General features: G+C 42.5%; 1 protein-coding gene across 3 annotated transcripts; it reads left to right on the top strand.

Moving 5' to 3' along the window:
• The first annotated feature begins 33,402 nt into the window (after positions 1–33,402).
• LOC107378938 (zinc finger protein 236) lies at positions 33,403–142,833 on the top strand. Of its 3 annotated transcripts, none has more exons than XM_070550928.1 (32): positions 33,403–33,641; positions 34,914–35,020; positions 40,351–40,515; positions 40,609–40,790; positions 41,312–41,442; positions 45,336–45,508; positions 58,500–58,604; positions 59,551–59,724; positions 60,252–60,429; positions 60,515–60,787; positions 63,497–63,700; positions 64,157–64,289; positions 64,673–64,933; positions 65,033–65,265; positions 76,593–76,694; positions 81,359–81,501; positions 81,741–81,844; positions 84,372–84,523; positions 85,971–86,147; positions 88,596–88,896; positions 93,515–93,618; positions 94,103–94,540; positions 96,465–96,610; positions 102,506–102,737; positions 102,820–103,011; positions 105,086–105,244; positions 114,267–114,424; positions 114,515–114,643; positions 114,729–114,923; positions 122,273–122,402; positions 128,275–128,448; positions 142,007–142,833. In XM_070550928.1, exons 1-32 carry the CDS (start codon positions 33,590–33,592, stop codon positions 142,126–142,128), a joined length of 5,529 nt encoding a protein of 1,842 aa, XP_070407029.1. In that variant the 5' UTR covers positions 33,403–33,589; the 3' UTR covers positions 142,129–142,833. The 3 variants fall into 3 exon arrangements, with proteins under 3 accessions (XP_070407029.1, XP_054596607.2, XP_054596608.2); XM_054740632.2 differs by having other exon boundaries at positions 58,500–58,622; XM_054740633.2 differs by lacking the exon at positions 142,007–142,833 and adding an exon at positions 129,041–129,313 and having other exon boundaries at positions 58,500–58,622.
• Positions 142,834–144,179: the final 1,346 nt, after the last annotated feature.

The following is a 144,179-nucleotide window of genomic DNA, read 5'->3' as shown; positions in this document are numbered from 1 at the left end:
TTGCGAAACCCAAAAATCTCTGTAGCTGTTTGCTTGTGGAAGGAGTGGGCCAGTCCTTTACTGCCTGCACCTTTTCGGGGTCAGGTTCCAGCCTTCCACTCTCCAGTACGAAACCCAGAAACTTAACAGATGGGGCATGAAATTCGCATTTCTCCGCCTTAACGTAGAGCCGATTCTCGAGCAGGCGTTGGAGAACGGCTCGGACATGACCAGTGTGTTCCTCGGGGGTCCTCGAAAAGATCAAAATGTCGTCCAGATATACTGTGACAAATTTGTTCAGATAGTCACTCAAAACAGTGTTAACCAGGTTCTGAAAAACGGCGGGTGCGTTCGTGAGGCCAAAAGGCATGACTAAATACTCAAAATGTCCTATTGGTGTTTTGAAAGCCGTCTTCCACTCATCTCCCTCTCTGATGCGAACCAGATGGTAAGCATATCTAAGATCCAGCTTAGTGAATATGGTCGCATCTTGTATGGGTTCAAATGTGGATGACAGTAAGGGTAATGGAAACTTGTTTCTTACGGTGATTTGGTTTAAGCCACGGTAGTCGATGCAAGGCCTCAGGGTGCCGTCCTTCTTGGAGACAAAGAAGAAGCCAGCACCCAGAGGAGAGGTGGAAGGCCGAATTATGCCGGATGCCAGGGACTCGGAGATGTACTTTTCCTTACATTCACGTTCAGGCTTGGAGATGCTGTAGAGACGGCTAGAGGGAAGAGGTGCTGCAGGGAGAAGATCTATAGCACAACCATAAGGGCGGTGAGGTGGTAATGAGGACGCTTTATGTTTAGAAAATACCTGCTGGAGGTCGTGATATTCAGGCGGAACCCCGGTGAGGTCGGGTGGTGTGGTCTTCAGGGCTCGAGGCTCGTAACTAGAACGGGCTGGTCCCAAACAGGTTAAATGACAGTTATTGCTCCACATCTCCACTTGGTTTGTGACCCAGTTAATATGGGGGTTATGGTTCTTAAGCCAGGGATGACCCAGGACCACAGGAGACTGAGGGGAAGGAAATACAAAAAAGGTGAGTTCTTCACTGTGGTTACCTGACGTCATAAGGCGAATGGGTGCCGTCTTGTGAGTGATAGAAGTGAGGGAGCCCCCGTCCAGAGAGGATACACGGTAGGGTGTTTGAAGAGGGAAAGTGGTAACCAGGAGTTGCTCCACTAGCTGTTGGTCAAGAAGATTTAATTCACAGCCAGAGTCAATTAATGCGAGAGAGGGAAGAGTAATGTGATTATGTGACAGAGAACATTCCAGCAAACACCGAGAGTTTGAATCTGACCGATAACCTCCCACCAGTACTCTCGGGGCTACTGATGGGACCTGGAGTTTAACTGCTTGGGGCAGTTAGCCACAAAATGCCCAGACATGCCGCAATACAAACACGCTCCTGAACACATGCGCTTGTTTCTCTCCTCTTGGGTTAATTTAGCTCGACGAATCTGCATGGGTTCACTGGGGGGCGGAGCTGGAGCTGCTGGATTCACATTTTGCGGGCAGTTAAGACGAGAAGGTAATGGGAAGTTGTTACCTCTTTGGCGTGCCTTATGTCTCTTTTCCATCCGACTGCACAGTGCGATGAGACTCTCGAGATCAGGTGGTTCTTGGCAGAAAGCGAGTTGATCCTGAAGCTGCTCGTTAAGAGCCTGGGTGAACGCCCCCTTAAGTGAGGCTTCATCGAGGGTGGAAGTGGCGGCTAGGGTCCGAAACTCTATGGCAAAATCTGCGATTGAGAGCTTCCCTTGACGTAAGCTCCAAATCTGTCTGGCCACTTCAGCCGCTGACTCAGGTTTGTCAAAAGTCATTTTAAAATCTGCCAGAAACTCATCTAACGGACTCTTAAGGAAGTGCGGGTTCCGGCTCTTTGCCTCCGCCCACCGGAGTGCCTTACCTCGTAGAAGGCCGATGATGTAGGAGATCTTAATTTCATCGGTGTAAAAAGACTCCGGAGATCGCTGGAAAGCCAGCTGGCATTGGAGGAGAAAACCTCGACAAACCTCCCGGTTGCCATCAAACGTCTCCAGTGGAGGAGAGGTAGCGACCCGGAAGCTGGGCAGACTGGATGGTGCAGGAAGAACGGGTCCGGGCAGACTCTGAGCGGGGGATGAGGCTTGCTCCGGGGAGGTGAGTCTGTGGCTTAATTCCTTTACCATCGTTCCTACTTCAAACAAGGTGTGGTTAGTGTGGGAGAGTTGATCGGACAGAGCTTGGAGTGAATTACTGTGCTGAGCCAGGGTGGCGGAAACGACAGAGGGAACTGATTCTGTACTGAGGTTAGAGGAATGGCTGGATGATTCTGTCATGTTGTGGTGAAGAAATCTAACCCACGACATACAGAATCAGATCTGAGACGGTGTAAAATGTTTAAATAAGGATTTATTAAAAGGGAAACCAAGGAAGCAGCGTAAACGTAGCTGAGTTCTTGCACAAGGAAGCTGGTGCGGGAAATCTGTGGACAGATCGGAGTTAGATCCAATTTGCGGAGGGAACAAGGAATCAGACTTGTGCGGAGGACTTACGGTCTGGAGAGGAGGGAACTGGTTTGAGGGAGGAGTGGTCCGGTCTGGGTTGAGAGGCTTTGCAGGGGCTGAGATCCAAGAAGTGAGACGTGGAGGGAGCTGAGCTTGTGGAGGTCCAGGAAGTTTAGGTGGGGAGCTGGAGGGGGTTCTGGCCAGGGGAGAGGCTGAGAGACGTGCGGGGTTGGAGTTCCAGATGGTGTGGGCTCCAGAGTTCTGCCAGTCTGAGATGAGTGTGTAGGTTTGTCTGGGAACAAGAGCAGGAGGTCAAAAGGCAAAAATCCAAAACTCATTAAATTCTTAAACTCCAAATTCCAAAAACACAATCTAACTCTCAAAAGCTCGAATAAGATAAACTAGTGGCTGTTAGAAGGTACCCAGGTAGAGTAATCATCCAGCGAGGTGTAGAAGTCTCCCAGCTGCTTAAACACCCCTGGCCAGCTGATGAGCAGATCTGCTGCAGCTTGGTCAACCTCCAGACACACCCACCTGCAGAGGGAAAAACTCAAAAGACAGGGAGTGACAGCAGGAATCCACCTCAGACCGTGACAGTGCATGTGCGCTGGATCCCTCCAATACAAAGAATATGAGAGCCTTTGGTCGCAGAGGGTTGTGACCGAAACCGGGTGGATCAGATCAGGATGTTCACCTGGAACCAGACGCTCTCAACAGTTCACCGCCCATTTTTTTAGCTCGCCTTCCTTTGTCTGTTTTTGAGCAGCTGAGGACACCTTGTGGAGTTTTTTTTTTATTATGAACCGTAAAATGATGGAATGTGGTGTCTAGACTGTAAACAATCTACATAATAATGGTAATTTGGCGCCCTCTAGTGGTGAGATGTGGTTAGTACATCTAACATTTACAGACAGCATAAATGTGCTAGCCTGGCCTGCCAGACTCCTCCTCTATTAATTCTGCATGGAGAAAGGGTCTGAGAACTCTCCTATTCAAATAACCCCACCCCCTGAGAATCCTAACCGAGCCAATCAGCGCTGAGTAGCGTACGTAACACACCATAACGCCGAGTTTGTCATAAACATGGCGACTGAAGCGGAGTTCGCTGCGGCTCTTTCCTCTGGTCTAAATGACTTGAATGTCTTTAAAACAACAAGTAGAAGAGCTAAAAGCCTTTCCTTTAAAGAAAGATGTTTGCGCTGTCGCCAGACGCCATTTTTGACTACAGCTGAAAAGCTACAGCATCGCGGACGTCACACACAGTGAAGCTCAGTTTCTCATAAACAACTTAGACATCAACGGAGTTCGCTGCGGCTCTTTTCTCTGTTCTAAATAAGTTGAATGTCTTTAAAACCACAACAAGTAGAAGTGCTAAAAGCATTTTTTCTAAAAAAAACTAATAGATGTATATATATATATATATATATATATATATATATATATATATATATATATATATATATATATATATACATATATATAAGACAGATGAGATAGCATTTACTATCCAGTTGTTCCCAAGCTGAGGTCCGTGACCCCCAAAGGGGTCCCCACATTTTTATCTGTGCTGAGGTTGGATAGTATTTCTAAAAATTACATTTATAAAACCCCAATGTTAGAATCAAAACTCGGTGTAAGTTATAATTGTGTATGTCTGTTTAATAATAATTCACTTTTTACTGGGTGTATTGGGTAGGAGTTGGAGGGGGGGGGGGGGGGGGGGGGGGGCTAGTCTTGGACTGGAATGGGGGTCCTTGTGAAAAAAGACCGGGAACCACAGTTCTATTCTTTGTCATTTCGCGCTTGAAAATCTGTAAATCTGAAATAATTTATTCAGAAAATATAATCAAGTTAAATTAGTTTGAAACATCTTCCTTACAGTTTCTGGTTTAATGAAACTCCTGGTCTCAGGTTCCCAGAATGCCGTGCACTGAGCAGCATCACAGTGATTTGTGGTTTCATCTCCTGATCTGCAGAACTAAGTCTAGCCCGCCCCTCATTTGCCTCTCTGCCTGTGAGTTACCAGACTCTTTCTCTGTGCAGAATTAGAGGACGAGTCTGGCAGGCCAGGCTATAAATGTGCCTCACCAAAAAGAAAAATCACCAGCCACTAGTGATGCACCGATGTGAAATTTTTGGGCCGATACCGATATCCAATAATAAGGTCACTGTTATGGCAGATTACCAATATTTGCCGATACTGATAAACTAACATTAATGCTTTTAAAATCATCAGATTTTGTATAGAAATAAATGATTAAAGCTGAATTTACGTTATTGGTCAGATTTCATAAAACACACACATTTAAGGTTCTGAGATGATTTCATTCACTGTTCACATGACTTACACATCACCCCCCTCACCCTCTGAAACAGGCAAACAAATGGAGACAAGATGGACAAAATATTGGTTGTTAATGTTGGCCCGGTTTTATTTATTAAACCAATACCGATATGTTAAAAAATGACTAACGTCGGCCAATACCGATATTGATTTCAATATATTGTCCATCCCTACCAGCCACCACTGGTTGCTTATGGACTCATTTCTGTGTTTGAAGGAACTTGGATGATGAGCATGACCAATATCTGAACGAAGAACATAATTTAGACAGTTGGCATTTTTGTTTAGAATAATAACAAAATGAAGAAAAATAACTTTCCAAACAAATGTGAAACACTCTGAAAACATTCTGTATTGAGACATAAAAGCAGCATTAAGAAGCAGACATGTCAGCATTTACTTAAGTTGTTGTGATTTTCTTTACCCAGAAAAATATTCACAATCCGAAAAGCTGCACATTACAAAGGATTCAGAGAAGGATGGATGTCAGGGTGTCAAAACTTTAGCTTTAATATTGTTTACCTTGACTTTTATTTGTACTGTATTTAAATCTGCATTTTGGCCACTATATTACTAAATGTTGAGTATTTAACATCTAATGCATGTCTGCATATTTCAGGGACTCCAGATGGACATTTGCTCAGAGTCATAATTCATTTTTGATCTATGCCACTGTCCATGCTCTGTTTTAATAAATGAAACGTTTGTCCTTGTGTGTTTTGGTCAGATTTCATAAAACACAAAAATATCTTAAGTTAGCTTGGAAAGTTAGTGTACTTATGCACATGCAAAACCCTTTTGACTGCAATACATCTGCAGAAAATATTTAGTTATTTTTGCCTCCTTATGCGTGCCTATTGTGTGATTATATCCAAAGCAGTTGCACCTGGTGGACAATAAAGTTTTTTTAATAACATTTTTTTAATCTAAGCTTAAACAGATGCAAGTTCATGATCTGGAGCTGATGATTGTAATTGACTGTTTGTTGCACATCTCACATAGGTGATGAGCTCCACCCCTATGTGACCCTAAAGAGGATGATACAGGTACACCAAGGTGCTATTGGGCCTCTGATGTAATAATATTTTTATTGCTAAAATATTTAATAGCCTAGATGCATCTTGCAAGGAGTGTTAACAACTAACAAGGTTACCATTTTAAAATGAGAAGAGTGCTTCTGCGAAGACTGGTTTCAACTTCAGCGACTGTGACGGTACGGACACACACAACGCCACGTTGCGTCGACGCAAAGACTGCAGCAAACCCGCACAGGTTAACTGAGACATGCTGAATTTAGTAACTATCTGCCAAAAGCAACAAAAACCAAAGCCTGTGAATGGTCAGGATGACTTCCTTTAAGATCATCAACAGTACCCCCCCCCCCCCCCCCCAAAAAAAAGTGCCAAAGATATCTTGTGACAGAAATTAAGCAGATTGAATATTTTTCATGGCCAAAGTCAGATGATAAAAATTTATACATCCACGACTAAAGAAGTACAAAAATATTCAGCAAACATTTTACTCGTGGCAGGAAGTTACAGGAAATGTGGGTTTGCAGGTGGTGACTGCATGACGAGGTAGAGGAGAATGAGGGACACGTTTGTCCGTGTTAAAAAGTCTCCGAAATACACAAACACAATGTAAACACACTATCATGGACCAGAGACCATCATAAAGGTGCTGCACCATCTGTTGTCCCTGCAAGAAATTGCTTTATAAAACTCCCCTGGCAAGTCTGAAAGGAAAACATCTGCAAGCATGAGCATGACTCTACAACTAAGCTGACGGAGATGTAGGAATCAGGCTTTAGACCTGATGCTTTGGTCCTAAGTTTGAGTTGTGTGATTGAATGTGATTGCATTATTTGACTTTGACCTTCATGAATTGCAGATGGGTGACAACATTTCAGATTGAGAAAATGGAAATAAATCAAGGTAAGGCAGCACTGTTACTATAGCAGATTTCATACACAGAAGCAATTCAATGCGCTTTCCAGGTATTAAAATTTGATGTAAGCATAAGGAGGTAGCTCAGGTATTTTGGTGTCTTGCTCAAGAGTGGTGGTAGGATGGAGCAAGCAGCCAGCTTCATCTACAGCAACGAGGGAGTTTCTCTGCTCTATCTTTGTCAAGTAGAAGTTGATCTGAATGGCTAAGGCCCTTCATTTTATCTGTCTGGCTTCCATCCAACCCTTGCCTAACAGGAACCTCCTCCATATGTTGTCGGCTTTTCCTCTGAACAGAGCTGCTGCTCCTCCTCACTGAAAGGAGTCAGTCGAGGTGATCTGGGAACCTGGTGAGGATGGTCTTCTTCTGGAGGTTTTGAGTGGATGGATGGAAGGGTCTGCTGCTGACATCTATCAGATAACCCTGAGTAATGATAAACATGTTTTTCTGGAGCTCCTGTGCTCCGGCATTTTTGTAAACAGATGGAGAACGCGAGCAGCTTGTTTGGTTTACTGGTCCAACAGAACTGTGACTGACATCTGGAAGACACCATAAGATCAGAGACAGCAGAGCATTCCTTTGAGATAAATCTTGTGGTCAAAACCGATCCTGTACTACATGTCAAAGAATTCCAGGTTTAGGCCCTGTCCACACGTAGCCGGGGATCTGCCAAAACATAGATATTTTTCTACGTTTTGGCCTGTCATCCACACGAAAATTGAGTTTTTTCACACGAAAACGGATCTTTTTAAAAACTCCGGCCAAAGTGAAGATCTGCGTTTTCTCCGTTTTGGGTGTCTGCGTGTGGACAGACAAAACCGGAGTTTTAAGGTTCGCAACATCACTTTCCACGACAAAAAATGCTGACATCACGTGTGCGACCTGTGTTTACACTAGCCGACAGCATGGATGCCCTCAGAGCTGCGCTCGCTTTATCGATTGTCCAAGCACTTTTTGCTTGTTTGTTTTTGCAAGCGGAATTACTGCTCCTTGCTGTCATGATGGGTGGTAATTTCTTAACCCACATGAAGAATCACTCAGGGATAAGGTAAGAGATGATAATAAAATCTTTATTTTATAAAGAAAACAAAGTAAAAACTGAGGGCGCTGATCCAAACGGGACAGGAAACAAGGCAACTCCGACTCGAAGAACGGTGAGAGTGATTAGAAACTGAGAACCAGGAGATGAATAATCATGAGAGGAACGGGCTTACTGAGTTGAGCAGGACGAGGGGCAGGAGGGAGAGGCAAGTCAGGTTGATGCAGGGAGGAGATGGTCGCTGGAGGTGATGCTGGATCCAGGAAGGCAGGTGAGCGGTGGAGAGCAGGAGGCCAGGGAAGCTGAACGACACTTGTGATAAATCACACCTCAGGCAGGTGGAGGGAATCCAGGGCTGGTACAGACAAGAATGCAGAGCTGGGTTAGTTCAGGTAAACGAGTCTTAAAGTCAAGGCACAGATAAGGACGTGGCTAGATGTACCCAACAGTAGAGTATCAACCGGCGTTGAGGTGTGGCAGCACCGCTCCTTAAATCCTCTGGCCAGGCTGATGGCAATTAGCTGCAGCTGCTGCTGCTGCTCCCCAACACACTCACCTGTAAACAATGAAGGGAAAATAGCAGCAGAAGCAGAGAGAAGGCAGAACCATGACAATCCCCCCCCCCCCCCCCCTTCAAGGGACGCCACCCGGCGGCCCAGCCGAGGAGGAGGAGGAGGAGGACTCAAAATCCCTGATGAGAGAGATGTCATCAATCCATAAAGCAGGAACCCACTGACGATGCTCCGGACCGTATCCCTCCCAATCCACAAGGTATTGACGACCGCGACCCCGGGGGCGAACATCCAGGATGCGCCGGACCCGGTAGCCGAGACTGCCGTCAGAGAGCCATACAGGAGGAGGAGGCTCAGCAGGAGGGCACAGAAGACTGGACACGAAGGGCTTGACCAAGGAGACATGGAAGACCGGGTGGACCCTCATGGACGAGGGCAGGGACAGGCGCACAGAAACAGGACTGAGAACTTCAGTGATGGTGTAGGGACCGATGAACCGGGGGTAGAGCTTCCTATTGGCACCCTTAAGTTTAATGTCACAGGTTGACAAACATACCTGCTGGCCAGGAGCGTAGGCGGGGGCTGGACGGCGGCGCCGGTCAGCCAGCCGGCGGTTGCGGTCGGCAGTCCATTGGAGAGCGGCTCTGGCCTGGTTCCAGGTGCGCCGAGCGCGACGGATGAACTGGGGAACTGAAGCTGGGGAATCGGAGTCGGAGGGGAACAGAGGTGGCTGATAACCCAGAGAGATCTCGAATGGGGACTGACCTGTGGTGGAGGAGACGTGAGAGTTGTGTGCATACTCAATCCATGCCAATTGGTCGCTCCATCCAGACGGGTTATTGGAGCAGACACATCTCAGCATGGCCTCCAGCTCCTAGTTCATCCGCTCGCACTGGCCGTTGGTTTGTGGCTGGAAGCCAGAACTCAGAGCAGGTCGAGCCCCCAGATGGGCGGCAAACTCCTTCCATACTCGAGACAGGAATTGAGGACCCCGGTCCGAGAGAATCTCCAAGGGGATCCCATGTAGATGGAAAACCTGAGAGATGAGGAGGTTGGCGGTCTCTGCAGAGGTTGAAAGTTGTTTAAGAGGGACAAGATGACAGGATTTGGAGAACCAGTCAACAATGGTGAGTATGGTATTAAAACCCCTGGAGACGGGTAACCCGGTAACAAAGGCCAATGCTATGTGGGACCAGGGGCGTGATGGAATAGGCAGGGGGCAGAGGAGACCATGAGGTGACTGGTTGCTCGACTTGTTTCGGGCACAAACCTGGCATGCACCTATGAATTCCTTAGTGTCCCTGTAGAGAGACGGCCACCAAAACGTCCGACGGATTAGGGCAAGAGTTCTACCCACGCCAGGGTGGATAGAACACCTGGAGGTGTGGGCCCACTTAATTACTGCACTGCGAACAGAGGAGGGAACATAGGTTCGGTTAGGGGGGCCCGTACCTGGCTCAGGGTCCGTCTGCTGGGCCTCTAGAACCTTGGTGGAGATGTCCCAAGTAATAGACCCAAGGATACAGGATGGAGGAAGGATAGTGGTGGACTCAACCTCCCTGTCCGGGGCGTATAGGCGGGATAGGGCGTCAGGTTTGGTGTTCTTGGTTCCGGGTCTGTAAGAAATGAGGTAGTTAAAACGGGAAAAGAACAGAGACCAGCGTGACTGGCGGGGATTAAGCCTCTTGGCCTCCCTCAGGTACGCTAGATTCTTATGATCAGTCAAAATCAGGATGGGATGTTCCGCCCCCTCAAGCCAGTGCCGCCACTCCTCCAGCGCCAGTTTTATGGCCAGCAGTTCCCGGTCTCCCACGTCGTAGTTCTTCTCGGCTGGGGACAGACGACGAGAGAAGAAAGCACATGGATGCAGGGTCTTATCGACTGGGGAGACCTGGGACAATACAGCACCTGCTCCGGTGTCGGACGCATCCACCTCCAGGGTGAATTGCAGGAGAGGATCTGGTCGGGTGAGGATGGGTGCCTGGGTGAAACGCTTCTTCAGTGTCAGGAAGGCCTCTTCCGCCTCAGGAGTCCAAGAAAAAGACTTGTTAATGGAGGTGAGTTGTGTGAGAGGGGTGGCTATGGTACTGTAGTCCTTAAAGAATCTGCGGTAGAAATTGGAAAAGCCCAAGAACCATTGCAGCTGTTTTCTGGTCGTGGGTGAGGGCCATTCCTCCACAGCTCTGATCTTTTCCGGATCTGCCTTCAACTTTCCGCTCTCCAGAAAAAAGCCGAGAAACTTGACGGACGAGGAGTGAAATTCACACTTCTCTGCCTTGACAAAAAGACGATTCTCTAAGAGGCGTTGGAGGACTGCTCGGACATGATGGCGGTGTTCCGTGGGAGATCTGGAAAAGATGAGAATGTCATCCAGATAAACAGTGACAAATTTGTTGAGGTAATCGCTGAGAACTGAGTTAATCAGGGACTGAAAGACCGCGGGAGCATTGGTTAGTCCAAAAGGCATGACCAGATATTCAAAATGCCCGAGAGTGGTCTTAAAGGCGGTCTTCCATTCGTCTCCCTCTCGGATTCGGACTAGATGATAAGCATTTCGGAGGTCGAGTTTAGTAAATATGGAGGCATCATTGACTGGGTCGAATGTGGATGAGAGCAAGGGAAGTGGGTACTTGTTTTTGATGGTTATGTGGTTTAATTCCCGGTAGTCAATGCAAGGACGTAGAGATCCATCCTTCTTGGACACAAAAAAAAATCCCGCTCCCAGGGGTGAAGTGGAAGGTCTTATTATGCCCGCAGCAAGGGATTCCGAAATGTATTGAGTCATGGCTTCATGTTCTGGTCTAGACAAGTTATACAACCTGCTGGTGGGTAGTTTGGAATCTGGGATGAGATCGATGCGCATGTCGAAGGGTCTGTGGGGTGGTAACGTCGAGGCGTGGTCCTTGCTGAAGACCTGCCGGAGGTCGTGGTATTCAGGAGGTACTCCGGACAGGTCAGGAGACTCAGGGGTCTTGGCCTTGGGGTTGAGTATAGGGATAGAGGCAGATGATAAACAGTGGGACAAACAAAAACTGCTCCAGTTACAGATACTCCCTGTTCTCCAATCAATTTGTGGATTATGCGTGGTTAACCACTCGTGGCCCAGGACAACAGGTGACTGAGGGGACGGAAACACAAAGAAGGAGATTACCTCATGGTGGTTACCGGATACCAGTAGGTTTATGGGAACCGTCTGGTGGGTGATGGTAGTCAGGGAACAACCGTCCAGGGAGGACGCACGGAGGGGCGTAGAAAGAAGAACTGTGGGAATCTCCAGTTGTTGCACCACCACCTGGTCCAGTATATTGCGTTCGCACCCAGAATCCACCAAGGCAACTGCAGAGAAGGTTTTGTGATTAAAGGAGACCACACAGTTCATGGAGCACAGGGGTCTTGGGTTAGCAATACCACCCACCAGTAACCCTGGACCTACTGGTGGGTGCGATCTTTTGGCCGAACAGGGCAGTGTGAGATCATATGACCTGCTTGACCACAATAGAGACAGAGACCAGCAGTCCTCCGCCTCAGTTTCTCCTCAGGAGTTAGCTGAGCCCTGCCCAGCTGCATAGGTTCTGTCTGCGACAGTGGTGGTGTCAGGGTCGCGGTGTGCATCTCAGGGGCAGTGATGGGAGGCAGCTGTCGGGAAGTCCTACGCCGGTTCTTGAGGCGTTTTTCAATGCGAGAGGCAAGGGAGATTAGACTCTCCAGGTTCTCAGAATCTGGGCAGAAGGCTAACTGATCCTGAAGATCTTCTGATAGGGCCTGAGAAAAGGCGGCTCGGAGCGACGCGTCATCAAGTGTGGAAATGGATGCTAAAGTTCTAAATTCAATGGCAAAGTCTAGTACAGATAATCTCCCCTGACGTAAGTTCCAGATCTGCTTAGCTATTTCCGCAGGGTTGTTGGGAGTGTCGAAAATTTGTGTGAATTCAGACAGAAACTCAGGGAGAGGATCGAGTAAAAAACCAGGCTGGCGACTCCTAGCCTCGGCCCATAGCAATGCCTTACCACGTAATAATCCTACAATAAACGAAGTTCTTACCGGATCACTTGAAAAAGTGTCAGGAGATCGTTCGAACGCTAATTTACATAACAACAAAAAACTCCGACATTTGCCGGGCTCACCTGAGAAGGTGTCTGGTGTGGGAGAATCTGCGACCCGGAAATGACCTGGTGATGGTGGAACCGGAAGTGACGGAGTGGGTGGAGCGGAGGGATTGGATGAGGCTGTAGCACTGAGTTGAGCCCGCAGCTGGTGGTTTTCGGTGTCGAGTTGTAGTAACCGTTGATTGGTGATAGTTAACTGTTCGAGCACGGACTGAATAGATCTTTCGTGCTGGGTTAATGTGGAAACTAACGCCGGAGGAAGTGATTCTGTCATGGGATCGGTAGTTTGGCCGGTTGATTCTGTCATGATGGGTGGTAATTTCTTAACCCACATGAAGAATCACTCAGGGATAAGGTAAGAGATGATAATAAAATCTTTATTTTATAAAGAAAACAAAGCAAAAACTGAGGGCGCTGATCCAAACGGGACAGGAAACAAGGCAACTCCGACTCTAAGAAGAACGGTGAGAGTGATTAGAAACTGAGAACCAGGAGATGAATAATCATGAGAGGAACGGGCTTACTGAGTTGAGCAGGACGAGGGGCAGGAGGGAGAGGCAAGTCAATTTGATGCAGGGAGGAGATGGTCGCTGGAGGTGATGCTGGATCCAGGAAGGCAGGTGAGCGGTGGAGAGCAGGAGGCCAGGGAAGCTGAACGACACTTGTGATAAATCACACCTCAGGCAGGTGGAGGGAATCCAGGGCTGGTACAGACAAGAATGCAGAGCTGGGTTAGTTCAGGTAAACGAGTCTTAAAGTCAAGGCACAGATAAGGACGTGGCTAGATGTACCCAACAGTAGAGTATCAACCGGCGTTGAGGTGTGGCAGCACCGCTCCTTAAATCCTCTGGCCAGGCTGATGGCAATTAGCTGCAGCAGCTGCTGCTGCTCCCCAACACACTCACCTGCAAACAATGAAGGGAAAATAGCAGCAGAAGCAGAGAGAAGGCAGAACCATGACACTTGCGGAAGACCACAGACGAAGGACGAGGTTAAGAACGGCTATTGCCCGGCACCTGGCTTCTCCATGTCCAAGGCAGGTTTTTCGGCAAAGACACCGACGCAGGTTCTGGGTCAGACCGGGAAGGACTGCCAGTTGGTGGGAAAACTTCGAGCAGGAAGACGAAAAGTTACGCTGACTGGATACAATTCGGGGGAAGTACTGCCGCCTACAGGTCTGGCATGTCCTTAACAACGTATTTATCCGGGTACGTGTAGACAGAGTTTTTTTTTAAACGAGGTGGTGTGGATGCAAGTTTTTGGAGGGGCGGATATTTGTTTTAAAAAAAAAACCTGGCTACGTGTGGACTAGACCTTAGATCAGAAAAATAAAACCAGAGTCATATTTTTCCAGAAACAAGACCATGAGTGATCTTGTGTTCCAGACTCCATTATCTGCTCTGGAGTTACATCCAAAAACTGAAATAGTGGAGTTCAAGTTCCAATCTAAAACCTGCTTACACACCCACTCAGCTAACCCTCCCCTCATCCTCTCTAACACGTACACCATTATTACCACCTCCACACACTCTCCCACCATCATCAGCAGGAAAAAGTTCAAACCTTCCTTCTCTTGCATTGGATTTTTTTATTAACACCAAATATATGACTGATTTTGTTACACATGAAAAGCTGAGGCTCTGTCTGTGGAAACATAATGTTGACAACTTGTTTCCCAAACACAGAACTTGTCACCATCAAGTTCAAAGATTAAGAGATGATATTTTTTTTTATTTAGTAGTTATTTTCTTTCCAGAAACACAGAATAACAAAACTACAAGTGCTGCATTACACCTCTGTAGCTGCACCTGTTGGTTGTTAATGAATAGGTTAGAACTTCCTCTAAATGGAATGCAGCCCATGTTTAAACACCTGTGCCTTATCTAATATTTCTAGTGACCATTTCCGCTGTGAAATAGGTCAATTGCTGTTTGAATCTATCGCAGGCTTGTGTCTCCTCCTGTGGAAAAATCCCATAAAAGAATAAAAATCTGTGTACTTTAACATCTAGTACTGTGCAGAAGATCAAATACACACTTAGGAGATTTTGACAAAAAAAAAACACCTCTTTTTGGAATGCTGCCAGACTTCACTGTGATAAGACCATTGTTTAAACAAATCACAGCATTTTTATTTCAAGTCTTTAAACATATTTTGATGTTTTTTGTGGTTTTTGCACAAAACGTTTATGTTTCATCATTTTATAACATTTTATGACATTTTCACATTACCTTTTGCACTTACCCTTCTGATACGGCTACACTTTTTTCTCTCACCAGTGTTTTTCTACAGCAGGGGTGTCAAACTCAAATTCACACTGGGCCAAAATGAAAATCTGGGACGAAGTCGGGGGCAAAACTTAATATTTTTTAAAAAGTGACGGCAAATTTGCACATTTTCTTTATCAACATATATGCAATTTTGAACCTTTTATTTTGGAAACAAACTTATTTTTGCATTAACACTGAATGTGTAATAACCAAATTACACACGAGCAAGTCAGTTTTAAATAAAACACATCAGTGGTATTCATTACTTGTCGTATATTCAGCATTTAAAAAATCTATTCAGGATTTATGTTTTCTTGTTGTTTATTCATTTTTCTTATTTTTTTATTCTCCTTTTTTTCTCCTGTAATACGTGTCATCGCTGCTGTGACGTCTAGCTTTCCCCACTGAGGAACAATAAAGGGATTTTCTATTCTATTCATCTATCTGCAGCCTTTCCACTTCCTGTTTACTGTAGGTTAAATCTTTTCTCACGGGCCAACAACATAATAAAGATATAATTTTATCTTAAATGAAAATGCAATATCTCACCTGTTAACTTTCATGTTTTGGAGCAGAAAAAGCATAAAACCAACATATTTAAAGCTCAGTTTGCTCCACTGATTTACTGTGATGCTCACCTGTTCCAGCCAGATACCTGCATCATGGGGTTGAGGAGCTCCGAGCTGAGGAGGAGACTCCTGTAGTTTTGTTCATCTTCATCATAATAATGACAACATTAGATGACAACAGGTGCTCACATAGGTTTATGCTGGTGAGCATGGAGAGCGTCTGAGCAGCTTGACCACGTTGTTGTGTATCGGGGAGGAAAAGCTGAGTAAACTCGGCGCTGAGTGAGAGGAGTGTTTAGTTTGTCCGAGATAGCGGAGCTGCAGACACCGGCAGCAGACGCTGGAAAAAACACAAAGGAGGGGGCGCTTCGGCTTCGCGCTAACGCTGCAAAGCATCATGGAAGTTGTAGTCTTTTCGGTAAAATTGGCCTGTGGGTCAGTTTTAACATATTCTTGATATTTATGCCACGGACCACATAAAAATGTTCCGCGGGCTTGTGTCTGACACATGTGTTCTACAGTACCCAATTATACTTAAACATGGTGGTATTTTTGTTTCCTTTCATCCACAGTGTCTTCCATTGATGTAGGACTTATGGTTTTCTCTCAGAGTGTGCACCCAGAAACCCACCCATTAATTTAAACTCTTTTTTCCAAAGCTGGAAGGAAGGGGTCTTTTTTTACCCCATTATAGCGCCGTAAAGCACAGTAGACACAGAACAATCCCCCGCTCACATAAAATATTTATATGTTTTAAACAGAAAATGTTTGTTTGGGGCTAAACTTTTATTGTTCTCCTGTATTTGGGTATTTTTGTTTGCAGCTGAGGGGTTGCCAAGGTGATCGTAATAAGCCATCAGCAGCAACTCTAACATTTCTGTTGAATTTGATGATTTTTAACTTCTTGTGCAGTTAATACATCAAAACTTAATTATAACTCAAAATATTTAGGTTTTTAAGGATTTGTTTGGATATTGAACAGTTTTACATGGAAATTTTAAAATGACAGAACATTTGAGAAAAACAAAATGAAGCTCGGACGTTTAGCGTTTTGAGAGAACTTGCATCGCTCTTTCTTCAAAAGTCAAGTTTGGCCGAGAAAACAAACGTGCTGAAAAGTATATTCGTTTGTCAAAGTTAACTTTATTTACCTGTTTTCTAAAGACGAACACACTCACGGACATTGAACATAAAGCTGCTGTGCATTTGTGTGCAACTGCGAAACTTAAATGGTTGCTTTGACGCAAACAGAGCACACAACAGACACTTTGTATCGCCCTCTACTTGTCTTGATCTTGCTAATTATATCCAAGGCTTGTGTGTGTGTGTGTGTGTGTGCATGTGTGTGTGTGTGTGTGTGTGTGTGTGTGTGTGTGTGTGTGTGTGTGTGTGTGTGTGTGTGTGTGTGTGACTTTCCTCCTTACGCCACAGACAGCTGTTGTTTGTATTGCCCCCGAGTGCTGTAACTGACTTTGTAATTAGCCCTTTCTAGTTTTACTTTGTCAAAGTGATGGTTGGAGACGGAGCTGGGAACCCCTACACAACAACACAACTAGCAGCAACAGCATCCCACTCCACATCACCCACTCCCACCCACCCCCCCACTCTCTCTCTCTCTCTCTCTCTCTCTCTCTCTCTCTCTCTCTCTCTCTCTCTCTCTCTCTCTCTCTCTCTCTCTCTCTCTCTCTCTCTCTCTCTCTCTCTCTCTCTCTCTCTCTCTCTCTCTCTCTCTCTCTCTCTCTCTCTCTCTCTCTCTCTCTCTCTCTCTCTCTCTCTCTCTCTCTCTCTCTCTCTCTCTCTGTGTGTGTCCGGATCACACAACCATGACTGATGACAGTAGCTATAGTAGAAACCACGATCCACACATCTGACTCTTCTACGTATTCATTTATTCCTGTTTCCAACAGAAATTTTGCAGCTAGAGTGTGTTTGTGAGTCACTAGCATGAGAAACCTGTTGACACGAGTGACAAACCTGTCAACAACTTTACCTCCACACCATTTTTGACTCTAATACTTGTTTCACACTTGTATTGTTTTGACTCCTCGCAAATAGCAACTAAAACTTGAATAACAACACAAGGCATGATGGAAAGTGAGGCAGGAAATAATGGCAAAGCTTTTTTTTCTTACCAAGAGGGGGATGGGTAGTTTTTAGATTGTCCCTCCTCCCTCTTCCTCTGTCCTTTTTTTCTCTTCCCTCTCATCTTTGTTCTAGAGCTGCCTGGCTCGAACAAGCCGCCCCTAAACCATCAGAAATGAGTCAGAGTGGTGAAAAACTGATAAAAAAACAAAAAGTCAGCGCACCTAAGTTGTTGAATTATTATATGGTGGTTAGTATGACTCTAAGTGATAGAATGTGTGTGTGCATGCTTGTGTGTGTGTGAGTTATGTGCAGCCACTGGAAAGAGCGGGTGTGGTGTCAGGGGAGTTTAATAGATGAAAAAACACTTTTTATACTAAGCTTTTCTTCATCATTCCACTTTTTTTCTATTTCATTTACATTATAGGAACTCTTGAGAAAACATGTGTCATCTTCATCATCTCCTTTCCTCTCAGTAGCTCTGGTGTGTGTCTCCGTTTAATCAGCACCGCTGACACACAAACACAGTTTCCAGCTCCATCTATATGCCGTTGGTAGGCAGCGACGCACAAAGCTGCTCTCTCCCTCACAAAGCCCTCCATGCCTCTCATTTGTAAATCACTAAAAAGCATGACAAATGTGTGTTGGAAGTTTCAGAGCGTCCCTCTTGAAAGCATTGGTAAGTCTCTCATTCACACCCACATCTCTTACACACAACGGCATTGTGCTGCCAGGACGTATAGCTTGGTGCTGCACACAAGCTCGTTGTGGCCTAATTGTAATAAGCTTGTAAATGTGGAAGAATTATTTACTGTATTTTTTTAAAAGGTGATTTGCAGCCTGCATGAGTCTTATCTTTGTTTGTAGAGAGTAATGAGATATGCGGGTCAGTGCCATTTGGATGATTGCATTTACTCACAGGGGCTGAACAGAAAGCAGTCCTGTAGTTGCAAAATCATTTGTGTTCCGAGAGAATGTAACACTGAAATCCAAAACAAAGGAGTCTTGTCCCACAACACTAATCCCACAGGAGCATTTCAACCATAGACTGAGAATTACTGTGTGCTTCAATCATGTGATAGGCCATTGTGCACAAGGTTTACACCCTTTTTCTGTGAGTCCGCGTCTGATTTTGATCTAAGCTGATGTACCGTCGGTTATTAGGATTACCAAAAACAGCTTTATTTAAACCTAAGCCCACAATAAAATGCATAGCAGGTTATTAACACCATTAAATAAACTGTGAAGAAGAAAAGGACAAAACCATTAGTGAGAAGATTTTAATGGGTCAATATGAGGTCAACTACAATTTAAAAAGCTGATTAAAAGTAAACAAATGTTTTGCACATCAAATATACGTAAGGGGTGAGTACTGGTGATGACATTTATGGCTCTTTTATGGGAGCCGTTCATTAGTCGGTCGTTTACCTCAAAGAGCCGTTCAAAAGACTGACTCCTTCGAATGAAGTGAAGCTGGGGGGGGGGGGGGGGTTATTAAGTGCAACGTGTTCCTCAGGTGTCCGTGAGGGCGCACAGTGTTGGGTAGCGTTCCTCTTACGACCGTCACAGTGGTGGGTGGGGTTTGAGCAGGTACGCTTTACCGACTTCCTGGAAGGTTTGTCACCGGAAGATGAGACGAACGGCTCTCTACAGGGACTTGGCTCTCATCGTTCACTTTGAAAACCCGTTCAAAAGATTTGATTCGTTCGTGAACCATCGTCACTACCCCCATAACGGTTCTGTCTCACATAGGAGCTAATTTGCGTGCATCTGTGTGAAACACGCATAGGAAAATAAAGAACGACAGAAAGAACGGCTCCGCCCCAGCCGCGACTCGGCTCCCATCGTTCATGTTTATGAGCCGTTCAAAAGAATCGGTTTGTTCATGAACGTCACAACTCTAGTGAGTTCCTACTAAAAGAAATGGATTTTGGTGTGCTGTAATGAAGACTGCTGTGTTCAAGCTGCTTTAGCAAATTTACAGAAGCTAGGTTTTAAACGCAAACACAGTAGCCAACCACTCACCCCTCCCCTCGGTTATCTTCTCAGAGATGCTTCTCCCGTAACCAGAAACCCACATTTCAAGCACAAATGAGACAGCGCTAAACACCAATCGTTTTCTAGGTCCAAATGTCTTTTGTTGTCCGTGACTTCAAATGATGCTTTTCTCTTTGGTTTGAAGTTGAAGTGGTAGCAGCTGGCTGTTTCTACTTCTCTGATTTTATTGAGCAGAGAACTTCTTGCACCAGCGGTGTTGTGTTGGTAAATACGTGGGTGCATAATGAATGGAGGACACAGGGAAGCGCGGAAGTGCTGCGGTTTGGTGGTCCAATAGTTGCTTTCCATCATTAGCATAACATTTTAGAAAAAGGCGAGAACACCACTTTATTATTTTGTTTTTATCTCCACAACTTATTTATAGCTATGGTAGAATGTTGTTAAGAGGCATGAAAAAATGTTTGAGCTACCGATAATTTGTTTTTGGAATTAGTTTTTGCAGCTTTAATAATGCCAGTAGCACAGTCCCTCTGTTCTCCTCACTCATCGGCTCACATCTAGTGAAGTGGAGATGTTATCACCAACAGACGTCTTACCTGTTGTAGATAAGTGTTTGAACAGCCTCGGTTTGGAGAGACAGAGATTAGTTCTGATGGAGGTCAGAGCTAGTCAGAAAGAAACTGGCTGGAATTTCCCTAAAACCGTGTTTCAAAAACCATTCCACTGCAGGTAAACACAGAAGTTTGTCTAAAGTGTCTTTTAGTGGGAGAAAAAAGTTGATAAAGCAAGATTTGTATTCAGACTAGACAGTCCTGTCGGAATCAAGGTCATTCTTAGGTAAATTCAAAAGACCTCTTACACACACACACACACACACACACACACACACACACACACAAGTGTTGAGAATGTAAGAATATATCTGTTATTTACATTTCAGATGCACGACTGAACCGGTACTCTACACAGAGAACACACTTTTACAGTGAAGTAAGTGATTTGACTGAAAGCTAGTGGGAAAGTCTGACGTCTCTAATCATACTCTGACATATGATTAAACATAATGCCCTTCCACAACAATGCCAACTGTCAACAGCCACTGGATGTATGGCTGTCCGCCCACAGACCAGACAGTCATTACAGACACCAGATTAGGCTTTAGTGGCAGTTCCTGTGTCACATTCAACATGGTGGCCAAGCTGACTCCTACACTGCTTTCAGGGTTTGGGCCCATGTAGAAGTCCGTCTTTGCTGCATGGTTCACTGTTGCTGGAAAGAAAACCCACTCCATAGCTCCATTATCACAAGTTGTATTTTATTCTCAGAACTCCTCCAAAACAACATGGCCTCTGTGTTTTTGTACGAGCAAAATGTCCACATACGAAACCTTTCAGCTATTCTTTACCATTCACCTACACCTGTTTGTTTCTGTTATAAACGGTGCAGAGTATCATCCCTAAACTGATCTAAAACCAACTGAAAAATAAGAAGCAGAGGTTATCCAACTAAAGTGCTGCTAAGCAATAGTTGCCATCCTAATATAGAACCCTTGACAAAAGTAAAACATGTTGTCCACAGAGGAATCATGCAGTGCTGCTCACAACTGTGTGCAACTCCCCCAGCACATCTATTGCTCATGAGGTGTGCACTTTATTCTCATGAGCCGCTGGAGTGTGAAGCTGCGTTCACATCATCGTTTTAGTGCAACCTGTCTGAGCGCTGTGGTAAAACACGATGTTTGAAAACTGACATAAAATGAGACGCTTTAATTGAACGCTGTTTGAGCAGGAGGGGGTTTCTCTTACACATCTGACAATTTAAATGGATACAGCCATCACATCTTCATGATTCACTCGTAAATATGCCGTAATGAAACATTAATGAGGTATACTTTGTCAAGGAATAAATTATTTATTCAGGCACAGGGTTTCAACACCTCCATTAAGCGTCTGGTCATTCCCCACAGTGCCGCGGAAGACCGCCAGCAATTCCAGAGGCACAAAGCATTTCACGAGACATCAAAGTTTTTCTGCTCTCCTCCTCGGTTCCTTCTCTTTCTGCACTTTGCCGTTTTTTCCCCTCGGATGCATACATAAGCACGCCTCTGCTCCAGTGCCTTTGTGCGTGAGACCTCTGCCTCTTCCCTATTGTTACGTTAATTACCTGTTTGCTCTGTTTTGCAGGGGCTCACCATCCATCAAAGCATCTCCCTGCTTTTCATCTCACACGGTGCATCTCTACCTGTAATTAGGTTTGGGTGAGGGAGAAGTCGGGTTTTGTTAGCACCATGCAGAGTGAAGAGGAGACATTAGGCAGTCTCCGTGGCTGTTCTGGGACCAGCCTTTAATGGTGTCTAATTGATCAGAGCTGTCACGAGGCTGTGGCTCCGTACAGCGGAGGGTTTATCCACATGTTCTATTCTCAGTACAGGAGCATTAACTCCGTATTCTGACTGTGGTAAGGTGCCTGTGTTCTTTCAGGTGTGAGTTTGTTTAGGCAAATGTGACTGGAACAGGTTTTGACTGACAGGAAGTGGGGGGAGGGGATTCTGCTTTTGCTCATGTCCATATCAACGTTGAAGACAGAAAATCACAGCATTGCTAGGTGCACAAGAGGTTCGTTATGTTTGGAAAGCATGTTTTTACTTGTAGCAGTGAGAGGAGTGAGAGGACCACTCAGAATAATTTAACATCCAGACGTGTGTGAAGAAACTGACACAGACAATGGCATCAAAACAGCTGGTGAGCACGTTGTTTTAGTGTGGAGACGTGTTCACATATAGGTAATCAAGAAGGTTTTGTTTTTATAAAAGTATCCATCCATCCATCCATTGGCTGAACCCACTTTATACACGTAGGGGTGTGTGTGTGTGTGGCGGGCGGGGGGGGGGGGGGGGGGGTGCCTCTCTCCAGCGGTCACTGGGCAAACAGGAGGGGTACACCCTGGACAGAGAGCCAGTCCATTGCAGTTTATAAAAGTACTGAGACATAAATAGAAGAGCTACACGAGCTATCAATCATCACCAGGAAAAGCAGAGAATAACATCGTAAAAACTCAAAAACAAAATCCAGAAAACAGATTAATTATAAAATTATCAAATGATCCAACAATAACAATTAGAATTGTGATAGAAATATCATGATCCTGCCATGTCCTGACCTCCATGCACCATCATTCACCTCATCAGCCTTCATGCATCACACCTGATCCCCTCATCAAGCTCCAGCCAAGCCCTGTTTCCCCAGCAACCACAGCCAACTCACCATCAAGCTCATGCCTCACCAGCTATATATTCCACAGTCAACCACCAGCAATCAGCCAGATTATTGAATGCTCCTGCTAGTAGATCTTCCAGCCTTTTGTTTTCCTGCCTGATGATTCTCGTGACCTTGTTTCCACGCCTGACCATCGCCAAGAACTCTGCCTGCCACCACGACCCTCCCCTGTCTATGACCACGTCTCTAGCCTGCTCCTTGTACCTGCTTCGTCCCGATCTGGCTTTGACCCAAGCCTGCCTTCGACTCTGCCCTTACCTGAGTATTCCTCATGTAACACCTCCTCGTAGATCAGGCTAATAAAGACTGTTAAAACGTCTTACCGTGTTTGGTGTCATCACGGGTCCTCTAGTTCAGTTCATTACAAGAAAAGTATACTACCAGCTTTTGAAGTGAGCAGACCAAAGAATAGAACTGTACACACACACACACACACACACACACACACACACACACACACACACACACACACACACACACACACACACACACACACACACACACACTACACACACACACACACACACACACACACACACACACACACACACACACACACACACTACACACACACACACAAATTTAAAGTCAAATAGGCTGTAAACATTTTTACTACAGTTTCTTAAGCACAACTCTTCTCTAGATATCCTGATATGCTTCATATTTTAATACAGTCACTAATAGAAATACCTGCCAGTGGTCAAAGTTGTCTGTTAGAACTAAGATTAAAGCAGCAATCTGGAGTTTTCTACCTTTCAGGAACTATGATTTTGTACAAATTTGTGACAGTGCATTTACATGTGTGTCTAAGTTGATAAAGGTTGATCTACGGCAATAAACTGGGAGCCTTTATCCTGGTTTACATTTGTAAGAAAACAGAACTCTCAAATGAAGTGCATTCCACTCCGCTACTGTAGTTGTCTGTGGCTGTCAGGAATGTTTTTTTTTACAAGTAAAAAAAAAAAAAGGCTGACATGTTTCCAAAATCCTGCATCACTCCAAGCAAGGCAATTTCTTTCTGTTTTCATTCCATTTTAGCAGCCATTAATAGAGCACCGTGTGGTGTGCGTCAGTAATATTCGGTCTATGAGAATGTCATGCAATGACAAAGGTTCCGCCTTGCTTGAAATGCAAGCTGTAATTAAATGCGTGACATTTTTTCAACGCGTCTTTTTTTCTGATTAATTCATCATAATTAACGTGTTAAAGTCCCATCTCTTAATATATATATATATATATATATATATATATATATATATATATATATATATATATATATATATATATATATATATATGTGTGTGTGTGTGTGTGTGTGTGTGTGTGTGTGTGTGTGTGTGTGTGTGTGAATTTGTCAGAACCCTAGCCCCCGGACCGGCCTCTCCCAGCTAACCGGCCTTCATTTTGGACCTCATTTCCCAGCATGCTCCTCGCGGGAACTACCGGCATTCTCCCAGTCACACCCAAGCCTATATATGGAAGACACCGCACCGGCTCTTCACTCAGTCATCGTTTCATTGAAACCCATGATCAGAGTTCTCTACCAAATAATCCAGACATCACACATCCTTACCAAGCTCAACTTCCGTACCCAGTCGACCATCGTGACAGAATTGTTGTAAAATGATGTAATTTAGCTTTGTTGGCTGATTGGGGGTTTACATTCATGTGGTGTTGCCTTTCATACATGAACGTTTTTAAACGTAAAAAAACAAGTACACACACACAGAGTGCTGCCAGAAGCAGCAAAGCAGAATGCAATCACAGAGAGTCTCCAAAAGCAAGACTGCTCAGGCTTTTGTTTATTAATGGAGACACTGCAGACTTCTCCACGTTCTTTTGTCCCACCAGCGTGCTCGGAGATGCGTTCTTGGTATCACTGATATCTGTTTTTCTTGTCAATTTTGGAGACCGCCCATGTGCTCAATCATGTCTGCTTTCCGAAGGCAGTGTGGAACGAACGCCGGCAGGCTGGGGTGGGCGGCGCGGAGTGGAGCGGATGTAAGTGGCATTAGTTTACTCTGACATTGATTGTTTATCTCCACAAATAACACAAGCCTGAAGGAGTTCTTCTATGTTGTGGAGTTGCTAATGCTAATGGTTAGCTTCTACTAGCTCGGACATGCTCTGCTCTCTCCTAGCCTACCCCAGCGTGAGCCAAGTCCATGAATGCTAATTTTCAGTGTGATGTAGATATGACCAGCTTTTCAAATCCAAGTGATTTTTCTTCAATTTTCTATGGGTGGCTAATGCAGGAACTAGGGGCAGACGACTTTTCTTGTTCCGCCTGCATAAGAAAGTCGAGTGATCGATCATATTTCAAAAATAAAAAATAAAAACAGTTTCTCATTGAACTTGCTCTTTAAGAAAGTTCTCAGATTTGAACAATTCTCAAATCTTAGTTTAGTTTTTACAAAATTGCAACAGCTTCTTAGGCTAAATGTGACATCACCAACAAGGAAGTTGGGAACACTCCTTGATGATTCCAGCATCACTTCTAACTTATGTATGTGGATAAGTGCTGGGGTAGTGAGAAGCCTTTGCATTCGTAAAATCCATTTTTCTCCTGTCACACACAATGCCATGCAACTGATGTGCTGTGTTCCAGATAAAACACTGTTAAGCAACAGTCACAAATAAAACAGATTCTCAGTTCAGTTGTTCAAATGTGCTGCAACATTTCAAAGACAAACTGTAACATTTCTGTGGCAGAATTGGAAAACCCTGAAGACATTTTACTTAGTTCACCAGGAGCAAATCAGTCATGTTGCATTCATGCAAAGTGCACTTGTGCCACAAGTACAAATCAATCAATCAACCAATTCTTCAAAAGAAAATTGGTATCTTTTTTGCAACACTTCTGCAAATTTGAGTCTCCAACCAGTTGCCAAAAAATGAACTTTTGGTAGGAAAACCTCTGTTCAAAGCACAAATTGTTCCAATAAGTAACATCCTCCTCTGCTTTCCCTGCTCAAATAAATGCAAACCAACATGTAAAACATGCCTCATGCGAGAATGACAATAAAGTAATTCTTCTATCCTTCTAAAAATGGTCCAAGCCAACAATAATCCATGGCAGTTTATTCAACTCATATTTGATTTAATTCATTTTTGAAGATTTGCTAAAATAAAGCAAATAAAAAGCTGATGAATCATTCAGCTTAACTAAAGGACTGTGTGTTTAGGATGTTCCCCCATCTTCTCTAGTGCAGAAGTAAAATCACAGCTAACAAAATAAAATGTCATCTTTTATGTCCTTCAGTTGATTGAGTCGGATTTTAGTGTGATAAGATAAATATTCCTTTTGCTGCATAACAAGTTTTCTAATTAACTGATTATTTATATATGAATACAGAAAAAAATCCTAAAAAGCAGAAGTAGTGAGGTCTAACATGTGAGTCTGAGTGCCACATGTGTGCATGTCAGACTCATTTTCCTGTTGAGATAAGATAAATATATACAATATGCTTGGTAATTAAAAATGACTAACTGGCGAAACCTACCACCCCCCACCCCATTGCAATTGCAGATATTAGTTCTTTGTTTGCTGTACTTCCTATCCCTGTCAGCTTCCAGACTGTTTTAATGGGACGTATTACATATATGACTGTACTAGTGTAACTTTCAGGCTGTAGTGTAACTCAACTCATCTTTTTATGTTTTCGGTCACGTGACATGACCAGCCTCATTGCATGGTAAAGTCTTCATCAGAGCTGCTCATAAATAAAGATATTTCCAATGGGCACAGATTCATGTAGAAGAGGAACACTTAAAATAAATCTTCATACGCTTGCTTTCTCTTGTTCAGCGCTGTGGGGATGTCCAGGCTGCACCGGTGACCTTCTGCATGAAATGAAAAGTGTCTGATGCCTCCGGTGTGTTTGGAGGGGCTTTCTCTTTTCCGAAGATGGACAGCCATGCATTATTGATTACAAAACACTCCTGCACAGCTATTTCATCTTTCAGGCACGGCTGACTGTGAACCGAGCAAGTAGTTAAGATCTGCGTCTGTGTCCGTGTGTGATAATCCTTTTTGTCTTTTTCTGCTCGGATTTGTTTTTATAACCCGGCCCCACCCCCCCACCTACCCACACACACACACACACACACACACACACACACACACACACACACACACACACACACACACACACACCTCCACTTTAACACAAAATGGGAAGCTAAACAGCAGATAAGCAGAATAAGCTGCCTTTTCTCTTCCTCTTCCTTGTTGATGACTCTGTGAAGACTGTAAGACAAAAGGCAAAGGTTGGCAGAAACAAGTGGTGCGATTATGGTAAATGCCCGTTATTTATATGTATATAGTTATGATTGTTGCACTACGTTTGACACATCTAAGTCTAATCTGACATTATTTTCAGCCCTGCATATCACAACATGACAATCAGCTTCGTACAGTCATGGTAAGTGTTAAAAGAGTACAACCACTTCTGATTTTTGGGCTTCACAAAGCAGGACAATGCATTCTAAAATTATTCACATCAAGGCTCAACTGCAGAAAAGCACCCAACACATTCTCATTAATTATTGAACAAAAACAAATCCAGAAACGAAAATCTGTGTGTGAAAAATTAGCTGCTCCATGCCACAATTCAACAACTTGTAAAACCACCATTAGCAGCGTCGGCAAAGTCTGAACTTTGACCGACCCATTGCATTATTTTCTTTTTCAGCTGTTTGGTTGATGCTGCTGTGTTTGTGGTCTTTCTCCAGTTTTATGATACAGTTTTTTTTTTGTTTTTGTTTTTGGACAGACTCAGTGACTCTAAAACACTTTTACCTACCAGTGAGGTCATGATCATGGCCAATCATCAAATACAGGCCATTTGCCATGACAACAGGCAGCCCAAATCATCAGCCCACCACCACCATGCTGGCAGCTGTTATACAGGGGTTGTTCTGATGTTCTGTGTTTGGTTTAAACCAAATGTGGTCTTGTGTGTAAAAGGCAAATGGCCTATATATTATATAGCACTTTCTAAAGTCCTAGAACCCCCAAGCCACAACACAATCAGTCATTCACCCACAAAAACTCATTCACACCCTGGTGGTGATGAGCTACAATGTAGCCACAGCTACCCTGGGGTGCACTGACAGCAACATGGGTTAAATGTCTTGCCTAAGAACACAACAACAGTGACAGACTGAGTGGGGCTTGAACCTGCAACCTTCTGATTACGGGGCAGACACTTAAAGCTACAATGGCAAATTTGGAAAACAAATTAAAACATTGTTTCATGACTCTTAACAAAGTTCTATCATATAGCTATAAATATGTTCTGGATATTAAAAAAACTTAATAAAGTGGTTCCCTCACATTTGTCTAAAAACCTCTGCCAATAACACATTTCAGACTGAAAGTAACCACCGGACCATCCAGTTGTCAGTCTTGCAAAACTGCTAAGCTTCCGTACTTCCCTGGGTCCTCCATTCATTACGTACTCCTGTATTTAGCAGCAGTACACCACTAGTCCCATTCTGTCCCGCTCTGAACTTGAGACAGTTCTCCACACCTTCATCTTCTCACGCTTAGACTACTGTAACTCTCTTTTCACGTGTCTGAGCAGAACCTCCCTGAACCGTCTACAGGTGGTTCAGAATGCCTGTGCTCGGCTTCTGACCAAGTCCTCCAAACACACCCACATCACCCCGCTTCTCCTCCAGCTTCACTGGCTGCCAGTCAACTTCAGGGTTCATTTCAAGATCCTGGTTCTGGTCTATAGGGCCTTACATGGACAAGCACCATCTTACATTGGTGATCTTCTTAGTCCCTACACCCCCAGCAGGTCCCTGAGGTCCAGTGATCAAAGCCTACTGGTTGTGCAGCGCACCAGGCTAAAGACCAAAGGTGACAGATCATTTGCTGTTGTGGCCCCCAGACTCTGGAACTCTCTCCCCCTGAGCCTGAGATCAGTGGACTCAGTGGTCTCCTTTAAAAAACAGCTGAAGACTCACTTGTTCAAGCTGGTTTTTGTATGACCTTCTTCACCACTCTCTCTTTATTCTGCTCTCCCCACCTATTCCACCTTCCTCAGGATCCACTGATTTCCCTCTTTCCTCTTTCACTCTCTCTTTCTTAACATTTTTTAATCACAATTGCCTATTTTTGTTCATTTTAAATATATTTTTAAACATTTTCTAAATGCTTTTTTATATTTTTACATTTTTTTGTTTTTGTGAAGCGCCTCGTGATTTTTATCTTGAGAGGCGCTATAGAAATGATATATTCTTCTTCTTCTTCTTCTTCTTCTTCTTCTCCTTCTTCTTCTTCTAATGTGATAAGTTCTCCATTCAATAATATCAGAGGAGAAACAGTCGACTGCTACCACTTCAACTTAAGGACAAATTACCAGAGTCCCTAAACGAAAAACACCATGTAAAGTCACAAACAGCAAAAGGCGTTTGGATCTGGAAAACGGTGTCTGGTGTTTGGCACCATCTTGTTTCGTCCAGCATTGCAGGTCTCTGGTTAGAAGCATCTCAGGAAAGATACCCAAAGGGAGGGGTGAGTGTTTTGTGACTGTGTTTGTAATTAAAACCTAGCTTATTTGCAGATTTGTCATAACAGCTTTAACACATCTGCCATCGTCGTCCCATGGGGAAAACACCTCCACTTTGGTCTCATCTGTCCAAACGGCATTGTATAAGAGGTCCTTGATTAATTCAGAAACCCTAATCATGCCGCCATATTTTTTTTCCAGAAAAACGGTTTTGCCTTCAACCATTCAAAACTAGCCAGACAAGTTTAAAGTAGGGATGCACCGATACTGTTTTTTTTTTTTTTCAAACGATACGATACCGATACCTGGATCAGAGTACTCGCTGATACCGATTACTCATACTTCTACCACACAAAAAATGCAAAAAATACAGGTTTTATTTTCTTCTCTGCTTTCAACAGGAAAAGATGGTGAGGTAGATAAAAATACAATACATTAATAGAAACTATCACAAAACTAACATATTAGGTGAACAGAAAGGACAAGATACAGTGAAGCCACTTTCACTTTGCATTGGTGCTGGTTCACTTTTACCGATACCGAACCAACACTGGTGTCAGTGCATCCTTATTTTAAAGTAAAGCTTTTAACCTGATATCTGAGGCCTGGAGACTGTAACATGGAGCTCTTGTATTTTTATCACTTTTTCTCGGAGGTCTGACTTTTAGGTGAGTTTAGACCAGGGAACAATGGCAGCTGCGTTAAATGTATCCCACTTGTGAATAATCTTTCTTTGATGGACCCAAAATTGTTATGAAAAGAACTTTAATCCTTCTGAGATTAATGGACATCACCATGCGTTTGAGCCTGACTTTGTTTTTGTTTTTACAATCGTGGGTTAATTATAGTTTCTTTTGGTTGCGCCACTTTGAGAATGGACCGTGCGCTGGACGCAGCTTCCTGGAGCGCACCAACGATGTGACCTGAGAGTGAGAATAATCTTCTCACAAGGCACTGTGGTTGCAGGGGTTGACAGGTGCTTGCATGCAACAGGTGCCAGTCTGGAATGTGCCTCTTCTCTCTTCAACCACCACTGTAATGGACAGTGTCCAATGTCCATTTTGGGCTTTGCTTTGTACCGATCTAGACAGCGCTCCATGTACAGCATTGTCCGTGCTAGTAAGATAGCATGCTAGAAAGCTTTTCCTCTCCTTTTCTTTTTCTGTTGCTTCTAATCACTTCCAGCAGGTCAGACAACAGCATAGCGCAACGTTGCCCTCTCCTTCAGAGCCGCTCACGAGTTTGAGGTGTCGGATTACATAAAATTTTAAAAACTGCATTAATTACGTTAATTTTTGATGCATTAAACATTTCACATTGATGAACTAAATTAACGCGCTATTTTTCACAGCACTAGTACTAACACACACACACCAGTATGCTCCAGACCAACAAACTGCCAAAACTCAAGCTTTTGAGGTCAGGTTAATGCTGATCATTTGATCGAAAGCAACCTTCTAGATTGCTATGCTATGTTCAAGGAAGACATAATGATTTGTTTTTGTGTAATTAATAATGACACATTGGGATCTGTTAGGTGTGTTTTTGCTATTGTTGAATTTTAATAAGTTTAGCATCTGTTAAAGACTAGATCACTTTGGTATGTCCTTATACAACTAAAAGAGGGTGTACTTCCTTTTCTCTGTGCTGATGTAACACTCGTGCCTTGATAGTGCACATATCACAAAACTGATTAAAATGTTTACAATAAAAGTAAAGTAAAGCAGGGGAAATTCTTGAATTTAGACTAAGTATGAGCAGCATTCATCCAGAGAGCGTTGCTGAGTGATGGCCTCACCTTACTAGTCCCCTGCTGAAGATGGTCACAGGGGAGAATGCCCATAGCGACCATAGCTGTCAGATGCTGTTTACCTGATGTCGAAGAATGATTGGTTTCATGGATCAAGACAGCGCTCTCTAACACAGGGAAAGGAGGGAGACAGACGCTGCCACACCTAGCAGAAAAAACACCGGCAGGACATGAAATGTGAAGAAAAAAGGTTGTTTCTGAAGTCACCTGTCCCCTTTCCCCATAAAGCAATATCCACCCAAGTTTTGTTCTACAAAAAGCTAACATTAGATCAGAATGTGTTCTTTGTTTGAGTCTGACTTGGTTTTTGTCTTTACTTCCTGTGATGGGAGGTGGACTCACTTCCGACTGTGTCCTAGTTAGGAAAAGGAACCAGTATGGACACCACAGAACAGTCTGGTGTCACTGAGGTGCACTGATGCTACCGGCTGCCTAAGAAATCAGGGGATGAATCTTTAATTGTGTAGGAGTTTCTCACAGGATACCTCATCTGCAAAGTGCTGCAAACAAGCACCCTATTTCCAAGTCTGACTCATGTCTAGAGTCGTTTGTGGAAAAGTACGACCGGTATCACTGATGTCAGTGCAGCTGGTGAGGCTTGTTAGCATGAATGACAAGGCAAGAGGTGGGACGCAACAACAGCAGCTCACTCACTCTCTGGCTTAGTCTCCCTCAGTGTGTTTTTCCCAACATGAGTTCAGCATGTCTCCTGAAGAGGCGGGCTTCCTGGCAATCCCACTCCCAGAGCTCATGACAGTTTTAATGATTGATCTCTCTCCTCTTGACTGCAACGAGAGGGAAGAGGGAACACCGCAGAGCAAAGAAAAGGGAAAGGGAGGAAAGAGGGGTGTGAACGATCTCACAAGGTCAGAGGGATGTCCAGGCTTTTGTTTTCTGCGGTGAGATCTGTGGCCTGTTCACCCGCAAAGAAACCCACTAAATAGCTGCCATGCCTCCTGCGGAACAAACACTCTTACAAAATGAGCGTGCACTAAGCCGATCGCTTGCTAACTAAATGTGACGATTCTCATTTTACCTGTTAGAAAGCCAAGAAAAGTACAGACGAGCCACTGCTTTCCACCTGTAGGCCCATCTGTGAGAACATTGTTGCTGAGGCCAGCAGACTCTCACACACATTTATGTCCAGCAACACACATGCATTATGCAGATCTATTTATGGACAAGAAAATGTGTCACATTAGTGTGTCTGGGTTATTTTCAACGACTGTTGAAACACAGAAATCACATGTTTCCTGACTGTTGCTAAGCCAGAATAAAACACGATTAGGACTTTGGCCCTCAGGGTTTATTTGATCGTGTTGCCTTCATACAAATAAATCACCATCAACATCCTTTGATCTTCAATCATCTCGTTACAAAGCTCTAGTGCTAACGCTCGCTTCGCTTTGTGCAGTAAAAATAAATTCTCCTGACTTCCTGTCATTGTGAGCGAATGATGAAAGTGCCAAACTTACCAGGAAGCAAATCAAATGTCTCGTTACCTTCGCAAGGATTTCACAGCCGTTCATGCATGAACTTTTGTATGAATCTTTACAATGCTGTCAATTTATTACACCTACTTTTGCAGAAGTATTAAGAACTTCTTACAAGACCAGACCTCTGATACTGGGAGACCTGCATTATGCTGCTGGTGGTCATATTTACACCTGTAAGTCACCATATAATAATTAACCACTGCATGAGGAATTGATGAAAATTTAGACTTTCTGGAATGGAATTGGTACAGTTGAAAAACACCGGAATGGATTAACAGCATGGCCTTGTGCAGTGGTACCTAGTGAAAGGCTCTAGCTTGGAGAATAGGAAGACATATGGAGGTAGAACATTTATCTCACAGATACAGAGTTAATTACACCTCATTCTTTGAAGAGTCATTAGCAATACCTATAAACGGACTGACATCCAGGATCACTGAAACACCAATGGAGCATTTACAACTCACTACCTCCCTCTACTGGTGGTCAATTAAAGTACATATATTTTACAATAATTCTTCAAAAGACATGTATTAAACATGTTTGGGAACTGAAGCAAACATATAACACTTGATTATATTGCACCATCTCATAGGTTACTGCTTCAGCGTTGTGCCATCGGGGATCTTTTCATATTGTGATGTTGGAAAACACTTAGTAGTGATTTTAAACACTTGTTGTGTCAGTGGCCCCAGCTGCAATAAACACATATCTGGCTCTTGTGTGACTTAAACTGTCCATTATATTATGACTAGCCTACATTTGAACATATAAAATCATTGCTCTCAAGAGTTTAAATTAATCAGTTTTTATTTGATTATTTTTGGTAAACACAATCATGATGATTAATGTTTTTTTTTTTTTTTTTACATTTTATTCTTTGTGTTCCATTAAAATTGACTTTCAACGTCTGAATGCGCCTTTTCTATAATTTGTATTTCTTTTTTTGGCCATTAGGTAGTACTTGTAGTGTGGCTCGTCTGACTTGGGCACACCTGAGCTGCTGGTGCGGTGACTCGGACGGCAGATGTCTCTCTAGTCCGTGATTCCGAGCGCCTCTCGTGGATTCGCTGCGCTCTGCATAGATGACCGAATCGCCATTTTGAAAAGCAAATCGTTCACAGCACACCCGTCTTGAGTACAGGAACTATGCCGCGGGGTCGGCCTCGCAAACTGAACCTAGACAGGGAGGACAAACCAGGTAACAAGTTCCAAATTGCAATAAATAAAAAATAGCGGTTACGAGCTATCCAAAAAGTCTGGTATTATTTCGTGAAGCACCGCTGCAGTCTATATAATAACACTTGAAGGTAGTGTATATAGTCCCCGGATATAGTATTGCGGGTGGGCTTTGCTTTGTACGACGAAGGAGTGATTGAGGCGGAATGATATTAATAACGTTTCGGTGGCTCTTCTTATTGGCTTCCAGTCTAAATTGGTGTCCGCGAGGAGAGGACCCGTAGACCCACTCCGCGTAGCGGCACTTAACCATTGTTTCTTTAAACCAATCCATTGTTTTTTTTAGAAAGTCGTTGTTAGCTTGTGGTTGCTAACTAGCTAGCTTTAGCTTCGCGGTTAGCACGCTAAATGTGTGCCTTTGTTGTTTTGGTTCTGTGGAGCTCTGGCTGCGTCTGTGGCGCAGCTGTCCAGCTGCAGAGGGGACAGAAGTGTTTAGTCAAAGCTAGCTGTGTCAGGCTCTAATGTTGTGACAGGCGTAAGTTGGAGAAAGTGCTCGTAAGATTTAGCTTTTTAAATTGTACATTTTCACTAGCTGATGTTGTGAAAAAGTCAAAAACCCTAATCAGAATGATTGGATTCTGATCGCAATAAAGTCAATAAATCTAGGGATTACAATTAAAAATAAAATGTGTAGAGTCGCAAACCCCGTTTGAAGCTTCATTATTACAGAATGTAATATAATAGGTTACATTATGAAATAAAAATGAAGAAAGAAAAAGACCTTAAATTGCCCTTTGATCAAGTTTAAAGGCACAAGTGCTTTTTATATTTGTTGAACAACAATAACCACTTAAAAGTAATGCGTATATTTGCATTCCAATAAATTAGCAGATTAAACATAAAATGTGTTTGTTAGATTTTTAATGTTTTTTTTCTTAAAAGATTTCTACAAACCTTTGTAAGGTTTCTATTGAACACATGCTTTTTTTTATTTTGTTCTGTATGAGACTGACTTTGAATTAATTAAATTGCAAACTGATTGATATCTGTAATAGTATCATTCTGTAACAGAGATGTATTTAATTAAGCCAAAGCTACAGAGAGTTGCATGTGGCCCTAGAGCTGCAGATTGCAGACCTCACGGTCTGATAAGAAAGAAGATGCACGTTTAGAAAACAGATAAAAAGATTGTTAAACTAACATCCAAACAGTTGTTTAATCATTTCTTCTAAAATGCTAATCCAGAGAAAACTCCCAGGTCACATTAAGATGCAGATTTCTCCTGCATCTTTAGATTTCAGTGATGGAGCAAAGGAAAAGAAGTGCAGGATATGCTCCCAGATCTTCACCAAAGAGAGCAGGTTGCAGAAGCATCTCCGTGAGCATGAGCTCAACGATAAGGTGGGTAAATCACAGAAATGTCAGCTCTGGTTGCTGTTAAGTAAAAGATCAGCTGAAGAGGTGGTTTTGTTCTGTACTTTAAATTTATTTAGTAAGTGATGGTTTTAACACGCCTTTCTCAGCTTATGCATTCGCTTTCCTGCAAGATTCATGAAATTACTCCTCTAGCAAAGTTTTAAATTAATGAACAGCGGCCTCAACAATAATCCGAGCTGTTAAAGTTGAGAGCTCATCTAGACGTACTTGAGAGTTGCAGCTCCTCCGTAGCAGCCATGTTTAGTCTTGTTTCCCGTATTCAGTGGAGATCCTTTATTTAACCTTTACATGGTGTTAAATTAATCACCTTCTCAAGAAGGATTCCTCTTCCTTTATCATAGGTATGAATAAAATAAAGGAGGTCAAAGTTTAAGAGATGTAGGTGAAACTGATCAACATACTCATGGAGGTGTTGGAGGTGCTGCGTAACCATAACAACCATATTGACAGAGGTAAAACACACCAGTCAGGGATTAACAGATATAAACCACAGTGATTTCCAGCTGACATGTTGGACGAAGTGATCCTTAAAGGGATATTCCACCCAAAATTAAAATTTTGTCTGTTGACTTATTCGCCAGCGTTAATAGAGCATTAGATAAGTGTGGAAAAAACAATTTGTAACCAGTCCAGTCATTCTCCTGACCTGGCCATGCTCCTTTCGCTTTAGCTTAGCATAAAACACAGTAAGTGAATGGATCCAACTAGCGTTGTGTGCCATTTTAAACTTGGCACTACTTTATGACAAAGCACAGCTGTAAGCCTCCGCTGGCAGCCCAAAGACGCAGCTTCTGTAAGCGCAGATGCACACGTTGTTAAAGAACTAGCATTAAATCCTGCGCGCACGCATGTGCAAATAATGCAGCTTCAAGTTTTCTCTTTTATTTGAAGATTTCTTATAAATGTCTTAAACAGCAATACTTCAGTTTTATTTTTAAAACACGATTAGCAGTGGCGGTTCGTCCATAGGGGGTGTGCCTTATGCCCAATTTATTGACCCTTTGCACGTGACGTCACGCCACTCATGTGACCGCCCCCTTCGCCATGATGGATGGCAACAAGACCGTTTACACCCGTAGAAACTCCAGTGAAGCTAGTCAAAACAAGCCAGTTTGTAGCCTTTTAACACTTTTATTTAGTTGATTTGACAGTAAAATGGTTTTAGTTTGCTGCGTGGTTGGCTGCACTAACAGACAAGGTTATAAACTCAACTCGTTTAGTTTTTTAATAACTGATGAAGACTGAGGACGGAGATGAACTACCGCGTCAAGTGAACTAGCAGCCCTCAGATTTGCAGTGAACATGTTTTTACCGGGTAAGGTTGACGTTCATTTATTTCACGAGGAAGACAGGGACAGGGATAAATGTGATGTGTTTATACTAGTTATTGATAATCCTGATGGATGGATATTTCACCACGGAGGATGCGCGCCGTCCACTGTAGTGTAAAGCGAGATAATTATTAACAATATTAAAGCTCCGATGTATGATTACGTGTGTTAAAATTACGTTTTTTATTTATTTGAGCGTCGCCGTTTAGAGATCTTCTCATTCCGGTGTGAGAGCAGCAGCTGAACCCGGTAACACCACCAGCAACAAGGGATCCGGACTTTTTAACAATCAGCTTTGGTGTAAAGTGAAACGCTGTTTATAACATAATGTTATAAATCCAGCTGGGTGAATTTAGGCAAAGTCAGCAACATGTTTACATTAGTGAACAGCTGCAGAGAGAACGTAAGCTAACCTTGGTAAGCTAGTTAACATATCGCTCTCTATGAGCCCCTGCTAGATGCGCTTCTTCTTCTGTTAACTGAACTGGGCATGAACTAGTTGAAGGAATGCTGGAGGAGTTTTGTTTTGGTTTTGATCGCAAAAACAATTTCAGGCTCTACTTTTCTCTTTGTTTAGTAATCGTGTCGCTCACTGTTTACGTCCAGCATGGTGGACCCACGTGATTAGGTGACGTCAATGCAAAGGGTCAATACTTCTCCTTCAGCTCCATCAGGGAGAGACGTCTCCTGGGGAGTGTTGTAAAGCAATACCCCGCCAGGACAACAGCGGGCGTAGCGCCGTTCTGTGGTGTCCTGTCATGTATCCGGTCCAAGATAGTGTGTTTGTATTGTGTTTTTTTTTGTATTTGAGACTTTTTAACACGGACAAATTTGTCACTCATTCTCCTCCACCTCTTCATGCACTCGCCACCTCTAAACCCATGTTTCCCATCATTTCTGTTCACAAAAAAAAACGCTTTCTGAAAACCATTTCCTCCCCCTGTCATGGGGGAGTAAGTAGTTTATATTTTTAGACTTTTTCCACGAGGGACTCTTCAAGCTTCCCCATGTCTGCCGCTAGATGTCCTCAGCTCTCTTTAAGTTTTTGAGGGTGCAATGGCGGCGCTGTAGACGACAGCGGTGTCCTGACCAATCATTAGCTTGTGTTCTCCATCTTGACAGATGGATGTTTAGAAACGAGAGCTCGACTCTGTCCATCCTTGTGAGCCTGCTGGAGAGCCCTTGAAAGGACGCATAATGGCGTTGCTTGCATCCATCCTGACGCAGATGGAGGAGTTTAAATCTGGCTTTACAGGAAGAGGAAGAAGATAGGAATCACAAAATATAAAAAAAACATGAAAATTAAACTAAACGATCTATAATCATACAGATGATAAATGCTGTGTATAATCTGCATTGAAGTGTAGATTAAAAATGTTCTCTCACACTTTTACCGTGACCAAATTGTCTTGCAACATATTTCCTGTTCGTTTTTGGCGAAGCAGTCTCTACCACCGACCTATGCTAACTCGTGCATGTGCACTGGATCCCCGTCTCAAATACAACGAATAGGAGGGGGCTTTAATTTAAACGGCTGCTTCAAGAGATCATGTTGCATTGCTGTGTTTTTCCTTTATTTAGCTTTTTTTCTGCCCTTTTATTTACTGTCAGTGTTGACTAGAAAACATTAATTCTTTCATAATAATGGTGATTTGGCACCCCCTAGTGGTGATATGTGGTTAGTGCATCTACCATCCACAGATGGCATGACTGCGCCCCACCCAAAAATAAATTCACCAACCGCCACTGCTGATTAATTAAACTTCTGCATGTCTGGGAGGAAGTCATTTCTCCGTTTTGTGAGTACGCGCACAAACACGCACATACTGAGCAGTGCCTTCTCCTTGAATCTGCTTTCCTTGTTTATTAATCATGCAGGAGTAACATTGTAGGCTATCTGCAGAGCTGTCTGAAGAGTTTTCCAAGTTCCTTATGGTCTGCAGGGGGAACAGGGGTCATTCAAATCAAGTTATTTTGGATCACCAGACAGGTGGAGCAGGTCCAGGTATTTGGTAAAGCTCTGCTTTGTGTTGATCAGAATCAGCCAGTCAGGTCTCCGTTCCTGCACAAGGCTGCATGGGTTGAGCTCGGCGCAGCGACTTTGTGCAGAAATTAATTCCACATCTCACTCACGTACACACTCACACACAATGGCAACAATGCGTGTGTATTTTATGTCGGTTTGCTAACAACGTGTGCATCTGTGTTTACAAAAGCTGGTGTCTTTGGGGCTGCCTTGTACCTTTCAGCGGAGGCTTAGCTGTGCTTTGTCATAAAGTAGTCCCGAGTCTAGCATGGCCCCTGTGATTCTTTTATGTTACTAATTATTTTCACTTGCAGTCATTCTGATTATTTAGGTTACTGAGCAGAATTGGGATCACTACTGAGTGATTTTAAGAACTCTTTTACACACAACGCTAGTTGGATCCATTCACCTACTGTGTTTTATTGCCAAAGTGAAAGGAGGACAGCAGGGTCAGGGGAATTATTGGGCTGGTTAAATAGTTTCCCCCCATTTTTCTAACTCTGGGAAATATGTCAACAGACACATTGTCACTTTTGGGTCGCATATTCTTTCATAGGTTTTAGATGCTCTAAACTGAGGACGTGTAAACTGTGCAATCAGTCAATGAGTCAATCTTTTTTTTATAAAGTGCCTTCCAGCCACCAGCCAAGAAGGCCCTAGGTGCTGTACGTGGTGAAGAGGCAGATAAAACAAACGACGCAATAACGTTACAATAAAAAGATTCAAATCATTAAAAAACAGAAAGATAATAACCATAAAACAACAAAAAAAGATAAAGACTGCTTAATCTAGAGGTGAAGTTTGTTCCAAAAGCTAGGGCAGCGATCCCCAACTCCCTGCCCTGAGGGCCGGCATCCAGCATGTTTTACTGTTTTCTCTGCTCCAACACACCTGATTTCAATCAGCAGGTGATTAACAGTCTTCTGCAGAGCCTGGTGAGCTGCTGAACAGGTGACTCAATTGTGGAGAGGAAGTCTGACTCTTTTCTGCAAGTTCAGTTTCCCTGGTCTCAGGGAGGAACACTGCTCTCTTCTTAAAATCCTGGTTGGAAGTTAGGAATGTGGTGCCTTCCTCACCGTAGCTGCTGAGCTTCCAAGTTTAGATTCTATTAGTTTAGCTTAGTTCATTGTAAACTAAACCTTATAGCCATAAATGTATTTATTTATTATTGTCTTTCTTGCCAAAGTACGCCTGTTCCATTATTATTTCTATGAAATAACAAAACCTAAATAAAAAGTTGAAGTTCTGTGTGCCTCTGTGGTGATGAGCAGACAGTAATGGCTTCTCTGAAGACTCTAGTGCAGATATTTACTCTTATGAAGCAATGAGCTGATGCGGATCTATCGCAGGTTTCTGTGTTTAATTGGCTAATCGGTTTATTGGTCTGTTCTAAGTATTTATGCTTTTTATCACCTATTAGCAGCCTCAGCAGGGCCATATTTTTCTTTTCTGCTTGAATTATTTTTTTTTCTTTTTCCCTCTCATTCTCAAACATCACACCTGTTTCATCACAGAAGTTAAGAGATAAGTGTTATAATTAGAATGATTGAGGAGAAAAGCTCTCTTTACTATCAGGGTTTCTATTTTTTCATGCAGAAATGCAGTGATTGGTCCCACCTCCCTTCACTGAACCTGTACTTTTGGACCATTTCAATTTCAAGGGCTTTTATGTGAATTGCCTCCAAGCTGTAGAGAGCTAGCCTCGGGGTCCGCCAGTCACCAGAGTCCACTTTGCTCTCAGCCTTCTCCAGATTCACAAAGCTTTCTGAAATTGACTCAACTCGGCTCCTCTCACAGAAGTGGAAATGAATTCTGGAAGCATTTCTGCCTCATGAGAATTACTGATAATATTTGATTCAGTGTGAGTTTTAGAGGCTTCTCACCACGTGTGTGTGTGTGTCGTTCACGCTACAATTTACCTTTTCTCCTCATTGTAGCCTTATCGCTGTGACCAGTGCTCGCAGACTTTTAATGTGGAGTTCAACCTCACCCTGCACAAATCAACACACACCATGTGCGACTTCACCTGTCCTGTTTGCAATAAAAGGTTTTCCCGCATCGCAGGCCTCAAATCCCACATCATGCTTCACAAAAAGGAGGAGGTAAGCCTCGCAGGAAGCTGTCACACTCGTTCATCGCTTATAACCTTTTTTTTGTCTCCGAGTTTTATTTTTCCTTGGTTTCGTTTCCTACAGAACCTTATCTGCTCAGTGTGTGGAGATGAGTTTGTTCTTCAAAGCCAGCTCTCGCTGCACTTGGACGAGCACCAGAAGGAGCTGTCGGGCGTCAGGGTGGCGTACACCTGCAAAAGCTGCAGCAAGGAGTTCAAGATGTTCACCGAATACAAGGAGCACACCAAGAGTCACATCAGGATGAGGTCAGCTGCAACTTCTGACACACACACACACACACACACACACACACACACACACACACACACACACACACACACACACACACACACACACACACACACACACACACACACACACACACACACACACACACACACACACACACACACACACACACACACACACACACACACACACACACACACACACACACAGAGTAACCTGATAAGTGCATGTGAAGTCAAAACCGAAGGAGCGTTTTTGATGTGCTGCAACAATTGTGAGCTGTTCTGTTATCATTGGTGCTGAAGATTTAACTTTAATCAGTTGTTGTGGCTCTAACTTGTCCTGTCACTAATGTTTATAACATTTTTGTCAAAAATGTTAGTTGTGTAAAATAAAAAAGAAGTCTCGTTGACATATTACTGAAGAACCTTCTCTTTAGTAATCTAGAGGCCTGTTTTCTTGTTTTGTTTTGCTTTTTTCCTGCAAATGCGTTTTTAAAGAAACCAGTGAGCATCGTCTGTGCTTGTTCCCTTCTTAGGACGCTGTCGGCCAGTTCCAGAAACTACAAGAAAAACATTGACCGCAGCGGGTTCACCAACGGCTGCCATCATTGTGGGAAAGCTTTCAAAAAGCCCAGCCAACTCATCAGACACATACGGATACACACAGGTGAGCAGGAAACCTCCAGTGTGCTTCTAGTAAAATTCAATTCAATTCAAAAATACTTTATTAATCCCAGAGGGAAATTGATTGCTGTAGTAGCTCAGAATAATAATAATAAAGAGTTATTGTATATTACAATGGCTGTTGGCAGGAAGGATCTCCAGTAGCGGTCAGTGTTGCAGCAAAACTGAAGAAGCCTCTGACTGAAGACACTCTTCCGTTGTCGGACAGTCTTGTGAAGAGAATGCTCAGGGTTGTCCATAATTTTCTTGATTCTCTGGAGAATCCTTCCTTGCATTATCTTCTCCGGTGGTTCCACAGTCGTCCCCAGAACAGAACCAGCCTTTTTTATTAGGCTGTTGAGCCTTTTCAGGTCCCTGCTTCTGATGCTACTACCCCAACAGACGATGGCTGAAGAGATTACACTCTCAACAACAGACTTGTAGAAGATCTGCAGCATCTTGCTACAGACATTGAAGGACCTAAGCATCCTCAAGAAGTGCAGTCTGCTGTGTCCCTTCTTGTAAACGGCTTAGCTGTTCTTTCTCCAGTCCAGTCTGTTGTCCAGGTGAACTCCAAGGTGTTTGTATTCCTCAACCACCTCCACTTCTTCTCCCATGATGGAAACAGTGTTTGACTCCACCCTGTTTCTTCTGAAGTCCAAAATCATCTCCTTTGTTTTGTTCACATTCAAGGTCAGATGATTGTTTCCACACCGTGCCACAAAGCGCTCCACCAGCTCTCTGTACTCAGCTTCCTGTCCATCTCTGATACACCCGACAACTGCAGAGTCATCTGAGTATTTCTGTAGATGACAGGTCTCTGATTTGTACTGGAAGTCTGAGGTGTACAGGGTGAAAAGAAATGGTGAGAGTACAGTCCCCTGTGGTGCTCCAATGTTACTGATCGCCTGGTTTGATGTGCAGTTCTCCAGCCTCACAAACTGTGGTCTGTTTGTCAGGTAGTCTTTAATCCAGGCGATAGTTGAGGCCCCCACCTGTGTCTTCTGGAGTTTCTGGCAAAGTACATCAGGCTGGATTGTGTTAAATGTACTGGAGAAATCAAAGAACATGACCCTGATAGTGCTGCCTGCTTTGTCCAGATGACAGTGGATTGGTTGAAGCAGCTGGATGATGGCATCTTCAACTCCAACTCCATGGCGATAAGCAAACTGCAGCGGGTCCTGATATGTTCTAGTTTGCTTATTCAGGTGGACCAACAGGAGTCTCTCCAGGACCTTCATGATGTGGGATGTCAAGGCAACTGGTCTGTAGCCGTCATTGACTGATGGGCGAGTTTTCTTTGGAACTGGAACAAGGCAGGATGTCTTCCACAGGACTGGAACCTTCTCCTGGGCCAGGCTGAGGTTGAAGGGGTGCTGCAGAATCCCACAGAGCTGCTCTGCACAGGCCTTCAGTACTCTGGGACTGACACCATCTGGACCTGCAGCCTTGTTCCTGTTCAGTCTCTCCAGCTGCCTCTTCACCTGACTTCTAGAGACAGATAGGTGGGAGGGGGAGGTAAATGGGGCAGCAGCATCTCCTGACTTGGTTAAAGACAGATTTATAGAACCAGAAGAGTCCATGACTGCTTTAGAGGAAAAAAGAGCTGGCGTGTGACAGGAAAATGTTGGATCAGAGGAGGATGGGATGTCTGATTGGCTGGGGACAGGCAAGGAGGATGCTGGGATTGTTCCTGAACTGAACCTATTGAAGAACTTGATCAGTTCATTGGCTGTGTCCAGGCTGCCATCTGTGCAATCCTTTCTCTGCTTGAAGCCTGTGATCTTCTTCATCCCTGACCAGACATCTCTGATATTGTTCCTCTGTAGTTTGTTCTCCAGCTTCTTCCTTTATGCCTCCTTGCTGTCTCGGATCTTGATCTTCAGTTGCTTCAGTATACTCCTCAATAATTCCCTGTCTCCCTCCATGAAGGCTCTTTTTTTCTCATTTAGCAGATTCTTCAGTTCACTGGTGATCCAGGGTTTGTTATTAGCGAAGCATCTCACTGTTCTGGTGGGTATGCTGTTGTCCACACAGAAGTTTATATAGTCAGTGACACATCCAGTCATGGCATTGATGTCCTCTTCATATCCTTGGCAGAGAGTCATCCAATCTGTGGTCTCAAAACAACCCTGCAGGGCTTCTTCAGCGTCCTGTGACCATTTTCTCACAGTTCTTCTTGTCACAGGTTGCCTCTGAACAAGTGGTTTGTATTCTGAGCAGAGAAGAACAAGATTGTGATCTGATTGTCCCAGAGGACGTCTTGTTTTGGACATGTATGCATTCTTTACATTTGCATAACGCAAATCCAATGTCTTGTTTTCTCTGGTGGAGCAGCTGACAAACAGTTGAAATGTTGGAAGTGTAGCAGAGAGCGAGGCATGATTAAAATCACCAGATATAGCCACAAATGCATTGGGGTGCTGGGTTTGTAGCTTAGCGACAACGGAACTGATGGCTAAAGCTAAAGAGAAAACAAGTGAATTGGTGCAGGAAATGTTGGTAATTTGTCTACCCCGCCCCCGTCACGGTGCCTTAATGCATTTATTAAACTGCTCTTGTTTAGTTATCCTCCATGTAACAGTGATAAACACTGTGTTTAACTGTTACCGTCCTGACCGATCATTAATAACTGAAGAGACAAGAATGTCATTGTTGCCATGGACACAGTGGGTTATGTAATTGGTTTTGCCTTGAACTCTGGGTTTTAATGTGTAAAAATTAGTCAGCCGCACTTAAGTGTCTAATTGACTTCAGCAAACATGGTGACGGCTACAGATCGACTGTAGACAGAAAATCTATTTGTGACTTTTTTTAGACATTTATAATAAAAATACACACTTTTTAACTACAACAGTACATATTATTGTAATTTCCAGCATTTTATGATGTCACAGAAAGATTTGGCCTGTGATTGTGACACAGAAAGGTCTGATAGGAAAGCTTCTTTGCCTAGCATGCACTGGGTTTGTGGTGAGCTGACAGCAGCAGCCTTTTTCTCCCTGATGGACAGATCCGACCGACCAAGCCTGTTGGAGTGAGACGTACCTGTGCTCTGGGTTAGTTGTGTTGTTTAGATGCTGACACCTGGCTGTAGGAGCCGAGCAGGTGTCCTCTGAGTGATGTTGACTCAAACAGCAGTTCCAACAGTTTGAACACATTTTCTGTCTCATTAATAGAAATCTAGGCAATATTAGGCGTCAACAGCTCGAGTCTCCCATCTGTCTGATATGGGCTCACTCCTAATCCTCCCCGATTAAAAAACACCTTCTCCATAACCGCACGGTGTACCACGACACATGGCTCCTCTGTCATGTGTGGAGTGATGATGGGCCTTTTGAAACTCTTGATGCTGTGTTGCTCTGAGATTGTTCAGCTGTTTGGGTTGAGGGCGGCGTTGCCAGTAGCTTTCATCCACATGTTGATTGCACATCATCCACGTGTTAATTGGTTCTGTTGGCTTGCTGGCTGCATGACTAATGGTGGAGGATGCTGTGCTTTGAATCTTAATCAGCCTATAAGCTCCGGAGGTCAGGAGTTGCTTCCAGTGACGATAAACACCCACACACATAAAACAAACAAACAAACAAACACAAGCCGTCTGTTTCTGGTGTTCACAGAGCTGAAGCCCATCTGTTCTAGCTTTAGGAAAGTCTTTATGGTGACAGAAGGCTGCATCACACCAATGAGCTGGTCTGGCTGTAACACATGTATAGCAAAGCCTTTTTAAAATCTCACTGAAGAATTTTCTTGTAGTTGAATTTTCTATCAAAAATGGCAACATTTACTACATTTTTGCAAATGTATTTATTTAAGTACAACTTTGAGCTCATTACACCATATACACGAATTAAATTCTCGGCTGCTGCTTAAACTGACCTTTTCTCTTCCCTTCAGGTGAAAGACCCTATAAGTGCACACACTGCAACAAGGCCTTCAACCAGAAGGTGGTGCTGCAGACTCACATGGTGAAACACACAGGAGAGAAACCTCACCTCTGCATGTTCTGCCCTGCATCCTTCTCCCAGAAAGGGAACCTGCACTCTCATGTTCAAAGGGTTCACTCTGAGGTAACAATGGTACAGCACACAATCACTGTTCTCTGTGTTTTAGTTTCAGTTCTTTTGCGTGCAGTTACACACTAGCTGCACATGATTCACAGTTATTGGCCCAAATAGTCCCCTAAAAGGGATTTTAGGCCACCTTGTAGTCTGTTTCTATGCAGATCTTTTAAATAGTCACCATCTTACCTGTTACATCCTGAATGGTTTCAATTAGGAGAAAAATGGAGTTCTCACCCTTCAAGAATGATATGCTAATGGCTAGTCTGAATCAAGTTAAGACCAAAGTGGGTTGCTGCTTGGATCTCCTGAATTTCACAGTGGATCAGTTCTTTTTTCAAAAGCCTTCAGATTCAGACACACTTTGTGGCAGCGTTAACAGTTGAGGCAGAGAACGAGCTTCGTGCTTTGGTGCTAGGATGGAGAGTTAGCAACAAACAAATATTCTCGTTAGCTATTAGTTTTAGCTCTAGAGCAAAAAGTTGTGCCTTTGATCCACAGGCTGAGTTTGGTGGAAGCTTCTTACTTTTTCAGCTGTAAAACAATTTAAAGAAAATGTCTTTTGTACGTTCTTTCTGCGTGTTTCATCCAACTACATTACGGTTCTTTTTTTAACACTTTAAGCAATAGTGTTATTTCTACCTTGTTTTGCTGACATTTCGACTATCACTGTAGCCTTCCTCAGAGCTTTGCCGCTGTTGGTGGCAGCAGTAGCAGCTCAGGAGGTAGAGTGGGTTGTCCAGTAATCAGAAACAACCCAAACTCTAACAACGAGCTAACGCTAACATGAGTAAACTAATGCTAAATAAGCCATGAATTAAAAAGATCCACCCTTAATTAGAAGTCCAGTAGCAACAAAGCCAGGTCACCATCATAGCCTTTTTCAGCTCCATCAAACTAGTGTAGGTTCTGCTGATGTCAACTCTGTTTTTAGCTCTTTGCTTCACCTTCAAAGACATTACTCTTTTTCTTTCACTTCCAGGCTCTGCCATGGTGCCAACAAAAAAAAAACACATTGATCTTCTTCCTTTGCTTTTAATTAACAATCGGTGAACTGAAAGGCTCAAGGCACGTCACAAAGTAAACATTCCAATAAAGGGAAGTTCATTGAGCCAATAAGTAAAAAGTTTCCTATATAAGGAATCCAGTAGATTACATCGAGTCACTGACTAGGGTCCAGTGTCTTTACAGCAATCCTCATACTAAGCAAGCATTTAGCGACAGTGGAGAGGAAAACTCCCTTTTAACAGGAAGAAACCTCCAGAGGATCCTGGCTCAGTATAAACAGCCATCCGCCACGACTCACTGGGGATCGAGAAGATAGAGCACACACACATACACGCACACACACACACACACACACGCACGCATGCACACACACACATGCACGCACACACAAACAACATATATGCCAAGTAGTAATTCTATGGCTACATTGGGATTTCTAAGTAAATATTCTATTTAGTAATATATAAACTTTATTATCTTTTTCTTAGTGAATCTATAATTAAATGGGTAAACTAGTAGTAGCACATTCAATGTCAAAGAAAGTAAAATGTTAGTATCAGGAGAGGGAGAATGTACAAAGCCGGGCGTACACTGTGCGACTTTTTCACTTTTTTGAGCCGATTTTCCACTCGTGCGAGGATCCACAAGATTGGGGCGAGTTTTGCACCGAGCGTCGTGTAGTGTACAGGGGGTTACGAGAGGCGATTAACACCACGTGACCAGCTACCGATCAGCAATCGTGATCTCGCACAAACTTCTGGCGTGTTTGATATTTTGCTCGTCCCTCGTGAGGGTATCGCACTGTTGAAGCGGCGCAGCGAGCGGCTGCGACCCAAAAAGTATCAGAACCGCTCACGGCGCATGCGCAATCATGCATGAACACCGCTCGCCCGCTATTTCCCTAATAACACACGTTGTTCGTTTTTGTTTCTACACATTTTTTTACTCACAAAGATTGTCAAGAAAGCGTGTTTGTCGTGTTCATGTCAAACTAAACTGATCACAAAACACAAATTTACTTTCTTTATTTCGTTTTCCTCATCCAACCCCCATAAATCCCTGTGTGTACTCCTGCAGCACTCCCGAAGGACAACAGGCAAAACAAGACAAAAAAGTCTGATGTGTTGTGCAAAAACTGCTATTTTTAGCATATTTTTAGGGCCGACGTGTCGCTACCAGATGTACAGTGTGAGCAGTCAGGTCGCATCCGAGAACTGGGTCGTGCAGTGTGAGCGCATGACTCGTGAGATCTGCCCTGCGAGGAAGTCGTACAGTTTGAGCTGAAGCGGAGTGCTATGAGTGAAAAAGTCGCACAGTTTTCGCCCAGCTTAAGTGGTTAGCAGATGTGTTCAAGCCGATGGCCCCCTCCTTGTGGCCACCACAGCTCAGCAGAACATCATTGTAGCTTCTTCTGGGGAGAAATGCACTTTAGCCCTTTTTACAAGACCTACCGTACCGGCTAATCAGCGTAGTATTTCCGCAAAGGTGTGTCTTATAAACATACCATGGTGATACGCAAATTTTGCGGCATTCGTTCCGCCTTGCTTGGTAGTAATCTTGCAGTAATTTTCTGTCTTATAAACGGCTGTTTTGCCTTGGCGCAACAGAGGGAGGTGACATAATCACGTTGGGAGTTAATGCCGAGCTCCGGCCTGCAACTATATTGATAATGAAAGTAAAAACGGTCCGTAAGTTTTGCTTTCTGATCAAAATCAGCTGAGATGTCAAACTGGAAAATTGCATAGGCTCCGGGACCGTCTCTCCATTAAAGCTGGAGGTCAGATCACCAGAGACTGCACAGGGACTGTGGGGAACAGACACCGTTAGGAGCGGCTTGTTAAAAAAACGTAATGAGCTCGGCTTCGATCGCAATAAAAAAAACAAGTTATGTCCAAGATAAATGGAAGTCCACGGCAGTGCAGGGACCACCACATATCTCCTTTATGCCGACAATGCCTAATCTTTTGTAAAATGGGCACAATTGCGCCACATTACCACCACGGCCTGACAACTTATAAACAACCTAAGGCTCCTTGATGCCGCCATGGCGTTGCAGCAAATTGACAGCATTGTTTTTTTAAAAATGGCTTTAGAGAGAATATAAAGTTACCAGCTGAAATAGCAGGAAATAATGCAGTTAGAGAGAAGTGGTAGAAGAAGTAGTAGAGTGTGTAAAGTGGTCAGTATGTCCTCCAGCAGTCTAAGCCTATAGCAGCATAACTACAGAGATAACTCTGAATAACCTGTCCTTTATAGGTGGAGGCAGCTAAATGCTAGCCTTTTGTATTAGCTACTGGAACATTAAACAGCTGTTGTCCTAAAGAATGAACCACAAAATTGTTGCATGCAGTTTTTGGTGAACAGAAGGCTGCCCAATGTAAAGTTTCTCAAGTTTATGGCTCAAGAACCACCGAAACCAGTTTGAAAGCAAGAGCTTTACGTCTTTAAAGCAATTTAGTGTTTCTTTACTATTTCTAACAAATACAAGATGAAGATGAAGTGATTAGGAGCTGCCAGTCAGAGGTCAGGTTGTTCACGGTAAATTTCTGATGTTAGTCAAAGGCCAGCTGCACTGTGACATCATATTATTGTGCAAAAACCTTTTTTGGCTTTTATTTGAGGCCAGAGCAGGAGGGCAACAAACTGTAACTTGGCTGCTGAGCAGAGACAAGCAGCTGGAAAATGGTAATTCACATCCTGACTGTTTGTCAGGAGCTACACACACACACACACACACACACACACACACACAAACACACACAAACACACACACACACACACACACACACACACACACACACACACACACACACACACACACACACACCTTCAGACCAACAGCGTATTACCTTCGTTTCACCATGACAATGTGTCATATTATCTGACTGAAAACAGGAAATGGGTCAAATTAGTGGCTTCGCCTCTCTCCCCCTGAGTTAAAAACACATGGCAGCCATATTTAAGAGTTCTCCTGATTTGTCCCAGCTAATTTAACATCAACGTAGCTCTCTAACGATCCCTTGTCTGCTCAGATCGATGCCTGCCCCGGAGAGAATTTCTACTGAGGATCTTCATCTCTGGCATTAACTAACCAAGCCTGTTAATGTGTGGGTTGTTATTGGTGCTGTTGTGGCGCCCACAGCCTGAACTGGGTCAGCCTATTGTAGAGCACCTCCATGGTCTTCACGGGAGGGTATAGTAGGTCTGCAGCAATGGTGAATGGCACTAAATGGTAACAGAATATAAAAGCTACTACATGGTCTGATCGCCGAGCACCAGTCCAAATGAAACGGTGTGTATCTGCTTTATTGTTCCACCAGCAAGCTTACACCCGTCAGGAAGACGAAGCCTGCCTTACTCGTTTTTGTTTAATAGCTGATATTTTTATTTATTTATTTATTTATTTTTTTACCTAAATGGGGCTGTGGGTTCAAATCACTGTCATAAGCCATCAGGTAAAGTCGAGATTATTATTTATGTATTTATTATTATTATTTATGTAATGATCAGAGTGATCTCTGTATTAAAACAAAACCAGATGCTCCAGCTCTAGCTTAGTTATTTTTATTTTCGAGCACGTGAGTCAGCCCCAGTGTGTCTTTGTCACAGCGCTGGTTGGAACCACGTGAGTGAATTATTCCTGAAGGACAATGCAGCAGGACCATTTGAATCACATGTCTAATTTCCACAAGTTTGCCCATGATTCAGCCAGCTTAATAGATCAATTGGATTCAGGTGTTATTTGCCTCTGTGTTCTTATGTTGTTTCACACATGAGAGAAAATAAGTTCTTGTTCAAGTGTTTAAAGCAGTTTCTCAAGTTTCTTTTCAGCAGAGGCATATTTACTTAAAGATAAACACCTATTGTTTGCTAATTTCCACATTTTACCCAAACCAGTTATGAATCTAAAGGGTTAAAACAGAGAAGAGGTTTAACATTACTGCAGTGTGCTCAGATCTCACGGAGACGAAAACATCCATCTGACCGGCTGCATCAGGTGCCGCTTCCTCAGCAGAAACACAGCAGGTTCCTTTAAAACCTCTGGAGACCTGAGGTGTTATTTATTTTACCCAGCTGGTTTGAATTTTGCAGGACCTCAGAAGCATAGAAAGCAAACATGATCTTTTAATAATCATAAAAAACAACAAGTTATTGAATAAATTAAAATGTTCTAGATTAATTTGGTAAAAAATTAAAACATTGTTTATTGAGTCAAAATAAAAGGTCTAAGATAAACAGAAAGTGCAGATCACAGATCAGTGATGGTCCCATGCACCCTTAATGTCTACATATGTGATGGCAGGAGGTTAAGTTCTCTGAAGGTTTTCGCTGTACAGATGTGATGTTCAACCTGTTTAATTTGGTTCAAGTGCACAATGTCTTTGGATCAGTAGCCCTGTGATGATGCAGTTTCAGCATTTAATCTAGACATGTGGGTCTATCAAGTCTTTTTATTGATAAAATCAACTTCATTCATTTATTAGCTTAAACGTCTGAAGGCAGGGTTTCTTCCCCAAGTGTGTTTGTGTAAGAAAGAGCAATCAGCTGTAGACCTTTCTTTAACACCTACCAGTTTAACTCTTCTTCTGATGCCATTCCTGCTGCTTAATTCAAACCGATCAACTGAAAAGAAGTCAGATTTCAAAAGAAAATGTTCACATGTGTTCGGTATTTCTAATGTCTCACACTAGAAATCATGTTAAAACACACCAGCTGTTTGGAAGTTTTTTTTTTAACGAGACACTTTTAATTGAGTTTTAAAATGTATTTTATTAGTTAACTCAAAATAATTCACTTTAATGTTAGATTGCATCAGGCCATGAATAATGGCTGAAATCTGACGCGTTCAATTCAAGCCCCCTCAATGCGGGTCTGAAATTGAAGCCAATGCAGAAGTGAAATAAATTGCAGTTCCATCCTCATCCGCTGGGGGCTGGTGTCAGAAGTTAAAAATACCAATTTCACAGCAGAAATAAACATGTTTACAGCCTGGTTCCAAAACATGTTTTTGGTTTAATTGATCTAGTTTACACTCATAACAGCTCTGAGGGGGGTGAATTTTTTTTGTCACTCCTCTGTTTAAGTGTATTAAATTCCTAAAATTCTGTATAATTAATGAGCATCAGACCCACGTGACCGCCGCCTCAAACCCACGTGACCACAGAGCTAGCTCCGTGGAAAGGCCTCAGTAGCCTCACTCGAGTCTCGGGCTGGTTGACCTTTTGACCTTGAACCTTTCACTAATATCTTTAAAGCAAAATCAGCACAAACACAAACTTTTAGCAGCACAAACCAGCACAAACATAGCACAAATGTTTGACTCCAATTTTGTTGGATTTGAAGAAGGTGGGGGACCGACCAACTTCACTCAGGTCCTTCAGTCTCCTGTTTTCCAAACTCTCTCAGCTGGAAATCTCCACTTTTCTCTACTGCTACTTGATTCTGGCCACTCTCACTCAGGACGTTCAACCGAAAGCTCTCAACTGTCCACCTTTGGCTAAATGGCAACATTTTTTCAGTCTGGCTAAAAGTCTGTTTAGTCTGTCTCATAATCATGACAGTTATGTCATATTGAACAACAGTTGTATTTGATTCTAATTTTAATGTTTCAGGTAGAGTTGCTGTGTGATTACTGTGTCCTGTGGCCCATGACCCGTGTCAGCCCGGTTTTGGATGTGGTCTTGCTGAGTTATCTGTAGCAAGGTGCTCGGCTATCTGGGAGGTGGTCTGAGTTGGTTCTGTGCTCTGTGGTGGCTGCTGGTTTCCTGGTGCTTGTGGCACTTCACATTCCTGCACACGCACAAACACATGCTTGTTGATGTTTGTTGTTCATGGTTTATATATGTGTTGATGTTTGTTGTTCATTGTTTATATGTTTATAGTTGTTCATCCCACATATTCTTGATGATTCTTAGAAATGTTTCTTTACAGGTGCAGCAGCTGGTTGCTGTTTTTTATGTTGGTTTCCTAGTTGTTTTTATTTTCCTCTGTCCTTTACTCGTTTGTCCTCTATCAACCCTCTTTATTCCAGATTGGTTCAGCATTTACATGCTAATGTGGCGATACATAACCCAAAGCAATATTACAATCACATAAATTTTTATTCAAAGGGAACCTCGTACACAACAGGCTCCTCTTGATAGAGCAAATCTGTTCAGCACATTCTGACAGACAGACTGCCATTCGTCTGTCATGTTGCTGTACAGGACATTTTTAGAGTTTTTCTTTTTAAAGATAAATAGTATTACATTTAAAGAGCAATACTTTCACATTATCATTTTCCCACACTTTCTGCATACCTGTATTTTGTTGTTTTTAATAAAGAATGACAAATTATTTAAGTTTATGGTTTTTTTTGCACACAAATATCTATCTGTAAAAATATCTACAAATATCCACAAAGCTAATATTTACATAACAAGTATGATTGGGTTTTGCAAGCCTCTCAGGTTTATTTTAGTAAGATTTTTAAACCAAGTAAAGTTAGTAAAGAACACATTTCTATTGGCTGCTAAGAAACTGATGGACTTAAAATGGGCCTGTTGTAGAAATAACTTGGCATAAATGATTCTTCCTTCCTTTTTTGTCTTAACCAAAGAAATTCCAGTAATTGAGCAAAAACATTTATTTTTTTTTCATCACATTTTATAAAATAACAGGACACAAAGTGTCGGTACATTTAAAAAAACTTAAAATAATAAAAGGGGCACAGAAAGCTGCAGAGTGAGTGGAACATTGGGTTGTGAAGGAAGAACAGAGTTGTCAACAGTGTTATGGCTATAGATAAATTAGATCAACAACACATTAACTATAACAGTCAGGGATATGTTTATCCTGTTTGCCTGGAAATAAATCTGTCCTACAGGCCAAATTCAAAAGCAGCGAGACTCCCACCTGGAAGTTTTTCACTGCTTTTGGAGCTGGCCATTAAGACAGTCTGCAATACCGTAAATCCTCTAATATTTTCCTGTATTCAATTAACGGCCGGGTATCATATTTTGGCCAGTGTCGGAGTCGGCGGAGGCGAATAATGGCCGGGTGTAATGTGCTAACAAGCAAGTACCGGGGGTGGGGGTGGGGGGTGGGGGCGGGGGGGGGGGGGGGGGGGGTTGTGTCATCCGTCTCACTTTTGATTTGCCAGTGATAGACCGCGATTTGGCAGGTGCGGAGACGGAGAGGAGGCGAAAATTTGATATCAAGTTCAAAGAGAACGTGCTGATTATGCTGCAGAACACTGGGGAGCAATAGGGGTTGTATGAACTAGTTGACTTCACTATAGTGACTTTTTATGCCTGTCATCGACTAGTCCATGTCACGTGATAATGACCGGCAAGATGCAGCCCTAGGAAAAGACAGCAGCCTGCTGTCAGCAGGTGACAAGCTCCTGCGTGTCCGGGGGGGGGGGGCAACGCGCTGTGCCAGAGCGTCGGTATGGACACCCGCCGTAAAACGGACATTTAACCAAATTGTGACGTTTACCCTCTTGCAATTTAACCTTCCCCTCACCCCATCCTAACCTTAACCAGCTTGCGCACGCAAAGCTCTGATTGTTGACGCGCTCCAGACATCTGCGTCCTGAGCACGGCCACAGTAACATTATCAAATCAGGTGTCGCCACCTCAAAAACTAATTTAACACGCGATCGTTCATGTCGGCTCATTTCCTTAAATGTTTTCTGTCTTTTATTTGCGCCTGATGCGTTTCGCTGCTGTGGAGCGGGGCGCATCACCTTGTCCTGCGGTGACGCACCAATCACTGATGCGGCTGCCAAGCAATGAGCACTCCGCTGTTTTTGCGGTCGGTAATCTGCCTCCTGAGCACGGCCACAGTAACAATCAGGTGTCGCCACCTCAAAAACTAATTTAACACGCGATCTGTTATATAATGTCAAATTTATTTATATAGCGCCAAATCACGACAAGAGTCATCTCAAGGCACTTCACATAGTAAACATTCTAATACTGGTCAGTTCATTACAGTCTTTGTCGATTGCTAAAATGCGTTTTTCAAAACTGTACGTTTCTTTCAAAACTGCACACACAAAACCCCAAACATAACACACAATTTCCTAAACCGTGGCTTCCCTTTGCAACAAAACCCTGCCACCACATATCGTAACGTGTTCCCAAAATGGAACACGTGTTTTCATTTGGTAAACACAGCCACATTTTCACATGACACACACATACCATTCATTGCTTAAACACAGGTAGCCTTTGCGTGAACACTACCAAGCATGGAAAGAACACTGAAGAGCAAAACTGAAAACACAGTTGTCGAAAGGGAACACAATGAATTCATTCATTCAGACAGTGCCCACTTTTCTCTGAGACAAACGTTAGACATCACACAAATTTTGAGACTAAACATTTTATTTTTACAGTTACCCCCCCCACACACACACACACAGACACACAAACACACACAAATTTTGAGACAAAACATTTTATTTTTACTGCGGTGGAAAGGTATAAAATGGAAAACCGTGGGTGGTCCTGAAACCACTCATACACCTGGGTAGCCTTGTGGAAACTTACTTTTATGTTGCAGTCCCTGATTGCAAATTGCTTGCCAGACCCGAAAGTTTAGAGATTTGAATATTTGTGTGTTGTTGATTGAAGCTTTGAGAATTTATGTGGAAAGTGTGTGTAAACCTGAAAATTGTGTGTTGTGTTTTGACAGCAAGGTAATGTGAAATTGACATCAGAGTGTAAAGGAGGAAAATCAGAGTTCTAATATGATAAAGAAATCTTAAGTAGTGATAAATTGAGTCAAGCAATTGGGAACAGAAGTAGAGGTTGTGAAAATTGTGCCTCATTTTTGCTTTTTGAGTTTTAGCCATCGAAAAAAAAAACTGTAAGACAATCAGTAAAAAGTTTGCTATATAAGGAACCCAGCAAATTGACTGGTGTCAGTGACTTTACAGCAATCCTCATACTAAGCAAGCATTTAGCGACAGTGGACAGGAAAACTCCCTTTTAACAGGAAGAAAGCTCCAGAGGATTCTAGCTCAGTATAAGCAGCCATCAACCACGACTCACTGGGCATCGAGAAGACAGAGCAGACACACACACACACCAACACCAACCCACCCACCCACGCGCACACGCATCCACACACACAACATATATATCAAGTAATGTTTCTATGGTTACATTGTGATTTCTTAGTAAATATTCTATTTGGTGAGCGATAAACTTTATTGTATTTATCCTAGTGGATCTATAAACAGGTAAACTAGTTGTAGCACATTTAATGTCAAAGAAAGTAAAATGTTATTATTAGGAGGGGGAGAATGTTTAAGTGGTTAGCAGCAGAGTGCTAGGCGATGTCCCCCTCCATGAGGCCACCACAGCTCAGCAGAACACCATTGTACTCTCACAGAAATACCAAGTGACTTCCATTATGTTCTGCCGTAAATAATCAGTATTCTGTAATAACCACGTGGAAGCGAAGACGTTTATGAATCATTGTTGCTGTAAAACACCATGACATTTTTGAGTTCAGACATTTTTTAATGGGAGGTTCCAGTCAGGTCAGAACCAGGGATGTTTGCTGTTGGATTAATACCAACATCTGATAGTCTTACCTTTAATTTATGATTTCACTATAAAACAATACCAATATATGCAGGACCCCCCACGCACTTTAAAAAAGGTTTAACCCTTCTGTTGTATTAGGGTCAACATTGACCCGTTTTCAAGTTTAACTGTGTAAAAAGTACACTTTCCTTTTTTGTCCTGGAATGAGGCTTCATCTAATCATCAGACACCTATTTAAATGTAGCAAAATCAATTTTCACAATTTTAGTAAATTCTAAAGGTCTAAAAAAATGAGTTACAGCTGTGGTGTTACGGGTCCAAAATGAGAAAACTGGCTGTTGCATGCCTCACTTAACCCTCTCAGACTCAAAATAAGTTTTGATTAAAGGACGAGCAACTAAGTCCTTCATGAGTACTTCTGAGTTAAAAAATGCTCATGAAATAAGTATGTGGAGTAACCAGGTAGGTAGGTTTTAACATTGCATTTCTGCAACGCCTGCCTCCAGAGGGTTAAAAGCTATGAGTTGCTCTGAGGATCAGTTATGGCCCACATCTCTCTCTCTCTCTCTCTCTCTCTCTCTCTCTCTCTCTCTCTCTCTCTCTCTCTCTATCTCCCTCACTCACTCACTCACTCACTCACTCACTCACTCACTCACGCACGCACGCACGCACGCACGCACACACACACACAGTTCAAATTATGGGTTGTTTCCATTGTTTAGATTATGGTTAATTCAGAACAACATACCTGCGCTAACACCATATTATTTTCAATGTTCAGTTTATGGTCAATGCAGGTGCATACACGTGCACACAACCACACACACAGTGTTGTTTATCACTGTTCATTTTATGGTTAAGTTGTTTGGTTAATTGGTTTGGTTAAATAAAAGTTGGGTTTATGGGGAAAAAATGACTTGTTGTCTTTAGCCTACCATTTATCTATGCGGGTCCGTTTTGACCCGAAACACCAAAGATGTCACTTTTGTTAATAATTTTAAATAGTAAAAAAAAAAAAAAAAAAAAAAAATTCTAATTTTTTTTTGGGTAGGTGTACTCTAATATTAGTTTATAACCCATTTCTAGTTTATTATTACTCATTCTATAAGAAAAAGAAATACATTTAGTGAATTTAAACAGTTTTTGCAATCAAAAACGAGTGGTATATTTTAAGTTACTGTGTCTGTGGAGCCAACTAAAAAACTATTCACACACTGGTTCCATTTATATGAATACATACTAAGCCAGCAATTAGCTGAAACATAACATTTGAAGAAAACTGATGATTTTAAGTATTTTCAAGCATTTTTAAATCATGGGTCCAAATGGACCCGCTAACACCACAGGTGTAAACAGCTTTCTAACATAATAAGGGTTAAATTAAATTAATTAGGTAAATACCATTACATATTTTCTATTGTGCATACTTAAATGAAACATCATCTGTGCACTGTGACAACAAAAGTTAGGCCGTTTATGTCAAACAAACTAAATATCCCAGAAACTGAACCCCAGATCTGTCATATTTGGACAATATGAGTGAGAGGGGAATTTATGTGTGCTTGGCATGTAAAGGTCATGTCATTAAATGAGTAAATATAATTTCCAATATCTATTTTTAATGCCAACATCAGCCGCTAATATCGAACATCCTCATTCAGAACTCGTATTGGCGTTTCAAAGAGCAGTCTAACATTTTTCCACAGGAAGTTTAGGTGTCTTAAACTCTTTAAAAAGTCTTTTATTTTTCAGGTATCTCTTAGGTTCAGAACTCGTCTCACTTTCACCTTTTTGATGTCTTTCACCAGCAGCTCCAGAACTTTCTGTAATTCCCGTCTGTCTTCCATAAACCCAACGTCATTCCTCTTCCCTACCAGTCATTGCTCGCTCCTCGCTCCCTGTTTGTATTCAGCTCTTTAACTCCTTTTCTCTTACTTCCCAACAACCACACCCCTTCGTCACCCTGCTATATTGGTTCCCACTAACCAGCCATCACGGCAACGATGACACCTTACTGAGTCTCCACACTCCAACCTGCTCCAGATGCGTCCTTCTGACTGAAACACAGCACTTGAAAAAACCTTTCCAGCTTCTGACATAAGTGCACAGACACAGATAGGGTTTTAATAATTTTACACATCAGCCCCTTGTGGAAAGCAGTGAAACATATTTTAAGTGGTCTGCTCTGTGGATTTCCTCCAAACCCTCCACTTACAATCATATCAGGCATCAATGTCGGGTGTTGAAGGGAATCATTACTGAGGAATGTTTCCTCTTTCTTCTGTAAGTGTTTACCATTTACCGTTCACGTTTCCCTGTGGGGTTAACTACTGACATGGAGCTAATGTAATCATATATTTGCTTCTGAAATGTAGAACATAGAGTAGATGAGGGGAACATATCCCTGTGCAGCTGGTGGTAATATTCTGCGTGTTTGTGTTCTCTTCCAGACCAAAGGGGTTCCTCTGTTCCCGTGCCTGGACTGCAGCTGTGTGTTTAAGAAGCTGGGGAGTCTGAATGCCCACATCAGCAAGATGCACATCTCCGTGATAGAGGTGCCTTTGGGCACTTCAGTAAGAGATCACTTTGTACTAAACATGAGCAAAAAACCACCTCTTTTCATACATTTTCATGCTTTGAGAATAATCAAGTGTTCCTTTTGTGCTGAGACTTTTGAAAGGAAGTAATAAGTCACACAAGAGTTCCTAGCTGGGACTGTAATTTAGAGGAAGGAGATGTTAGAGTGCTAATGACATCATGCTGGGCTGATGATATTGGAGCTCTTTTATGCATCAGGTTGGCTTGTGGTGTCATTTTCCACATTTTCTATTCCTCGTGACAGATAGAAGACTTTCATAACTGGGTGTGATTTTAGGTAGCTGACAAAAATACACTAGAGTACTAATCTGATTGTTTGTCACAGTCAAAGTTAGCTTAATTGGATTTGTAAGGCGTGTTACAGCACGTGTGTTTGTCCAGAGCTGTTGGGTAAAGATGGGTGTGGATGAGACCGATGAATACATCAGTCACAGCTGATCTCAACTAGCAGAGGGTGTGTTTTATTTAACTGTATGCAGCTGCATATTTATAGCTATAGCCTCAGCAGAAAAGCAGCAGAGTATGCTAGAGCTCTCTACGCCAACATCTACAGTCTTCAAACCAGTCGACCACCATGTGTTTAACCTGTTTAAATTAGTCCGTTATTAAATCATTGACACGTTTCTCTGTCTACCACATATCCACACAAATGAAATCAGCATTTGGCTGTGACGCGTCTATCTATTCTGTTATTTGAGTCTCAGAGTGTCGGTGAGTCGAACAGGTTCAGGCATTGGCATTCTGTTCACTAAAACCCAATCCTTAGCTCATTTTATGCTCCAGAGGCTCCCTAATAAAAGTTAGTCAGCCATAAAATTCTGGCCTCCCCCAGTCCTTTTGTCACACCTCTCATCTTTTTTGTTGCTCTTTTCTCACTTTATTACCCCGTCTCTCCGACTGTAGGAGACAGAGACGGCCGGTCAGACCGCGGGGGGCTCCGAAGGAGGTGAGGGGGTGACGGATGTGATCCAGCAGCTTCTAGAGCTGTCAGAACAAGTCAGTGGGGAGGTGGCCCAGCCTCACCCACCAGAGCCAGCTATTGCCATGGAAACGGCCATCAACCAGGACATCTTGCAGGTGAGTGAGGGACACTTAACAATTCAAGGTTTTTAAAAAGAAAACATTTCTTGAAACGGTTGTTTTTAATGAAGGAACAAAAAGTTGTTTTAAATATTATTTTGACCAACAAATTGATACCTTTGTGATTTCTGTTCAGCTTCCAGTGCAAAGTTTTGGAAATGATTTAAATGAAGAAACATGAATTAAAAATAAAAAGGACATGAAAATGTTCCTGAATATCGGAAATCAGATGAAATGCAGGTTTCTTCACTGTAGTGGAAACATCAGCCAGCCAGTGGAAAGATAAGACCGCACAATTTCCTCCAGGAAGCGACATCCGTGGGACTTGAAAGCACAGTTAAATAGAACCACCAAGGCAATCGGATGTGATTATGACTGAGCTTTGAATTTGAATTAAGGCTTTATTGTTGGAGCTAAATGTTTTCCCTCCTTCTAAACCATTCGTTGATTGACAGTATTCTCCTAGCCTTTGACAGTTGCAATTACTTGTTGTTTGTTTACTCTGTAATGGTTTGTTTTTGCAGCAAGCTTTGGAGAACAGCGGACTGAGTGTCGTCCAACCTCAGAGCGACACAGCGTCCCAAGAGTCTCAGAACCAAAACACAGAGGGCGCCGCTAAACAGTGCAAGAAAGACCCAGTCCTAGACAAATCGCTGAGGGAGAAGAAGAGAAGCATTTTTAAGAAACCTATACAGATGCCAGGTATGAACAGGATTTGGGGATGTTTAGATTATATTTAGTTATCAAATAAAACATTTACTCGAAGAAACATTTCTCACCTGTTTAGGCTCGATCAGGGAGGAGGACGGGATTCGCTGGCATGGCTGCCCATACTGCTCTAAGGAGTTCAAAAAACCAAGTGACCTGGTCCGCCACATCCGCATCCACACCCACGAGAAGCCTTTCAAGTGCAAACAGTGTTTCCGAGCTTTTGCTGTGAAGAGCACCCTCACAGCACATATGAAAACGCACACCGGCATCAAGGCCTTTGAGTGTCAGTGCTGTCTGAAGTGCTTCTCCACTTCTGGCAGCATGAAGGTACACATGCGGCTACACACAGGTGAGCACCAGAACTGCCTCTAAGTCTCAACATGCATACCTCAGGACGAGGTTTACAAAACTTGTAGAACATCATTATGTTTGTAGCTCTGGAAGACTCTCATTCTAAACCCAGGTGCAGATTATGATAATAATAATAATAATAATAATAATTATTATTATAATTATAATTATAATTATAACAATAATAATAATAATATTTATTATTATTATTGCTCCTCCTTGAACCGTCACCTTATCGTGGTTAAAAAAGCATTTAGAAAATGTTTAAAAATATATTTAAAATGAGCAAAATAAGCAATTGCGATTTAAAAGAAAAAATGTTAAGAGAGAGAGTGAAGAGGAAAGAGGGAAGTCAGTGGATCCTGAGGAAGGTGGAACTGGTGGGGAGAGCAGAATAAAGAGAGAGTGGTGAAGAAGGTCATACAAAAGGCAGCTTGAACAGCTTTGAATCTCATTCCCAGGGGTCCGTTTTAGGTCTGCTTCTTTTTAATCTATATATTTTACCTTTGGCAGCAATTTTTATAAAATTCCAGGTAAATTTTCATCTCTACACTGATGATTGTCAACTTTATATGGCCCGAAAATCTGCTGACCTTGTGCAACCACTGACTGACTGACTGAGTGAAGTCAGGTCCTGGCTCTCGGCTAATTTTCTCCATCTTAACAGCTCCAAACTGGAGGCTGTTTTCTTTGCCCCCTGCTCCCCCTCGGTTGTGGAGCCATCTCTGCCCCCTTCATTGTCAGTTTTGGTGAAGCTGACAATTACAAATTTGGGGGTCACTCTGGATGCTTTTTTTTAAAATGGATGCACAGATAAATCAGGTAGTCAGGTCGTGTTTTTTTCATCTTCGCCGGCTGGCCAAACTAAAATCTGTCCTGAACAAAAAAGATCTTCAGTCAGTTGTTCATGCTTTTGCAACGTCACGTCTGGACTATGCCAACTCTCTTTTATATGGTATTCCCTCCTCTTCAGTGGTACGCCTCCAATTGGTACAGAATGCTGCCGCAAGGTTTCTTACGGGCATAGACTGACGGCAGCATATCACCCCTGTTTTTGCAAATTTACACTGGCTTCCAGTTCGGTTTCGGATTAAGTTCAAAATTCTCCTGTTGGTTTACAAACTATTCATGAAATGGCCCCCTCTTATTTGGCACATCTTTTGAGTCCCTATCTTCCGGCGCGAACCCTAAGGTCCTCTGACAGCACCTTCTGCTCGTCCCTCCTGCCCGCTATATGGCCCGTGGCGAACGGGCTTTTTCAGTTTGTGCGCCCAAACTTTGGAACCAAGTCCCCCTGACGGTCCGACTTGCCCCCTCCCTTCCTACTTTTAAAGTACGTTTGAAGACATATTTCTATTCCCTGGCCTTCCTGGCTAAAAATGTTTAACCTTTGTGCTTTCCTGATTTTTTTTCTTGTTTTGTAATAGTTTTTATTTGTTTTATCTATTTGTGATTATTGTCTTGTGCATCACTTTGGTTGGCGTTGTCACAGTTTAAATGTGCTTTATAAATAAAGGTTGATGGTGATGATGATTCCTAAGCAGTTTCAGTCTAGGTCACACCTTCCTGCATCTAAATCAACACAATAGAGGCTAATGACTCATCAGGGAGTGGAGAGGTCCGTCAGAATTCACAAAGCTCTTCGGATGAAAAGCGAAATGTCTTCAAGAAACCAAAGAAGTCAAGTTCCCTTCATTTAAACCCTTTTTGATCACCATGACCTGGATGACTCAGAGCCGTCACCAGCATGTGTCCCTAAAGATCTTTGAATTTGGTCATTTCCAAGCAGAATTTTAGTTGATACTCTGCTCACCTCACACTGACTCACACTGGCCAAATAAACAAAGAAAGTAAAAAACAGAATGGTCCTTACTTTTTAAACAGTTTGCCAATAAAGGATTGAAAATATAATACTGGCAAGTATAGTTACTGCTGCAACTGGGATGCGAATGCGAGCAAAACTACATACAAGTCAGGCACTCTAACCACTGGACTACCAAGTGTGTTACCAAACAATAATCACCTAACATATCCTGTACTGGCCAGGGGAGGCGGGTTTCAGATCAGAGACTAGCTTCCAGGAGAGGAGCAGGGCCTGATGACGAGATTAGTTTCCATTGAGGCTTTACAGGATTTTCAAAGTAAAACTCCAAATTTGCTGCTGGAACAGGAAAATGCACAAAAGCAGCCAAAAACACAGCTTTTTCCATGACAAAATAAAAATATCACATGGTAAAAAGCTCCAAAAAGTGGATTTTCCATGATATGGCCTCTTTAATCAAATGCTATAATTATATTACACTAGTTCTGTAAATGTTTACTATTGAACAATAGTAGATCAGATCAATTGTTTTGTTTCCACTGAAGCTGCCGGTGCTCTTGTTGAAGGAACAGTTAAGTTTGTGTTCAAAGCGGCGGCTTTTTTAAAATTTTTCATCCAATCTGCTTCCATTCACATATATTTGTGACTTTTCCTTGTTCTGTAACTTGGTTTCCCTGTGAAACATATTAGTTGCCACTAGCTGAAATACTTTCTCTAATATTTACTTTTAACATTTTTATTAAAATCAGTTCTCATTTCTCTAAAGATAATACATTTTGATCAGTATTTAAATAAACTTTTTGAGTCCTCTGATCTTTGAGAGTGCTTTAGTGTCGATGTTAGAAGCCCTTCTAAAGTGATTCTTCTCCCTCCTGTGCTATACAGGTGCACGTCCTTTCCCATGTCCTCACTGCGACAAGATCTTTCGTACCTCCGGCCACAGGAAAACGCACATTGCTTCTCACTTCAAAGGCTTGCAGCAGAAGAAGAACAAATTTCCACGGAAAGCCAACAAAGCTAAAGCCTCCAAAAGCATCTTACCCTTGCCTGACATCCCCCTACAGGAACCTATCCTGATCACTGACTATGGTATGAGTACTGGCTGTTATGGCAGATGTGGTAAAGGAGACAGATAAGGCATATCTTGTTGTTTCATACGGTTTAATAGAAAATAAGTTGTCAAGCAGCAGATAATTTTCCCAGAAAATGCGACGTTGCAGCAACAGGATGTCTGACCTAGTGAGAGAGTATTTCTGCATGATCAGGGTTATGAGTAAACGTACAAACACGTCAGTCCTGTCAGAACTAGGGCACTCCATCAGAGGGAAGTACATCTTTACCTTAGATATGTTGTTTTCAAGAATTGATCTAAACTGTTTTAGTGTAATTAACTGCAGATGACCTCTTGTCCTGGTTAGCCACAGCTGCTCCCACAGGTGTGCCAAATGCATTAGTTCATGGTTTACTAGATGTTAATGTGTGTGCGGATTACATTTGCTTTCACGTGAAAGACCTTGCTTTCCATCTATGTGTCATTTTGAACAGGCCTGGTTACATCACAGAACCCTCGCCTTGGTTTCCCACAGTTCCTGGATGTGGTGGGCAGCGAAAGGCCATACAAGTGCCAGTTTTGCAGTAAAGCCTACAAGAAATCAAGCCATCTAAAACAGCATGTCAGGTAATTGGTTTTGCTCTTAATACGTCATTCTGTCGTAATGTAATGTTAGATAATCATTTCAAACACCCGGCCCATTGAAAACATTATTCAGCTCAGCGAGTTTGCTTCTAGCTGACTCGAATCCCCCAATGAAGAGAGGGGAATCAGTGAGGCAGAGAGAAATGGAGAGATGTTGATAGAGGGGATGAATTGGGGGAGGATAGGCTGAAAGCACCAAGGGAAGTGGAATTGAATTTATGTGAGATGGGCTGAGAATAGAGAGAGAGAGAAGTGAATAGTTAGGAGGGATGAAGCATCCCCTGACATTTGTCAGGCAGTGACTCACAGAGAAAACTATGGTTTGTCTTTTAAAATCCTGTATTTCGTCTGTCCTTGTGTTTCAGATCACATACAGGAGAGAGGCCATATAAATGCATTCAATGTAGTCGTGGTTTCGCCTCCTCAGGAGTCCTCAAAGCTCACATCCGGACCCACTCGGGCCTAAAGGCTTACAAGTGTCTAATGTGTGACACAACGTTCACAACCAGCGGTAGTCTGCGGCGCCACATGACTACCCACAGCGACCTCCGACCTTACATGTGCCCTTACTGTCAGAAGACTTTCAAGTCGTCGCCCAACTGTAGGAAACACATGAAGACACACAGGTCTGAGCTTTGACTGAATATTGGTGGGGGGTTCTTGGCTGTTGGCCCTCTGAGTGCTAGATCTTCGAACACCATTGCTGTTTTTTGTCGTCACACCAGGTACGAACTGGCCCAGCAGATGCATTCACAGACGAGTGAGGACCCACTGGGAAACGGTGCCGTGACCCATGACATGCCAGCAGAAATGGAGACAGAGTCCCTGCAGCAGGCCTCTAATACCACCGCAGATCAGCAGAGCATGCTGGAGCTGGGCCAGACAGAAGTTGTGAGTGGAGGCCATCAAGTGACTCTGGAGGGCTCGTTGAACGACCAACCACTCGTTCAAGGAGAAGGTTAGAGAGAAACGCTCTAAGAATAAAAAGGGGTCTGCAACCAAGCAACCCAAAGAACCATTTTCCCCCTGAGTCCACAGGTTTAGAGCTGAAGCCGTTGCAGCAGAAGCTTTTAAAAAGTCACTCTTCATTATCAACAGAAGAGGATTAGGGCAGGTGAAAAACACTTATTTCCCCTCAGTTTTCTGAGAACAATATTGAGATTAAAGTCGGCATTCTGACTTTTTCTGAAATTAAAGTGAGTTTTTTCGCTCTTCAAACATCTATAAAAGATTTCTTGTCATTTAAAAAACACAGTTGTGTCCCTATTATTAGGTTTTAAAATAAATAAGAGAAACATGGTTTGCAAAAAGAAGTATGGATTATTTTTCCATGGAATGTTTAGAAAATTATGTAGAAATATATAAATATATATAAAAATATATTTAAATATATTTATTTATTTATATTTATTTATTTAAATATATGTCTGTTATTGTTAGTGTGATTCTGTTGTGTAAATTCAATACAGTTAGGCCATGAAAAAAAACGAATAGCTGCTTAAGGCTGCACTGTTTATTTTATCTATTTAATTGAATCATTTTAGTCAGAGTTATTACGAGTCACTGTTGAAGGTCCAAAGAGTCACAGGTTGCAGATTCTGATATTTTCCTTAAAAGGGTGTGTATCGTGCTATTCTACACCCCCCAGAGTAACAATGGGCACAATATATGATAAAATATTACAGTTGGCACTATTGAGTTTTTGTTTTTTTATGAAATATAACTTATTTTTATGAGCCATTACTTCAGCGTGGAAATAAGACACTTGGATTTGACCAAATCCTGCCTCGTCCCTTGGAAATTCCACAATAGTACACAGCTGCAGACCCGGAAACCGCAGATTCATGCTGACATGTCTCACTCAGTAATTTCCGAGGGCCCCCTCCCCCTCTCGAAGAATTCTCCTTCAAAGGGTCGAACTTCTAACACACACACACACACGCACACGCGCGCCACTCGAATGTAGAAGAAGCAGCTGAGAAGGTTGCAGTTTTCTGGCCTTGAGTATTGTCCTGGTCAGTGTCTGATGCTCACCTACCAAACTTTATTACTATTCAGCTAGCGGTTAGCATTTTGGTTGGACTCCACTTTGGTCTATCCATCAGGTGGTTGTAATGTTGGAATGGCGTCAGTTTGAAGAAATAATCAGTTTGAAAACCCTCTCCGATACTGGTGATGGTTTAACAAGCTGTTAAATTCTGGCTTGGTTTATGAGAGCCGAGTGAGACTGGACAAGGATCTAGTTCCTCTCGCTGACAAAAATCTGTTTGTGTTCTAGTTATTATTTAAAGTGCAGACTGAATAAGAATCACTTTTTATAAGTGTGGAGATTAAAACCCTGCTGGCTACATAGAGAGATGGGTTGTTGGGGTGTTTACAGTCCAGAGGAGGAGGGAGTTGGACTCGAGATTACCTAGTATCACGAACGTGCCGGTGAGTGGAGCGGAGGTGAGGATCCAAATGCGGGTGAAGAAGGCAGGCAGGCAGACGAGAACATTGAATAAGGATTTAATGAGACACGTAGGACAACGAAACAATGAACTGACAAGACACACAGAACTGAGAGGGTTTAAATACAGGAGGAGTTGGGAGGCAGGTGGGAGCAATTAACAAGGACACAGGACTGAACAGAATGGGGAGACAGGACAGAGTGTGACACCTAGCTAGGAGGGGTGGGGCATTGACAACGTAACAACACCCCACCCAGGCTTCTGCGATAGCTTAGCAGAATTTACCAGAGCTGGAGAGAGAAGCAACTTGAGACAGGAGGATACATGCGTCAAGCCATCACATGCTTTGAGTTTGTTTTTTCCTGAGGAAATAGCAATAAAACATGGTCAAGAGCTTCAAGAAACGGATTTTGCATGATATAGAGCTCCGGACCCCACGTGACTCTCAGTTAGTAGACGCCATATTGGCAGGTAAAAGAAGCTAAACAAACACGGATCTAACCATGAACGTGAACGGGATCGGCTTGGATTTTACTTCGTCGGAGTTTACTTCACACTTTAAAACCGAAGAAATCGTTTTATATAGACAGAAATTAAATAGACTAAACATCTCCAACCCTTACCGTGCCCCTGGGATACATTTTAAAAACGCCAGAAGCTGTCGGAGCGGACTTCTTACTGGACCTAGCCGGGGAACCCCTTGGGATTCCCCCGGAGGAGCTGGCCCAAGTGGCTGGGGAGAGGGAAGTCTGGGCCTCTCGACGCTACATGCCCGCACCGACGCCAGAAGCTGTTGGAGCGGACTTCTTACCGGACCTGGCCGGGGAACCCCTTGGGATTTACCCGGAGGAGCTGGCTCAGGTGGCTGGGGAGAGGGAAGTCTGGACCTCTTGACGCTACTGCTCCCGCAACCCAACTCCGGATACGCGGATGAAAATGGATGGATGGACAAATAACATAGATTTACACGTAAGTAGTTTAAATAGAGTGCTGTGCTGTTTGAATGTATAAACTGAACGCCAAGAGAAATCACTAGTTTGATTGTTTTCCGTGAATTAAATAAATATGTCAGGCAGGAGCGTCTCAGGATCTGTCTGAGATCTGTCTCGGTGAGACTGATGATAGCAATCCAAAGTGCTTTTTATGTGTGATCTGGCAATTGATCAACCATTGCTTAAAAATGAAATACAGCTTAAGCCTGGTTTATGCTTCTCCGTCAGCTCCGCAAGGGACAGACACTCACGGATTGACGGAAGCGTTTTGCTCTTTTACTTCTCCGTCTCCTGGAGAGTGTTGCAAAGCAATTGCCCGGCAGGACCACAGAGGGTATTGTAGCTCAACCGAGCTTCTTCAAAATAAAGAATGAGACGAGACTTTGTCTTGCTGAACTCGAACTTTAGTGAATTAGAACACCTTACAGGAAAATCACATGTCTGCTCTTAGCGCCAGTTTTTTTTTTCACTTCCTGGTTTTTTGTTAAGCCTTCTGGGAACACGCTAAGTCTCATGGGTAATGAAGTTTTAAAGATTAAACAATACTGAGCCTCTTAACTAATTTCAAATCAGAAATACTGTCTCATTACACTAAATAATCAAATTAAATAATATGTCCTTGGTGAACATTCAAATTCAACATTTCCATGAACTAACATAATAGTCATTTCCATTTGTTACTAGCATTAATAAACCCCCCCCCCCCATGCTCTTATAATAATTCACAACATTCTCCCCGCCGATGAACTGTAGTTCATCTAAAGTTCCAAAAGATACAACAGTTGAACAGGTCTTCTCAAGACAGCCCCAGTGCTGGTGCGGACCAAGCATGAACGCACAGACCCGTCACGGCCAGGGAACAGTTCCTCAACTCTTCCAAGTTTCCAGCACTGTCGGGGTACGTTGTCCTCACCTATGAGCACCACATCCCCCACCTTTGGTATGGAGGGTTTTGGTGTCTCACAGCGATGGGCTGACTTTAAGTCCAACAGGTATTCTCGTCGCCAGCTGTTCCAGAATGTTGTCATCAGTCTCTGTCTGTATCTCCATCTCCGTGTCATTTCCTCCTTGTTGGCTGTAGGACGAAGAGCATCAGCTGGAAATGAATTGGGCGGTAGACAGGTGAGTCTCTTACCCACCAGGAAGTGAGCAGGTGTCAAGGGCTGTGGCTCATTGACGTCACTGTGCACGTAAGTGAGAGGTCGAGAGTTTATAACAGCTTCAACCTCAGTCAGAACAGTGCACATCTCTTCAAATTTAAGCTTGGCTCTTCCTAGGACTTTCCTCAGGATGGTTTTGACTGAGCGCACAAGACGCTCCCAGAATCCACCCCACCAGGCTGCTCTTTCTGCTATGAATCTCCAAGAGATGCCCTTTTCTGAAAAGAACTCTTGTAGCTGAGGGTCCTTGATGCCTTTCCACAGCTCCTTCAGATCTTGATCAGCTCTTTTGAATGTTTTGGCATTATCAGAGTAGATCACCTTGCACAATCCCCTTCTTGAGATAAATCGCTTTAGAGCTAGCAGAAAGTTTTCCGTGGACTGATCAGTCACAAGCTCCAGATGAACTGCTCTTGTTACCGCACAGGTAAACAAAGCTATATAAGCCTTTGTCATGGAAGACTGTTGTTTCACATAGAGTGGTCCAGCAAAGTCCACCCCAGTGATCTCAAATGGTGGTGACTCAGTTATCCTTTCTCTTGGGAGTGGAGCAGTGGCCTGTCTTCCCGCCTTTGCTTTGAATTTTTTACAAAGCGTGCATCCTGATACCACTCGGCGTACTACTTGTCTTGATCTCAGAACCCAATATCTCTCCCTGACTTGTATCAACGTGTCTCTCACTCCGGCATGCATCATCTTGTCATGTTGATATCGAACCAGCATCTCTGTGTATTTGTGGTCATTGGGTAAAATCCATGGATGCTTCTCTTGGTAGGTAAGATCAGAATGTTGCAGCCTGCCTCCTACACTGAGCAGGTCATTTTTATCCAGAAATGGCTTCAGATCTCGTATTTTGGAGTCAGTGTTAATGTCTTTCCCAGCCTTGAGAAGGTGTATTTCCTGACTGAAGCTCTGTTTCTGAGTTATCTTGATCCAGTAGTTTTCTGCGCCTTGCAGCTCTTCTGCTGTCAGCTCTCCACGAAGTTTGGGGTTACTACGTGTGTTGGTTATGAATCTCCTTATCCAGGCTGTCACCCGGAACACCGTTTTCAGATTACTGTAGTCCTCTAGGCGGAACACCGGTGCAAACTGCTGTATATCCTGACTAATGAGCTGCACAGCGATTTGATGTTTAGGTTTGAGCTCAGAGTTCACTTCCTGATCCAAGACTTGCTCCATACTCCTTTCTGGTTGATTCTGGAACGTCAGAAACTGAGGTCCATCCCACCATAAGGTGCTCTGCCTTAGCTCCTTTATGCTAAGTCCTCTGGTGGGAAGATCGGCTGGGTTCATCTTTCCTTGGCAGTGAAACCAGGACCTCGGATCAGTCAGAGATTGAATTTCCATGACCCTGTTTGCCACAAAGGGTTTCCATTTTTGAGCAGAGCTGCGTATCCAGTGCAGTGCTATCATTGAGTCTGTCCACATCCTGAGCTGGAACTGGTCCAGGTGAAGTGATTTCATTAGAGTGTTTCCTAGTCTAGCTCCGATCACTGCGCCCATCAGCTCTAGGCGTGGTAATGTCATTTTTTTCAGTGGAGCCACTCTGGACTTTGATGCAACCAGGCTCGTTGTCACTTCTCCCTCATCAGTTTTTCCTTGCAAATATGCAACTGCGCTGTAAGCCCTCTCGCTCGAGTCACAAAACACATGCAGTCTTAAAGTGTGACTGTTCTTGGGCAGAACGTTTGTGTTATACCACCTTGAGATGGACAGCTGATGTAGCTGAGGAAGCTCCGAGCACCACTGCTGCCATTTCTGCGCAAGATCTGGTGGCAGTTCCTCATCCCAACTCAGCCCTCTCTCCCACATTTCCTGGAACAGACACTTTACTCTGACGGTAAAGGGGGTCAAAAATCCTAGCGGATCATATAATCGAGCGGCTGACTGTAGGACGCTCCTTTTTGTGTTCTCCCTTTGCTTTAGGATCAGGAGCAAGCCTTTGGGGTCAAACACAAAGTCATCTGTGGCTGGTCTCCATATTAAACCTAAAACCTTCAATACTGATCCGTGAACTTCATGCTCAACAGCACAGTGCATTTGACTCTCTTGCCATTTTTCCTTTAGCTCTGGAGAGTTTGTCATCCATTTACAAAGCTCCATTCCAGCAGCTGTCATAATATTCTTCACCGTCAGTGCCAATGCATGTGCCTCTGAGACATCTTGTACACTTGCAATGAAATCATCCACGTAGAGCGAGGCTCTAATGATTTCCACCACCTCCGGGTAATCTGGCTCAAACTGTTTAAGATGTTTCCTTATAGTAGCTGCCAGCAAGAACGGACTTGGGGAGGCGCCAAATATGACTCGTGTCATTCTTAACACACGTGGTTTTTCATCCCTTTCTTCAGTCGGGGGGCTGTTGAACCACAGAAATCTCACTGCATCCCTGTCTGTTTCTTTGAGTGATACTTGTAGGAAGGCCTTCTTGATATCTGCCATAAATGCAACCTTGTGCAGTCTGAATCTTATCAGCACACTTAGTAAGTCTGGGTTTAGATTGGGTCCCGTCAGAAGACAGTCGTTAAGTGAGGGACTTTCTTGTTCATGAGATGAAGCATCGAACACAACACGCAATTTTGTTGTTGCTTTATCCTCTCTCAATACGGCATGATGAGGTAAATAATACATGTGGCTGTCTGGTGATGCTACATCGTCTTGTGTGACCTCTTCAGCCATTCCTTCCTTTAAGTAGTCCTGTATCACATCATTATATCTGCTGTAGAGAGTTACATCTCCTTTGAATTTTCTTTTCAATCCCTCCAATCTTTTCTTTGCTAGGCGATAATTGTTCTGAAGAGGAGGATGTTCTTGTCGCCATGGCAACTCCACTTCATAACGCCCATCTTTGTAGATGGTTGTTTGATCAAAACGCTGTAGAGCTTCTTCATCCTCCAGGCATTCAGTCTTTCCATCAGTGATGCCAAGTGACTCAAGTTCCCAAAACGCATGCAACTGTTTGTCAAGTGGAGCAGTTTCGGTGAGCTGTATGTGCATGCAGCTTGTTTCCGTCATTCTGGAGAGTGACACAGGACCTTGTACCGTCCATCCAAAGGTACTCTCTAATGCGACCAGACTCTCTGTTAGTCTTTCTACTCGGCCGGTGACTATTTGCCAGTAATAGTCTGAGCCAATCAGCACAGAAAGTTCAGGTTTGTCATCTCCAGGTGAATCTGCAAGCGGCAGACATCTTCTCTTCATTTCCTTCTGTATCTGATCACCAGGAACTTGCATTACAGCTGTACATATTTGTGGAGTTACTACTGCTTCTATTTCAATGCTTTGTTCTTTATTCCAAATGTTCTCCAGACAGAGTTTCACTATATTGCGTTTCGCAGTCACTGGAACTGTGGAGCCGAAGGTGTGGAGATTAAACGTGCCTTGACCAACTACAGGCAATTTTAGGACCTTCACCACATTCTCATGCACAAAGCTTCCCTGGCTTCCTCCATCCAGCAAACAGCGCACTAATTTTCGACCTGCAGGACCAGACACCCATGCTTTGGCAGTTTGTAGCAACACGGTGTTCTCACTGTTAGGTTTCCTTTCATCCACTTGGGGAATGACTGATGAAATGACAGTGTCTGTATTTTCAGGTGTTGCTGGTATTGAGGCATTATTTCCTTCACAAACAGCAATATGATGCCTTCCGCTGCAGGATGCACATGATATTCCCTTTACTCGGCAGAATCTGGCTATATGTTTTGGACCCAAACATAAAAAACACCTGCCCATCTTCTTCAGCTTCTCCTTGCGTGCAGCAATATCTGTATCTGGACATTTTTCAGATTTGTGGTCGCCACTATCACAAAATAGACAGTTGTGTGTCTTCAGGCTAGCTGTATGCAGTGCAGCTGCAGATGTAACATTTGTTTTTTTTAGTTTCATGTCATTCCCAAAACTTGGTTTGTGGCTAGTTCGCTGAGACGGCTGGCTCTCTCTTTGATTATATGATTTTGTCATTTGTAAGGCTCTTTCTCTGCTTTGAACCTCTTTTTGGAGGAACTTAAGCACATCAGGCACCTTCCATTCATCCTCTCCTCCCTTTTGGCGGCTGTATTCTAGAGCCATATCCTCTGGTATCATCTGGAGAAGTATGGGGCATAACATGCTTCCATAACTGTCTGATACCACCCCCATTGATTCTAGGCTCCTTATCTGAATTTCACATTCATCATAAAGATGTCGTAATGCCGTCACATCAGAGGATCTTCTTACCGGGGTGAGGTTCAAAAGCTTAGACATGTGGGCATTTACTATGAGGTCTTTCCTTCCAAATCTGGTTTGGAGTATGTCAATGGCTGCGTCATAATTAGCATCTGTTAAAGTGAGGCCTGCTACTGCCTTCGCTGCCGAGCTGGTGAGATACGTTTTCAGATATGTGAATTTCTCTCTTTTACAAAGGGTGAGGTTACTATGAATAGCCGTCTCATATTGGCTCCAAAACTCTTGCCATAGGCTTACATCACCATTAAACTTCTCTATCACTAGCTTAGGCAGTTTAACTGAAGGGTTGCTCTGCTGGGACACAGCGGAATTTGCACTGACGTCACTCACACGAAACGGCGGCCGATTGTCATTACTCACGGGTTCCCGTGCCCTCAGAATGCGGTGTACTCGGGTTTTCGTTCCGATAATGCGATCCTTATACTCCTCCGAGAGTTCAACTTCTGCCTCCATATCCTCCAGTGAAGTGGATTCCTCCAACTCACGATCCAGCTCTTGTAGGCTGTCCTCTTTTGCTGTTAAAACTGCCAGCATGTCCCGCATACGGCTTAAATCCGGATCATCCTTTAACATTTCCGCATCGATCTGGTTTAATAGTCTCGTTGTGGAACTCCGAATTGTCCGTCGTTTACGTTTCACCTTTTCAATGCGTCCTCCTGTATCCAGTCTCCCTTCGAGGTCTCTATCTTCACCTTCAGTCATCTTTATCCCGTGTTTCGGCACCAAAAATATTGTAGCTCAACCGAGCTTCTTCAAAATAAAGAATGAGACGAGACTTTGTCTTGCTGAACTCGAACTTTAGTGAATTAGAACACCTTACAGGAAAATCACATGTCTGCTCTTAGCGCCAGTTTTTTTTTTCACTTCCTGGTTTTTTGTTAAGCCTTCTGGGAACACGCTAAGTCTCATGGGTAATGAAGTTTTAAAGATTAAACAATACTGAGCCTCTTAACTAATTTCAAATCAGAAATACTGTCTCATTACACTAAATAATCAAATTAAATAATATGTCCTTGGTGAACATTCAAATTCAACATTTCCATGAACTAACATAATAGTCATTTCCATTTGTTACTAGCATTAATAAACCCCCCCCCCCCCCATGCTCTTATAATAATTCACAACAGAGGGCGTAGCGCTGTTCTGTGGTATCCTGTCATGTATCGGTCCAAGATAGTGTGTTTATATTGTGTTTTTTGTGTATATAAGAGACTTTTAACACAGACATATTTGTCTCTCATTCTCCCACCGCTTCATGCGCTCCCCACCTCTAAACCCACATTTCCTGTCATTTCCGTCCACAAATAAAACGCTTTCTGCGCATCTTTTCACTCCTCCAGTCACGGGAGGATGAAACGTTCATATTTTTAGAGTTTTTTCGCGAGATATTCTTCAAGCTTCTCCGTGTCTGCCGCTAGTTATCCTCGGCTCTCTTTGCAATGGTGGCGCTGTAAACAACAGCGGCGTCCTGACCAATCACAAGCTAGCGTAATCCGTTTTGTTCGACGGATGTTTAAAAAAGTGGGCTCGACTCCGTACGTACTTGCAAGGACGGATAATGGCATTGCGTTTCTCCGCACTGACGCAGACGGAGAAGCATAAATCAGGCTTTAGCCGGTTAATTGCTGTGATCATAAAACACGTAAACGGCAGCACGCAGAAATCACGAGGCAACGTTTTACGTGATGTTTACTTGTTGCTATGAGTAATAAGACGGAAAAAGCCACGCCAAAATAAGTTTAGGAAGCCCGCTAAGAATCGTAATAAAAGCATTTAAAATAAATACCATACACAGTAGAGGAAACGTTGGTTTAAGTATCTGATATGTAGCGGTCGCTGCATAAGCAAAAACCTTTATTCTCGGGATCCCACAGTTTCATTTTAGCCCGGTCACTAGCGCGTTTTATTACAATGATCCAACGTTTGCGGCGCTCCGGATCTTGGGGAATCCTGTAGATGGCTCATTCCTTATGTCGTCCGCGTCTGTTCTGCGTCCTGGGGCACAACAGGAATCTACCATATTTCCTGTCTGATTGAGTTTTCTGACAATAACAAATAGTCCAGCTGCCAGCTTATACCTGCCAAGATGGCGCCGTTTCGATTTGAACTGTTGCATGCCGGGAGAAGTGACGTCAACTCCCGGAGCTCTATAGGACCTTCAAAGGTTTAATTTGGGCAAAGATTCTTTACATTCAATAGACCCATTCCTTGTTATTGTTTACATCTGGGTAACGTCCAGACAAGCTGGAGGGCAAGAACCCCATCTCCAACTATTATCCAGGGCCGTATCTCTTCGATTTAAGCTATCAAAATAAAACCTAGGGAGTTAGATATTGACTCACACAGACAGAAAGGTCAGTAATGAGGCCTACAGAAACTAGTTAGTGGGCTGAACCTGAATGTCATATTTTCATGTTTCTCATTGCTATTTGTGAAGAGTTAGACCAGGTCTCACCTAACTAAATCTATAAATATTGAATTTGATATGTTTTCCTCCAGATGCTTCAGAAGTTAGACCACCTTACCCCGGTTTCACACTGCAAGTGTCAGTGGAACGGAACAGCAGTGGAGCGGCTCACTCGCGAACTTCAAAGCGGTCCTTTTCACACCGGGAGAGTCTTGGCCGCGGCACGGCTTCCTCGCTGCGCCTCGTTTTAAGCACGAGATTCTAAAATCCCTCGAGACTTCCGACACCTTCCTCATCGAGAGATCGCAACCCCCTCGAGGGATCACACCGTTGCACGTCTCGAAAGAAACTGGTGGTAAACAAAGCCGTTCGGTCACATGTACTGACGTAAGTTATATATAACATCACAACGTTGCATTTTATTTTGAAAATAACCGGGGATTCTACACTGAAACCATGTGGTTTCTTGTCTCGCACAATGTGAACTGCGGAAATTGAAGTGTCCCAGAAGCGGCTTGCGGAAAAAATAGAACTCAATCCTATCTTCAGCGGTGCGGCGTGGCATGCCGCTTCTGCAGCGGCTGGTTTGAAACACTCCATAGACTATAATTGGATTCTATTTGAAGCGGTGCCGCTTCGCTGCTGTTCTGTTCCACTGATGCTTGCCGTGTGAAACCGGAGTTAGTCTCAAACTCAGACATTGCTCAAGTCCTAAATGGACCATCTCAGTTGGTGAACAGAGGGTCTGTGCTGCTTAAGGTAAATGGTTAAATAAACTTAATGTTCTCTGAAAGCAGACTGAGTTTGCATTTTGAGCTTTCTGTGAATATTTCTCACTTTTACAGCTGAAGTGAAAAGTTCACAAATATCTGACCTTTAACAAACTCAAAACATTGCACGCAAATCAACAAAAGCAATTAAAAAGGGTATTTATTTTTATCAGAGAGGTGTTTACTGAATTTGTTTAAAATTTAAAAAATGAAGAGATCCTCAAATGAGTAATCTAGAGTGTCCTGTTCTGCTTCTTTTCTTGTTTTTTGTACTGACAGACTCGTACGTGACTACCCAGCATGCTTTGCCTCAAAATATCGGCCAGTTTGAGACACCAGCACTTCCTCAGCCTGCGTTTGACCAGCAGGCTCTAACTCAAGGTACAAACACAAGCTGATTCTCTGGATGATGCTTAAAGCTGTGCTTTGTAGCATGACATCATCAAGGATTGGAGGAGAAGATTTTGAAATTTGAACATGCTTTAGCTCCCCAGCCCGTCACACCTCATTTTTTAAGGAGCTGAAAACCACACCTCACACTGCACACACTGCACACTGCACACTACACACACACACACACACACACACACACACACACACACACACACACACACACACACACACACACACACACACACACACACACACACACACACACACACACACACACACACACACACAGCCTTGAAGCACTAACAGAGGGTCACTGTGGCTGTATGTTTTCGATAAGTTCCTACTCCGACACACCTGATTCTAACTGCTGATGATCTCCACAATCTTCTTCGGGTTCTGCGGGGGCTCATTTTAACCCATCCACTGTCCTATCAAGTGACCCCGCCAGGATAAGGGGTGGTTAAACAGTTTATCCTTTGGCAAGAGTGAAGTGGTGCGCTCCGAAAAAAAAAAATAAATAAATAAATGAAGAAGCGCCTGGGGCCCATCTGACCCCATAAAAATGCAGGAGGGTTAATTAAATCTGCGGAGTTCAAGCAGGGAAACATGACATCTAAAACAGGCAGGAATCCGGGTGCTTATACATTAGAGTCGGCTCTATCTCTTACGGTCCCGCATGCGTGATTCATTTTCATGTTGGATGTTGAGTAAACTTCTCTGTCTGTAGCACGGAGCTGCCGTTCAGTAGGAACGGGGGTAGAGAACAGAGCCTCTACTCTTCCTCCTCTATCTGCTTCCTCTTCAGCACATCCTGAGCTCCTTCAAAGGAATCTCCTACCATCTTTATGCAGATGACATCCAACTGTACATCTCCTTTAAGCCCCATGAGATGTCTAAGCTGCACCTGTTACACACCTGCTTAGACTCTATCAAAGCCTGGATGGCTGGGAGCTTTCTACAGCTGAATGACGATTAGACTGAGATCCTCATCTGTGCCACAGACAAGCTGGTTCCCAAAGTCAGAGACTCTCTTGGTCAGCTTGCTTCTCACACCAAACCTTCCGTCAGGAATCTTGGCATGACCTTTGACCCAGCTCTCACCCTGGATTCTCATGTCAGTTCTCTTGTTCACTCTTCCTTCTTCCATCTCAGGAACATTGCTAAGCTGAGTCCCATTCTGTCTCGCTCTGAACTTGAGACAGTTTTCCACACCTTCATCTCCTCACGCTTAGACTACTGTAACTCTCTTTTCACGTGTCTGAGCAGAACCTCCCTGAACCGTCTACAGGTGGTTCAGAATGCCTGTGCTCGGCTTCTGACCAAGTCCTCCAAACACACCCACATCACCCCGCTTCTCCTCCAGCTTCACTGGCTGCCAGTCAACTTCAGGGTTCATTTCAAGATCCTGGTTCTGGTCTATAGGGCCTTACATGGACAAGCACCATCTTACATTGGTGATCTTCTTAGTCCCTACACCCCCAGCAGGTCCCTGAGGTCCAGTGACCAAAGCCTACTGGTCGTGCAGCGCACCAGGCTAAAGACCAAAGGTGACAGATCATTTGCTGCTGTGGCCCCCAGACTCTGGACCTCTCTCCCCCTGAGCCTGAGATCAGTGGACTCCTTCAAAAAGCAGCTGAAGACTCACTTGTTCAAGCTGGCTTTTGTATGACCTTCTTCACCACTCTCTCTTTATTCTGCTCTCCCCACCTATTCCACCTTCCTCAGGATCCACTGACTTCCCTCTTTCCTATTCACTCTCTCTCTTTCTTAACATTTTTTTAAATCACAATTGTCTATTTTTGCTCATTTTTAATATATTTTAAACATTTTCTAAATGCTTTTTTATATTTTTACATTTTTTGTTTTTGTGAAGCGCCTCGTGATTTTTATCTTGAGAGGCGCTATAGAAATCATTCTTTTTTTCTTCTTCTTCTCCTTCTTCTCTCTGTGTGCCTGTCCTCTGCATCGGAGCTCTTGCCCCGGCAAGCAGGCAGTGTGGCACAAGATTATGAGGACACACACAGCAAATTAATAAAATAATGTGGTTCAGAGTCTCCGAAAGCAGCACAGCTCACGCCCCCCCTTTGTTTACCTTATTATGGAGGACACCACGGACTTACCCGCGCATATTAAACGCCGCCACAGACTCAGGTATTTACGCATCCCCGAGAAGTCCCTCAGATTTGTATGTGAGCACTACACCGCCCGTTCGAGACTGAACTGACGCCATCCAACCCTACCAAACACCGACCGTGCCAACCCTAATGTGTAAGCGCCATTTGATGGCAGCACACCCCTGCTACCTACTAGCTACAACAGGCTAAATCAATAGAGTAGTGTAAAGTTGATTGCTACGCTAGTCACTCAGCTTCAACGCACAAAAGATGAATCCCTGTTCATTCCCCTCCCTACTCTTCCACAGTTAGCTCAAAGTTTAAAGTCTTACATTAACTCAATGCAGGTGGAATTAACATTCAAGCTAGGTTAGTGTGCTAAGCTGAGTTAGGTGCATCACCTCGTAGTGCAGTCTGGGAACTGGGGCACATTTTTGTTGATTGACATCTGCTTCTTGTGAATATGCAAAACACTCTAGGCTTGTGTAGATGTTTGGTTTTGCTGTAGAGACCAGGAGTGGGACTTAGGGGAAATATTAATTAAGAAAGGTCACCTACTTTAAACAACAGAGTCAGATAATCAAAATTTTAAAGTTACTTTAGAATTTTTAAACAACAAACTCCAGCTTTAAACAAGTCTAATGTTCCCAGACAAGTTTTATTGTTTCCTCTGACAAACTCACCAAGCTGCTACTGTACTGACTCTTCTCGTCTGTTTAATCAAACAGAGGAATTTTGACAGCAAATTAAGTGAGCATCTAACATCTGGGTGATAGATCTCTGTTTCCCATTCTCCCAGGAGGCTCTATATAACCTTTGGATCAGGCTGTAACAGATGTGGGATTTAATCTGTTCAAGGAGGAAGCCATGTGGCCTTGATTGTCATCAAATTTGAAGGGTGACACGTTTCACGTATCCAGATAAGAAGGCTCTTGAACATGAAATCATGCTTTAACCCTCCTGTGGCAGGCTGTCAGGGCTGAAGCGGTTTTATGTCGTGTGATTGAAGCGCTACAACTGGTGACACCGAACCCTGGGGGCTTCTTGAAAAAATCCAGTGTTATTTGTTCACTTACCACAGAATCTCATCATGTAAACTGATTCATCTGTTTAATTACAGCTGTAACACACACACACACACACACACACACGCACGCATGCACGCACGCACACACACACACACACACACACACACACACACACACACACACACACACACACACACAGGACTGAGATTTGAAATTAGCAGTTCTTCAAATGCTTGTATTTTTCTGCATAAGTGAGTGAAAACATTCAAAACTAGCAAAGTGTCCCTAAATTGAGATTTAAGTGTAGTGTTAGTTATTTTATTTGTCAAGTAGAGGCTCGTGGGCCATGTTAGCCTAGGAGCTATTTCCATATGGCTAAAGTAACTTACGCAGTGGTACGTTGTGATTTTAGTTACTTAGTCAGTCTGAGTTCTCCCTGAGCTCCCAAACTGCAGAGTAGGTCTATAAAATAACAACTGTTGAGTAAAAATTGAGTGATGCACAGATATGACATTTTTGGACCAATATCAATATGCTGACATTAATGCTTCTAAAATCAGCTGATTTTGTATAAAATAATCATCATTAAAGCTGAATTTACATTATTACATACACACACCACACACATTTACACTTCTGAGATTATTACATTCACTGTCACATGACTAAACAAATACACATCACCCCCTCACCCTCTGAAGCAGGCAAACAAATGGAAACAAGACGGAAAAAATATCGGTTGTTAATATCGGCCTGGTTTTATTTATCGGACCGATACCGATATTTTAAAAAATGACTTACATCGGCCGATACCAATATTGATGCTGATACATTGTCCATCCCTAGTAAATGGCTCCTCCTGAAGCATAAACCTGCAGTGAGGCAAGCATTTTGCAGAAGCAACTGCATCCTAATGTTTATTGCTATGTTGGGGTTTTTTGCACTCTACAAATGTTAGCATTGAAAATAATCGCCCAGCTTTTTAGAATAGGATCATCTCATGTTGAGACCTGGTGGATTTATAATTGTTTTGGTCCGGATCTCACACCACGTGGCACAGTCAGCGCTCAGAGGATGTGCTTAGGATGACTCTCTGCTCCAACTTTGTAAATTTTAGTTCAATAGCTGTAAAATTGACTAACTCGTTTTTTGTTAGCTAGGGGGACATTAGCTATGCCGAACATCTTCATTGTGATTAATTCCAAGAGAAAATGAGCTGTAGACCTACATCCAATGATCTCATTTGAGTTTCATCTTTCACCTTTCAGGGTGAGTGCTGATTACTGTGATGCTTCAGTTAAGTTTTAATGAAAACTTCATGATCAAAAATAAAACACACATTTCAGAATCTATGTTTACAGTTTCTATATGACTTCTACTGTCTTTATAATAAATATTATTACATGTAGTGATTGTTCCCTCTGTTACAGGCTGGACATCCCTCTGATTTTATGTGCATCCGTCAGTCACATTATGAGCTAACAAGTGCTGCTGTATTTGTTGCTTCCAGGCTTCAGCATCACCGACTCCAGCTACAACCAGCCTCAGTTTTCTGCTGTTCAGCAGCTGCAGGATTCCAGCACTCTGGAGTCTCAGGCTCTTTCCTCCAGCTTTCATCCCCCAAATCTGCTTCACGTCCCTGGCAATGAGGTGGTGAGTACTCAGGGTCTTAATCTTAAATATTTAGATCTTGTACTTTTTAATTAAAAGCAACAAATCTCTATTTAATTATTGTGTTGCTAATATAAAACTTTAATCAATGTTCAACTCAAATTGTAACCTAACTTCCACTAAACAAGCATGTTTCCTCTCATTGTTTTGTCTGCATCATAAACATGACCCTGCCTGCTTTAATGAGTATTATATTGTGTCTTTATCTTTTATCGATCCAGACAGATGGGCTCCTTCAGCCGAGCGGTGAGAATGAGCTGCAGCTGACTACAGAAACACCAGACTACCAGGAAGACAGTGAAGACAGCACAAAGAGAACCTACAGGTTTGTTTTGGACCCTTTTCCTTTGGCGAGAGTCACTCTGTGTAAATATGCAGAGTACTGCCACCTCTCCACTGTTTAAACTCCAAGCCTTGTAGCAGCTCTGCAGTTCAAAGTCTTAAAATTACTCAGGCCACCCTTGACTTGCAGTGGAGCGACTCAATCTTGGCTTCTGTGTGCTCATTTCATCATTTAAGGTTGATTGCGCTACAACTCTCGAGTTTGATTAAGCGCCATGCTGCCCAGGTGATTTTAAGACTACGCTGGGCTTTGTTTCTTGGTCATTTCTGCCAGTCCGGCTGAAGACCAGACATTTGCTTTGAATGCCATTTGCTGCTCTCATCCTATTTATATTTGTCTGTATTTTAGAATCCTCTGAAGATAAGGCAACAACGTTTTAAAGGGCTCTGTTAGTGGGCCTGACCCACAGATATAATCATTCATATCAGTGTACCTGTCTCTTTAACGGGTTAAAGTAGATTTTACATTGTTTTGGCCAGCATGTTTAATCTGAAGTCATCAGTTCTGAGTTAGCAAAGATCCCTAGATTTGCCTCACTTTTACCATCTCTAGCTCATCTGGAGCAAGCTGTTGGATATAATCTCCATCCAGTCCTGGGTCTTCCCCCATTGGTCTCCCTCTGGTGGGATGTGTCTGAAACACCTCCGATGGAGGTCTCCTTAGCCAAACCCAGACCACCTCAAAGGACTCCTTTTAATGCAGACCAGTAACTCTTCTGAACTCTTCCCATTGTCCCTAAGGATGAATTCAGCCACTTTGCAGAAGAAACTAATTTGTAATCAGTAGCCTCTCTCTTCTGGTCACTATCCAAATCACAGACCATTGGTTAGGGTTATAATGATCAGCAGCTTTGCCTTCAGGCTAGGGATGCAACGATACTCCTTATTTCCAAACCAATACGATACCAATACTTGGATCTGAGTACTCGCCGATACCGATTACCGATACAGCTACTTCTACCACACAAAAAAATGCAATGATTTGGAATACAGATTTTATTTTCTTCTCTGCTTTCAACAGGAACATACTGTGAGGTAGATGAAAAGTAAAATATATGAATAAAAATCATCACAAAACTAAAATATTAGGTGAAATGAAATGACAAGTTACAGTGAAGCCATTTTCAAGCAACTGCATTGGTATCGGTCCCTGGTATCGGTTAACTTTTACCGATACCGATACTGGAATTTGTATCGGTATCGGCACCTATACCAGTATCTGTATCGGTGCATCCCTACTTCAGGCTTTTCATCAACATCTGGCTCCAGTCTACCGACACTCATGAACAAGACCCCAGGATACTCCAGCTCCTCAACCTGGATCAGTGACTCATTCCCACCCTAGAGTTAGAAATCTATTTTTTATGTCGAGGACGGAAGTCCCAGACTTGGAGGTGCTAATCTTCATCCCATCTTTTCCACACTTGGCTGCAAACCATTCCAGGACCAATGGGACCACATATTCCACAAAAGCAGCTATGCAGTCTGACTGTAGACCCTCCTTCACTTGGCTCTAAACTCTGATCATAGATGTACAAAGAATTAGCAGCAAAGGGCAGCTCAGAGTCCAGCAATCACTGGAAATCTGACATATTACTGGTAATGGGAATCAAACTCTGAAGTCCCCCCACAGGGGACAAGTCATAAACCCTCAAATGTCCTTGTGAGGGTTAAAAAGCACATTACCCCCCAAAACCTGAGGTTGGACTATCATTCAGACTATGGCTGAGGAGAGTTCCACCACTCTGGTGTAAACATTTATTATACTTAATATTCTTGGTAATCATCTTAGCAGAGGTATTTGTCTTAAAATTAGAAAACAATCCATTAGCAGCCTGCTGATGTAAAATAAGAGCTGAAGCAAATGAGCTCCGATTTTATCCAAGAATTAAACAACCTGCCTGCCAGCTCCTCTTTGCCTTGTCAACATGTTTATCCTGTTTGTTTATTTGTCCTTAGCATTGTTGCGTTATTTTATGAGAGATTGTGTTCCTGCATTTATACGAGGAGACCAGGAAATTGATCTTGGAATAGATGGTGAAAGAAGAAATAGTTTTGAAAACAAACCATTTAAAAAGCTTTATTGGGATTTGGACCGGAAACAAAAGGGTATTGAGGCACTGATGGAGGTCCTGGTGTGACACTGGTTCAGTCAATAGGGATAGAGTAAACAAGCTCATCTGAGAGGAATGTTTCAGGATAATATAAACATAAAGCTGGATGAGTCAATTTCTTTTGGAAAAAGATGGTTAGTACAGTAAATTGAGAAAAGAATGCCAATAATAACTGGAACGACTGTGTGAATTATGTCCAAAAAACACAGAGGAAGCCTTCAGAGTAGTGTTGGATTAACAGTTTTCATGCTTTCTTGTTTCATTTTAATTCAAGAGTCCAGCAACTGCTGCCTGTGTCACCAACTTACTCCAGTTATTCCATGCATGCAGCAAATTTAAAACAATGTAGTTACAATTAAACGTTGCAAATGTTCGTTATGGTTTTTGTGTCTTCAGATGCACCTGGTGCCCTAAAGGTTTTAAAAAGTCGAGTCATCTGAAGCAGCACATCCGATCCCACACTGGGGAGAAACCATACCGATGTGACCTCTGTGGGCGCGGGTTTGTTTCAGCCGGAGTGCTCAAGTCTCATCTCAACACTCACACAGGTAAACTTGTTTCATAGCTGCAAACAGTTTTCAAACTTTTTTTCTTAATAAATCAAACCAAGTCTAAACTGTATTCAGTCCATGCTTTTGAAGTTTCAGTAATTAATTAGACTCTACATAATCTGTAAAATAATAATGTGAAGTGTTGTTGGAAGTTTAGAATATTACAATTCAGAGTTGCAAGTGAAATTAAGTCTGTTGCTATATTCCCCAGAGTTAGATGAGTGGGAGAAAGCAATTCTAACAAGCTCAGTCATTCTCCAGTTAGCTTTAGCTTAGCATAAACAATGTAAGTGAATGATAACGGTGAACATTTTGTGTGAGAAAGTAAGAAAAAGCCTCAATAATGATCCTAAATTTTTCTAGGTGACCTCGATAATCATATCAACTGCAAATTAAAACTAGATGAATTGTATTTCTTGCAGAAATGCTGTTTGAATGCTGAATAGCTGAACTGAAGTTGAAACTAAGCTAAATTGTCAAAATGAGCTGAATGTATTTTGAGCATTTGGGAGCAAAAATCACTAACAAGTGAAATGAAGCCCAGAACGTAGGTGAACAGTGGGGGAAAAAAATTCCAAACAGCAGAAAACTGAAACCTCTGAACAAAGTTTAAAAGATGTGACGACACCTGAAATGAATGATTGGTTGGTGGTTAGATCAAAAAGCTGAAAGGATTTTGTTGAAAATTGAGCAATCCCATTTATTTCAATGAAAAAAAAGTTTAAAACGATCTCGAAAAATATTTAAGGAGTCAATGCCAAAAGTAATGCCCAGAAAGAGCTTAACGAGCTGAACGTTTGGATACCAAATTAGCTGATATAGCTGAAAATTTGAAGGAGTTGAAACAGTTCCAAAAACGTAAGGAAGCTGAATAAAGTGAAACAGGATCTCTATAGTTTGAATGTTGTAACCAGCATTCAATAATAACACAAAGGAATTACAGGAACAGATTAAGACTTGAGGCTGTATAATGACAAAGCACCGCTGTGAGGTGTTGCTACAAGGCACAAGGACATGACGCTGCAGCCCTAAACCCGCTGTTTACTATCGTAAGGGCGAGATTTTGTAAATGTTATTCGGTAAGCCTGGAAGTGACAATTTCAGCCAGACATCACGCCACTGCATCATGTCCTTGTGCCTTGCAGCAGCATCTTACAGTGATGCTAGTTGTTACCATTCACTTACGTTGTTTATGCTAAGCTAAAGCTAACAGAATACTGCCAGATTAGGAAAATGACTGGGCTGGTTACTAAATGCATTTTCCCACTTATCAAGTTCTGGGTAATTTCACTTAGGGGTGGAATATTCCTTTAAACTAGAAAAAAAATTCTGCTTTCTGCTTTACTTTATGTGTAATGAATAACTTGTATTGTCTCATAAACTTTGAAAACTAACTTTCTGGAAGCTGTAGAGATTCCTTTTCTTTGTCATTTCTCACCAACAGGCATGAAACCATTTAAATGTGATGTTTGTGATGCGTCTTTCACCACCAACGGTAGCCTGAGTCGCCACGTAATCATCCACGCCAAGTCTTTTAAATGTCCGCTGTGTACCGAGAGCTTTAGGACGACTTTACTATGTAAGAGGCACATGAAGAAGGAGCACGGAGTTCAGGAACATGGTAAGAAGGCTGAAACGATGTTTGGAGGTTACATGTTTATTAGGGGTGCACCAATATGAAAATTCTTGGCCAAAACCCAAAACCAAAAATGAGGAAACCAAGACCGAAAATGAAACACCGAAATAAATTATGCCAATAATCAGAACCATAGCATTTATGGCTACGAAACAAATAGAATATTTATAAAATAAAAAAAATTATAAATGTACAGGCTTAAAGTGACTCTGTGTATTTTCCCTGGCGATAGGGGCCAGTACATACCTAAATCATTGCAAGCAAGCATTATTTTTGTGTTCAAGTAAGACCTTACCAACAGATGACGGTTAGGGTCAAAAATCCTTGGGATCACAACCTCCAGCAAAATAACAAGAACAGCAGATTCCCTTTCATCACTGGCAATGAGTGAAGAGGTAAATATGTAAAACAACAAACTAACCATTTGTTACAAAATGCATTCTGTCCTCATGGGCTTCTGTAGAAGAAAACATGGCATCCAATATGGTGTCGCCCAGGGACTTGGACCTGCTCCCGTGTATTTTAGACCCGATTTTTATGGTTCTTTCTATATTATAAAACCACCAATATTTTTCAACAGCTGGGCATCTTTTAATTCATTTACAACAACATTTCAGTGGATATTTCCAGAGATTAATGGTAAAAGCTACACATTGTCACTTTAAAACTGAAAGGCCTACTGACATGGACAGTAAAATCAACCCTTTAAGCGCCAAAGTTGCAATATTGCGTTTAACGAGCCACAGCTGAAAATATAATCCTTCATGAAGTTTTCACCAGAAGACATTGGAGATGAGTAACTTCAATCTGAGCCACACTTTTGTGTGTTTCTATTGACATTTTAAGAGTTTATAGAGTTTGAAAACTGCCCCTCCCCTCCGTCAAGAGATTCCCGACTGAGGGGGAGGTGAGCAAAGCACAGATTGTGAATATTATTTATCAGAGAGGAGAAACTTACAATACTGACAGGTGTGTTCACTATTTTTCAAAGCTCTTTGTCTAGTAATGGCTGACTCTGATGAGTAATAATCACCCTCTGATGAAGATGTTCACTCGTCCAGTGAAAAAGAAGGGGATGCTGAGTCTGTGTGCTTCATGAAAGTAAACACGTGTCACACACATGATCCAAAGCTTATTTCACTGTGTTCAGGACATGGTTAGAAAGGATGCTAAAAACTCCGCTAATAGTGACAGACGTAGCAGGAATGTAAAAGAAAAGCCGGTCTTACGCAGTAAATAATAGAATAGAATAGAATTCAACTTTATTGTCATTGCACATGTACAGGTACAGTGCAACGAAATGCAGTTTGCATCCATCCAGAAGTGCTTTAGCCGTGATATAGATGTATTACAATGTATATTAGCAATAATATAGATGTGTAAGTAAATTACAGAAGTGGATCTATTACGTATGTTATAATGTACACGGTATGAAGTATCTTATGAATATTCTATGACTATAAGTATGTACAGGCTGTAGTTAATACAAGCAGTTCATGAGTTTAACGTGGGTCATATGTCAGGAGGCAGAGTTCAGGAGTCTGACAGCTGTTGGGAAGAAACTGTTCCGGTACCTGGTGGTCTTAGTCCGGAGGCTCCTGTAGCACCTCCCAGAGGGCAGCAGGGTGATCAGTGCGTGTGATGGGTGGCTATGGTCTCTGATGATTTTCCCTGCCCTTTTCAGACACCGCTTCCTGTAGATGTAAATGTGAAAGTGAAAGCAAAAAGTGCGTCACATAACTGATATGAATATCCCAGCGATCGAAATAAAACAGCATTACTCAAAGGGGAAAAACTTTACTTTTGTGATTCAGTCTGAATGTACTGATTATATGAATCAAAGAGCAAGTTGCCACATGAGGGCGGAGCGAGGTGAAACGAAAACGGGGTTCACCTGATGGCCTGTTTTGACTGTGTTGTTTCAGTGATTTAGGTGTTTCGGCCAAGAACCCAAAATGTACTTTTGGGTCATTTTGGGCCAAAAATTTCAGTGGCCGGATTTTCAGTGCATCCCTAATGTTTATACAGTAAAAACTTCCCATGATAATGTACAAATTTATGTGGTAGAACATGTCTAGTTACCAAAAATGTGCACATCTAGTGTTAAATTTATATTGCCTTCTGAAAGTCCTGGTATGTGTGTCTCAAGAGAAGGAACATAAAAAAGGATCAATCTCCTTTTATTTTGCCTTTATAAAAGAGGTCAGGTATGTCAGGAAAAGTCTAATAAATTCCTCAATTCAGTGATCGGTGTCAGGGCGACATCTTATTGGTTTACATTTCTAACTGAAATCCTACCTTACAGCTGCAGAGGTTAACTAAGTAATTAGCTTGTGAGGCATTTAATAACTACTGTGTGTTCTAGAAAAACCACATCACCCTTCTCATTTACACACCTGCTGCTATAAGGCGTGACAAACCTTCTAATTGCAGTCATAAGTCTGGATGCGCATGACGGGGAAGAAGAGGATGATGATGTAGAGGCTGAACAGAAAACATCAAAGAGGAGAAGTTTGGAAATCATCACTTTCACCGAAGAGCAGGCCGCCGAGCTGGCTAAAGATCCTGGTGAGGAGGCGTCTGTGTCGGAGCGGATCCTCGCCCAGTCAGCGGCTGAGAGGGATCGGATCAGTGAGATCAAAGACAAAGCTGTGGAGCTGGAAACCGAACCCAAGTTTGCCAACTGCTGCAGTTTCTGTCCCAAGAGCTTCAAGAAGCCCAGCGACCTCGTCAGGTAAAGGCTAATGCATGTTTATCAGTAGTTAGTGGAGAAACTCTTCAGCCTGGAAGGATGTTCATAATGAAAGTCTGTGGGAGTTGTTCATGGACACCACTCTGACTGAGGATGATAATGATTATGTAGTCTTTGTGAATGTGGACCTTATCAAGTCTCGTTGATCCCATCTGGTGAAATTAATTTGAAATTAACCTCAATGTCAGGATGTGAAAGTGCAGTGTAGATTAATTATCACCTCTCTAACACCTCACTCTTCTCCTTCATACATTGGGTCAGATAAAATCCTTGTAATTCCAGAAACAGTTGATCATCAATGAGAAACAAATAAAATGAACTGCATCAACTCCACGTAAAATATTATTGTTTTTGCTAAAACGTGTCTCACTGCTCCGTGTCCTCTCACCCGGAGGAAGTTGAGAGGCGGAAGTATTGATCTGATCGATTCAGCCTGACTCAGCTCCGTCTCTGCTCGTGAGCAGCAGCAGTGAATACTTCTCTCAAGTCGAGTTTGAGGTGACAAGGAAACGGCTACAAAGAGTTTGTTCAGCTGAAAATCCGATTCATGCATCGAAACATTTAAATGTCCTAATTGGCCTTTACCTTGAATAGACACAGCCTTAGAAAAACAACACAGCACCTCCAATTAAGTAGTTTTAAAAAGTCTCATTCAGTAAGAAACTGTAATACTTCTGAAATACAATCTGTCACGCTGAGTTTCACTTGCATGCTGAATGTGAATTTTTTTTTCTACCCCCATCAGCTGTATTAGCTGCAAATGGAAAAAGGATTGGGTCAGAAACAGCCAGTCTTACCTATGTTACAGGGAAGATTAGCATTCATGGCCCCGCCCACCTCTGATTTCAACCATGAGGAGAGAGTAGAGTTTTTGCTAACATGGGCAGCGATAGAGTCCTGTTGCTGTTAGCCAATCAAAGGTGAGACATTTGCACACCATTGATAATAATGAACAAGACTCGTAATTCTGACGTTTTCTGCCCCTCACTCCTCTGTCTAAACTTGACTTCCTGAAACAGGCGCATCAGAGCTTTTTTCCCCCACAGAAAACGGCTCACAAGGTGTTCTTGAGCTCACAGCAGACCTTTAGAGCAGTGTGTGAAAGCCTCAGCATGGAGCACATTTTATTACATTTTCAGAATCTCCTTGGTCAACTGTTAATGGCTCAACTAAAGAGTAATGTGCCAGAACTGATTATTATCAATCTTAGCTTTTGTCAGAATTAAGCTTTCAGTAAGTGTTCCTAATAGTGTGAAAATCACATTATCGATTTGCCTCTGATGTCTAAAACAAAACATATGATTAAAAGACTTTCAAAAAGAATTGTTGATGGAGAAAAATCACTTAAAATGTTTAGAAATGTAGCAAAGCAAGGATAAACTCACCATTTTGCTCAGTTCTGTGGTAATGATCAATGTGACTTTGGTTTGATCAATAAGATGACTTTAGTTTTACTGTAGGACATTGCTCTAACTTACTTTTTATGTCCTCAGAAGAAAAAAATCAGTTTAATTCTGAATCAGCGACCCTACAGCGTCCTGCATCCTCCTGCACAAAGTAGAGTTGTAATGTTGTAAACACTAAAGGTCAAAGAGATTTCTGGTAACTTCACCTTGTAACCATAGAAACAAAAACCTGCAGCTGTCTGACAGAAACGTCCTGATGTCTCATCACTGGACACCTGAGTCAGAAGGCTGTTACCCCTTCTTTCCAACGGAGCCGTCAGCAGCACCTTACTGCAGCAGCACATCACAGCTGCTGATAGGAACCGCTGTGGTCAGCAGAACCTTTTCCATCAGAGCCGTCAGCAGCGCAAGTCGGCCGCGTCTCAGGAGCAGCATGTCGCGGCCCTTACGCGCCGTTTCTATTTTCTACGCGCGGCGCCTCTGAAACGGGTCAAGCAGGGGCGGCGTTAGGCCCGGCTACTTGGGCTCAAGCCCCGAATGTTTTATGAAAAGCCCCGGATCTAAATCGTGGAACTAACATGCAGTACCAAAGTCCAACAGAGAGGGAGCAGCTGGCAGTAGTTTGTATACAGCCTGCCTGAACTTCCACCACTGAAGAAGAAGGCCTTCAGCAGCCGGTGTCGGTACAAGATCTGCTCGGGTGCAAGATCGGCTCGGGTCCGTCGACTGCCGATGACGTCTAAGTAGTTGATTGGCTGAACATGAACCTTACGGAATTACGTAATCACGTAACGTTGTTATCACGTGACGTTGGTCCAGGCAAATTTTTTCTATTGGAAAGATGGACAACTTTTACAAAGAAATCCATCATTACCTCTTTGAAAATACACTTTTAGCATAGAGCTGCAAGTATAATAGGGCTGAACGATTAACTGCATGTGCAATTAAATTGCGATGTGACAAAAGGAGATTTTCTAATGGCAAAGGCTGCAATTTGGCAGCGAGTGGTTAGCGCAATGCTAATATACATGGAAAAACCCATAGGAATGCTAATGCTAATATCGCCGATTACATTATTACAAATTATGAATTAGAAACGTGCCAAATGATTACATTTGGAGTCTAATAGAAAGTAAAACTACCATCAATCAAATAAGTACAGACAGGTATTTTAGTAAAGCCAGAAAACTTTTAACTCCAGAGCTTTGGCTAGCAGCTATGAGCGTAACTGAACTACGCATGGACAAGACGTCAAAAACTCAACACAAATACTTCAATAAACGGGACACACTTCTTTCCTGCAAATACAATTTCACAGGTGTTGCTAATACCTGTGATTCTTCAAGAGATGTGCTCAAAGAGGAGCTCAACATGAATCAAATATAGTGTTTTATTTTACAAATACTATTATAAACACAAACTTACGTCTTAAGAAACATTATTTTAATAACGAAACTGCTAAATTCTTTCCAACAGTATAGATGTGTAGTGTATTTTGTCCGAGTGGATTTGCCGTACTTTGACGTCATCGGCAGTCGAAGGACCCCGAGCCGATCTTGCACCCGAGCAGATACTGTACCGACACCGGCTTCTTCCACACTCTCTGCCTGAAACGCATGAGTGAAGATGGACATAAGGACGTTTTTAGACCAAAAGTACAACGACAGAACCCCAGCTTTGATGAGACTGGTGTTGACTCAGGTTTGTGAGTCTTATTTGAAAATATTTGTTGTGCTGCTGGTTTGCCTAAAGTTAGCTTACTATCAGGTAAAGTTGTTGGAGAAAGAATGCGGGAATATTTACTATCATCTCACACTAAACACTAACAGGAACAATACTCTGCCCTGAATATGCTTAATATGTAGCTTCAGATTAAAAATTATGTGGTACAAGATAAATATATATGATGTTGACTAGTGCGTGTCACGTGTGTGTGTGTGCGCGCGTGTGTGTTAAGCCCCAGATCTTCTTCAGTCCTAAATCCGCCCCTGGGGTCAAGTTCGACATTTTTGGGGAAGGAAAGACAGGAAATCGGACGCGGAAACGGAGCAAAGCTCTCGAGATTTTCAGAATAAAGAAACGTACTGCCTTCCAGTTGCTTTACTTTAAAAAAAGTTACTAACTGTGCAGCCCCGTGAGATGTTATCACCTAGCTAGCGGTCTCCTTTGTTTTTCAGGTCCGTATTGGCGATTATAAAACAGACAGAACCTAAAACACAAAACTTTTGGAGCCATGTTGTAGTTTTCTCCTGCTTGTTGTTGTGTTTACTGACAAAGTCACTCGTGTGACTTTGTGCTCTGTCGGTGACAGCGGCTCCCCTGCTGCTTCGCGTCTCGTGGGAAGGGCCAAGCAGCAGCTTATGCGAGCAAGACGTGCTGCTGCAGTAACGTGCTGCTGACGGCTCCGGTGGAAAGAAGGGGTTAGTCTAGTTGTGTAAAAGACAGATGTTCCACAAACAAACACTAAGCGGATCTTTCATGTGTTGATCTTTGAGATGGTGCAGGTAATCTTTTATTCTAACAAGCTTTTATTCATATTGATATAATTTAAGAAAAGCAATATTTTCTTGCAGAACAAACATGAAAAGTGTTTCAGAGAACGGTCCTTTGGGAGGGTTGAACTAGGGTCAACAAAGACACCACCGAAGTAGGAGCTTAATAACGCAAACATTCAGATTAAAAAAAGACCAGAAGGAACCTAGTTTTGTTTGTTTGTTGTGTTTGACTGAAGGACCCCCCCCCCCAGTCACTTTCAACTATCTTCCTTTTATCTGTGTTTGAAGTTGTTCCTAGTGATGTATGCTTAAGATTATTAATTTATCTAAAGATAACAAAAGAAGCCTATACACAGCTTGTGTTATCTTTATAAGCTCTAATACTCAATAAGACCTAAAAAACATACCGGTAAGAGTGTGAAACTGAGTTGAACTGGTGGTTTATATTACAAAGGCCTCTAGACACAGCTGTGTGTTTCTAGACTTTTTAGAGTGGGACTCAGCCTCAGGCTCTCCATCCTTTAAACTACCGTACTCACACGCTCCACAGTGAGCTAAATGCAATATGTATTTCCTATTTTATTATTTAACTGGTAACATAAAAGTAGCTTTCATTTTGGATCTGGTTGCTGCTTTGAATCTCTGGTGCGTCCCTTGTGCCGTTTTAAATTCCACATGACCGTGTGTTTGGATGTTTAGGCACATCAGGATCCACACGGGAGAAAGACCGTACAAATGTGATGAATGCGGGAAGAGTTTTACTGTGAAATCCACTCTGGACTGCCACGTGAAAACACACACAGGTTGGTGCTTTATCAGCTTAACGATGAGCGGAGCCAATATGACCTCACCATGCCGGCTTGTATTTGAGGTTCCTGCTAAACAGCTTATTGTTTTTGTACTTTTACTCAAGTGATGTTTTAATCTTGATGGGGCAAAAAGGCTTTTCTTTGAGGCGGAACTTCAATCTAAACTGACTTCAGTCCCATTTCAGTGTTTTTCACTTCATTAGTACCACTGTTCAAGTATTTGGACCATTTTGAGGTTGTTTTTTTGGTGCATTTTTAGGTCAAATACATTTTAGTTTGTTTTGTCTTTGCTTAAACCCGCTTCTTTAAATTGCAAAACGAAAACAGGCCGTTCTTGTTACAAATAAAATACTTCTAAAACTAATTTAACAGGTGGATTTTTCCACAAGGAACAAGTCTGAATGTTTAACCTCAAGCTGTGATACATAAGGACTCCTGTTCTGTAGTTGGATGATAATTCATCTCTTAACATTTGCAGGTCAGAAGCTGTTCTGCTGTCACATGTGCAACACCTCCTTCTCCACAAAAGGCAGCCTGAAGGTGCACATGCGCCTCCACACCGGCTCCAAACCCTTCAAGTGTCCGTTCTGTGAACTACGCTTCAGAACTTCAGGCCACAGAAAAACCCACATTCAGTGTCACTTCCGTCCAAACGGGGACAGCCGAAAATCCAAGCGCTCTTCTTCGTCTTGTGGCCACGCCAGACAGAGTCAGGACTCGGGGCAGGCTGTGGCCTCGGGTCAGGGTCAGCAGCCGGCTGCTTCAGAGTCTTTGCACCCCGTGGCTTTATTACAGACGTCTAACTCAGACCCCAGCATTTACCTCCCAGCTAACCAAGTCATGACGGGTCAGTTTGACCAGAATCTACTGCAGCCAGGACTAGTCGGCCAGGCCATCCTGCCAGCCTCCATGTCAGGTAGGTGTTGTAGGAACATCTCAAACATTGCTCAGATAGTCACTATGTCCTGACCAGTCGCTGACTGCAGGTCAACCTGCTGGTTTTCATTGGTTTCCACCAGTCTGAAGGTTTGTTCTTCGGGGTAAGACATTTATGTCAGTCTGTCAAGTCCAGAACCCACAGGATGAAGGTCCTTTATTGCCACCAGCTACCTTCTCTGTTCCACGTTTTTCTTTAATGAAAACACAGTATTGGGTTTTTCTTTTATACACCAAAGTCAGTCAAAGAGCCCCCGATCATGGCTTTAATCAGCTTAGATCTACTATAAGGAACTAAAGGTTGTTAAAGAAGCACTTTAGATGGGTTCACATTTGAAAAGTTGAGCATTAAAGGTTTTATTTTGTAAGAAATGACAAAAGCCTCAGCATTCTAAAGCCTTTTTTAGAAATCTAAACTTTTGCCTTTTTATAGTCAGATTTCCTTATCTTTAGCTTCTAAAGTTCAGCTTCACTTTCACGTAATCTTTAGAAAAGTTAAAATAGTTTCAAATAAAACTTGCTTGTATTGTCAAAAGAAAAAGGATTTTGGTAAACTAGCTGAGTTTTGGAAGCAGCGATGAGCCCAAACCTTTACTAAATCATTCATAACTCAATCAACTGGTTGTGATGGAAAAGCCAGCATGTCACTGGTCTGCAACTGGTGGATACAAAAAACCTGAACGGGATTCTGAAACATTTCCTAAATGTCCTAAAATGTTGATTCATGTTCTCAGTAGAACCGCACAAAATATTTCAAACTAATTGTTGCAATTTTCTTAGATTGCAAGGAACTCATTGAGTTCACTAAGTTAAATATTATCCACCTAAATAGATGAAAGTATTATGATACCAGCTGAACGTGTTTGTTTTCATCCTTTCTTTTTACTATTTGGCTTTTAGAAATGTTTGTACTTTTCAACCAGCAACATTTTGGATTTCAGGTCTTTGCCATTGTTCTCTTGGTGGGACTTAAGGCAACACTAAATGAGTTTCCCCACTTTTCTCTCCTACTGGTTGAAAGTGGAATTACAGCCATTGTAAACCACCCTGTGACAGCCTGTTGAAGCTAGTACTAACAACAAGCTAACGCTATCATGAGACGACTGATACTTAATTAGCCACGAAGGAAAAGGATCCACACTGTTGGAGAAAAAATACTAATACTTACACGTGTAGTAACAACAACGCCAGGTCACCATCAGTCCGTTCTATCAGGGGCAACAAAGGGGAAACCACCTGCGCCCCCCCCCCCCCCCCCCCACACACACACACACACATAGAATAAAAGATGTTCGGATTTTTACTTCAAGAACCACTGAAACCAGTTTGAAAGCAATAGCTCGATGATGAAAAGTTCTTGATGTTGCTTTAAAAGGTTGTAAAACTACAGAGATGTGGAAGCAGGTGTCGCCATGATGGATCAGAAACAGAGGAGTGTCTAAGCTAACATTGTTATTGCACTATTGAATATCTACTAGTATTGTGCAGTTTTCAGTTGTCTTTTTCTTGTGTTGCAGTTTTGAACAGGTTCTATTCTTTTGGAGACAAGTATTCTCTGAAGAGTCTGAGTTGTTGTGCACATAGACTGCCCGCCCTGAACTCTTCTCAGTTGCTTCTTGGTTTTGTTTACATGAGTCAGATGTGAGGCAACCTTGATCAGGCGTTAGTAACTGAAATGTGAACAGAAGAACGTTTGCTTTTGACCAACGGGAAACAGAATTAAGTTGTTGGGCCTGTTGAAACAACGCTGTGGCTGAAATTTCATCACGCTTTGGTCAAACCTAGCTAGGAAGTTTTTTTTAGAAACCTTAACAAATATGGGTGCAGGAAATAATGTAACACCGTACTCAGGTGTGTGTGTGTGTCTGTGTGAATGCGTGCGTGTGTGTTTGTGTGTTTTTCAGCTGCTGGAGACCTGACCGTGTCTCTCCCCGATGGCCTGACAACACTGGATGGAATCCACCTGCAGCTGACCCAGGCCAACCTGGTGTGCCCCAACGTTCAGATCTCTGGCATCGATGCAAGCAGCATCAACAACATCACATTACAGGTGAAAACACACACACACACACACACACACACACACACACACACACACACACACACACACACACACACACACACACACACACACACACACACACACACACCTCCTATTGAACTGAATGGTTAAGCTTCCACAGTGATGTACAGCCTGTTGAATACCCAGTCTTATAAATAAGTGTCGAGACTGAAGGATGATCAGTGTTCCTGGTGTGGGTTATTTGGGTTGGTACTTTTAAATGTAAGCCACTAAAGATTTCCTCCCATCATTGTGACATATTTCAGTTCATAATCCCCACTCCACCCACCCACACACACACACACACACACACACACACACCATCATGATCATTGTGCTTGACTGTGTTAGCTGAAGAGTGTGTTTTCTTACACCGACTCACTCCCTTGTAGGCATTGTGGTTGAAGACTTCAAACTTTGTTTTTCTAATATTTTTCTTCATATTGTCAGAGATGTTGCTCTGATGCCTTTTTGCAAACTCCCAGCAGTCTGCTGTGTTACTTTTATTAAACTCATGGCTTTACCTGCAATAAATACTCATCTGGTGGATGGAGCCGTCCTGCCGGGACGTTATTGCCCCAGTGACTCATAAAGACTTATTGAGATCACCCTGTTCTCTTAGTGCTGCAGTGGCAGTTTGACTGTTTTTCACCCAGTAATAATAATAACAATAACAATAATAATAATAGTGACTGTAAATGCAGCAGAAAGGTCCAATGGTGTTGCTTTAAAAGAACATTTGACAGGAGCAACAGAAGGAGACTCAGCAGAAAGTGTGATGAGTTTTGTTCAGTCAGCTGTGAAAGTAATGAATTTAAATTGAGTTTTTCTGGCTGCACACAAAGCATGGTTTTTATGCTTAAGCAAGTGGTTACTTGTGTTTTCTTTTCTTTATGTATGTAGAATACCAATTTAAATCTTCACAGAGCTGGTACTGAGCAGCTTTAACCTCTGATAAGGTCAGAGGTCCTCATTCACACTCATAGTGTTAATTATAGAGCTGTCCTTGGAGGCGCATGCGTGTGTTTGGAAAAAGCTATCTGCTATTAATGATACCCACAATGCATTAGCTACAGCTGCTCCTTTACTGAAATAGTTGAAGAAAGATTTTCTTAAAAACTCCTAAAACTTATTTTAATAACACCCACATACATACTAACATTAGATGTTGTGGCAGAGATGATGTTTTTGCCTCCAGTGATCGGGTCATTATTAAACATTATTGAAAGGGAGAAACCCGTAGCAGAACAGCCGGGAGCCGATTCTTTATACAAATAAAATCAATTATAAATTTATCATAGCTTCTGAAAACTCATCATAGTGTTTTTTTTAAATAAACATTCAAATATTCTTGATAAGACCAGTAAACAGACACCCTTAAATGTTTGTTTAGAGACATTTTCCAGCCTATTAACCGGGTTTTGTAAAAGTTGTATATAATTCTTATCTTACCTGTTGTAGATGGCTCCCTCAGTGGCCTCTATTTGTAAAAATAGTGTCTACATGGTGTTCCTCATGGACCAGGACTGGACCTCACTCAGCCCGTCCATCACCGTGAAGCGAAAACCAAAGCATTAAAACTGCTCCAATCATAACTTTCACAGTAGTTCCTGCAAACATTACTTTTACATTGTTGTGACTTTGGCAGTATGAGTTATTATTTGGCAGGAATATTAATAAATATCTGGCTGACACAACCTCTGATCCAGCCATGTGATACATGTTGATGCTGCTGGGTATGTGTTTACAACCATAGATTTCCATTTCAATAACCTTATAATGTGAAGTTGGAGGAGTTTAAATATTTAAATGTTCATGAACCACAGTCAGAATTAGAAAATGTGAGCCTCTTCATTACAACAGTTAAATGCTTTTGAATTGGCTGCACCTGGACAAGCGGTTTGCCCATGAGCAGTAAGGAGCTGTTTCTCCATTAGCCTCCTTCAAGTCCCTCAAACAAGTGTAGGCCACACTGATATTTACACTGGCTTTAGCTCTTTGCCTTACCTCCAAAGATATATTACCCTTACTTTTACTTCCAGGCTCTGTCATTGTTCCATAAAAAATGCAAATTCTTATTCTTTTTCTTCTTCTGCTGCTTTTTATTGCTGATCAGCAAACTGTAAAGCTAACTGCTAGCTTTTATATTAGCTACCGGTTAGGGATGTTCCAATCACGTTATTTTTTTGCTCCCGATCCGATTCTGAGTCATTTGATTTTGAGCATTTGCCGATACCGAGTCCCGATTCGATCCTTTTCAGAAAAGCATTAAAATAAGAAGAAAACACATCCCAAATGACCTTTTAAGGTTCACTTAAATTTTTTTATGAAGTATACCATTAAGTTATTGCAGTTAAACAGGTAAAGACCTCCCACTAGTGTACCTACCGGGCAGGCACCTACTCTTACCGCAAAACTGTTTAGTGCAGTTTCTGGTCAGCAGAGGGCTACAGAGTGCTGTCCAATGGGAAGTTGTTCACGTTTCTGGTTCAAAAACCAGCCTAACCCTTCCACTGTCTTTATGGGTGACCCCGCGAGGAAAGTTGACCATTGAGCAGGATTGATGGTTTATCCCTTGAAGTCCACGTGGCAAGGGGGAGGTGGTGCTCACTCCTCACCCCTGCCACATGGACCCAAGGGATAAACCATCAACCCTGCTCAATGGTCAACTTTCCTCGCGGGGTCACACCCATTAGGACAGTGGGAGGGTTAAATAGCTTAAAGTGCTTAAAAACTCTTTAGTGTTGCTTTAACAAGCAGAAACGTCCTCCATTCTAGGGTTTGACTGATATATAGGGCCGATATTTACCATTTTTTTTAATTTATCTGCATCGGCCGATATACCACCTTAATAAAGTCGATTTTAAAGTCTGGCACATCCCTGGGCAGCCTGGTGCCGTAACAGAATTTAATTTAAGAGAATATTTAAATTCTTGAATAGCATCTGCATTAAACATTTTCAAAAAATTATTTTCTAACAACATTTTTTATTATTAACTATTTTGAATATTTAATACAGTTTATGAATTTGTTTGATTTACTTTATTTAGATGTCTGACTTTTAACACTGAGCAGTGCACACAATTATGACCTAACAGTTGGTTAAATTCAATTTTCAATAACTGATTTAGCTTCAGAAATTTTGTGCATCAAATGATGTTATTAGTGACATTTTAGCATGCAAATACGGTGGAAGGTGTCTATTTGGCCATGAATATTGGCCCCCAAAAATTGGCAGTACATATCAGCCATCAGCTGATCACGTCTTCTACAAATCAGTATCGGCAACAGGAAAATCAATATCGGTCGACATCTACTCCCTCCCATCCTGTTGCATACCACATCTCTGCTGTTTGTTTACTCTAAACAGCTTTGGTCAGCCTTAGGCTTTTTAAAGATAATTTCTAGTCCTATCCTTCAGTGTATCTTCCAGTATTTTTGTCCTGTTACTAATGTGTAGTTGTCCTTCAGATACGCATTTATCCCTTTGCGCTTATGGAGCAGGATCTGTCACAACACTTTCTCTGCTGAGCCAAACACTCAGGCGGCAGACACAAATTAAACTGCTGTTATAGTTTCAACTTCATAACTACTTGCCTACAAGTTGTGTTGATGAGTTAAGTGTAATTGTAGCCACAGACGTAGACGAAGGCGCAACAAACAAAAGGCCCACATTTGCATGCAAATACATTCATCAGGTGTTTTCTATGCCACCCAGCACCAACTACAGTAATCAAAAGCAACTTCCCAAAATTCATTTCATTCATCGCTGACTGTGTTTTCTTAGCAGTGTGATTTAAACACTTCATTATTTCTGCTAGTTCTGCTACTTTGTTTTTTAACTCGACCGTCTCTCCCATGATTATCTACAGGGTCCTTTAGTGCAGGGCTTGATGTTTGGAACTCAGCTGCATGTGTGTGTCGGCCCCTGATTGCCAATCACTCTGGTTGCATTTTCCCATTCATCAAGCACCTTGCAGTCCCTTGCCATCCTAGCATTTTTTGCAAAGTTGCTCTAAATGGAGACAGACACTTTAATCGTTTAGATGTTGGAAAGAAAACTGGAGAAAAATACAACTAACAAGCAAACATCGAAGGTCCCTGCAATGGATGCCCTTGAAATGCCTCCATAGAAGTTACTAGACTTTTTTGATGTCCATAGATTTGACAGTAGTTAATCTTTTGTTTATTTTTTACAGATAATTTACAAAAAATTAGTATGCCTCTGAAGAGCTTCACAATGTGAAACTCATTAAAATCCCCCTGGTTTTTAGTCCATTTTATCCGGAGAGAAACCCACACATCTCTCTCCCGAATAGCATTCCCAACTCCTCCAGGGGAATCCCAAGTGGTTTCCAGATCTGCCCCAGGGTCTCCACGCAGTAGTGCATGCCCACAAAACCTCCAAAGATAGGCAACCAGTAGGCATCCCAATCAGATACCAGAAGCAGCAGCTCCACTCTGACCTCCTGTCAAAAGATGAAGCTTCTTCTTCTTCTTCTTCTTCTTCTTCTTCTTCTTCTTCTTCTTCTTCTTCTTCTTCTTCTTCTTCTTCTTCTTCTTCTTCTTCTTCTTCTTCTTCTTCTTCTTCTTCTTCTTCTTCTTCTTCTTCTTCTTCTTCTTCTTCTTCTTCTTCTTCTTCTTCTTCTTCTTCTTCTTCTTCTTCTTCTTCTTCTTCTTCTTCTTCTTCTTCTTCTTCTTCTTCTTCTTCTTCTTCTTCTTCTTCTTCTTCTTCTTCTTCTTCTTCTTCTTCTTCTTCTTCCTCCTCCTCCTCCTCCTCCTCCTCCTTCTATAAATGAGATAGTACTAAACACCAGTCGCCATTTTCTAGGTCCAAATTCCAAATTTCTTTTGTTGTTCCAAATGGTGTTTTTCTTTTTGGGACTCTGGTAGTTTGTCCTAAAGTTGAAGTGGTAGCAGCCGGCTGTTTCTCCTTCTCTGATATTATTGAGTGGAGAACCTCTCACACCAGTGGTGTCCTGCTGCTAAATACATAAGTGCATAATGAGTAGAGGACCCAGGTACATGCAGAAGTGCTGCGGTTTGGTGAGACAGTGAACCAGATGGTCCAAAAGTTGCTTTCAGTCCAAGCCGTGTAATCGGCTGAGGTTTTTAGACAATTGCGAGAGGACAATTTAATTTGTTTTCTCTCTGCTTTAAAAGTCTCATTTTCTCAGTAAATCTGGTGTGGTCTCTCATATGAATTAACAAATGCCTTATGAGTCATTTTCTGTGGAAAGAAAGCTCTGGCGCTCCTGTTTCAGGAAGTACTATTTAGTTGGAGGAGTGGGGAGCAGAAAACGACGGCAATACAAGTCATACTCATTAATATTCATGATATTTTTCATTTATTTTTATTTGTAAAGCCCCTTCAACGACCTTATTGGACGCCTAAGATGCTGGACAGTGCAACTAGCAACAAGTGCAAGTAAAACCATATAAAACAGCCATTAAAACATAAAAGCTAATAAAAAGGTAAAACCAGCTAAGAAGGTGACTGATGCATGGTTTAAGGAAATTCATTCCATAGCCTAGGAGCCAACACTGACAACGCACAATCCCCTTGTGACTTTTACTTTGAACATGGAACTACCAACAGTTCCATATGCAAATGCATCACCTCTGATTGGCTAACAGCAACACAACTCTTTCTCTGCCTTCTTCCCTCCTCTTGTTTTGGTAAAACAATGCAATGTTGATGTTTTTCTCCACAAATAACGCCAGTCTGAATGTGTTCCGCCATGTTGGAAAAGTTGTCCAACATCTTCTCAAATGTTAAATAAATTCCTCCCAGTTTGACTTGGACTGTGGCTGTTGCTCTCGAGACTTAGCCCTGCTGTGTTCCACTTGATGTTTCACCTGAACTAGCTCGTTCTCCCGCAGATCGACCCTGCTCTCCTCCAGCAGACCTTACAGCAGGGTGGTCTCCTATCTCAGCCCTTGAGCGTGGACACCAGCCTGGTGCCACACTCTGGCAGCCAGCTCATGTCTTCAGCTGACCCCTCTGTGTCTGCCAACGTTGTCATCCACCCTCTGACCAGCTTGGCCCTGCAGCCCTCCAGCATCACGTCCCCACAGGTCTCGCTGACTGGGCTCTCTGAGCAGGACGCTGCAGGTGTGTGAGGAGACCTTTGTAAATGGTTTATTCTCTCTGTTATGATTTGATCACCAACTGTGCCTGCATGTGAACAATGTAGCCTCTCAGGACCTGAACCATGTCATGAGCAGCGGTGGTCTGGTGGCAGGTGGCAGCAACAGTCAGGAGATCACTCTGACCATCAACAACTCCAGTCTGACACAAGCCCTCGCTCAGGCCCAGGCTCAGGCCTCAGGTGCCTGTTCCAGCACGGCTGCAGGAAACCCTCAGGAAATCACCCTCACCATATCAGGTTTGGAAAGCTTTATAGAGTTCACTGAGCTCGACTTTCCTCTAGCGCAGAGGTCTGCTACACACCATCAATAACAAATAAGCATGAAAAGAGAAAATTCCTAAAGGATTGGTGTGCTTATTGATATCTTTCTCAGAAAAACAAACACTAGTGGGCAGAGAAGGAAAGCAGAGAGAAATAAATTGCAGTCCTGTCCTTTTGCTGGAAGAAGCTATGACCGTCCAAATGAAAATGTTGCACTAATGGAAGTTATGAATTCTTCCAGCTGACTGTATCATCTGGAGATACATTTCATATTCAGTTCACAGCTGGAAACATGTAACTTTGGTATTTGGGCCCACATGCTTAGATCCACCATTCCTCCTTGGATGAGACGATCTATTTTATTGGAACTTGATGTTTCAAAAAAAGACTTTTTCTCTCGATGCAATACAATGCAGAAAGTGTCAGGTGTTGCTTTACCTAAGTTTGGGAGGAAAACGCAAATATTATGTATTCAATAGAGTTTTAGAGAAGGCAACTTTATGATACTTAATAATGGGTCTCAACATGTTTATCAAAATATTTAGGTTACAATTAGTTTATGAATCATATAGATGGTATTCTGTCAATTTCCCTCTTTCCAAAGATAGAAACAATCTTTTGTCTAATTTCTGCAGCTCTGATTGCATTTAATTCATGAGCAAATGAGAAAGCACAGTGCCTATGTTACTTTTATTTTATTAGCACCTCATTTGACTCTGAATTAGTGTCAGAATTACAACTCAGACAACACAACAGTTATAAATTTGCACAAAAGTACCCGTGACATTCAGCAGGTCTAAGCAATCTGCATTTATTTAGCTCCTGATCACAGTTCTACTTGCTGCATGAAGGACGTGTGTCAAAAACACATCCGATATAAAGGCGACGGAGAGAAAGATTGCCCTGGTTCGTCAGAGTGATTTTTATGTTTGTTAAACTCTGCTGCAATGTTCTCGAGTCATAAAGGGCTTTTCTGATGTTCTAACAGAAAATGGCAGCATCTAGGTGTTACCACACTACAGACTATGTCTGACACTGGAAGAGGTATTAAAATAGCATTTTCCTGACATGCCTGCCCTGTTTTGTGAAGGCAATGTTCAGCAGATGCTTCTATCTCTCATTTTTCTTACCCTGGTTGTATCTACCACCACCCCACTGGAGATGATAATTATTCTAAAGCCTAATTTATACTTCTCCATCTGCGTCTCTACGGACACATGCAACGCTGTTATGCGTCGGCGTAAGAACTTTCCAACGGGCTTCCCAGAGGGTGACAGCAAGCTTGTGATTGGTCAGGATGCTGCTTCCTGTAAATTCGTCAACAGCGTTGCCTTTGCCCCCTCCAAAAATAAAAGATATTTAGCAGCAGACATGGAACAGATCGAAGAACACATCGTAGAAAAATTCTGAAAATATGAACGTTTATTCACCCATGACTGAAGGAGTACAAAGACATGTAGCAAGTGTTTTCTTTGTGGCTGGAAAAGATGAGAAACGTGAGTTTAGAGGTGCCAATCGCATAAAGAGGTGGAAGGGGGACAAATTTGTTTGTGTTCAAAAGTCACAGAATTACATTAAAATAATGTAAACGCAATAGTAGGTACGCTCTCATGGACCGGATCCGTGACTGTAGCGGTGGCAGGACACGTCAGAATAGCGCTACGCCCTCTGTTGTCTTCCGGGGAATTGTTTTGGAACAATCGCCAGCTGATGGAGAAGTCTGGGAGCAAAACGTGTCTTTCAGTGTGTGTGCGTCTCTCCCTCACGAAGCTGACAGAGAAGTATAAATTAGGCTTAAGTGTGTGTTGCATTCCTTAAGGATCAGAAACGTTTTTGCATCAGCAGAAATTAAACGACACCTGAATCAGTGCACATAAAAGTTTTAGGATTAAGACAAAGATAATTAAAATTATCGAAGGCAGGTTTTTAGGGAATTCTGGCAAATAATTCAATATGCAATGCTTGCATTGCATGCTTGTTTTGTGACTGCGGTTTATCTTTTTTTTTAATTCCTCAAATCTCAAAAAACTTTCCCCGAATATCCCCACAGGTCAGGACCTGCTCTCACAGAACTCCAGCTCCAGTGGTGCAGAGATGAACGGCAGCATCCGGCTTGCATCGCCACTAACTAGCCAGCCCACCAGTGCAACGCTGACCATCACCAATGACCAGCTTCTACCTCCGAGCACAGCCAGCACTGAAATGACAGGTCAGGACTGTGGCTGCTGTCTTTCTGTTTGACCAAGGAGAAATAAAATAACAGAAGTTGGAATCCTGAAAGGCTCTTTATCTCTCTTAACTTAGCTATGTCTTCCACATGCTGCTGCAACAATCTGGAAACAGGTTAAGAGTTAAGTAACTGTCTTTAGCTTGAGCATTAACAGCTTTAAATTGGGATTATCAAGTTTTGAGATATGAACTTAACTATGATTCTTTTCTTCACAAACATGGATTGAGTCAGAAGATCCTCCTGCAGGAGCATCATTGAGTTTTCTGATAAATTAGATCATTTTACTGGAATAAACCTCTAACCTCTTTCCTGAGAGAAGTAGAGCGCCAGTGGACAGTCCTGTTAGGACTCAGATTTTATGTCTCAAAGCAACTCCTAGAATTTCATTGTCTATCATAGAACAAAAATGTCATAAGATGGGAGGACTATGAATTAATGACACATTCTAATTGTGTAGACCTGTGTGTGATAGCAGGAATGAAGCTGTGCTGAGATCTATTAGGACTTGCATTGTGAAAGACGGCTGCCCTATTTGCTCGTCACCTAAAGGCGTAATCAAATTTCCTTTCTCATATCTCTCTTTATTAATTACCCTCGTCTCTCAACTGGAGTGAAAAAAATAATCCCTCTGCATCTCTGAGACACTGAGAGCATCTCTTTTGTTGATTAGACTACCTATCACTCTGTATGCAAATACAGTCCAACCTGCTCTTTGACAGGGATGCTGTTTGAAACTGGCTTATCTATTTAATTCAAATCAAAGTGTTAATTCACCTCTAATGGGATATGGAAGCTCCTCTGTGACCAGAACATTTCAGTTTCCTTTTGTTTCTGTGTTTGTCTGAGAGCAGAGCACCTAGAGGGCTTTGATCATCTGCTGCTCGCAGACGCAACAAAACACGTTCTGTCATCTCAGCTATCTCTATTTATAAAGAGGTTCTACTCAAACACACGTCCTGGCTCACCTTGGAAAGCATTCCTGTGATGATGCATTAGTGCTGCTCAGAAGGAAGAAAAAACTCAAGGGGAAGGGTTTTTATGTTTGTTTTGTTTCCCGATTTCTACATTAGAATTGAATGTTGTGATAAAATAACACCTTTGTTCTCCTGAGCTCTGCTGTGTTTGTTAATGTTAATTGTTCAGAGTGTTCTGCTTTAATGGGGTAAACTACAAAACAACAAATCAAAGTGTTCCTGGACTTTCACAGCAGCATCTCAAGAACACACCCTGTTGAACTTATTTCAATCTATCACAATAAAAGCATCAATCATTAACATTTGCCTTAAAATACCAGAAGCCCATGATAGTCTTTCCAAACATTTCATTTTTGTCTCAAATTTTCCAAAAAATCAAGATAAAAATATTTTTCTCTCAACATTTCCGTCTTCATTTCCAAAAGATATAAATAACCCTAACCCCAACATGTTAGTTTTAATCAGGGCATTTTTACTCTAACAATAGAACAAGGTACGGTAACAACAGTAGTCTTTATCCTCAATGTTCTTTTTCTGACATATTTCCTGAGTCCAGATCAGCACAGGATAATTACAAAGCTGTTAAATTCTTATTTTCAACAATTCCACCTGTATTTTATTCACCATCATTTATTTATATAGCACATCTGGGAGCTTTCCAAAGTGCTGCACAGGCTGGACCATATCACAACTAATCAAAGCAACAAAAAACAGAGGATAAAAATTAGGGCTGTCGCGGTTGAGGAATTCCCCCTGCGGTGATTCAGGGTGGCTTAATATTGCGATATTATTGCAGCACTTTTTTTTTATTGCAGTACTATCTAAACATAATGTTTACACATTTAAAAAAGGTTAAAAATTTCCGTGCCTTCTTTTATAATACTTTACTGAATGCAGATCAAAGGGCAGTAACAACACAGATCGCAGTAACGTTTGTTTGTCCGACAGTCGGAGTCCGACTGAACTTAAAAACAACAAAATTCAGGAGAAGGTTAAACTTTTAAACACAAATTTGGCTGCAGCATCTAACATATAAGAAACAAGTCCCCATTTTGTTTAGTTGTTTAAAATCAAGCATAAAAAATTACATGTACCGGGCGCGGGGCACTATCATTTCACTTTCACTTTCACACACACGAATGACGGTGATTTATAGCTCGGTCACGTCCTTGTTACCCACAAGGAAAACCAGCATGTTAACCATATACGGTTTGAGAGAGGATCTGAGAGGGGTGGCAACATTTCCAGCAACACCGAAAACCCTCTTGGATGGTGCGCTCGTTGCACTAACACACACGTACTTGCGTGCGACTGGCGAGCAAAGGGAATCTCTCCCGGTTGTTGCTCCACCATGTCAGGGGGGGTTTCTTTAGGGTGGATGCATTCCTCCTGCAGGTAGCGAGTGAGCTCCAGCTCAGCTCAAACTCTCTTCGGGATGGTTGCAGAAGCAGTGCTTGTCCGGGACTTCAGCAGGTCTCCGAGCGTTTATTATTATTTCTTTGACGCTGGTGGCAGCTCTGTCTCGGCCAGAAGCAGAAAAAGCTTTTGATAGAGTTAACTGGAAGTTCTTATTTGCAACTTTACATAAATTTGGTTTTGGGAACTTCTTCATAAACTGGCTACAAACATTATACAGTTCACCAACAGCACGTGTCAGGACGAACGACCAAATATCAGCTAGCTTCTGTCTTCAGAGGGGGACCAGGCAGGGATGCCCACTCTCCCCCTCACTATTTGCTATCTTTATTGAACCACTAGCAGCAGCAATTAGGCAAACAACAGATATTAAAGGGATAAAGTGTAAGAAAATGGAACATAAGATCAGTCTTTATGCAGATGATGTTTTACTCTTTCTCCAGAATTCTCAATCCTCTCTCTCCCAAGCAATAGAACTGATAAACTCTTTTTCCAGAGTTTCAGATTACTCTATAAACTGGTTAAAATCCACAGTTCTACCAATTAGTTTCTCATTTGTCAATTTGCTTAATACACAATTGGAGTCAGGGAATATCACATACCTGGGAATTAATATCTCTCCCAAGTTAGCAGATCTAACCAAACTAAATTACATCCCTTTTAAGGAAAGTGGAAGATGATCTTGCTAGATGGAAATGCTTACCAATATCACTCATGGGGAGAGTTGCTACAATTAAAATGATGGTCTTACCCAGAATAAATTACTTATTCTCGATGATCCCAAACAAACCTCCAGCTGACTGGTTTAAATCTCTGGACTCCTCAATTACTAAATTCCTTTGGCAGGATAAACCCCCACGAATTAGCTTAAAAACGCTTCAGAAGACCAAAGACAGAGAAGGACTGGATTTACCCAACTTTTATTATTATTTCTTAGCCAACAGGCTGCAATATATACCAAGATGGTTGCAAGATAACCCATTAGACGAGTCCTGGTTAGATATAGAACAGACACTTTGCAATACGATAGAGCTTTCAGACTTACCATTTATTAGCCCAAGCATAAGAAAACATGAAAGCTTCAAAAGTATTAGTATCAGCACCTCTCTGACAGCATGGTGGGAGTATCTTAAAATGACAGTCTTCACTAGTACCATGCAGATGCACACCTATCTGGAACAATCCTGACATTTTGCAAAACAACAAAATGATGAACCTTCCGGACTGGAAAAATAAAGGAATCCTATACCTGGAACACATATATGAAGGATTGGACTTCATTCCATTTAATCAAATAGTCTCCCAATTTGGAATGGATAAGAATAGCTTTTTAGAATATCACCAAATTAAATTTGTAGTCAAACAAAAATTTAAGCTCAATAAAATAGAATTACAAACACAACCAAGAGTATTAGACTTTTATAATCTCAAACCCCCCAAAATACTGTCTAAAGTATATAAGACACTGTCCAAAATAGACGATAAAATTGCAATCCCTATTGAAAAATGGGAGGTGGATCTATCAGTCAGCTTTGACCAGGACTTCTGGTCCCAAACTTGTTTAAAAACTTTTAAAATGATCAGACACCCCAATTTACAATTAATTCAGTACAAAATTCTACACAGAGTACACTATACAGGTCATCGGATGTTCAGGATGGTGTTTGTGTCGTCTGACACCTGTACACACTGCACAAACAACATTCCTGACAATTACATTCATGCACTGTGGTCCTGCCCACCTGTCCAGGAATTTTGGGGTAGAGTATGTGAGGATCTGTCAAATTGTCTGAAATGTCATATCCCAACTTCCCCCTCTCTTTGTTTACTGGGAAACCTGGACGATGTCCCGATTGCAACATCTTTGGTTCACGTGGTTCTGACTGCCATATGCATCGCTAAGAAAACTATCCTCTTGAATTGGAAAAATAAAGAAACTCCCTGCATTAACCAGTATAGAAATCTTTTGTTAGATCATATTGCACTTGATATAGCCTCTGCTTCCACTTCAGATGAATCTCTCTGGGCTCCTTTGATCGGTTCCATCACATAGCGAGGGTGGGGGGCCGTTGATGTTGTCCTGCGGGATGGTGTGGGTGGGGGGGTGTGCGGTCTGAGTTTGGAGTATCCGGATGTTCCCTGGAGGTGGGTTCACTGGGGGTGTCTGAGACTGGGGGGGGCCGTTGCCCCCCTCTGGAGGTGCTTGGGTTGCCTCGGGGGGTGGACTGCTGGCGGTTGTGAGTGGGGCCCCTTGGGGATCTTGGCAGCGGCCATGGGTCACTGAGTGGCGGCCTGGGGGCTCGGGGTTTGGGGGTGGCCGGCCCCGTGTGGGGATCTGGGCGGGGCCTTGGGGGTCGGGTCCTGACATGTATGCTGCCGGGAAGAAGGCAGGGACACCCAGCAGTGCCTGGCTCGGGTTCGGGGGCCTCAGGTAGACCTTGGCTCCTCTGCCGTTCCATCACAGGGGAAGGGGAGGTCCAGGAGGGGGAGGACCCAACCTTACCTGGATGTCCCATGTCTTATATATTCTGGAAGTTGTGCAAATGCAGGGGTGGGCATAGATATTCTGCTGGGGTTGGGCTGGGTTGGTGCCCTCGGACTCTGTGAGGCTCTGTAATGCTGCTGCTTTGGGCCCTGGCAGGATGGGCTGGGGTCTCCATGCCCTGGGTGGCAGTTTGACAACAGAGGTGCCTATTGGGGCCAGTAGGGGAGCTGGCTCCCTGGAGGGCTAAGCCCAACCAGCCATTCCTCCCCATCCCCGCATATTTCTCTCCTCCTGCTCCCTCACATCATCACACAAACATACACATAGGACCTTGGGGGGTAGGCAAGTCAGGGAGTGCGCGTATGGACCCCATTTCCGCATTCCTGTGGAAACCTGCCCCCCCAATTTTATTTGCACCTTATACACTTCCACTGACGACATTCCACACAAACACACACTTAGGGCCTTGGGAGTGAGCACATTCAACGGCATTTGGCAGGGGGATATTTCAGCCTCCTCCCGAGTGCCGGTGCCCACTTCCAATTTTAAACCGCACTTAGACACTGATGGCTGAGGGTGTAAGTGGGGTGGTGCAGTGGCATCAGCTGGCATATGCTGGATGATGCCCGCACTGCCCACTCACCACAGCCATGGAATACACCTCATGATCACACAACACTATATTGGAGCAGGCGGAGGGAGACTAGGGGTCTTAGCCACCTCTGTTGTTGCTAGGCTTCCTGGGGCTGGAGGCTAGGAGGGAGATCTGGCCGTCTGGTTGGGGTCTGGGGTGGTGGGTTGCTGTGCTCAGCGTTGGGCGGGGGAGCCTGCTCATCAGCACCCCAGCAGAAAGGGTCAAACTCTGGTTACCGGTGATGGTTGTACCCAATGTGCAGCAGTACTGGGACCAGAGTGAATAGGGTGTGTATGGGGAGCATGAGTGGGTGTCCGGCGTGCATTTTTGTAAGTCTTGGGTTGTATGTGCATGTGTGAGAATGAGGGAGGGAGCGTGTGACTGTGTTTGTGTATGACTGTATATGTCTGGTGGGGCCTTTGGGTCCTCCCCTCTCCTGGAACTTCTCTTGATGATATAGATCTCTGTCCCCCCTCCCCCTGCCACACCTGGTGTGGGGGCTTGTGCCTTGGTCTGCCTGAGTGTTCGTGGCAACCGGGTCTGGGGGTTTAAGATTTTGGCATCTGCCTGTTAGATCCCGGTGGCTGCCTGGTGGGGTCTGGGTCCCTGGGCTCTGCTGGGTCCCCGGCGGGGGTGGTCGCCCCTGGGTCCCGGGTCGCTGGGTCCCGGGCTCGGCCGGCTAGGGGGTGGGAGGCTGCGGGCGGGCCTGTGGGCTTGCCGCTGATATCTCCAGGGACTCTGCCGGCTGCTGGTTGTGGCCCCCCGGGGCGATCCTCTGTGCCTCTCGAGGGGGGCGGGGGCCTTCCTGGTTGCAGTCTCCTTGGGGTTCCTGCGTTCTGGGGCAGCGCCTGGATCTCTGGGACTTGGAGCTCCCCCCGTCTCCTGCGCATCTTTGGGGGGCGGATCTGTGGTCCCTCACACTCTCTGTTGGGCGCTCCTATAGAAAAACCTTAAATAAACAAGCGCGTGTACACACACAGGTGCTCACATGGTGCTCTCAAAAGTATGGGCTTGGGCACGTTAAACACAGGTCTTAAGACTATGGTGGGCACTTAATGCGTTGTGATTTATTATCGTGATTCTTCAGTTAAGCAATATTGATTATATATATACATTTTTTCTTTTCATCAAGTTGACGCAGTGATAGGTAGATCTTGTTGTATTGTTGTTGTGTCCCTTTTTTTGTGTCCCTTTGTTTTTTTTTGTCTTTTTTTTTCTGCAGGTCTAGAAGCAGACTCTTGTTCATTTTTGTTTATTTTTGTGGACCTTCCCCCCCCCCCCCCCCTCTCTCTCCCCACCTTTTCTTTTCCTTTCTCTTTCACCTCTGTCTCCGTGTCTGGTCGGAATTACAAAGCATTCAACAACAATAACAATAAAGTTTTAAGTATCAGGCGTGACATTAAAAGCAAACGCTTTGATGCTCCACCTGCGAATAAATCTGTAAGGCTTGTCACCAGCATTCAGACATCAATTCTGCTTGCTTCACAGCCAGACAGGACATGTAAAAAAAAAAAAAAAGAAAAAGAAAAAAAAAAAATACCAGAAGCCCATGATAGTCTTTCCAAACATTTCATTTTTGTCTCAAATTTTCCAAAAAATCTAGATAAAAATATTTTTCTCTCAACATTTCCGTCTTCATTTCCAAAAGATATAAATAACCCTAACCCCAACATGTTAGTTTTAATCAGGGCATTTTACTCTAACAATAGAACAAGGTACGGTAACAACAGTAGTCTTTATCCTCAATGTTCTTTTTCTGACATATTTCCTGAGTCCAGATCAGCACAGGATAATTACAAAGCTGTTAAATTCTTATTTTCAACAATTCCACCTGTATTTTATTCACCATCATTTATTTATATAGCACATCTGGGAGCTTTCCAAAGTGCTGCACAGGCTGGACCATATCACAACTAATCAAAGCAACAAAAAACAGAGGATAAAAATTAGGGCTGTCACGGTTGAGGAATTCCCCCTGCGGTGATTCAGGGTGGCTTAATATTGCGATATTATTGCAGCACCTTTTTTTTTATTGCAGTACTATCTAAACATAATGTTTACACATTTAAAAAAGGTTAAAAATTTCCGTGCCTTCTTTTATAACACTTTACTGAATGCAGATCAATGGGCAGTAACAACACAGATCGCAGTAATGTTTGTTTGTCCGACAGTCGGAGTCCGACTGAACTTAAAAACAACAAAATTCAGGAGAAGGTTAAACTTTTAAACGCAAATTTGGCTGCAGCATCTAACATATAAGAAACAAGTCCCCATTTTGTTTAGTTGTTTAAAATCAAGCATAAAAAATTACATGTACCGGGCGCGGGGCACTATCATTTCACTTTCACTTTCACACACACGAATGACGGTGATTTATAGCTCGGTCACGTCCTTGTTACCCACAAGGAAAACCAGCATGTTAACCATATACGGTTTGAGAGAGGATCTGAGAGGGGTGGCAACATTTCCAGCAACACTGAAAACCCTCTTGGATGGTGCGCTCGTTGCACTAACACACACGTACTTGCGTGCGACTGGCGAGCAAAGGGAATCTCTCCCGGTTGTTGCTCCACCATGTCAGGGGGGGTTTCTTTAGGGTGGATGCATTCCTCCTGCAGGTAGCGAGTGAGCTCCAGCTCAGCTCAAACTCTCTTCGGGATGGTTGCAGAAGCAGTGCTTGTCCGGGACTTCAGCAGGTCTCCGAGCGTTTATTATTATTTCTTTGCCGCTGGTGGCAGCTCTGTCTCGGCCAAGGACTCTGGCTGCGCAGCAGCTGACGTACTGAAAACCAAAGTGCTCCCAAAGGAGCGAAGTAACGTTTTGTTTTGATACCAGTGCAGCCATCCTTCTCAACATGCATCATTGAGTTGAACCAAGTTCAGTAATCGCTGTGGCCCATGATGCAGCACGGTGGGTTTCTTCATATTGCGATATTTCATTTTTGCGGTTACCGTGACAGCCCTAATAAAAATACTGATCAATAAAAGCAAATAAAACATTAGGAACACTAAGAACACATTAAAACAGTAATACAATAAACAATAAAACGAGTCACTGTCTAAAAGCCAAGTCGTAGAAGTGAGTCTTTAAACGAGATTTAAAAACCGCCAGTGATGGAGCCTGTTGAACTGCAATTGGTAGAGTTCCACAGCTTTGGGGCAGCATGCACAAATGCTTGTTCACCTCGTGATTTGTAACGCATCCGAGGAGTGCAAAGCAGCAGGGAGTGAGCAGGTCAGAGAGACTGAGAGGAGCCAGGTCATTGAGTGCTTTAAAGACAAAAGTCAATAGCTTAAACTATACTCAGAAAATGACAGGGAGCCAGTGAAGATGTTCCAGGACAGGGGTAATATGGATTTAAATGAGTTGCTTTTATTCAAACACTGGAACTTTCGTGTAGTTTATTATAGACTCTGTAAACATTTGTCTATATTTGTTCATTCTTCTTTAACAGCGACTTATTAAATATGGTTTCTGTCTGCTTCCCGTCAGTCACCAGACTGCCTCCCAGCACCACTTTGTCTCATTCGGCTGCACCCAAGAGCCTGGTCATGTCACCAGGAGCCGTGGCTAGCGATGGCAGCGTTACGCTGACCCTTTCTGATGCTCAGGGCATGCTGGATGGTGTCACTCTAAACCTCAGTGCACAGGTAACTAAAACAGACACAGCCACTCATTTAGATCAGCAGAAATCAGTTTAGCCTATAATAAGTGTAACGGTACTGCCTTTTAATTTTCAGGGCCAGACATTTTCATCTGTTCTGAATGAGTCTGATATCCCGGGGCAACCAGTCACCCCAGGCCAACAGGTCATACTGGTCAGCCACCAACCCCAGTCTACAAACAGTGCATCTGCTAATGGATATAATGTGAGTGTGTTTGTCTTTAACAATGTTGACACCACATTTATCCAAATGAGGATAAACCTGAACTATATGCTGGTCTGAAATCCAGAACTCAGGCGACGGCAGTAAAGGTGAGAAAGACCCCCAGTCGGTGATGGACAGCCAGAACCAATGTTTCTACTGCATCCAGGTGTTTGACAATCCTAATTCACTGAGACGCCACTGCAAGCAAGCTCACGGCAAGGACCGCTGTCATGTCTGCAGAATCTGCAATAAGGCCTTCAAACGCGCCACCCACCTCAAGGTCAGAACGCAGAGCGCTGTTACAAACGATGCTTTAAAATATGAGTTCAGAGTGGTTTTAATTTATTAGAATAGAGTAGAATGCCTTTATTGTCACTATACAGGTGTAAAGTGAGATACAGAGCATCAGTGTAAAACAAACATACTTGGGGGGGGGGGGGGGGGGTACAGTTCTGCAGGTATTGCAACTATTCATAGAGGTTATATGTGCATATTTTAATCTGTCATAATCCTGTGGAATGGTGGTTCATTCCTTACATTTTAAAGCATTTTCTGCCCGGTGGAGAGTGTTTTTCTGTTCTTCAGGCACGGATCATTTTCACTTTGTTTTTCCAACCCTCTCAAACCTCCAGACCATCTGGCATGCCATTTAGACAGAAATGATGTATTTAATTAAATGATGAGCTTTATTTTTTTCCTGTAAATTCAAAATCAAGGGAACAAATAGGAAACATAGGGAATATTTATTCATAGAGGGGTTTTCTGAATATGTAAGAAGGAAATTCCTTGAACTAAATCTTTTCTCAGTATTTGCTACAAAGGGTGTGCCCTTAACCAGCACCTCAGACAGATTCGGTCTCTGCTGTTGAGAAAACACAGAAACAGGCTGTGCTCTGCATCCAAATTGTGGTGAAGAGTGTGTGTTCTCCTCTGTTCCAGCAAACCCTCTTCATGAGGAGCAAATACTCAAGCCTGAAATGAGGAGGACATGGTTTGAAACTCCAGATTTTTTTCTTCTCCTGTGTGTCCTTTCTCTACAGAAAGGCACTGTGTCACAGGATTTAGACTTTTGTAAATGTGCGCCACTATACTGAGCTGTACTTTTTGCTCTGTGTAACGAAGGACTTTGGGAAAAGGCGGATGTCACAGTAAGAGTGACTGCGCTCTTTTCTCTGCAGGTCCCCTGGCTATTCATTAGCTTCTCTCTAAAGCCTGGATACAGCTTGGGATCTGTGAGAAGGATAAATTAGTAGCACAGTTATTTTTCACTTTGTTAGACCGTGGATAATAATTTGGAGGTACAAAGCCAGAGCTCCAAAATCAATGGCTGTTTAACTTGGTAACATTGACAAATGAATGGCGGTTTTACTTTGTAGTTATTTTCTGCCTGGCTGACAGTGGTAGAGGGCTTCAGACTATTAACAGCCATTAACATCAAGGGTGTGTGTCTTACTGGTGCTCTGTGATGAGCCATTTCACACACACAAACATCCTAAATCTATAGAGGCAATGGAAGAAGTTTGCCGACAGATCTAGTTTCTTGCTCAAAACATTTTAGCTTTTAAAAAAACATTATCAAGCCAAATTAAATACATTCTCATAGATCCTTTAATATCTTGTCCATGTCACATATTGTTTTTGCTAAGATTGGTTGGTTGGTTTTGAGCAAAAATGTAAATGTTTAAAGAGCAAGTATCCCCCTTCAATAAACTTCCTTCACTCCCTCTTCATGTTTGAAAAATGCAACAAATGCTGTTGCCTAGCAGACCGAGAGGGCGGAGCCGCTAACAAATACACACACACACACACACACACACACACAGGCTCACAATGGCATTGTGACTAGAGCCTTGCACTGAAGCCCGACGGCCCTCGGACCGGGCTTCGGGCCAACGACTGTGTGATTACCTTGGACACGGGCCGGGCCGGGCGCCTTTATTTTTAATCGAATTCATAGAAAAAATTGAAACACTTAAACCAGGGGTCGGCAACCTGTTCCCATCAAAGAGCCATTATTACCCATTTCCCACAGTAAAGAAAACACTGGGAGCCACAGCAGCCGCGGCGTTGTGGGCGGGGCCTACCCTCAGACACCAGAGCGCTGCTCACAACAGGTGACAGCAGCCAGTACCGGTCGCTCGTGTACGTCAAAGTTATCTGTCATAAAAAGATAATCAATAAAACGATTTATATAAAGATGATCCAGAAGTTGTAGCCCGTCTCTGCCTACAATATTTTGATATTTTTCACCCTGTTGGTGGTTTTACTGAGCAGGTGCCACTTTTGTCATACGTTTCTTTTTAAAACATGTTTAGACTGTTCAGAATACAAATCCAGGCTCTGTCACGTTTGATTGTTGTAATTAAACTTTGTAGGTGGGGAAGGTCTGAAAAGGATCCGATCATTTTGTTTTTCCTTCATTTACAGCGACGGAGATAACGGCGCAGTGCGCCTGGCTCTGGTGTTAATCAAGTTTAATTTGATCTATTTTCACAAGAAAACAGAACAGTCAAAAGCAGGGCTTGTGTTGACTGGATCGTTCCCGTATTTGGCCGTTTATTTTGACGGAGAAAGAATAGAAAGAATTACCCCGACGCATGCAGACGAACTGACATTTTATTCTACGCACATCGCAGATGTAACTAAATCGCTCAAGAAAAGATTCCCATCTGAACATCTGAGCTGGACACTGCCCAGCGCAGCTCACTGTCAGCGTGCCATGTACATAAGGTCCACAGCGAGCTGAAGATGTGGAGAGCGGCTTGGAGCGCATCGCAGAGCCAGAGCACATGCGGGAAGATTCCTCCGACTGAATTCAGTCAAAGGAATCTTCCGGCTCATCTGAATCTGATGCGGCTCTCTGTGCTTGTTGAATGGATATTTAAATAAAATGCTTTATATTTTACTGAATTAATTTTATATCTGTAAGTCAATTCTATGTAAAGATTGTCTGAGTAAACCTGAACAATTCCAACCCGGTCTTACTGTGAGACCGGGTTGACGGGTCACGCTTGTGCGTAATCATAGGCGCTTTCTGAGCTGAAGATGTGAGATTCTGGGCTTCTCCTCAGACGGCTCCTGGATGCGTTGCCTCATTCGAGACAGGAACAAGCACTATCCAGCCAAAGTTTCATAATCAGGGAACATTATCTAAGTGACAAGTCTCTCTGAGAGACAGGGTTTGGAAAACACTCGATTCAGTGGGAGGAACCTTCCCGCATGCGCTCTGGTTCTGCAACGCGCTTCAAGCCCCTCTCCACATCTTCAGCTCGCTGTGCACATATGCGCTGGCAGCGAGCTGCGCTGAGCAGTGTCCAGCTCAGATGTTCAGATGGGAATCTTTTCTTGGGTGATTTAGCAACATCTGCGATGTGCGTAAAATAAAATGTCAGTTCGTCTGCATGCGTCGGGGTAATTCTTTCTATTCTTTCTCCGTCAAAATAAACGGTCAAAAACAGGAACTATCCGGTCAACACAACACAAGCCCTGCTTTTAACTGTTCTGTTTTCTTGTGAAAATTGTTGGAAAGAGATCAAATTTAACTTGATTACCACCAGAGCCTGCGCCGTCATCTCTGTGATGGTAAATGAGGGGAAAAACAAATTGATTGGATTCGGCACGGCTTTTAACACATTGGTCAGGATTGACCACTTTGTTTTCATTTAGTTGGTTAAAAAAAAGTCTGACTCGGGCTTGGGTCGGGCCAGAGAATCCTGAAAACCTTTTCGGACCGGGTCGGGCTGGGGCTCCACCCCCTCGGGCCGGGCCGGACACGGGCTCAGATTTTAGGCCCATGCAGGGCTCTAATTGTGACATCATAAGGACCAGTTTACATCATAGCATACCTCTTAGCCAATAGTGGTGGCAGATTTAAATTCTAATGCAGTGCAGAGTTTTTACCTGACAACGGCACAACACTGACAGTTTTAGGCAGAAAATTACAATTTTAACTAAAATGCACTAAAGTACAAAATGATTAACTACACGTGTCTGCAGCACGATTAGACACGCATTTATATAGTTTATCAGAAAAAAAAGTTGATTTGGGGGTGACTTGCTCTTTAAATTCTAAACAAAACAAAAAAATCTAAATTCTGAAAAAGAAGTTATGGAAATATAATAATAAGGTACATAACGTATACTCTCACTTCCCCTTTATTTGCCATTACTAATAATAATTCATTAGTACAAATATGTAATATTATACATTTTATTCAAGTTAGATTACATCACCTGGTAGTAAAAACCCTTATAACTCAGTACCACACCTCCATCCCACCTGGATTACTATGAATTACTGAGTTACTATAAAATATATATTACATATAACATTCTCCTACTTCATTTGTCATTTCCACGCCTCATCCCCGGTGGTTTTCACAAGTATTTTTTTATTTGTTTGTTAAAAAAACAGCAGGAAGGCTGAAACATTCGAGTGAGAAACAAGTTTTAATAAGTGTGAGCACACAAAAAACTAACATTTCATCACTGTCTTCGTTAGAGTCTTAATTGTCTTAATCTTAATTTGATTTTCACAAATACATTCCCAACTGTGGAATTTAGATATATTAGTTTCATTGATTTGTTTTGATGGGGGCAGCAATGGCTCACAAGGGAAGGGCGATTGTCCACTGATGGAAAGATGAGTGATTCATCCCCCAGGCAACATATAAATGGCTGCCTATTGCCTCTCAAGAATAGATCAAGTTCAGCGTAATCATTTCCTGACACATTCCACTTGAAGTAGACTACCACTTTTCAAAACATCCCTATTTTGGAGAAAGTACAAACCTGAGTGATCCTCTGCAAACACTTCATTTTTGCTTTGAAGTTGTGCAACTTCTTAAAGCAATGTTTCAGATTTTTAAAAGTAAGTTGCCGTGGAAAGTTTCTGAAACGTTATTATTGTAGATCACTCTATCACTCTAATCTTTACGCTGTTATCTGTTCTGCATGACTTGGTTATTCCAACAGGAATATCATGACATGCTTACAGGAAGTGCTTCAGCTAGGTGTTTAGTGAATGTTTAATTGTGTTGTAAAGCATCTTGGGGGGGGGGGGGGGGGGGGGGCGCTAAAACTCAGGACATGACACACAACTCATATAAATGGACTATTGACCAAACCTTTTAATTATCACTGTTTTAGAGCGTAAGAGTTTAAAGAGTTCAACTAACTTGAAGTTGACTTGCGTCACTCAAAAAGAAGAAAAACCAAGACAAGATTCTAAGATTTGGTGCTTTGCTTAAGCGGTGTGTTTGTGTAATGCTCAGTGATCTCTTGTTTCATGAGAAAAGATAAAAGTGTGGTGCATGTTGACACCATCTCCTCCTCCTCTGATCGATGTAGGTAAAAAATAACAAGAAGAAAAACAAAGAACAGAGGTTTTGTTCTAGGTTGGAAACAAGAAAAATGAAAACACTAGTTAAACCTAATTAGTTTACCACTAAAGAAAAAAGTAGAAATGACTGCGAAGGACGTTCTGAATAACACTGTATTCCCTTGGGATATAATTAGCATTTATGATGAGAATAGCAAGATGGAAAACCCTCAAACCAAAATACTTCCAGAAATGTGGGCCATTGATTACAAACAAGGTTTGTTCAGTTTCACACACACAAAAAGTATTTTCCTAACAAATCCATTCAAGCACATGTTACAAAAATGAGTACACCCCAATTATAGTCTTAGGAGAAAAAACACACTTAGACTACAAAATTCAAATTAACAGGCATTCTACCACAAGTGAGTCTAATGATTTGTTTGAGAGGTGTCCAGCAGACAGGTGACTATAAACGGGGCATTAGTTAACAAAGAAAAGCCCTTCCCATTTCACGCAGTAAGCAATGGCTCCACATAGAAGAGAAATGTCACAAAATTTAAGAAAGGAAATAATTTCTTTATACAAAAATGAGGTCTACAAGACGATCAGCAATATCAGTCAAAATACTGTAGCAAAAGTGATCCAAAATGTTAAGAAAGATGGAAGTGCAGCCATCTTACAGAGCCGTCCAAGCCGTCCACAGAAGTAAACGTTTCGACAGGAGAATCATCTGATGAGAAGGGTTAAAGAAAATCACCATGCAAGTTCACTGCAGTTAGCTAAAGCAGTAGAAAGCCAAACCGGAGTGACCGCTTCCCATGACACCATACGGCACACACTGCAGAGGAAGGGCATGCATGGGTATCGTCTACGAAGGAAGCGTCTCCTAAAGCCTATGCACAAAAAAGCACACCTAGGATTAGCTAGGGCCAGAAATATATATTAAAACTTATAACAGGTTTGCATAGCTGAGCACAGTACAGGCCAAACGTTTGGACACACCTTCTCATTCAGTGTGTTTTCTTTATTTTCATGACCATTGGTAGATTCTCACTGAAGGCATCAAAGCTATGAATGAACACATGTGGAGTTATGTACTTAACCAAAGACGGTGAAATAACTGAAAACATGTTTTATCTGCTTATTTCCACTTGCGTAACATCTCCCGCCTCCGTCCATCACTTACTCCCTCCACTACTGCCATCCTTGTCCACAGCCTCGTCACATCCAGGATTGATTATTGCAACTCACTTCTCTTTGGTCTCACAAGCAAATCCCTCCATAAACTGCAGCTTCTCCAGAATGCTGCAGCTCGTGTCATCACTAGGACTCCATCATCTCATCTCAACACATCACCCCCATCCTGCAACAACTTCATTGGCTGCCCATTAAACAGAGAATCAGCTTCAAAATTCTGCTCATCGCATTCAAAGCTCTCCATAACCTGGCTCCATCCTACATATCTGATCTCATTCACATCACCACTCCTGTCCGTGCTCTTTGTTCTTCTACTGCTCCTCAACTCTCGGCTCCCTCCGCTCGCCTTGTCACCTTGGGGAGTAGAGCATTCAGCCGCTCTGCTCCCCACCTCTGGAATTCTCTTCCCCCTGATCTACGCACCACTCACTCTTGCACTTTTTAAATCAAAACTCAAAACCCACCTCATCACACAGGCTTTTACCTCATAGTTTTAATACATTGTTTTAAATTTTAGCATCCTAGTGTTTTTACATATTTCTGTACTGTTTATCTTGTTATATTATTTTTCCCCATTGTTGTAAAGTGTCCTTGGGTGTCTTGAAAGGCCCTGTTAAATAACATGTATTATTATATTCTATTTTATTCAAAATAGCCACCCTTTGCTCTTATTACTGCTTTGCACACTCTTAGCATTCTCTTGATGAGCTTCAAGAGGAAGTCACCTGAAATGGTTTCCTAACAGTCTTGAAGGAGTTCCCAGAGGTGTTTAGCACTTGTTGGGCCCTTTGGAAATGGACATGGTCATGGAAATAAAGAAAACACAATGAATGAGAAAGTGTGTCCAACCGTTTGGCCTTTACTGTATTATATATGTGTGTGTATATATATATATATATATATATATATATATATATATATATATATATATATATATATATGATAGATAATGATAATGTACTTTACAAATTAACTGTGTCATGACAAAAGAGATGTGTATGAAGCAAGCCATTTTTTATGTGTTCTGTTATATAGAACCATGTGTAATAAAACATTTTGGTACAGCCTTGGTTCAGTAACAGTTTAATACATTTGTCTTTGTCCCTCAGGAGCATGAGCGAGTGCACCAGCCGGGTCCGTCACCCAGCTCCCAGAAACCCAGAGTCTTCAACTGTTCCTCCTGTGCAAAGGCGTTCGCCAAACGCAGTCAGCTGGAGAGACACAACCGTACACACACAGGTAAGACGCATCAAGAGGAAAACAAAAGATTTTAAAAAAGTGATTTATAGAGAGTCATCAGTATGAGGTGGTCAGTTAAACTGTAATGAGTGTTCTCACTTGTTTTTCTGCAATAATTTAAAATAATTAGCATAAGACTACTGTGATTTGTTTATGCTCATTAGAAGAGTTCTAACTTTCAATTAAAAATTCCTACAAACATAGAAAACACCTGTTCACCTTTACAGCTCTTGTCTCACCATTGTGCTGATGTTTACTTTTAAAAAGCCATTCAGAGGAAATGTCAGTCTGCTGCTCACTCTAACTTTGTGCAGGTCTTGAAGCAACCTCCGTGTCCTCACTTTAAATAAAACCTGAGCATTCTAGCTCAGTCCTGCTTCTGATGGCATTTATTCAGAGCGTTATTCAATTTGCTCTTGTACTTATTTACAGCAGCAGCTCGTACACTGAGCCACATTTCACTAACAAGAGCTAAATCACTAATTAGATCATTTTCAGTTTAATTAGCATTTGTGTTTTTTCTAATTTGATTTAGATTGAAGACGAGAGGACGGTGACACCTTACATAAACACAGAATGCTAAATAAAATAAATATTTCAAATAGCAAATATTTATTAAACAATCATACAAATTTAAAAGGAGCTTTGTAGGGATACTGCAGCTGTGTGCCTATACCAGGGAGGAAACGGGTACCAGTTTTACTGGGTTAGTAAGGATTCCTGTGCTTGTTATTACTGAAGTGGTTTTGCATTTAGTAATTGTGGTATTTAAAAGGCTACATTAAGCAGTTAATTTACCAACAGATGCAGCTTCCCAGGGTAAGGGTACTGGTGATTATTAAGCCCTCACAAAGAGTAAATATATAGCGTGACTGTATTTAAAATTTTGTTAAGTTTTAAGTCTGCACACCAAAAGGAAAGCTAATCGGTGTGACTCCAACAAGCCGTCTACATCTGTTTGCTGGGTTGCAGCTAATGTAAAGGTGGCTATTTCTTAGCATGTTGTGGTCTTTAAAATAAGAACCTTTTTCCCAGTTTTACAGCTTGTCAGTAACTATAGTAACTGTAGTTTGTACACGTCTTACAACACATTTTTGAATACAGTGATAATATTGATAAGCATGATAATTTCATTACAATAATCCTGATACCAAGTTACTATACTGTTTCATTCATAGCCTGTGTGATCTGGGTCTTGCACCAATGGTGTACATTTTTTAACCATGCAGAATAATGGAGATTTACATGATATCTCATAGATTTGTGTATTTATTGGATATATTATAGTGAGTATTAGAGTCAAAGCTAACTACAATATAAGAACTGTAAAGTAACAGCCTGAGAGAAGGGAGGAGAATCCTGACTGGTGACCTCATTTATACCGTTTTGCTTTCATGCTAAGGTCACCTTGAGTGACTTTTGTCTAATGCAGTTAAACAACAGCTTTAAATCCAAGGAGGTGCTCAGCTCGATCATCTGTAGAAGGACCATGGTAATCACCCTAGATTGTGATTAGCTGCAGTGAAGCATGGAAAGCAGGTGAGGTCATTATTCCTGTCATTTCCTTTTGACGTTTTATTGTCTGCTGTCATTTTGAGGATGCTTTACAAGCAGAAGACAGCAGGTTGTGGCCATTTAAAACATTTCTGCAACCACATTCTGAAGGCTCTTCAATTAGTTTACTGTCTCTCCCAGTGTCTGCTCAGCAAGCTGCTTGTTTTCTATTCCTTTATGCTCAGCTTTTGAGCTATTGGGCCTTTCTTTGTCCAATGGTGGCATCATTCACGCCCTCAAGTCACAAACAGTGTCTAAAAATGAAAATTTCACAGGGGCAGCTGTCTATGTCAACATTTCTACCAGACACCTTTTTTTCTGTAGAAAATATAGTCTACATAAATACCAACCTGCTGTTACCTCAATGGGAGATATTAGTTGTAATGGTTTCATTCATTTGGTGCATATTTTCAACAAGAAACACTTTAAATGTTTACAAGGACAAATAAGATGCATCCGCCAGCATTGATGGCAACATAAGTGTTATGATTAATACCACAATTAAATACCAAGAGGCCTTAGATAAAAGGCTTTTATATCTATAATGAAAATAAAATCTGCGCTTTTAATTAAATATTGGATTTTAATTAATATTTTGAATGAATGAATATTTTTAACCTTGTCTAGGCCCTGTGATGAGCTTCACATCTACAAAAATAGGTTCTTAGGTAGGAAGTAGGTTTATGTTCAACTCTTCAATTTCCTCACAAAGCAGAGCAATTCTGAGCAGGTAAAACAGTTTAGTGTCTTGTTTAAGGACACTGTTTTCTGTGTAGCTCACTGAGGGTTAAATAAATTTGAAATGCCAATCTTCAATTTCATGTTTGTCATCACTGCTGCCTCCCTGTTTGTGTTACTCAGTCAAATACAGTCAGAATACATACACACTAAGGCCCGTTTCAAGCTGCAAAATTTTTAAAAAATCCTTGAAAAACATTAGAAACACACCAACTATAGTATTAAAAATCATGAATATAATAGTTTTGGTCCTACAGTGTGTGGTGTGCATCAGCACTGCAAAAACTAGACATTACACATGAACTGATTTCACACTAACATTTACCGGTCAGATTAGAAATCTCGCAAAACCTCTTGAGATCAAACGTGACTTCTGCGTAAACAAAGATGGTGGGTGAGGAGCATGCAGTGTGCTTCAGTCACCTCTCTGTTTGATAGGCTACACGTCACATTTAGCAGGCAGCACGTTCATTTTTCCTCAAAATCGGACCAAGATAATCCAATATGTTGAATATCCTTGATTTAAGATCTGGGCATTCCAAACATCCTTTGAAGCAGACCAGAGTACTCTTTAACACACCACACATACAGTACCAAGAAATTCTGATTAGTAATCAGGCGCTTCTTTAGGATTGTCAGAAGGGTAGAATTGGCATAACTTTCTTGCTATGTGAACTGGGCTTAACTGTTAGAGCAGAATGTAGGTTTTACTTTGAAACTATAGTGAATCAGCAAACAATAGGTTATGAACGCAAACACGGTGATGAAACAATCACCCCTCCCCTTTCTTCAATGGTTCCGCATCCAACGGAACCGGAAGCCCGCATTGTTAGAGGACTGAATGGTCCAGTAGTTGCTTTAGGTCCGAAACATGTTATTGGCAGTTTTATATACAAATACCCCATCTCCACAATATGTTATATATGTTAGAAGGTTGTTAACTCATTCGCTGCCACTGACGACTAAAGTCGTCATTTTAGATCCAACCGTTCACTGCCAATGACGACTAAAGTCGTCATTTGCATTTTTTTTACTGTTTGAGCATCGGAACGAGCCCCCGCGCTGAGAGAACAAACATCTCAGCCCTGAAGCCGATCTTCATCCGCATACGTCACACATCACATGATCAGGAAGCAAAACATCCATGTGTTTGGAGATCGTTTTGGGCTGTTCCTGTAAAAAAAAGTGAGGCGCGAACCGGAAAAACGTCTGCCGATCACAATTCGACAACAGATTATGAAAGAACGGATAACGCTTGAAACACGCGGACTCTTCCTGATGTAAGAGGTGAGTCTCCTCTTTGTTTTGGTTTTTTTGGCATCAATATCATCCTAGCGCGCAACGTTCTGTGACTCTTAAAAAAACAGTAAAAACGGTCAGAAACGCTGGCAGCGAAGGCCGTTAGTGATCAGGAAACGGCTGGCAGTGAATGAGTTAAGAAGCATGAAAAAAAAGTTTTAAGCTAACTTGTTTTCCTAATTTGCTGTAGCAGCTTTAAAGTGTAGCATGAATTTCTAACTTGAACAAAGAGACCAGAGAATTAAAGTGATGTGAAGTGACCCTGTGTAATGTCCCTGGTGAGAAGGGGCAGTAGGCCAACCATTATATTGGCTGAGTGGAATATCCCTTTAAGTTTGGTGTTTAATGTTTGCACTATTTTTATATATAATTAAGATTTTATTTTTTACTACATTGTGGTAGTGTGCTTTACCTTGATCAGCCACTATTTTGCACCATTATTCTGGGTACTGTTTGATCTTCTTTATTTTAAAAACTTTTAAAAAAAAACTTGTATCTGTTTTATTTTCTATTGTTCTGAAACAGTTTGCACATTGTTAATGTTTTGAGTTTGTTTTATATTTAAAGTTCAATAAATATTAAGAGATTTATTGACTTATTTGATTTATATTGCACACAGTGAGTGTTCAGTTGTCTTTCACATTCAGTGTTCTGCTAAAACGTGTATATATATATATATATATATATATATATATATATATATATATATATATATATATATATCAGCCTTAATAATCGGCTTTAGAAATCGACCATCTGCAACAAAATTATTTAAAAATCGGTATCGGCATCAGACTTAAAAAACCTATGTTGGTCAGCCTCTAGTACATACCTAAATCACTGCAAGCAGTATATTTGTGTTTGAGTAAGACCTTAGCAAGGATGGCCATGTGCTTGTTATTTTGCTGAAGTTTGCACTCCCCAGGGCTTTTTGACCCTGATGGGCATCCGTTGCAAGGTCTAACACCAACACAAAAATACAGCTTGCTTGCAACTATTTAGGTATCTACTGCCCCGTCCCCAGGAAAAATACACACTGTCACTTTAAGTAACCAACCAATGACTGTATCCAGTCCAAGGAGCGTTTAGAAATGGGAAAGTAGATCTGACAGTCATCAGTGTAGAGGTGAAACTCCATTCTACCATCACATTAGAACAACACACCTGGATACGAGAACTCTTCTTCTTGAGTTGTCCGAACGTGGAGAGGAGGAGTCTTCAACAGATACCTCTCAATATTGTTCAGAAACTGCTTTCAACGCAGCTTCATTAGTTTAATTTTTAACCACAAATCCAGACCAGGACAAACATGGCTCACTGCTAATTCAGACTACTCTTGGGTGTAGGTGATGTTGGCAGTAGAGTCAAAGCAGCAATAGAAATTTTCTAAGTAGATTTTTGGCAGGTACATTTGGCAGTTTTTCCTAGTTTTTGTAATTGATCCTGGACATTTCCTCATTAGGCTGTGCCAAGTTGATTGGCTTATTCCTAAGATGACTAGATGTTGTTGCTATAAAGAGGCACTTAGTAGTTCCAGTACCAATGTCCAACCCCCAAATTTGACTTTAAAGTAACAGAATACTCAGTTATTGGTTTTCAGTTAGCTGTTTTGAAAGGAGATCAAATGTACATTGTAGCTTTGTGCCCCTTCTGTTAACTGTTCTGCTTCTTCTAAAATAGCTTGTGTGTTTTTAGTGTTTATCCTGACATTAGCCAATTGGTTAGTTGTGCACTTACTTTACACATTATTGCTATAGGGTTGGACCTCCTTTGCCTTTAAAATGTGTGTGTGTGTGTGTGTGTGTGTGTGTGTGTGTGTGTGTGTGTGTGTGTGTGTGTGTGTGTGTGTGTGTGTGTGTGTGTGTGTGTGTGTGTGTGTGTGTGTGTGTGTGTGTGTGTGTGTGTGTGTGTGTGTGTGTGTGTGTGTGTGTATGTTCAGGTTTCATGGATTTGTGCAGGAGGTTCTCGTTATCAGAAAAGCTCTGGTTGGTCAGGGGGTTAGAGGTGCCAAGCTCTGCAGTGTTCCAAAAATGTTTTTCACTGACTTTGGTGGAAAAGGTTGTCTTTTAAAGTCAGAGCGCCTCTCAAGATTTCTGTCAAAATCATCGAGCTAGAGCGTGTATTTGTCTATCTAGTTTTAAGGTGGATGTCAATTAGTTGCATTAATTATACCAGAATCCAAGTCAGTATATCATAGTTTGCAACCTTCCTTATAATATATAAAAATGCTAATTTATCCGCACTGAATACTAATCAGACTGATGTTTTTGTTGTTCTGCAGGCGAGCGGCCGTTTAAGTGCAGCCAGTGCGACAAAGCCTTCAACCAGAAGAGCGCCCTGCAGGTCCACATGGTGAAACATACAGGAAAGAAGCCCTTCAAGTGTGAAGTGTGCAGCATCAGCTTCACCCAGAAGAGCAACATGAAAAACCACATGAAGAGATCGCACGGCTACGGTGAGCAGCGTCTCTTACAAACACACACGGGCACTTTTTCTGGGTTACCTGGAAAAACAAAAGGCTTGAGTGCTTTGTTAGTCAGGGCTTTTGGTGCAGCTTCACTCAGGAGCAGCATACACAAGAGGATCAGGGTCCCTGTTCACAGTTTTGTGATGTTCATATCTAAATGTGTATTTTGTGGTCACAGTTTTCAAATAATCCACGCTCTGTTTGCATCGAACATTAAAAAGTGTCCTTTGAGCCTTCTAGATGGCTGAGTGGAAACCTGGCTCTCCACTCTGCTAAACAGAATCATCTTTCATGTGAAATTTTTCCTCTTGTGCCTCATCTGGTCCCATTATCTGTTTAAAATGAGTCTTTTCAGTGGCAACACTGGTGTCTGTTCACATCCATTTTTAAGCTCCTCTAAAGCAGGAAAGCCGTGCTGACAGACGGGTCCATCCACCTGAAGCTTCCTCCTCATGCATATAGTGAATGTTCATTTATTATCTCCTCCTGACAGTGTCACGGTTGAGGTTAAGGCTGTGGATGGCCTTTGGCTCAGCTATATCCACGTCATTATTGATTTCATGCAGGCTTTCCTCCTCAGAGCCTGACTGGTGCTTACTGAAGACGAGTGCAGTGCTGAGATTTCTGCTCTGCTTGGGAAGTGGCTTCACAAATGCCAGCTGATGAGGGGTCTTCAGGTCAGAGTGTAAAGATTGGACTGCTATTCTCTAGGGTGTCACTGGTAATGGATCCAGAGCATCACTTTGAGTTTCGTTACGTTTTATCTTGTATATTTGTTTCCCAAAAATCTACCAATGCTATTCAACATGGAATGATCCTGCACACCTACAAAGAGGGTGGGTGGTACGTATGTCTTTAAAAAGGATATATTTAGCAAATTTCTGTTTTAGCACTCTTTTATGCTGCCATGTAGGTTTCTACTGCCTCTACAAACACTCCAAATTATTTAGCCATCAGAAATCACATGCTTCAACCAGCTGTTTGATAAAGTCTCGTATTGTGACATCACAATAGGGAAAATTAGCATAGAAGTCCCCACTTGTCAACACTGGAGGAGCAGTGGCTCTACCCTGAGTCCCTTCCAGAAATCTAAGCTCATCACCTCATAGCAGCCAGTCAGGGGATGGGTGGGCATGGCCAACAACAACTTGTTTCTTTAAGTGACAGAGCCCTGAAACATCTTCAAGGATTTTTGATGGTACTTCACTCAGCCGTGTAGTTGGCGTTGAGATTGCCTGGTGTTTATTATCCTATCTCTCAGGTCAGTTGCTGCGTCGTTCAGCATTGTGTCACTTATTGTGACTTCATACCCAATCTCTGGATGGGGAGTTGATATTAACTCCCCTTTGTCCTGGCTCCCCCTTCCCGTAGCATTTGAGTTGTTTCTCATCAATCTCAAGTCGTGATAGCAGTTGCCATTTTTGGATGTTGGAACACTGAGTCACTAGTGGTTTGGCTGTTATATTTGAGTGCGAGTTTCGAAGTAACCAGTCTTCCTGCACTCTCTGCATGTAACCCCTCTGACTAGGGTTACTGGGGTAGTAGAATTCCAACATTCCTATTTCCATCTTGTTCTAGTAGTCCGTTTTTCATCAGGGTGCTCTGGCTCGCCAGCACCTGACCTTGTTTGGCCGAGGGGCATCTGAGCCGACATCTCATTCATTTCGGCTGCTCTTATCATGGCGTAAGGTAGGCGAATAGCACCAAGGGTCTTGCCTAAGGGCCCACACTAGATGTTTATTTATTTATTTATTTATTTATTTATTTATTTACTGCCCCTGCTCAGTTTGGAACTCAGGTTGCCTGCTTGTAAGGTACATTTTTCTTCTCCTGGCACTCACAGAGCACAGTCGCTTCTGCTTTGCTCCCTTATCTTTTTCCCAAGGCTCTTTTTGTCCCGTCTACCTACAGAGCGCTTTTCTGCATTTCCTCTGGAAATCACTATTTTTCAGAAATGGATTTAATTAATTGGTCATTCAACGCGATTGATAAGATTTTTTCTACGATGAGAACAGAGGAGGGGGCTCGCGTTTGCCCTCACGGGACACACGCAGCGGGATATATGCTCGATTCCTGGAAGAAGTGGAATGTCGTCTGTCTCTCTCAGCTGTCCATTGAGGACGTCGAAGATGTGTGGATATTTGGCCTGATGATCACTGGATTTCTTCTGATTGGAGTGGGAGGATATCTGGTTTTCCAAAAAATTGGGATGACGGGAGCGATTGGAGGGCGACCCGCACTCATGGACGGCACCGTCCGGGCGGAGACCTCACAGACTGGGACGCTACTCGAGGTGAATCGTAAGCTGGACAATGTCTTAGCTGCGCTACCGGTGTTAGTGCGCAAAATGGATGTCATCTCGGAGAGGGTCACCGGACGGTGTGGAGATGTTTAATCACCAAATTGGCTTCACTGGAGGACTTGAATGATCAATACAGACTTTAAGGCAGAGAGGAAAATTATCTCTGCCTGACCCAAACAAAGTCCTGTTATCCAATCTGACGCCATAAGCAGCCTTGGAGTTGCGTGCAAAAACCCCCACGATGGAAGGAATGCAGACAAATGCTGTGAACACCCCCCACCCCCCACCCCGCCTTCAGATTGTGGTCTCCGCAGCGAGGTCATCAAAATGGAGGCACTCAATGTGCTCTGTGCTTTCCCATGACCTCCCACCCACCTGTGGATTCAGTTGGCCGAGCGCCACACAGGCTGCTCCCGCTGAGGAAACCAGGATCCCAGCGCCCCCCACCCCACCCCACCGGGTCTCATGTTGTGAACTGTGTCGTTCGTGCTTATATATTGAGGTGTTTTTTTTTTTGCATAGTAGAGCTACACCCTGCCAGTGTAACTCTGTTAAGCCTTTTTCTCCCTCACCCAACCTCCCCTCATGTAATCCCCTCTTCATCTATTGAAATGAGCGCCGTTATGGCTGCTCTTGTGGTCTGCCTGTACCTGTTCTGTCTATATGTGTGTGTGTAATCTTGGTCAGGCTGTTCTGTGGAGTCAAGTTCCTATGCTCTGGTTCGCTGGAGCGCTGGCAATAAAATTCTTTCTGATTCTGATATATGTATATATACATATATATATATATATATATATATATATATATATATATATATATATATATATATATATATATGCACTCACCTAAAGGATTATTAGGAACACCATACTAATACAGTGTTTGACCCTCTTTGCCTTCAGAACTACCTTAATTTTATGTGGCATTGATTCAACAAGGTGCTGAAAGCATTCTTTAAATTGTTGGCCCATATTGATAGGATAGCATCTTACAGTTGATGGAGATTTGTTGGGTGCACATCCAGGGCACGAAGCTCCCATTCCACCACATCCCAAAGATGCTCTATTGGGTTGAGGTCTGGTGACTCTGGGGGCCGTTGTAGTACAGTGAACTCATCATCATGTTCAAGAAGCCAATTTGAAATGATTGGGGCTTTATGACAGGATGCATTATCCTGCTGGAAGTGCTGATGTGGTCATGAAGGGATGGACATGGTCAGAAACAATGCTCAGCTAGCTCGTGGCATTTAAACCATGCCCAACTGGCACTAAGGGGCCTAAAGTGTGCCAAGAAAACACCCCCCACACCATTACATCACCACCACCCGCCTGCACAGTGGTAACAAGGCATGATGGATCCATGTTCTCATTCTGTTTACGCCAAATTCTGACTCTACCATTTGAATGTCTCAACAGAAATTGAGACTCATTAGACCAGGCAACATACATTTGTAATTGATTCTCACACGACAGCTCAGACACATCACAGAAAATGAGACTATGCCTCTGAAATAGCATTATTTTTTTTCATAAAGTCTATGTTTTTGCACAGTTGTATCTTAAGTTTTCATGTTTTTTAGACATTTACAAAAGCCCCAAGTTTTTACAGTGTAGCATCTCACACAGCTACAGGACTTGCAATGTAAAGGTTATAAACCCGATACCTACCAAGGTACCTGATCAAGTAAGTTAATGCTTCTCAAACCCTTCAGCTTTAGATGTTTTATACAACATTGTGACATGTTTCAGCAGAACACACACACACACACCAGCTCTGTTGTACTTTTCACACCTGACAACAGAACAATACGGTTTTATATTTTGGTGGGTTGCAACCTGTTCACGCTGCACCGAAAGCTCCCACAAGTGACAGAAAACAGAAGTGGGACTGAAGCGACAGCCGGTGCCTTGTTTCGGTTATGGAAGTGTGGCTCCATGCTGATGCAGCCATGAAATGATTTCCATCAGCATCCTTTTTACAGGAAAATCATGACACAGTCGGAGGCTTGTGTGGGACAAAATAACTGCAGCTTCAGGAAATAAAATCCCTCATAAAAGGTTTTCCTGTCTGCTGGAGCCTTTTACAGCGTTTTTCTATTAAACCTGCTCTGACATCAGACATTTCTTGTCCCCAAGCACAGTGAAAGGTTAACATTTAGTCTATTAATTAAAAAAAAAAATATATATATATATAAACTTTGATTTGTACAAACACTGACTTTATTCTCAGCCTCGGCTGAGTTTTGTGCATTTAAGCAAATGTCACCACTAAATGATTATTTATCAGATGACTTATTTAAAAACAAACCCAACCTGAAAATGATTTGTGCCCTGAAACCATACAGTACATGACTAAGGATAACAGGTGTAAGTGGCAGAGTCAGTTACTACAAATCTGTAGTTTGTGGCTTTGAGTTTGACATCTAGCAGCTCCAGTGCTCTCAGACCTGACCAATGTCCTCTCCTAGCTGGGAGCTTCAGCTCTTGTGATGATACCGTGAGGAGCTGCAGCGGACCTCTTGAGACAGTTTCATGTCATCTCTTCTGTTATTTCCTGCGTTAAGTGTGATGAACCTGCTGGAGGAGCCTCACATCATGAATAAGCCACAGCTGGGCGACTTTGTGCTGGTGTTTCAGTGATCGTCTTGCTTTTTTATGAATCCTGCACAGATTTAAGAAACACTCCACAAACACATCTTCAAAAGACCTTTCTGTCTAAACGAGATCCAAAGTTGTCTTCCAAATCTTTGGGGCACTTCACACTCATGAACATCCACATTACCTAAAGCTCCCAAAGGTTTATTATTTATCCATTGCTTAGATCATTCCCTTTATTGTTTCCACACATTTTACCCTTGGGTCCTTTCAGCTGCATGGAGAACTCTGCATCTGTGCCTGAGCGTGAGCATGGGCCTTCAGACACCAGTGCTCCAGGAAGCTTGGTTGTCCTGAGACCTCCTTGCTGAGCCTGGTTCACATTGCAGGATTATAAAATTGTTGGAGGATTTTCAAACATGAGACCACTCGTGCGGTGATAAAGAAATGATGGATGTAACAGTTTTGACCATGCTGTGTGAAAAGGCACACTGCTGATGTGGAACATCATTGAGAATTATTAAAACAACTAGGAAACTGCTCTGGGTTCAGTCAGAACCATTGTAATTCCATATTGCAGCATGGAATGAGGAACATAGTCACAAAAGAACATCTCCATGCTTCCCAGAGAACAAGAGAAATGATCACAGACCTAACAACCACCCTCCCAGTCCAGACCCCTTCCTTCCAGAATGTTTCTAACAAAGAGATGATTTATGATTCCCATAACTCCATCTGTGTCTTATCTACTTATCTACAACATCGTCTGGGCTCAGAAGCAGCTGCCTGACTTGCCGAGTCCGCCATTTTCCACAGTGCTAGCCTCACTGTGCCAAGCGGACTGTTTACCATATTTGGCAACCCGCAATGGTGCCCTCTGCTGGCTGGAAGATGTAAACATAAACCCAGTGTTGTGTCCGTCAACAGAAATATTTGAATATTTTTTAATTAAACTATAGCCTTTGAAGGAAATTCTGTACCTTCATTCTGCACACCTCTAAACGCCCCATGGAGGTATTATATTTTTTAAATACAGCTTTTTATTAAATTGTTCCATATTCAACATTTAACCTCTCAGATGGGAAATCTTGTAATATCTCTCCAGATCAAACATGACTTCAGAGGAAACAAACATGTTTGTAATTGGCTACACAACAGAAAATGTGTTTGTCCTCAAAGATCTGAGATCAGTGGACTTGGTGGTCTCCATCAAAAAGCAGCTGAAAACTCAGCTGTTCAGGCTGGCTTTGGTGTTACCTTTATCATCACCCTCTCCTTGATCTGCTTTTTCTACCCATTCTGCTGGGATCCACTGATTTCCCTCTTTCCTATTCATTTTCCCATTCCCTTGCCTTGGAATTTTTAATCCCAATTCGTAATTTTTAATTTTTTTTTTCTAATTTTAATCTTTTTTTAATCACTTTTTGAAGATTTTCTGTATTTTGAATTTTTTGTTCTTGTGATGTGCCTCAGGATTTTATCTTGAGAGGCACTAAATAAAATATATCTTTCTTTCTTTCTTTCTTTCTGTAATGATTTAATTTACATGTTATTTAATGAACCATAAGTTGTGATATTCCATAGGAAATATGAAATCAATCTTATGGATCTTTGGATAATTTAAACCAGAAGACTGGAACTTTTTATTGCAGGGATTATGTAACCACTTCGTATTAACTGAGAGACAAGAGAAGAGAGAGTCACCCTTAAAAAGTTTAAGAAGATTTATTTCTAAACAATATTAAAGAAGACTAACTCTAAACTCTGGGTGATGAATGGATCTTGGTGTGAATGAGACGTGAGATGGATGGTGTATGTGTGAGTGATGTTGTCATCAGAACTCTCGTATCCAGAGAAGCAAGTCTGAGTGGGAAGTCTTCTGTATCTCTATGCCACGCTTCAGAAAGGAAGGTTCCGATTGGATGAGAAAAAAAAAGGTGTCATGTGACTTTAAACATTACGTGTATCAGAATGTCTAGTGCAGCAAGATTAAAGTCATATTACTTATTAATATTAAAATACCACTGATCCTGAACATTGTCATTTTACAGATTGGTTCACATTTGGTTATTGGACTAATACTTTGTTTGATTAGCTTTATTAAAATAGAGTTCTTTGATTTATTAAAAAGAAAGAGTTCATCTTCTTTCTTCTCTTGAGCTGAAAAGGAAACAGTTTAGAAGCAAATGCATGATCTTGAGGCAGTCTCATGCTGATTAGTTCTTCCTGAGGAGAGAGGGTAAATAACCTTCGGTGGAATAGTTCCTTCATCACGTTACATTTCTTTCTTTCTTTGCAAAATCAAACCAAGCCAACACTTTTAATGTCTGTGATTTATCATCAGAGCTGTTCCAACACGTTTCTGGGCAGACCAGAGCGCTCTTCACCAAAGATGGTAGGAATATCTGATGAGATTATCTTTATGACAATCAGACGAGTCCTTATGATTGTTGGAATGGAAAATCAGGGTTAGGGTTACCCGGGCTTAACTTGCACAGATTGAAGGTGCAGCATAGAAGCTCCAGAACAAAACTGAGCCCCATTCATGTCCCAGGGCAGCTCAGAGGGTTCTTTGAAAGCTCCTACCGTGAACTTTGAGTTAAAAAGCAGCAGAACTTTGGAGCTCTAAATGATTCAAAACAAGTTTACATTAAAGCCTTGTTTCAATGAGCTGTGAGGGGCCATCTAGTTTGTCTTTATCTGAATTAACTGGAGTCCATCCTTCTGTATCTCTAAGCTCATCTCTGTATGTAGCACAATTGAACTCTCCTCATGAAGACTATACAGTATAACCTTGTATAGTGTATAACCTAGAAGTTGGGTTTAGTTTCCTCGATGCAGCAGATCTCTGCTTTTCCACTGGAAACTCATTCATCAAAAGTCTGGAGTTTTATTTCTTAGAAATGTGGCATTCATTAACGTTTTTTTTTTTATCAATCTATTAAGACCTAACGTTTCTACGTATGATTGACATGAATGTTCATTCCGAACCATAAGGGACCAGTCTTCTTAGCTTTATGTTGGATTTGATTTCCTCCTAGCCTGATCCAGACATCTCTTTGCTCTCCAGAGGGTTATGTTTGACTTTGATTTAAAGGTAAAGTATGTGTTCCTGAAATAAGCCATATTCTTGAGCTACATTTTGAAAAAACACAACTGAAAGGTCCAATCCCTTTTCTTCAGATTCCTCCCCATAGGCCACGTCTCCAGAATACAAGAGAACACCAGATTCAACAGATATGGTCAAACAACCAAACACAACATTATCATATGTTTTCCACCTGTTGTCTGTTGAACCTTTTCCATCATAATTCCTAACATAATACACCTGCGTTACAGCCATGGAGCCTCCAGGATCTTCCTCATAGTCCGGTGCTGGTCAGGAATTCTCTCAACTCTGTTCTGACTGAAACTAAGAGATAGAAGCCACTGGGACCTAGATTGTGCCAATCATGTGTTCTTGGCTCAGAGCAGTTCAATGGGAAGCAGGCTGGGTATATTATATTATGGTCGTTACTTCCAAATCAGTGGAGCAACCTGAGTATGTGACGCTACTGTTGGTGCACCAGACTATATGGACTTAAACAGAGCCCCTTCTCTTGCTCCTACTGGAGCTTTTGTTCCTACCGAAGCAGTGTCCTGCTAGCTAGATAAATTTGCAGGTGTAACTTTGGTATTTGAGGGTGTAGCTCTGGTATTTGCAAGTGTAGCTCTGGTATTTGCAGGAGTAGCTCTGGTATTTGCAGGAGTAGCTCTGGTATTTGCAGGAGTAGCTCTGGTATTTGCAGGTGTAGCTCTGGTATTTGCAGGTGTAGTTCGGGTATTTGCAGGTGTAGCTCTGGTATTTGCAGGTGTAGCTCTGGTATTTGCAGGTGTAGCTGTGGTATTTGTTGGTGTAGCTCTGGTATTTGCAGGTGTAGCTCTGGTATTTGCAGGTGTAGTTCGGGTATTTGCAGGTGTAGCTCTGGTATTTGCAGGTGTAGCTCTGGTATTTGTTGGTGTAGCTCTGGTATTTGCAGATGTAGCTCTGGTATTTGCAGGTGTAGCTCTGGTATTTGTTGGTGAAGCTTCGGTATTTGCAGGTGTAGCTCTGGTATTTGCAGGAGTAGCTCTGGTATTTGTTGGTGAAGCTTTGGTATTTGCAGGAGTAGCTAAGGTATTTGTTGGTGTAGCCCTGGTATTTGTTGGTGTAGCTCTGGTATTTGCAGGTGTAGCTCTGGTATTTGCAGGTGTAGCTCTGGTATTTGTTGGTGTAGCTCTGGTATTTGCAGGTGTAGCTCTGGTATTTGCAGGTGTAGCTCTGGTATTTGTTGGTGAAGCTTTGGTATTTGCAGGAGTAGCTCAGGTATTTGTTGGTGTAGCTCTGGTATTTGTTGGTGTAGCTCTGGTATTTGCAGGTGTAGCTCTGGTATTTGCAGGTGTAGCTCTGGTATTTGCAGGTGTAGCTCTGGTATTTGTTGGTGTAGCTCTGGTATTTGCAGGTGTAGCTCTAGTATTTGCAGGTGTAGCTCTGGTATTTGTTGGTGAAGCTTTGGTATTTGCAGGTGTAGCTCTGGTATTTGCAGGTGTAGCTCTGGTATTTGCAGGTGTAGCTGTGGTATTTGTTGGTGAAGCTTTGGTATTTGCAGGAGTAGCTAAGGTATTTGTTGGTGTAGCTCTGGTATTTGTTGGTGTAGCTCTGGTATTTGCAGGTGTAGCTCTGGTATTTGTTGGTGTAGCTCTGGTATTTGCAGGTGTAGCTCTGGTATTTGCAGGTGTAGCTCTGGTATTTGTTGGTGAAACTTTGGCATTTGCAGGAGTTGCTCAGGTATTTGTTGGTGTAGCTCTGGTATTTGCAGGTGTAGCTCTGGTATTTGTTGGTGTAGCTCTGGCATTTGCAGGTGTAGCTCTGGTATTTGCAGGTGTAGCTCTGGGATTTGCAGGTGTAGCTCTGGTATTTGCAGGTGTAGCTCTGGTATTTGTTGGTGAAGCTTTGGTATTTGCAGGAGTAGCTCAGGTATTTGTTGGTGTAGCTCTGGTATTTGTTGGTGTAGCTCTGGTATTTGCAGGTGTAGCTCTGGTATTTGCAGGTGTAGCTCTGGTATTTGCAGGTGTAGCTCTGGTATTTGTTGGTGTAGCTCTGGTATTTGCAGGTGTAGCTCTGGTATTTGCAGGTGTAGCTCTGGTATTTGTTGGTGAAGCTTTGGTATTTGCAGGTGTAGCTCTGGTATTTGCAGGTGTAGCTCTGGTATTTGCAGGTGTAGCTCTGGTATTTGTTGGTGAAGCTTTGGTATTTGCAGGAGTAGCTAAGGTATTTGTTGGTGTAGCTCTGGTATTTGTTGGTGTAGCTCTGGTATTTGCAGGTGTAGCTCTGGTATTTGTTGGTGTAGCTCTGGTATTTGCAGGTGTAGCTCTGGTATTTGCAGGTGTAGCTCTGGTATTTGCAGGTGTAGCTCTGGTATTTGCAGGTGTAGCTCTGGTATTTGTTGGTGAAACTTTGGTATTTGCAGGAGTTGCTCAGGTATTTGTTGGTGTAGCTCTGGTATTTGCAGGTGTAGCTCTGGTATTTGTTGGTGTAGCTCTGGCATTTGCAGGTGTAGCTCTGGTATTTGCAGGTGTAGCTCTGGTATTTGCAGGTGTAGCTCTGGTATTTGCAGGTGTAGCTCTTGTATTTGCAGGAGTAGCTCTGGTATTTGTTGGTGTAGCTCTGGTATTTGTTGGTGTAGCTCTGGTATTTGCAGGTGTAGCTCTGGTATTTGTTGGTGTAGCTCTGGTATTTGCAGGTGTAGCTCTGGTATTTGCAGGTGTAGCTCTGGTATTTGCAAGTGTAGCTCTGGTATTTGCAGGAGTAGCTCTGGTATTTGCAGGAGTAGCTCTGGTATTTGCAGAAGTAGCTCTGGTATTTGCAGGAGTAGCTCTGGTATTTGCAGGAGTAGCTCTGGTATTTGCAGGTGTAGCTCTGGTATTTGCAGGTGTAGCTCTGGTATTTGCAGGTGTAGATCTGGTATTTGCAAGTGTAGCTCTGGTATTTGCAGGAGTAGCTCTGGTATTTGCAGGAGTAGCTCTGGTATTTGCAGGAGTAGCTCTGGTATTTGCAGGTGTAGCTCTGGTATTTGCAGGTGTAGTTCGGGTATTTGCAGGTGTAGCTCTGGTATTTGCAGGTGTAGCTCTGGTATTTGTTGGTGTCGCTCTGGTATTTGCAGGTGTAGCTCTGGTATTTGCAGGTGTAGCTCTGGTATTTGCAGGTGTAGCTCTGGTATTTGCAGGTGTAGCTCTGGTATTTGTTGGTGAAGCTTTGGTATTTGCAGGAGTAGCTCAGGTATTGTTGGTGTAGCTCTGGTATTTGTTGGTGTAGCTCTGGTATTTGCAGGTGTAGCTCTGGTATTTGCAGGTGTAGCTCTGGTATTTGTTGGTGTAGCTCTGGTATTTGCAGGTGTAGCTCTGGTATTTGCAGGTGTAGCTCTGGTATTTGCAGGTGTAGCTCTGGTATTTGCAGGTGTAGCTCTGGTATTTGTTGGTGAAGCTTTGGTATTTGCAGGTGTAGCTCTGGTATTTGCAGGTGTAGCTCTGGTATTTGTTGGTGAAGCTTTGGTATTTGCAGGAGTAGCTCAGGTATTTGTTGGTGTAGCTCTGGTATTTGTTGGTGTAGCTCTGGTATTTGCAGGTGTAGCTCTGGTATTTGCAGGAGTAGCTCTGGTATTTGCAGGTGTAGCTCTGGTATTTGCAGGTGTAGCTCTGGTATTTGCAGGTGTAGCTCTGGTATTTGCAGGTGTAGCTCTGGTATTTGTTGGTGTAGCTCTGGTATTTGTTGGTGTAGCTCTGGTATTTGTAGGTGTAGCTCTGGTATTTGCAGGAGTAGCTCTGGTATTTGCAGGTGTAGCTCTGGTATTTGCAGGTGTAGATCTGGTATTTGCAAGTGTAGCTCTGGTATTTGCAGGAGTAGCTCTGGTATTTGCAGGAGTAGCTCTGGTATTTGCAGGAGTAGCTCTGGTATTTGCAGGAGTAGCTCTGGTATTTGCAGGTGTAGCTCTGGTATTTGCAGGTGTAGTTCGGGTATTTGCAGGTGTAGCTCTGGTATTTGCAGGTGTAGCTCTGGTATTTGTTGGTGTAGCTCTGGTATTTGCAGGTGTAGCTCTGGTATTTGCAGGTGTAGCTCTGGTATTTGCAGGTGTAGCTCTGGTATTTGCAGGTGTAGCTCTGGTATTTGTTGGTGAAGCTTTGGTATTTGCAGGAGTAGCTCAGGTATTGTTGGTGTAGCTCTGGTATTTGTTGGTGTAGCTCTGGTATTTGCAGGTGTAGCTCTGGTATTTGCAGGTGTAGCTCTGGTATTTGTTGGTGTAGCTCTGGTATTTGCAGGTGTAGCTCTGGTATTTGCAGGTGTAGCTCTGGTATTTGCAGGTGTAGCTCTGGTATTTGCAGGTGTAGCTCTGGTATTTGTTGGTGAAGCTTTGGTATTTGCAGGTGTAGCTCTGGTATTTGCAGGTGTAGCTCTGGTATTTGTTGGTGAAGCTTTGGTATTTGCAGGAGTAGCTCAGGTATTTGTTGGTGTAGCTCTGGTATTTGTTGGTGTAGCTCTGGTATTTGCAGGTGTAGCTCTGGTATTTGCAGGAGTAGCTCTGGTATTTGTTGGTGTAGCTCTGGTATTTGCAGGTGTAGCTCTGGTATTTGCAGGTGTAGCTCTGGTATTTGCAGGTGTAGCTCTGGTATTTGTTGGTGTAGCTCTGGTATTTGTTGGTGTAGCTCTGGTATTTGCAGGTGTAGCTCTGGTATTTGCAGGAGTAGCTCTGGTATTTGTTGGTGTAGCTCTGGTATTTGTTGGTGTAGCTCTGGTATTTGCAGGTGTAGCTCTATTATTTGTTGGTGTAGCTCTGGTATTTGTTGGTGTAGCTCTGGTATTTGCAGGTGTAGCTCTGGTATTTGCAGGTGTAGCTCTGGTATTTGCAGGTGCAGCTCTGGTATTTGTGGGTGTAGCCATGATTCTGTAACAATCCCGACGTAGTAGTTCCAGTTTGTTGATTTAGTGGGCGTTGGATCAGCTGTTGGTGAGGAAGGCGCTTGGAAGAAGAGTTTTTTGGGACTGTTTTTGAGATAGTCTCACTGAGTGTAGACAGCTGTACGTTCATCTGACGCCATCTCTGACTAAATCTTGATCCTTTTCATGTATCTGTTGAATAACTTGTCTGTTTGTTGTTTGTTTTGGAAGCTCAGATTTCTGCTCCAGCAGTCTCACAGATCTGAGTCTGAGGAGTTTGACAAGTGCAGCACAAATACGCAGATTATTAAGTGACCTACTATGAAATTGAATTCAGCGTGGAGCCTGCAGCCTCAGAGGAACGGGTCTGAAGCCTCCACCTGGAGCCCAATTCCTGTTTTGTGCTAATTTATTCCAAATCGACGGTCATTTTAACATCTGTCTGAGTGTGTTCATGTAGCTGAATGTACGCCATTTTTTTAGAGGATGAAAAACTGAAATATAAAAGAAAAGTTGCAGTGTGAAAAGGAAGATTGCTTTTTGACAAATGGTTTCATTTGGATGGTGGCCTCGGGCAAATCTTGGTCGGAATGAGATCTGCTGCTGCTCTGACCAGGTGCTAATGGATCCATCCTCTGGTTAAGGGGAAGTATTTCACTGAAACTCCCTCACTGTCCCCTCCCCTCTCCTCTCCTCCAGGTCAGATACAAGACGTTCCCCTGGGTCAAGAGGATCTAGCGTCTTCAGTGGAGGTGACGCCAGAGCTCAACCTGGAGGTGGTTCCTGAGTCAGCTGGAGACTGGCACAATGTCTTCCCATGACCTCCATGAGTCAGAGAACGCTGTTGGCTGTTGCTGAAGCCGGCTGGGTTTACAGATAAATAGTGAAGCTTTGCTTACACCTGCTCTGGCGTGTGCCACAGGCTCTCACCCGAGGAGCAGGTCCCTGCTTGTTTATCCTCATTAGCTGTGGCGTAAACAAAGTGGGGCTGTGTGGATTAGCTTAATGACTTTTATCTGTTTGTGCTTCTGTCTGATCCCCTTCAGACAGATCCAGCCCAATAAAGCTGGTACCCCAGGAGGTGCAGGCCCCTCTCGTGCTGTTGGAGAACAGAACCAGCACAGGTGGGCTTTTTCCTGCTGGCTTACAGAACATTAGTCACTTTATTTGACTTGTTGATAATGTACACTGAGCCTGGCAGGGAAAAGTCATTTTCAGTTTGTCAGAGTTAACGTGTTGGTGGCTGTTTGAACTCTGACGTAAAGATGGCACTTCCTTTGATATGAATGACATCAGCAGCTTAGTGCAGACTGTAGTTCATTTGTAAATATTGTGGTTAGAATGCATATATTTTCAGAACAACCACCGGTACATAGATTGTTTGGATATTTTAACTTTTAGCATCGTGTTGCATTTGAAGCAAAGCCAAGATAATAAGCTGTATTTTTCTTTTGTTTTTGTTCATTTCAATTTTTTTGTAGTTGTATTTTCTATTGGTCAGAGAATAAATTAAGACTTTTTTAATACGTCTCTCTCCTCGTTTTATTTTTACTTTTCAAAGGAGGAAGAAGAAAATAAACACCCGGAAGGATGAGAGTGACTTTGTTGTGTAGTGTAGAGGGTCAATGAGGTGTGTGGAAAGTAGAGGAAACTCCGGGGCTCATTCGGCATTTAGCCAGGACCTGCTGGGATACAATCTGCCTCGATTCGCTTGACTTGGCTGCTCAGGAAGAAGAACTCAGACTGAAGGATCGGGCAGGACTGATAGAAACGAGAGTTCGGCTCACACTAAAGGAGACGCCTAGCTTGAAACGCTCAGTTTACTCATAAAACACCTGGAATAACTAGTCAAATGTCTTCAAATACAAACTAAGTGACTCAGTTGCTTTGAAAAACAAAACCTGTGTTGATCTCGTATCCTGGGTGTCTTAACTCACAGAAACCTCCCCCTGTTCAGGAGTCTGACTCATCATGGTACAGCACAATCTAATCAGGAGGTCCTAAAGGGAAAGTGGACAGGAGAAACTTCTGGAACTCATTAAAACTTCTAGAATGACTTCATGTGCAGCATAAAGATGTAATCAACATTTATTAGCAGACTGAGGATCCAAAGTACCCTATTACAACAATAGCAATAAATAAGAGAAAACAAAAAACAAATAATTCAGAGCAGACTGCTATACCAGTGATGCCACAATTCTGACTGAAAGCGGGTGGTGCTACAGTAGACATTAGTCAGGCCCTTAATAGTTATATTATCACATTGGTTTAGTCTGCAGATAAACCTATACACCAGGATCCTCCGCATTGCATGAATATGTATTCATCCCCATTGAAACAAACAAGTGGCTTGCACTTTCCCAACAAGGTGTCTTTAGCAAAATTCTTATACAGTCATTATATGCTACATTAAGTCGCCGAAGACTTGATTGTAGCAGGACCACATGTGCCGTATATTACTGAGTACTTTAAAGAGTAACCTTTTCACTACAAATTAGCATATTGGCCTGTGCATACATCTTACAGCATTGCCGATCAATATCATCATCGTCAGCCAAGTCATCATTTATGAAATGCCCCAAATATTTGTATTTGTCAATCACAGCCAAGGTTTTACCACACATTGTGAACTGGGGAAACTGCAGACCTTTATCTTCCTTTAATCTGCAGGTCATAATGCATAAGGTAACAGGATTAAAATGGTTTACTGTATATTTATGGATTTATTTTAGGTTTTCAGAAAGTTAGATGTTTGTTATTGTTCATCTATGAAACGCCGCTCCTACAGACCTCCATGAATTCTAAACTCTTCTAAAACTTCACGTCCGTTATTTAATCTTTTTCGGTTATTTCAGCAGGAATAATTAATAAA

The sequence above is a fragment of the Nothobranchius furzeri genome, chromosome 5 (genome assembly GCF_043380555.1).
Source record: "Nothobranchius furzeri strain GRZ-AD chromosome 5, NfurGRZ-RIMD1, whole genome shotgun sequence".
In the NCBI taxonomy this organism is placed as follows: Eukaryota; Metazoa; Chordata; class Actinopteri; order Cyprinodontiformes; family Nothobranchiidae; genus Nothobranchius; species Nothobranchius furzeri.
Note: the sequence above shows the minus strand (reverse complement) of the source record. Positions and strands in the feature narration are given on the sequence as shown.

Coding starts and splice junctions, on each gene's coding strand:
- LOC107378938 (XM_054740632.2), top strand. CDS start 33,590: ATGCCGCGGGGTCGGCCTCGCAAACTGAACCTAGACAGGGAGGACAAA. Junction 64,290..64,672: donor CATCTAAAACAGCATGTCAG/GTAATTGGTTTT, acceptor CTTGTGTTTCAG/ATCACATACAGGAGAGAGGC. Junction 114,924..122,272: donor AACGCGCCACCCACCTCAAG/GTCAGAACGCAG, acceptor TTTGTCCCTCAG/GAGCATGAGCGAGTGCACCA.